Source organism: Argopecten irradians, chromosome 5, assembly GCF_041381155.1.
Source record: "Argopecten irradians isolate NY chromosome 5, Ai_NY, whole genome shotgun sequence".
Lineage (NCBI taxonomy): Eukaryota > Metazoa > Mollusca > Bivalvia > Pectinida > Pectinidae > Argopecten > Argopecten irradians.
Genome location: NC_091138.1, coordinates 36,845,880 through 36,977,726, shown reverse-complemented (window position 1 = coordinate 36,977,726; position 131,847 = coordinate 36,845,880). Strand labels below are relative to the sequence as shown.

At 35.5% G+C, this 131,847-nt stretch overlaps 7 protein-coding genes across 9 annotated transcripts; 3 read left to right on the top strand and 4 right to left on the bottom strand.

Annotated features, from left to right (window-relative positions):
* Positions 1–3,124: 3,124 nt before the first annotated feature.
* Positions 3,125–5,231, bottom strand: LOC138323710 (uncharacterized). 3 transcript variants are annotated; one of them, XM_069268509.1, is made up of 3 exons: positions 5,141–5,231; positions 4,870–5,040; positions 3,125–4,092 (listed from the first exon to the last, which is right to left on the bottom strand). In XM_069268509.1, exon 3 carries the CDS (start codon positions 4,052–4,054, stop codon positions 3,227–3,229), a length of 828 nt encoding a protein of 275 aa, XP_069124610.1. In that variant the 5' UTR covers positions 4,055–4,092; positions 4,870–5,040; positions 5,141–5,231; the 3' UTR covers positions 3,125–3,226. The 3 variants fall into 3 exon arrangements, with proteins under 3 accessions (XP_069124610.1, XP_069124609.1, XP_069124611.1); XM_069268508.1 differs by having other exon boundaries at positions 4,870–5,225; XM_069268510.1 differs by lacking the exons at positions 4,870–5,040; positions 5,141–5,231 and adding an exon at positions 4,618–4,854.
* A 4,198-nt stretch (positions 5,232–9,429) lies between these two features.
* LOC138324557 (uncharacterized) lies at positions 9,430–19,762 on the top strand. Its single transcript, XM_069269608.1, has 5 exons — positions 9,430–9,670; positions 9,879–9,992; positions 10,742–10,820; positions 12,050–12,220; positions 19,561–19,762. The coding sequence occupies exons 1-5, from the start codon at positions 9,500–9,502 to the stop codon at positions 19,650–19,652; spliced, it is 627 nt and encodes a 208-aa protein (XP_069125709.1). The 5' UTR covers positions 9,430–9,499; the 3' UTR covers positions 19,653–19,762.
* A 2,826-nt stretch (positions 19,763–22,588) lies between these two features.
* Positions 22,589–31,165, top strand: LOC138323709 (phosphomannomutase 2-like). Its single transcript, XM_069268507.1, has 7 exons — positions 22,589–22,723; positions 23,617–23,737; positions 24,207–24,289; positions 24,992–25,083; positions 27,389–27,488; positions 27,918–28,109; positions 28,569–31,165. Exons 1-7 carry the CDS (start codon positions 22,652–22,654, stop codon positions 28,674–28,676), a joined length of 768 nt encoding a protein of 255 aa, XP_069124608.1. The 5' UTR covers positions 22,589–22,651; the 3' UTR covers positions 28,677–31,165.
* Positions 31,166–46,134: 14,969 nt separating this feature from the next.
* LOC138324403 (high-affinity choline transporter 1-like) lies at positions 46,135–83,901 on the bottom strand. Its single transcript, XM_069269469.1, has 8 exons — positions 83,771–83,901; positions 75,564–75,733; positions 56,650–56,858; positions 51,017–51,124; positions 50,379–50,534; positions 49,197–49,345; positions 46,683–46,835; positions 46,135–46,275 (listed from the first exon to the last, which is right to left on the bottom strand). The coding sequence occupies exons 3-8, from the start codon at positions 56,822–56,824 to the stop codon at positions 46,135–46,137; spliced, it is 882 nt and encodes a 293-aa protein (XP_069125570.1). The 5' UTR covers positions 56,825–56,858; positions 75,564–75,733; positions 83,771–83,901.
* On the bottom strand, positions 59,721–60,727 carry LOC138324402 (cerebellar degeneration-related antigen 1-like). The gene is made up of 2 exons (XM_069269468.1): positions 60,636–60,727; positions 59,721–60,159 (listed from the first exon to the last, which is right to left on the bottom strand). The coding sequence occupies exons 1-2, from the start codon at positions 60,725–60,727 to the stop codon at positions 59,721–59,723; spliced, it is 531 nt and encodes a 176-aa protein (XP_069125569.1).
* A 4,813-nt stretch (positions 83,902–88,714) lies between the features above and the next one.
* On the top strand, positions 88,715–104,598 carry LOC138323707 (PDZ and LIM domain protein 7-like). Its single transcript, XM_069268504.1, has 4 exons — positions 88,715–88,950; positions 99,510–99,661; positions 101,194–101,357; positions 102,314–104,598. Exons 1-4 carry the CDS (start codon positions 88,843–88,845, stop codon positions 102,319–102,321), a joined length of 432 nt encoding a protein of 143 aa, XP_069124605.1. The 5' UTR covers positions 88,715–88,842; the 3' UTR covers positions 102,322–104,598.
* A 787-nt stretch (positions 104,599–105,385) lies between these two features.
* On the bottom strand, positions 105,386–130,898 carry LOC138323708 (intraflagellar transport protein 56-like). The gene is made up of 18 exons (XM_069268506.1): positions 130,759–130,898; positions 130,055–130,192; positions 129,779–129,871; positions 129,342–129,456; positions 119,272–119,313; positions 117,478–117,673; positions 116,947–117,016; positions 115,974–116,075; positions 115,588–115,662; positions 114,537–114,639; positions 114,192–114,301; positions 113,290–113,353; positions 113,070–113,158; positions 112,877–112,960; positions 112,306–112,375; positions 111,876–111,982; positions 111,445–111,578; positions 105,386–106,434 (listed from the first exon to the last, which is right to left on the bottom strand). The coding sequence occupies exons 1-18, from the start codon at positions 130,759–130,761 to the stop codon at positions 106,320–106,322; spliced, it is 1,710 nt and encodes a 569-aa protein (XP_069124607.1). The 5' UTR covers positions 130,762–130,898; the 3' UTR covers positions 105,386–106,319.
* Positions 130,899–131,847: the final 949 nt, after the last annotated feature.

Sequence of the window (131,847 nt, the reverse complement as noted above, 5' to 3'; positions counted from 1 at the left end):
CACTCTCCCCCAGTTGCTGAAGGTTCGTTCCTATTTCAATCCTAATTAGATTGCTATGGAATGTTCCATGGGAACCACTGAGATGGCAGCCACCTTCAAAAGTCGTGCACAAGCACGTCTTCCCCACTGCCTGGGACCGTATACGGCTGATAATGTATATAAGATGGGGTTTTTGGTAAGGGATCCACTCTCCCCCAGAGTGCTGAAGGTTCGTTCCTATTTCAATCCTAATTAGATTGCTATGGAATGTTCCATGGGAACCACTGAGATGGCAGCCACCTTCAAAAGTCGTGCACAAGCACGTTTCCTACTGCCTGGGACCGTATAGGCTGATAAAGAATGACACGATGGGGTTTTTGGTAAGGGATACGAGTGCTGAAGGTTCGTTTCTTTCAAACCTATATTAGATTGCTATGGTGTGGGAACCACTACGGCAAACTGTCGTGCACGACTTCAAAGACCTGCCTGGGACCGTATACGGCTGATAATGTATATATATGGGGGGTTTTTAAGGGATCCACTCCACTCTCCCCAGAGTGCTGAAGGTTCGTTCCTATTTCAATCCTAATTAGATTGCTATGGAATGTTCCATGGGAACCACTGAGATGGCAGCCACCTTCAAAAGTCGTGCACAAGCACGTCTTCCACACATGGGCCGTATACGGCTGATAATGTATATAAGATGGGGTTTTGGTAAGGGATCCACTCTATACGTTCCTATTTCAATCCTAATTAGATTGCTATAATGTTATGGGAAAAAAACTGAGATGGCAGCCACCTTCAAAAGTTTTGTGCAAGGGTCTTCCCACTGCCACTCTCCCCCAGAGTGCTGAAGGTTCGTTCCTATTTCAATCCTATTATTTGCTATGGATTGTTCCATAACCACTGATGGGGACAAGTTCCATGATTCATATTTCCTATTTCATTCAAATGTTCATCACCACGTCTACTGAGTATATGGCAGGTAAGGGATCCACTCTCCCCCAGAGTGCTGAAGGTTCGTTCCTCATTTCAATCCTAATTAGTTGCTATGGAATGTGGGAACACACTGAGATGGCACGCCACCTTCAAAAGTCGTGCACACACGTCTTCCCCTGGGACCGTATACGGCTGATAATGTATATAAGATGGGGTTTTTGGTAAGGGATCCACTCTCCCCAGAGTGCTGAAGGTTCGTTCCTATTTCAATCCTAATTAGATTGCTATGGAATGTTCCATGGGAACCACTGAGATGGCAGCCACCTTCAAAAGTCGTGCAATACAGCAAATTTCCACTGCCTGGGACCGTATACGGCTGCACGTCCACTTCCCACTGCCTGTTCCTATTTCCCGTATACGGCTGCTGATAATGTATATTAGATGGGGTTTTTTAACGTTGCTAAAGTTCCTATGGGATGAGGCAGCCACTTCAAAAGTCCACAAGGTCTGAAACTGCCTGGGACCGTATATTCGGCTGATAAATGTATATAAATGGGGTTTTTTGTAAGGGATCCACTCTCGCCCAGAGATGCTGAAGAAGGTTCGTTTCCTATTTCAATCCTAATTAGATTGCTATGGAATGTTCCATGGGAACCACTGAGATGGCAGCCAACCTTCTCAAAAGTCGTGCACAAGCACGTCTTCCCACTGCCTGGGACCGTATACGCTGCTGATAATGTATAGTAATAGATGGGGTTTTTGGTAAGGGATCCACCGGCTCCCCAGAGTGCTGAAGGTTCGTTCCTATTTCAATCCTAATTAGATTTGCAAAAGCCCTTGATCAGAACAATGAGTTCTTTCATACCTACACGTGTAATACTGGCTGGTCTAGGGTAATACACTCATGTCGCCTGATGCTATATTGCATGGCTACCCATGCCCGTGACGTCACAGTGTCAACAAAGTTTTTATGTTCTAGGTATAATTTTAACATTTTTGTTCCAGAAACTAGGCTTGATTTACTTTAAAAGATACAAACAATGGGATTTGCGTTTAAAATGTCACGCAATTTTCATCATTTCCAATCATAGAAGTAAAAATTTAGATGAAATGTCGAGGTATTAGAGAAAAGCCTCGGGTTTTATAATATTTTGTGACCTCGGGTAGAATATCCATATCCTTCATATCCACTTTCAAAAGTCTTGCACGAGCGCGACATCACATCGCCTGGGATCGTATACGGCTGGTAATGCATATAAGATGGGTTTTTCACTCTGGGTACCCATCTCCAGTCTCATTCCCCTTTAAATCCTAATAAGATTGCTTTGGAATGTTCTGTGGGAACCACTGAGATGGCAGCCACTTTCAAAAGTCGTAAACGAGCACGGCTTCCAACTGCCTATGACCATATACGACTAATAATGTATATCAGATGGGTTCTTTGGTCTTGGGACCCTCTCTCCCACCAAGAGCTCAAGGCTCATTCCCCTTTCAATCCTAACAAGATTGCTATGGCAAGTTTCGTGGGAACCACTAAGATGAAAGCCACCTTTAAAAGTTATGCACGAGCACAGTCTTCCCATGTCTGGGACAGTATACGGCTAATAATTTATATATGTATAAGACGCGTAATTTGACCCGGAGATTCAGTTTCCGACCTTAAGCGAAGGGCTCGTTCCCCTTTTAATCTGAATATTGAATGTTTTATGGGAACCACTTAGATGGCAGCAACCTTCAAATGTCGTGCACGAGCACGTCTTTCCACCGGCTTATAACGTTTATAAGATGTGTTATTTGACCCGGAGATCGGAGTTTTCGCTCAGGGCTGGTTCCCCTTGTTAGTATTATGCTCCAAATGAATTATAAAATATCAAATTCTTATATTTTACTTCTTATACATCGAAATTAAAAAGAAAGTAATTGTGAGTGCAACTGAAGATTTGATATCAGTAAAATAAATTATTACCGACATTAAAACTTTCAGATGATTTATAAACATCTGTGCTTTAAATATGTACTTGAAAAATCCAAAAACATTATAATTATTCCAAGGAATTAAACAAAAATATGACAACATATAATTTCGATGCATCCGTCAAAACAGGTGACGCTTGAATAATGAATAACTGTGTAACTTTCCTTTACCCGGCCAGAAGTAAAGTTAGACAGTTATTAGTTATTTGAATAACAAATAACGGATTACGAATAACTGTTCAAATTTAATTCGCTCAGCATATTGTCCAGCTCAGTATCTGAGTCGGACTCACTTGTATTTGGTTCCAATGTGTCTTTGTTCGCAAAACTGTCACTATCCACTCCCATCCACCGATTCCTTTTTTACCACAGTGGCCCATACTGGGTCGTGGTCTAACTCACGGTTTTGTACGTTTTTTAGTTTGATATATTTAACATTTTCAAAGAACAGTTCAGGAGAAACTATGAAATAATCTATGACTTTCCCCTTTCTTCTTTCTGAAGGTTCATACTCAGAAAGACTGAAATCCTCGGAGACGAAACCTCTGATCAAATCAATGTTGATGTTAAAATCACCACCCAATAGCACAGCGGCCTCTTCTCTTTCAGAAAGCTCCTTCAGGTAAACCTGAAGATACTGAAACTGTATTTTCTTTTCTGTATCCGACGCACGATGCACTCCATGCCAGGACACAACAAGTATTTTGAATGTCTCTAAAAATGTAGATCCATTTTGTTCTAAAAGTCTTATAGTGCTGCGTGGTAATGGTGTGAAACCTTGAGATACTTTCCCTTTCCTTTTTAACTCGTCTAAAGGCCTTTGTAATTTTGTTTGAGCCAATTCTTTCAGGTCGAACCTTTCCGAGTCGTATATTATACTGGCTTCATTGTTTCCAGTGTATACATACCGATCTGGTAATGGAGTGTCTTTCCATGTCTTCCCTTTGATTCCTTTCCATCGGAATTCTTGAACTAACAGAATGTCTGGTTTGTTTTCCCGAATTACATAAGCAATGTGTTGTCGCCTGCGGAGTGGAACATGTTCATCAACATTGCTATCGTCCCCGTTGCCTTTACCCCCGCTGACGTTCATAGTAATAACTTTTAATGGTTGCTCCAATAATTCGACGGGCTTATCATTGAAGTATGTACATGTTGCCATGATGATGTGTCAGTTGTAACTATGGCTATTCAGAACGTCTGAAAAATATGAAATGAATACAAAGTTACAACTTAAGATAATAAATCTATAACCATGCTATTACGGTTGATATCCAAGACAAAAGACCTGGACGAGATACACTATATTACAGTGTTTCCATTGATATGATACCTTGTAATCACTAAAAGTAGATAATGACGAATGACATAGACAGATTAACCTCGTCCTGTGGTATAATGTAATTGATATAAAATATGTATACGTAGTTATACGTGGTATGAATATGTATATTATCAGTCCATATATAGGTTTTAAAATGACGCATTTCTATTTACGCATTATTTTAATAGTGCACGAATCTAGTAGCTATGTATGAGGTTAGATTCTGTATTGTGAATTAACCGTCAGTAAATTATAATCTAAATCATTAAATACTCAAACCATGGTTTCTTTGCTTCAACTATTATTAGCAGTTTATATTATTTACATGAACAAAAGCTACTAATTCAAATATAAGATAACACAAAAGACCTGGATAAGAACAATGAGTTATATTAACTTACCTGCTATCCGTGATTAGGTTTATACTATAACAAACATGTCCTACACTGAGTGTCAGGTCGTTTCAGTAACAAATCGTTTCGGTTACATTGCTGAAGTCGTCACCGAAACGAATTTTTATCGAAACATCTAGAATTCCTGTTTGGTCATTTAACCTATATTTACGTATGATCAGACATATATAAATTTCAATCTGCCATACCCTACCATAGTGTATTGCTTGTACAAGATCTGAGTACATAATCAATACTTACCGCTTGTGAGTATTTTCTGTTGTTGATTGGACTGACGTTTCTGTTGATCTGTGCCACTCACAATTGCACTTATGTCTTTTTTTTTCTGGTTGTTGTGAAATGTCCTGGTCGAACAAACTAGAAATAGCTTCCTTGTGAGGATTTCCAGTTACATGTAGGTACATGTATGTGCTGTAACATAGATATATTAACTTACCGGCGTTTTTTCATTGAAAATTTTATGGAAATGATAGATATTAGTTTTTATTACTATTCGCCCCGTATAGTTTACCTTTTTAAATGTCTCAAGATGTAATTATAATGCTGCGAAGAAAAATTACAGTAAATGTTTAGCCCCGCCTTCTTATAAATATTGAATAGAAAGGTAACGAAAAAATCACGTGATCATTATTCGGAACACATCAAAATGGATACCGAGTACCTTACTGCAAAGTAAAAGAACGCTTTCGATAGAATTTGCCCCGTAGAAAAGTTTCAGTTTATTTCATAATGTGAACTTCCCCCAATTAGAATAAACATTAACTATGAGCTATAGAAACTGTGCCGTTTGTTGTAATCGTCACGACAAATTGTTTAGAAAAAATGGCGGGGCACCATAGGGGTAATTATTTAGTGTGTTATTTGCCATAATTGAATTAGTTCTGCCTAGGGGAGCATCCTTGATTGAGGAACCATTCCTTGTATCGAATCAGTAAACATACTTAATGGTGACTTGGCTACTCTATCGCGATGGGCAAACCGTTGGTTAGTGACGCTTAACGCATTAAAAAACTGAGTTTGTATATGTTTTTTTTATTTTTCTTGAAAAGATTTGTAAATAAACCAAACATTCTGCTCGATACTATATCTGTTACTAACTATAAACATCTAGGTATACTCTCAAAGGGAAATCTGAACTGGCATTCGCATATTTCAGACATCATTTCAAAAGCAAGCTAAGTTCTCAATATTTTACAGGCAATATTGTAACTTATGTTATACCTCGTTCATGTCTTGAAACACTTTATAAAACGATGGTAAAATCTGTTTTGGAATATGGAAATATTTTGTTTGATAACTGCAGCCAGCAAGAATCAGACCTAGTTGAAAGTGTTCAATGAAGGGCGGCACTAATATGCACAGGTGGATACAAAGTCACCACATATACTGAACTTCTGGGTGAATTTGGGTGGGAAAAACTTAAAGATAGACGAAAAAACTTCAGACTTAAAATGTTATACAAGATTAAGCAAGAAATATGCCCAGCATACCTAAAATTTCTCTGTCCAATTTTAACTCACCGCACTCAAAACTACAATTTTAGAAACACAAATGCTATTCTTCCTATCTTTCCTCGAAATTCATTCTATCATGAATCGTTCTTTCCAAAAACTGTCAGAGACTGGAATAAATTACATGAATCACTTAGAAGCAGTTCTACACTTACATCTTTCTATCGACCATTATCAAATATATCAACTCCACAATCTAACTCCTTATTTACATGCGGACACGGGAAAGGTAAAATAAATCATTCCAGACTTAGAATGGGACTCAGCGCTCTAAATAAACATACACACTATTATCATTTAACTATTAACAAATTTTGCGATTTCTGCCTTACTTTTTCTGCAGACGAAATTCATTTCCTCCTATTCGGTGTAAAATATAATCTAATACGTTCAAACATGCTCCATGCTGTATGCCATATAATTGCTCCAAATGTCAATCCTACCCTAATTGTAGAGTTGATGCCCCTTGTCTTGGTCAAAATGCTGTTATTTGGATCAGAAACCCTTAACGAACATCAAACAAAGCCGTATTCGATAATGTTTCGAGTACATTGTAAAATCAAGCAGATTCTGATGAATGCGCCCTTCCCCCTTTATTTCCCCTATTTCTCTCACATCCTCTATCTTATCCTTTCCTATTGTGTGTATTTCTATTTGGGAGATTGTGTGAGAGTGTGTGTGTTTGTTTGTCAATATTTGTTTGTAACTGTATATATATATATAAATATATACAATCGCCTGAAGATGGCCTGAAAGTGCCGTATTGATTTTTTTTATTCTTAATATCTACTGATGCACGTCTTTTAAAAGTTTAAGTATATATATATGTGTGTGTGTTTGTTGTTTCATGTTGAGGAGAGCATCTAGTAGCCTGTAGGCTGTACACAATACTCTTTAAGTGAATAAAGAATTAAATAAAATTATATTGTAATTCATTTGTGTAAGCAAGCACACACATATACACATGTATAGATGTGAGTATATTGGCATCATATGTACCATCAATGCATATGTACATGTATCTATTCGCTGATAACTAATGTTTTACACAATTCCACCAACATTGATGGTTTTATTGTGGTGGTTGGCAGTGGTGTACTTATGATCAGTTAGTGAAGTTGTATTACATAATTTATGTTCAGTGAAAGATGTTGTTTAGTTAATTTTGTAGCAGGTACGTATGCATGTACAGATACATGTAAACTGTGATAGAATAGGAAGGAGATGGAGCTATAGTTACCAGTAGAATATTCCATTGTGTGGGAGAGAATGAGTAAATCATTTTGTATACATTGTATATATGGTATTGAGGGGCAGTTACTCTATACATAGTACATTGTAAATGAAATGGTGTGTTTGGTCATATAATCTGTGTGATGTATAATATCACTGTAGTGTATATTTATGCCACATGATGGTGTGTGGTTTTGTATTATAATATTATAATGTTCTGGTGTATTATATTTATCCCGCCTCAGACAAGAATATTGTATTCCTATTTGTTAAAATGACGTCACGTGATATCCAAGATATAGTCGTATCAGGTTAGTAGAAATCGTATCAGGTTTGGACGATAGAGTTATCGTTCTTTGCCCCTAACGTCATTAGCAACAAGATGGCGGTCAAGTAACGCTTCGCGACGACGGCACTCAAAAGAGATGGAGACACTTAGAGTGACCCATGCTGTAGTGGCTAATTAGCCACTTCACCTAGCCGGCCGGGCTTCGATCCCCGGCACCAGTCATCTACCTGGCCCCAAGATCACGAAACAATCTTTAGTCTAAAACAGTCTTAAGCTTAGACTTAGCCAATCACAGATGGCGTTACAAAAAGTTACGTCATTTTTGGTTGGCTAAGCAAAAACTGATGTCTAACATTGTTTCATGACCCTGGGGCCAGATCTCGTGGGTTTTCTCCGGGCACTCTTGTTCGCAAGCTTTTATTCGGGCCATCGAAAATTATTTGTATAAGTTATATACATTTGTAACTTGTTTCTGATGTAAAATAAATAAAGTTTAAATTATAAAGTAAAAACAATTAATTCCTGTCAACTGGTGATTAAGTCATGTGATTTTGTTAATGGTAAATGTCACGTGTTGACCTAATTTCTACCACTTATGACGTCATTACAGTACACTTGATGAATTCTTTATCTGTAAAATAGATACTGGTAACCTTGATGACGTGTGTTATCTGTCCTATATGTACTCTTATTGTACAAACGTACCGCCTAACGGAAAACATAAAATGGTCATCATCCTTTTTTAATTATTCCTGGCCATAGCATTATAAACAGTTACTGAATTCGTATTTGTGATGTTTATGAAAACACTTTTTGTGTGAAACTTATCATTTTGGGGAAAAATCAGTGTTTTGACCTAAGACAAAATTCAATAGATTCAATTCGTTATTTTAATAAATAGTAAAATCTTAGAAATTGTACCATTGAGTCCTTCGATGTTGGTACAGTTTAGAATTAACCCTTTTACTATCTATATATGCATAGCCAGGTTGCATCAGTGACGGAAGGAGACCCATCAAAACACAGACTGTTAAAATCACTAAATAAACAAAATGAAAGCAACAGAGACCTGAGAGAAACGAACAGAAACAATTCAGAATGTTGTTACATTGTGGTTTCATGCAAATGAAAAGAGGGTGACCAAACGAAATCTGGAACAGAGACATAGGATGGGCATGAGAGCTGACCCACTCTGGAATGGCAACACTGTAAGTAGTGAATTTAGTTTGTGAGTAAAATAGTCCCCTGAATATATATTCACCTTGAAACATCGATGACACGAAATAAAAATAAAACATTGCAAATAAGTTCTGTTTTATTGCAAATTAATGTATGTAGAATTATTTTCGTTTCCATTTTTTATGTTTTAGTAGTACTAATATATTGCCATGCACAAATTATATGTGTTTTCTAGCATGTACAAATAATATACAATGTTATAAACATTAATGTGTTAGTGTTTTAGTAAACACAAAGAATGATTTGAAAAACAGCATGTAAACCGTGAAAACCCCAAGAGACAATTGTGATTATTATTTTTGGGGAAAACGTATTTGAAGAGTCTTTTAAATGCCGTAACAAGTATTTGTAATGATTAGTATTTTTGCGTGACAAAACCTTTGGACCTTTTTTTCGCCATGCGGTTCTTACTTTTTTTATAGATTGATTAGACATAGCAATTTTTTTACATAGAAATACGCCTATACTAGGAAATGAAATGTAAAATAAACAAGGCCATTCTTATCTAGCTCAACAGATCACCTGGTGCTTCAAAAGGCCTTTGGTGTATTGAGTCAGTAATAGTCATACTGCCGACTGTTACACTCTAAAATAAAGCATGCTGTTTGTTCTTTGGCTGATACTGGCCATTATGGAGCTAGTGCCTATCTCTTACTGCCGGATTAGCACTATTTCTAAACCTTGCTGTGTGCCGTCTCACTTCCGGTGTGTAATGGACGTGACAGGAGGATACACAGATCCTACTTCCGGGAGAATGTTATTTGTAGATGTAGGTAAATATACTGAAAGCTTCATTATTGCAATAAAAAATTATGTAAGTGGCAATCAAAAACAAAACACTCAGAAACTGAGAAATAAAATTTGATTTATAACAAAAGTTCAATTATCGAGCTAATAATTTTATTCTGAAACGTTATTACACTATGAATATGATTGATATTTTCATTATACTCACATTATTTTGTATTTTCTTTAAGCGTAAAGTCCGTCTGTATAACGATTATTCCTTGAACGTCACCAGAACCGACACTGACGTGACACTTCCAAGCGGGGCAACTTTCGTTCATTCAGAGCTTACGTTTTATAACCAGGTAGGTAATATCTGTAAGCTAGAAACTAAAAAGAATTAAACGAAGAAGCAAAGTAAAACTAATAGATTGCACACTTAAGATTCCATGAATTAACTGTATTCGTGTAGGGAAGCTTTACGAAATTTTTACTAGGTCATGTTCCTATCGGAAAAATACTCATGAATCAGCTATAACTTAATTTAACTGAGCAAACGTTTTGGATTGAACATATATTTTGTATCCATGGTATATCATGAACAAATGTCACTTCATGTTTTAATATTATACAATGTGCAAATGATTTAGCCTGTAAAAATAGATTTTAAGTAAAAGTGCTGCGAAATAGTTTGACAGATCGTGCCACATTTTGGCTAAAAAGGGTATATAAACTTCACGATTCAAAGTTTCACGATCCTGTAACAATGTACCGCAAAAATAAATGGCCATAACGTATATCTGGCACATTCAGTTTTAATTCACCGACAAAATAATAAACTATGCATCAAATTCTTTTTATCCATTTCATGAAAAAAAAACTTTAGGTATACAATATTGTAGTAGCAAGTATGGTATCTTAAATACGTAAATTTGGCAAAGTATGGAAATGAAATGGCTTTCTTTGATATGTATTTTGGTTGCTGTGAATGCTTTGTTTTTGTCTTTAGCCTAGAGTATGTCTTTTAATTCAAATGTGAGAAAAACTGGGCCGCGATGGCCGAGTAAAGATGTCCCGACATATTACCACAAGTTCCTTTTGAATCCTTTTTCAGCATATCTCGTATAAAATTGACGGTGATCGGTGTCAAACGGATCATATCGCCGCTCTCATGCAGGATAAGTGTATCCCAGGTAACAATACCATTATGGGTACTATAAACCAATGTTTATTCGCGAGTGATTTACTTTCGCGAATTTCGCTATCCAAGTAAAGTCGTGATAGTTTATCTCCGCGAATTGATATCTACTATGTACATCATCTGTATTGTATAGGAATTATCATTCCATTGTTAAACCGGGAATATCAATTTCCTCGAACTTATTTTAAAATGGAAATCGCGAAAGTTAATAGCCACAAAAAGAAAGTTGGTTTACAGTACACGAAACTTGTGTCTGTCATTTCACCTCCAATCTTAATCCTTTGAGTTTTTTTTCAAATGATTTTTATGTCAAAGTTCAGAACTTCGTCATTTTTTCTCTTTCATTCTTTTTATTCTCCGTATTTGTCACAAATAATATACAAATATTACAAAGAAATGCATATGAATTAAATAGAATTAGTATGCATTAAAAAACATTTAAAAGTGTAAATTTCTGTACAAAAACAGAGATTTTTTTTAAATGTATACATTAAATTCACTCACCCTTTCTCACAGATGCTGTATTTTATCAAAAGTGCAACATTAGTTAGAAATAAGTATTTTATATGTGTTCCAGAACTAAGTCATTTGTTCGCCTGGTATAACACAAATTAACATTCAGTAACATATTTAAACCGTGTTTAAATGGTGGGTATCACCGGGAATAAATTATTAAATTCCATCAACCTTTAGTCCAGTAGGAAAGGGTTCGAAGAAAAATAGAAATTATTCGATACATATTAAACTGTCCTACGTTGTACAGTGAATCAACTTTCTGTCGTGGCTATTTTTAAAAAATAGTTTAACACTTTGAGGGTTTTAAAGGGTAAACAAACTCACGAAGATATACATTAGTAGATTTACATGTAAATTCAAATCAATAAGCGATGAAGGCATTAATTTGTAGAGATAAACTTTCACAAATACTATGATCGCGAAATTCGCAAAATTAATTTGCACACGAAAGAAAGTTGGTTTACAGTACATGTATTTGGCTCTGAGGTAGATTAAAATCAGTTTTACAAATGTTCGTAATACAGATTAGCTGAACATTGGGTTTAGATCGTACGTTATTGCAATTTAATGTCTTAAAGCTGCATCATATGTTTTCCTTTTCAAATTATCTTGTTTGTTTTTCTAACAGGTCTAATCTAACTCTTTTAAGAACAAAACTTTGCTTTTCTAATAACAGGTTTAATCTAACTCTTTTTTCGAGAATAGATGATGCTGTGTTGTTAGAGACGAGTCGTATTGGGCAATCAGGTCACGACGGCATCAATGTTAGCACGTGGCGTTACGTCACTGCTGACAACATCACAATTCTGCGTGCTGTGACGGTCGACCAGTGCTGGCCTATTTACCAAACAGAACAAAGTGTGTCGTCCAATGGAGGTAGGTTAAAAGAAATACTCATGAAATTGACTTGTTATTTAATAAGATTTAATAAGATATTTTATGGACGCAGGCAAGTAACATGCCTCTATGTCCATATCTCATACAATGAAATACAATGAAATAATATCCATGATGTACAATTAGTAATTAAGTGATATCAATTATTAAATGAAGTTAGTTAATTGGCACGTCCGTGTTCCATTTTATAGCTCCCCAAGTGGTTGTATTTAAGTTCCAAATTAGCCCAGTGCTTGTCTAGACTTATCTCGAAGTCTCTTATTGTTGTTGAGTTTATGATATTTTCTGGCAAACTGTTCCATATATCGATAGTTCTAAATCCAAAGGAATATTTCCGTATATCTAACTTGCAATGTTTTTTCTTTAATTTTTGCGAATGACCTCTCGTCCGGGATGCGGTATCATGCTCAAATATTCCAATGGTAACCCTTTCGTCATGGAAATTGTTCATTATCTTGTATACATTTATGATGTCTCCCCTCAGTCTCCGGTAGGATAGTGAAGGTAAACCTAGCCGCTTTAATCTCTCGCTGTAGGGTAGATCTCTAAGCCCTGGAATTAGTTTGGTTGCCCTCCGCTGTACTTTTTCTAAAAATTCGGTGTCCTTTGTTCTGTATGGATTCCAGACGCTTGCAGCGTATTCTATATGTGGTCTTACTAATGCTTTGAAAAGTTGTTTAAATGATATTTCATCTATGTATACAAAAGATCTTCTTATAAGTCCAAGAATACTATTGGCTTTATTGACTGCTTGTTGAATGTGTAGAGAGAAATTTAGATCTTTGTCCACATGCACTCCTATGTCTTTTCTCGATGATATGTTCTCAAGATTAATTTTATTACCTCCTGCATCTGTCATGTTGTACTTCCGACTTTCATGGCTTTTTCCTTTTATGGTTAGAACCTTACATTTCAGCGGGTGGAATTTCAGTAGCCATGTGTTTGACCATTCTTGCAGTTTGTCCAAATCCGATTGTAAAGCCTTTTTATCATCTTCATTTCTAATTTCCCTGTAGAATTTTGTGTCATCGGCGAATAGGAAAGTATTTGATGTGTTATGTTTCGGTAAATCATTTATATAAATCACAAATAAGATCGGACCCAAGACACTGCCTTGGGGAATTCCGCTCAATACTGGATAGTCCTTTGATGATTTCCCATTCACTATTACGCGTTGCTTTCGTTGACTAAGAAAGTTTTCCACCCAATTAACTATTTTCGCGTTTATTCTATAACTTCGGAGTTTGACGATTAATCTCTTATGAGGCACTTTGTCAAAGGCCTTCATGAAGTCCATGTAGACAACGTCTATTTCTCCTCCATGGTCCAGAATATCGGTCCAATCTTCTAGTACCATCAGTAGTTGTAGAACTGTTGACCTTCTTGCTATGAATCCAAACTGTTTAGCACTGAATAGATTATTTAGGTCCATGTGATTGACTATTGCATCTCTGATTATCTTCTCCATTGTCTTTCCAACTACACTTGTTAGGCTCACCGGTCTGTAATTTCCTGCATCTGATTTTGAACCCTTCTTGAATATAGCCGTGATGCTGGCTTTCTTCCACGCCTTAGGTACTCTACCTCCATGTACTGATTTGTTGAAAATTATACGAAGTGGTTTACATAGAATTAATTTTAGTTCCTTTAGTAATCTTGGGTGTATCTGGTCTGGACCCTGTGATTTGTTGCTGTCCAAGTTCCCCAGCAATTTCATTATTAACTCCTCGGTACATAAAAGTTCATAAGAGTCATGTTTGATTAGCTTATTATCCAAAGTTGGCATATCTCCTCTAGGTTCCTCTGTAAAAACACTACTGAAAAATTGTTGCAAGTACTTCTGCTTTGTCCCCATCCAACACAGCAATTTTTGAATCATCTCCGTCTAGACCCTTAAGTTCTGAAATCCCTGTTTTTACCTTTCTTTTCGAGTTGATGTATTTCCAGAAACGTTTCGGGTTTCTTTTGACATTTCCTGCAATGTCTTTCTCCATATCTCGTCTCGCCTTCCTCAATGCACCCTTTACCTGATTTCTGATTTTAGTATATTCTCTGTATTTCGACTCTGTTCTCACTTCTAAATATCGCTGCCATGCCCTGTGTTTTTTGTTGATTTTCTTTCTAATGTTCTCGTTCAGTGGAAGGTATGGTTTATTATTTGCGTTGTGCTTGTTGCCTTTTATCAAAGGGATATGTTTATCAATACATCTATTCAATATTTCAATGAATTGTTCGTACATACTGTCCGCATCTCCTTTTAATATTTCCTCCCATGATATGTCTAGATCCTTGCGCATGCCAGCATAATTCCCCTTATTATAGTTTCGGCGGCTAAGAGTTACATTGGACTGTTGACGGTAGCATGTAAATTTGAACTTTAGTACCAAGTGGTCGCTGTGCCCAATGGGACTTTCATGGATGATTTCCCTGATCATTTCTTCTTCGTTTGTCATCACCAGATCAAGTATGCTTGGTTCGCTCCCAATTCTTCCTCTTGTATACTGTCTGACGTGTTGAGTTAGGTAATTATCTCTCAAACATTCTATGAACTGCTCTCCATCTGGTCATTCACGGAGGTTGAACGGTCCCAATTAATCTTTGGGAAATTGAAGTCTTCCATTATAAGTATGTGAGAATATCCGTTCGTTGCTGTGACTGAATTAAGTAAATCATATAGTTCCTCCATATTTCTTGTGTCCGTATTTGGACTTTTATATATACAACCAATTAATAATGAATCCTTTTCTGTGAGTTTAATTTTGACCCAAATACTCTCTTTAAATGAAGATCCAGTAATCACCTCCACAGCTTTAAGATTTTCTTTAACATAAATTGCTACTCCTCTGTGATGATTATTTTCATTAATAAAGATATCATACCCTTCAATACCACGCTCTGCCTTGTTCATTCATTATTGAGAGATTTAGTAAGGTGATGCCAATATAGTATTGTGCAAACCTGGACGAATTCAACATACCAAGAGCTTGGGCTATTTTTTTCAATCTATTAGGTGGACATCCTCGACACTTCAGGGGTTACTACCACTGACGTTATATCTACCCCGAACCATTTCAAAGTAATCAAAGTAAAAATGAACACATCGGAGGAGATATATAATTTGTTCCTTTGATGTGCAATGTCTCCTGAACTGCCTCCAGTTTTACAATAAGATAGCCCAGGTGTGGATATAACGTCAGTAATAGTAACATCTGTAGTATCGAGGATGTCTGGTGGAATAACATTACAGTACCTTATTATAAGGTATGATTTTACTATAAAAAAAATAACTATGGAAATTACTAACAAAATTTTCAATTTAGGCCATTCATGAATGCGATATCACAACCGCATTATTGACTAGTTTTTTGAGACAGAAATATCAAAATGGAACATAAAAATATTAACCTTCAAGTATCGTATGACCATGGTTTAGCCAATACTCGGAAATGACTTGACAATGATTTGGGGGTCTGATATATCAAAATATGACAAAATGTTTTGATTTTTTTTTTTTTTTTTTAATCACATATAAAAATATTCTATTGTTGTGTGTACATAAACGGATAGCAACAATATTATAAACAATTCGTATCAACTGAGTGGATTGACGTGTATTGTATAAACTAATTGATATTTCTTGATTGATAATTGTCATCATGACTATACATGTATTTTACCATTACATATTACCACCCTCTCGAACGCCAATTGAAATATAACTATCTCCATATTTGTTTTTACTCACCCACAACTTTAATTTTATTCCACTCGTATACATAATTACTCATCTACCTATGCCACTGCATCCCCATCACCCATTCCCCAGGGTTCCTTCTATCACAAACTCCCCCGTTTACTATCATTTACCCAATCGCTGTAGTAGAGTTTCCCCACTATCTCGTTAATCTTTTTTACCCTCATGCATAATAAAGGGCGTGAGGGTTTCCAAATGAAACACCTACTATCAATAGGGAGTCTGCTATCAAAAGGTACCTACAGAAGATGGTACTATTGTTTAGCAAACACCTACCGTAGTACAAGTATCCGAATGAAATCAAACAAACGTAGGTGTAGTTGTAGCGACAAATACAACAATCTACACGTACATACGTTTGTATCAGGGAAGGTCCTAGAGGAGGGCCAATTAGGGTTTAGGGGAGCTTTGATTACATATTGGTACATTTCGCACCCGTGTTTAAGTAATATTCAATAGTTATAGTTTATTCGATTCTGGCAATGATCCATTTTCAAAAAAATGTTTATGTACTCATATCCTAGTCAAACATTAAACTACGTTAATGTTACATCTTTAAGAAAGTTTTGAACTTTTAGATATAATTTTGTTTTTACTGTTACGTACAGTACGCATGTATGTGCATTTCTTTAATATATTTCATTTTATTTTGCTTTTCATTTGCCTTCTTTTGAGGACACTATGGTCTTATAATTCAATTTTGCTAGTTACGAGCATTTTCATTGGCTTAAAATTTACTTTATCAGCCTATAAAGGAAAAAATGGCGTCGCCGTTTGTAACGTTACTTTTGATTGGCTGAGATGACGGCGTAATGATTTCACAGACAAAAGAGTCCCAAAATGAATTTTGAATATTGAAGAGATTATCTTTAGTAAATTGAATTATAAGGATTAATTTGAATAGTTTTTTTTTATGTTATGTATATACAAAAAATGTATAACACAAAAATCTGAGTGCAGTATCATCATAAACCGCTTCGCGGTTTAGTTAGAGTACACTCAGATATTTGTGTTATATCTTCATAACATAAAAAAATCTATTCAAGTTAAACCTTAAATAGTGTTGTCGAGGGATGACATAGTACTCGAGCCGCAAAAGATGGTATTAATGTTTTTAGTACATAACAGATGGGGAAAAATAATTAAATGATGGGATAAACAATTATGAACGATCAACAATAACAATTTCTTTAAACGAGTGCGGCCACGTCTATGGTAGAAAGGTCATGGTCTGGTCGAAGGCGTCTAGGTATATTTTCCAGGCAGAAATATTTGGAAATACTCACTGCATCTTTCATTGATTGTTCAATTCTGACGTACATGACAAAAAGCGCGCCAAACGATAGTCTAAAGGGAAACCATAGTCTCGGGATTATGGGTAAATAGTGCCCGGGGACTGAACCAATGAAAACCCGAGAAAAAGTCATGTTATATAATAAGATTTTTATCTAGACCCCTATAGCTAAAATGTCTAAAAATGGTCTGTGTTGTGTCCAAATTGATACAGTAAACTGTAACTAATTCTCAGACTCCCGTGGTAGACAGTTACCGGTCGCAGTGATCATGAGTCTTACGTACTTCATCGTCAACGACGATCGGCAGTTTAAATTAATCACTGGATCCGGACCCCTTTTGTTTTGAATAATAATCATTATCTCACCATATCCACATGAAAATATGTCGATAACTGTATATTATCTTACATACTTGTATGTAATTTCCACATTTAATACAAACATGATAGTGATATTTTGATATGATAAAAAGATGGTAGAGTATTACTTATTGAATGTATTGAACTTTAAACTGAAATTAAGCTCCTACCAAATATTCTTCTTCTTCCATTGAAGTTCTGGAGCTCTAAGGGTAGAGTACAATTGACACCTAGTTGCAAACCAGTAGCATCCTTACATACAAAAGACAAACGGCCCCCTCCCCTTCCAAAACTCATAATTATAACTTGCTCCTCATCCGTATGGCCGTTTTTCATTGATACATTACACTGAGATGACACCCTCTCTAGGCATCCCTGACCGAGTCACTTGAGCCAATTACTTGCAATGTATGCCTTTTGGACCTTTTGTGTCAAATTAAGTAAATCCTTGCGTATTTTAGGTCACCTGAGACGAAGTATCATATGACCTATTCTAATTGCATTTTGTCCGTCGTCGTCCGTCGTCTGTCGTGCGACGATAAACAATTTTATAGTTTCGACTTCTTCTCCAAAATTGCTGAAGCAATTTCAATGAAATTTTGCACAAACCTTCTAAGGCATAAGGCCAACCAAAAATTTTGAATTATATGGTCCCCACCCGCAGGGGCTGTGGGAGGGGTCAAAATTGGCTAAAATTTCAAAAATCTTCTTCTCCACTCACAGATGTGGTAGAATCAATACTCTTCATAGATAGAAAGGTCTTAAAATATATGATCCTGGGGTCTCTCGTTTCCCCCTGGGGAGGGGGTTAAGTTTACTATAGTTTATATAGGAAAAACACATATTTGAGCATTATTTGGTCATTTGTAATAGGAAATTTGTCAAATGTTGTCAGAATGATCAGTTTGAGATGGCCATTGGATCGTATTAATACGATTCAATGGCCATCAAATTAACTAATTAACCAATTGTCCATGACTGACCCCCAGGGGACTTAGGGGTGGGTCAAAAGGAGTCATATAGGCTAAAACTTCAAAATTCTTCTTCTGAAATTCTGGAAATGGTATAATCAAATACTTTTCATAGATGGAAAGGTCTTAAGGTCCTTTACAAAAACTGTGAATTATATGATCTATAGTTTACTATAGCTTATATAGGAAAAACACATTGATGAGCGTTTTTTTGCTCAATTTTCATAGGAAATGAGTCAAACTTGGTTAGAATTATTAGCCTGAGAGAGCAATTTAATATCATATCCATATTGGTCCTGGCCGATCCCCTGGGGGCAGAGAGGCGGGGTCAAAAGGAGTCAAGTAGGCTAAAACTTCAAAAATCTTCATCTTAAATTCTGGAAAAGGTAGAATCAAATACTCTTTATAGATGCAAGGTCTTAAAGTGTTTTATAAAAATTGTGAATTATATGCCCCTCCGTGGGGTCTCACGTTTCACGCTGGGGAGGGGGTCAAGTTTACTAATAGTTACTTTTAGTTTATCATATGAAAAACACATTCATGAACATTATTTGCTCAATTTTCATAGGAAATGAGTCAAACTTGATTAGAATTATTATCCTGAGATATAGCATTTTAACATCCATATCGGTCCTCGCTGACCCCCTGGGGGACCAGAGGGGCGGGGCCAAACAGGGTCAAAATGACTTTAAATTTTCAAAAAAAAATCTTCTTCTGTTCACAGGTTTGATGGGAGCAAATACTCTTCATAGATTAAAAAAACTAATTTAATTTTTAGTGTTTACATGTATATGTCTTTGTTTCATTCTAAACGAACTCAAATGACTGTTAAGTGCCCATGGGCCTCTTGTAAAGTATATACTGTATCCATCAATTATTGAGCTTCGGCGTCTTATAAATAAAAGGTTTGAACAATATTTTTTTTTAACTTTTTATACAGTCCTCTCATCAATGGAGTACATGATATCCAATATCGAACTGGGGGAAGTCCCCGATTTAATTGCCACACCGAACATCTGTACGAAGACTTGAAGACTACAACATCGAGACTGGGAACATAATATAACATATCATTGCTTACAATCATTGGTTCATCTTATCAATTGTATTAGGTCTGAATTAAATCAAATTCTTCTGACAAATTGTTGTGTTAGTTGCTTTTTTAAGCAATACACAAGATTCAGATTCAAGTTTCGAATGCACGCACACTACATGAAGATGCGCCTTAATTAGCTGAAGTCTGCTAACAAATGGTGTCTATCGAGAATTAACAGGTAATTATCAACCAATAATGTAACATTTGAAATTTAATTTTACCCTGGTAAATCGTACTTTCGGTATATCGAAATCGAAATTCCCTCTTCGACAATATGGGTAGTACGAATGTTACTCTGCCGAAGCATCTGGTTCTATTATCTATATCTTTTATATTTTGGTCATAACATTTGCATCAGATAATCACAAGTATACGACATCATCTGACTGGCGCTTTTTCGTGTGTTGCTGTCCTCGTTTTAAGTCTGAAAACCTAGCGTCTATGATAAGATTTGGTTTCTCATCAGTTTCTCATCAATCCAACATCAATGGAACGGCTTATAGTGATACTAGTATGTTGTAATATTTACATTGATGGTGATATTTTTTTAATGCCGATTATTTAATTTCCTTTGATGGTAATATCTTAGGTATGTATATATACAAGTATTGTCCTAGGTTGATGGTTGAGGCTTCGTGGGATGGTTTTTTAAATGTTCAAATTGTCAACATTGACCACATCACCTGGGAGAAAATTCCAGGTCTCCACTATTCTGTTACTGAAATCATTTCTGGCTGTATTGAGGCGAAAGGGGTTTTTGACGATTTTTTTTCTTCTTCGTGTCCTCTTATTCCAGTATGTCTCATTGGAGAACACATGTTCTCACTTGTAACGATAAGGATTCTGTTGATAGTTTCTCTACCTTGTCTGTCTTTAGCCTTCTGTATTAGAGCGTTGGGATATCCAGGACATTTAATCCATCTGGATAGGAGAGGCCCTTAATTTTGGCCAGTCTTTTTATACCACTTCTTTGGATATTTTTTTTTTTCATGTCTTTTTTTTTTTTTTTTTTTTTAGATGAAGCAGTACAATTGTGTATTCCGAATAAGGCCTTACCATGGTCTTGTATTTAAGCATTGAAGTCATTATTTTTTAATTTCATCGGGGTATGAAAGAAATTTTGTTTGCGAACTGTGTGAATCCGCATAGCGGATTCTCACAAAAGTTTGCAAACAAAATTTATTTCATACTCCGATGAAATTAAGAAAAATAGTGACTTCAATGCTTATAATTAATTTTCCAGGCTACTTTATAAAATGAAATACAAATGTACGTTTATACGTACGATTCCATTGATTTTTTCCAAGGGAATATTTTTTCCGAATCGATACGCAACGTCAATGTTTCTATTGTGACGTCACGATAAGGTCGGGTTTCCGCGCCATTCTCGGATTTTTTTTTTCTTTTTTTTTTTTTTTATCGTTGAATGAAAAAAATGAATGGGCCAATCAGAAAGCCAGAAACAAAGAGAAAATTGAATATAGAGTTGTGAAGGTTTGGTTGTCAAGAGATGTGAAGGTTCTGAAGATGATATCCATGACTTGATTTCCCTTTGGTGTAGCTTTATTGAATTGATTTGTGAATTTCAATGTGTTGTCCACTGTGACACCCAGATCTTTCTCACTACAGTAGGCCTATTTGTTTTTCCTAGCTGGATTCTATTGTTACCATCTTTTAAGCTGTATTGTTACATGTGCCTGGCTCTCAATATAAATGTAAATAAAGTAATTTCGACTGTTATCATATGCAATTGATTGAGAATCGTTACAAATGTACAAATCCTCAGAAACTATTGACCGGTCAAGACGTACCATATCGTTCACATATATTAGAAATAATATGGGTCCGAGGACATATTCCATTTGGTACTCCACTTTTGACTTTTTGGTCTAAGAACTGGTTCCAGTTGGTTACTCTTTGGTTTAATCCCGATAGAAACTCACGTATCCATGGCAATAGTTTGCTTTTAATTCCATAGAACTCTAGTTTGTGAATGAGAAGTGTAGCTATATGACCAAGGATTTATAAGTGAGATACGTCATTGTATGTGACACTTTGTTAAAGGCCCTGCTAAAATCCAAATAAACATGTGTAGAGATAGTAAATGATCGGAAGCCCTGGAGTATCGAGGATGCACTGTTATTTGCTCCGATTTTGTTTGTTGTTGTTTTTTTGTTTTTGTTTTTTTTTTTTTTTTGTACCAAAATAAGGTCACAATCAAAATAAAATACGCAGATATGTTATATAAGAAGTAATTTATTCAAATTTATTAAAGTTATATGTGCCGTATTTTTCATACTCACGAATCAAGATGAGCTTTTGATATGTTATTTGTTACCAAAAGTTACCAACATTTTGAGAATTGCAGTATTTTCAATGCTTACGTTTTAATTTTACGAGTACATATATGAGCTGAAAATGATTTTTGGCAGTTCTGCCAAAAATCATTATATGTACATACTGTATATAGTGAAGTGAAATGAGTACATACGGTCGGACCATAAAGCCAAATCGTGGTCTACAATTTCATTTAGCATTTTTATAATGTTATTAGTCATTGTAAAGTGATTTCTGCGGGTATGTTTCCATATAAACATACATAAGGCATTAAAACCAACAATTTTACAGTACTTAAATTCTGTGTTGCAACTAACGTTTGTCAGACATCTGGAACCATTTGAATGATTTTCACGGCTTAATTCATCAAACCTTACGGTTTTCAATAGATTAATGAAGAAAAAATAACATGTCAAAATTTTCGTCCAGTTACGGCACATATAACTTTAAAGCATTCGAAACTTAAATAATTTATCCTAATCGCGTTATAATTATATTATTGCTGGTCCGTTTTGATGTTCGGCTAGAATACCATTTTTATCCCCTGTAATTTAAAGGGGAGTAACTCTAAGTTAGTTTACAGTTTGCAACCGGCAAGATGGCTTCGCAACGTGACACGTCCACTATTTGTGTTTTTGATGTCGACGGAACACTCACGGAACCACGTCTTGTAAGCTATGAATGAAGTTAGACAGATTAAACTTAATTCATTTCCACGTGGGAAAGATTATCAATGTCGCTAATAAATGAGTTATTTTCATCGGACCCAACCGACATGTGCTAGTGTTTGGTGTAGTCTTGTCTAACAGTTAACATGTTTGACTGTTTGCTTCTGTGTCTGTTTGTCATGCAGTGTTTAAACTTACAAATGTATATCTATACACAGTATACTGTATATCTCATGATCATTACAGTAGCTGTGTTATGTCTAACTGTTATACCATGTACAATGTAGTTCACCATGTTTCCGCAACAAATTTGTCCAAGCATATAAAACTTTATATAGATAGACATACATGTCAAGTAAAAATTCTAATGATAAATCCCCATGATTATGTTTTTAAATAGATTATACCTGTCATACTTCATTATAAATACATGTACAGTACAATATAATTCAAGACATGTACGCTGTGTGACGAAAAATAATTTCCTATTGCATCATCTAATAATGCTGTTTTAAAAGTGTGGGAAATGATTAATCACTATACTATAAGCACCACTCCTCCTTTTGAAGCCTCAATTTCAATTGCCCGGGTGTAAATAAAAACCAAAACTGTATAGGTTTGCAATAATTTTATCTTATTGAGCACCTTTTTTTTATTTATTTCTTTTTTTTTTCATTTTTTTTTCAATTTTTTTTTATATGCTCTGAGCGCTTATTGGGTCAAATACGGTAGCTGGTTTATCTTTCCATATGTACAAATGTACATACATGTATTATACCTGAGGATGGCCACATTTTGAAATTCTAATACAGAATACACAGTATATTGTACAAGTGATGGTGATATAATTAATTGTTTTTTAATTACAAGTATTATTTTTTTTATTTGCCTGCAGAAAATTCAACCAGATATGGAGGAATTTCTCCAGAAATTAAAGAGTAAAGTCGACGTGGCTCTAGTCGGGGGTTCAGATCTGGTAAAGATAGAGGAACAGATGCAGGATCCCAAATCAAATGGTAATGTGGCCAAAATCATCATTTTAATATGTGCAGATAATACTAAAACTAGGATATCGGTTGAACTTTTGAAATAAAACAACAAATGTGATACATCAATGGTAAGAAAAAACAACAGCATTACTAAATGTGGAAAATCTTCTACATTTGTACTTCATCATTTTGTGGATATATATATAGTGATACACGTGTTCTGTCTGTTCATTTGAAATATGCATAATGGAAAATAATTATTTATCCTTTGTTTTCATAATAAATCTGGATTTCTGATAGGCTGATATATTTTTTTCATTCCACTATTTTATTTAGAATATAAAACTGACAAAATTCTTGTTTGTCACCATTTTTGGGTAATATATATATAGTGTTTGTCCATTGCACACATTTTAGTTACATATACACTCTTAAATTAGCATGTAAAAACACATTACAGTTATGTGACCATAACAGCCATTTTTTTTTTTTTCAGAATCTGTCACTAAAAAGTTTAATTACGTCTTCTCTGAAAATGGTCTTGTTGCTTACCACAATGGAGAAAAAGTTGGGCAAGAGGTAAAAATATAATGTCAGGAACATGAAATTTCATTCAAATGTTGACTTGTTCAGACCAGTGAGTCAATCTGATTAAAATACAGATCCTTATAACTTCTCCGTTCAATAGAGGATCTGACAACATCCCATAAGGGGTCATGTTCGGATGACGTTTTAACCATGTGTACTTCAGATCAAATTCATTTTCTGCACATTGCTACGTCAATTGATAACGCCATTTCGTCCCAGTATACATATACATTTAGCTTTGTTGTGTTCTTTGGACAAGATTACTATGTACACGAAAATAATTTGGAAAGCTTTTTCAAACTATTTCTTCCCCAGTCAAGATTCTGAAAGTAGCAATTTGATTGGCCATTTTTCAAAGGTCACCAGATAGAATGTGACCCCTAGTGGGATGTTGTTAGATCCTCTTATGAAACGTACCTTGTTAGTGATAATAAAGTATCTGTACTTTAATCAGACTGCCAGTGATTATACTTCAATTCTTTTCAATACTTTTAGAATCATATTGCGATTGAAATTCAACATGTAAGATATTCCATATATAACAACTCTTTTGTTAGGTCGGAATATTATTGAAACCATAATTCTGATAATGAAATTGTTCATAGGATTTAAACAGATGCAAATATTTCAACAAATGATACAAATCTATTTTTCAATAGAACTTTATAGTAACTTTTCAATTACCTTTTTCAGGACCTTCTGAATTATGCTGGAGAAGAAAAGTTACAGAAAGTAATCAATTTTGCCATGAAGTACATGTCAGATATTAAATTGCCAGCAAAAAGGTAAGACCTTAACGATACGAGTACTGAAAATAAATATGACATCTCTTCCAATTCCATTGATCCTGCACAATATCTGGTGAAGCTTTTCTAATCCTCAAATACAGTTATTTAGTAAATTTCACTCATTTACTCTGGACAGTGAAGGCACAACATTCTAGGATGTTGAAATCATAGACATTCTTGATATACAGAGTCCTCACTAACAATCCATGTATAAATCGTGTGTTGTGGTTCCATCAACCCATATTTTGTGTATCAATCAAGTTAAAATTGATAGCACTGGGCCCAATTTTATGAACATTCCTTTAATTTAAAAAAATCCTTCAACTTAAAATTCTCCTTAGAAAAGCATTACAGATTTAAAGATAGACTCCTTAAGATTTTCTTCTTGTCTTCTGCTATATGCTTTTCTATGAGGAATTTAAAGTTAGAACTTCCTTAAAGTTCTGGAATGATCATGAAAATGAAACTGGGCCCAGGTTAATTTTGACTACATTAGAAAGAATGTAATTTTTAGGTCACCTGAGACAAAGTCTCAAGTGACCTATTCTAATCGCCTTTTGTCCGTCGTCGTCGTGCGTCGTTACCGTAAAACTGCTGAAGCAATTTCAATGAAATTTTGCACAAACCTTCTAAGGCATTAAGGCAAATCAAAATTGTGAATTATATGGTCCCCACCCCCCAGGGGGCTGTGGGAGGAGCCAAAGGGAGTAAAATTGAGTAAAATTTCAAAAATCTTCTTCTCTACTCACAGATGTGGTAGAATCAATACTCTTCATAGATAGAAAGGTCTTAAGGTCCTTTACAAAAATTGTGAATTATATGACCCTGGGGTCTCTAGTTTCCCCCTGGGAGGAGGGGGTTAAGTTTACTATAGATTATATTGGGAAAAACACATTTTTGCGCATTATTTGGACATTTGTAATAGGAAATGAGTCAAATGTTGTCAGAATTATCAGTATGAGATGGGGCCATTTAATCCTATTAACAAATTTTCTAATGACTGACCCCAGGGGCCTTAGGGGGCGGGGTCAAAAGGGGTCAAATAGGCTAAAACTTCAAAAATCTTCTTCTGAAGTTCTGGAAATGGTAGAATCAAATACTTTTCATAAATAGAAAGGTCTTAAGGTCCTTTACAAAAATTGTGAATTATATGACCCTGGGGTCTCACGTTTCCCCCTGGGGAGGGGGTCAAGTTTACTATAGTTTATATAGGGAAAACACATTTATGAGCATGTTTTGCTCAATTTTCATTGGAAATAAGTCAAACTTGGTTAGAATTATTAGCCTGAGATAGCATTTTAATATCATATCCATATTGGTCCAGGCCGACCCCCTGGGGGCAGTGGGGCGGGGCCAAAAAAGGTCAAATAGGCTAAAACTTCAAAAATATTCTTTTAAAGTTCTGGAAATGGTATAAACAAATACACTTTATAGATGAAAAGGTCTTAAAGTTTGTTTATAAAAATTGTAAATTATATGGACCCTGGGGTCTCCTGTTTCCCCTTGGGGAGGGGGTCAAGTTTACTATAGTTTATATAGGAAAAACACATTTATGAGCATGTTTTGCTCAATTTTTCATTGGAAACGAGTCAATCTTGGTTAGAATTATTAGCCTGAGATAGCATTTAAATATCATATCCACATTGGTCCTGGCCGACCCCCTGGGGGCAGAGGGGCGGGGCTAAAAAAGGGTCAAATAGGCTAAAACTTCAAAAATCTTCTAAAATTCTGGATACAGTAGAATCAAATAATTATAGATGGAAAGGTCTCAAGATGTTTTTAAAAGAAATTGTGAATTATATGACCTTGGGGTCTCACTTTACCCCCTGGGGAGGGGTCAAGTTTACTATAGTTTATATAGGAAAAACATATTTGTGAACATTATTTGCCCAATTTTCGTAGGAAATGAGTCATACTTGATTAGAATTATTATTATCCTGAGATAAAGCATTTTAACATCCATATCCATCCTCGATGACCCCCTGGGGGACCAGAGGGCGGGCAAAACAGGATCAAAATGATTAAAATTTCAAAAAATACCTCTAAATTCACAGGTTTGATGGAAGCAAATACTCTTCATAGTCTAAAAAGTCAAATTTATAAATCACTGACCAACTTCAAGGCCCAGCATATAGTGTTTATATGTCTTTAATTTGTTCCATTATTTGTTTAATTATATATTCTAACTCAGGTGATCGTTAAGGCCCATGGGCCTCTTGTTTTAATTAATTTTAGTATTATTATGTTTATTTTAAGAAAAAAAACAATAAGTAAAAAGGATGTTGATTCTTTGACTTTACAGAGGAACATTCTTTGAATTCCGCAGTAGTATGATCAACATTTGTCCAGTTGGTAGAAGCTGTTCACAGAAGGAGAGGCTTGAGTTTGCGGCATATGATAAGGTTAGTGCAATATTATTACTGCTAAAAGAATTACATTAACATCCATACAAAAATGTAAGACAATTGATAATTACAAAAATTAATGTATAAGTAAGAACTTCTTAATCTCCCATGCTCATGGAAATACAAATGTATAAATACACATATTTTGTTGTGTTTGTGTTAGATATTTAGGATGTTTCAGGGATTCTTGGCCATGTGATTACAATCAAAATTGATATATAGATATCCCTGTAAAGCTGCAGTAATCTTGTAAAAGCTGAATTGCAGTGCATTGTTGAAAGGTTAATTTGACCTAGACCTCAAGGTCAAAGGTCTTGTTTTTTTTTTAATTTTCAAAAATTCTAAGTGATAACTTTAAACTATTTAAGATTATGTTATAAAGCTTTTAGGATACAAGACCATTCTTATGCTTACTTTGAATTTCAGGAACACAAAATGAGAGAAAAGTTTCAGACTGCCCTGAGAGAAGCATTCCCTGACGATGGTCTGGTATTTGCCATTGGAGGCCAAATCAGCATTGACGTCTACCCTGTAGGATGGGACAAAACTTTCTGTCTTAAGTTCATAGAGAAGGGAAACTACAAGACAATACACTTCTTTGGTGATAAAACAGATCCAGTAAGTTTATTGAGTGTGAATTTATATGGAAATTAATTGTTTGTTATCATACGAATGTCATTTAAGAAAAAGTCTATGTAAAAGGTACATTTAAGTCTGAGAGAGTTTTAAAAATTCATTTAATATCGGTTAAAAACAGGTTTCAGTTGTTGGTATAATACAAAGTTGTTGTTTTTATAAAATCAAAGATGCATAGTAAATGAATGTTATTTGTTTTGTTTGTTTTAAAGTCTTATATATAACCAGAGTCATTTAAGGACATGTTAGGTTATATGGTTGATGAAAGCTGGAGTACCGGAGTAAAACCACTGACATACAGTCATGACCAGTACCTAGCAACTGCCCCTCAAAGGATTTAAACTTGAAACCCAGAGGTGGGGGGCTAGTGGTAATATATGTCTGAACACTGTACTCTGTCACCTAATGAATGTTAAACAAATTTATTGGAATCTGTTCCAGGGTGGCAATGACCATGAGATATATAGTGATCCAAGGACGATAGGACACAAAGTAGCCAATCCAAAGGATACCATCAAACAAGTCTCAGAACTGTTCTTCAAAGACTGAGAAATCAGAAATCCAGCAATCTCACACTCAACTTTCACCAATATATTGGCATGGACGCTAGCTGGGAAATACAGCTTACACTTTTGGGATTATTCTGTAGGGTTCTAATTAGATAGAATAAGTCTTTCCCCAGGCTCTGATTTCTCCAAACAAAAGTACAGACTTAAGTCAAAACTGAAGTTTTTCTCCTTATATAACTTGTGTGCAAATTTTTGACTTAAGTCATGCTATGATTTTTAATTACTTTGTTATGTAAAATTGTTTCGAGAAATTGAGACTATGTCTGTGACTTCATAACACCTTATATATTTCTTTCCGAAGTCTTTATTTATTTCAGTACTTATTTATTTTTCGTTTTTAATTGTGGGATTTTTTAAATGAGAGTTTAAATATCTGATCTTGTGAGCAGGTAATACTATAAGTTGGCATGGGGCAAAAAATTTTGTAGATTTCTTTAGAGAACTGTACAGTAAGCTCAGTATACTATCACAATTAAATGTCACAAGAACTACTCTGAAAAAGGCTTACCAAGGAATATAAAAAAAACCAGAATAGGTGATTTACAGAATAGATGTGTTATGGCTTTAAATAGATTCATCTGCAGGAAAAGAAGATGGCATGTATAGGTGACTTAGGAAATGTCAGAAAGAACCAAATATATAGTGTCTTTTGTTTTGCATAATCAAGTACATTTTGTTATATTATTCACTTCCAGGGATATTATTACAGAAGTGTGTTCGGATGATGTATGGATTGTGCAAATTGTGAAATAGATCGAGTGGCATCTTATGTATAAATTTGTGTTTTGGATATCTGCATGGCTGGTTATTATACATGTAATACAATGTGTACATGATTGATATTTTGGTATGAGAAATGTATAATTGGAATATATATATCATGTAGATTACAATGGTGACACTATACTTGCAGATTGAGGCTTAATGCATTTTTGTTTAATATTAATTTTGGGAATAACTTTTTCATAATACAACCAAGATGTACATATGTATACATGTATATGTAATTACGTTTAATGCATTTGTTGATAGTGACTTGAAAGATGAAAAGATTTATCCATTTTGAAAGATGATGTATAAATGTCAATGTTGAAAATGGTTCAGATGTGCAATGTCTTTGACAAGGTATTCCTATTTTGTAGAGATCATTTCTAATTTCTGAATTCCATGAATCTCTAAAGAAATACAGAGATGTAGATAATGCAAAATTAGCTATCATAACATAAAACTCAACCTTTTATAGTACTATATACAACTGTATGAACAGAGCAGAGACAATTTAATAATCAAAATAAAGGGCCCAGTTTTGCTCCGATATTTTATACTCAAAAACTAATGTGAAAAGCTGAAAGATGAATGTTTAGATTTAAAATTTGATGTAACCATATTTTCTCTCTTTCATACTGTTATGTTTAATACAAGCTTGCATATTCATATTCTGTTGTTATTTTCAAACTATCCATTGAGTGCTACTGTGTAACATTTAAAGCGAATAGTCGGACAAACAAAGGCTTAAGTCGGTAAAAATGGTGTTAATACATCCTGTATAATTTCTTATGAAATAGAAAAATAAAAACTCCTATCAAAATTGCTCTGTATGCGAAGAAATTAATATATATTATAGGAATCCTAATACGTCTTCCCGACCGGCTATCATTGCAGTTCACTCTTAACGCACATCCATGCAGCCTCGTTTTCAAAGAGTTAGGCGAATTTATATTTAGAACTGTGCTAAATTTACATGGGGCTTCCCTATAATTTCAATGGTCAAAACTGGACACCGTAAGCGGAACTTGACCAACATTATGGTATACAAGGACTTTTGGAAGGCCAAAGAACGTATTTAGACTGGTTTCCTTTGCCCGACTATTCGCTTTAAATTACCAATGGTAACCATATATTTATTTCATTTATTTGAGAGGAAATTTAGGTAGGTATCGATTGTGACCTCAGGATATTATGAGCACAAATTACGTCATTTTCCTCCAAAAATATGATATTGTACCCGCAAAAACATGACATAACAATCGGTATCTACCCGCAAGGGCAGATAACTCTGTAATACACTGCATGAGCGAAAGTTGATGCAATGTTACAGACATGATCTCCAGTACAAATACGTTTATGTAGAAACTTATAATTAAGCCTGTTTAGATGGTAATGGTTTATGTTTCAACAAGTACTAGATAGCTTCATAATAAACTATTAAATGTACCGATAAAATGCTTTGACACAACTTTGTACATGTCTAACTATATGAGAGAGGTAACTGATGCAATTTTTATTGAAAACCTTGAATGCTTGTATGTTAAAATAAAAAAAAAAATGAGACCAAAAACACTTGTGGGATATTAATTATATATACACTTATATTTCAATCTATGCTAATATTTCTTTTGTTTTGGAAAATTTTTATTTTTGATAATAATTTATCTGCCAAATTTTAATTAAAATCATATTAATACATTTTTACTGTGTTAATTTATATTAATGTTTTTCACCAGGACAGCTGTCTAATGTTTTGGCCCATTTACAGTACAACATTTCTTGTACACATGATATGAGCCGTCAAATTGTCACAATTCCTGGCAAGGGGAAGTAACTCTGATATATCAGAATGCATACCATATGAAATGCTGAATGTGGTTCATAAAAATCGCCTATGAAATGGACATTTCTTTCATGGATATGATTTGAGATTACTGAAATAAAGTTAAATATGGTATATGTATTTTCCCAAGCCTTGAAGGTTTTATTTCAATTCAACCTAATTGTATCACTATTGATAATATATATAGAATTATGGTAACTGAAAATATTTTTGTTAGAATCTATTCTATGGCTACATTTCCTGCACCATTCAATATTCTGATGGACGTTTAAACTTGTGTTATCAAATATTTCTAGTATATGTATTCATTTTATGTTGAACACTTTACTAGTGTACAAATGAAGAAATATCTCTTGAAAGAAAACTCACAAGACTTAAATCATCTGCTTAACACTTTAATAATATACAACATTTTTCAATGGCTACACAATCCCATCTGATACACCGGAGATGCTTTAGGTAGTTTGACATAACACAACACACCAATAGACTATCTATTATCAGAGCTGTACGATGAAGGCTACACAAGAAGTTATAGAAAACGACTAATTTACTTTCTCCAAGGGCAGCTAATAATCTCCAACAGGGTTAACACACAATCATATGCTCATGCTGATTACATTTAGTTGCAGAAAATACATAAGCACGACTTTATACCAGGTACATACCAATTTCATTTTATTCTGATGTCCGTGATGCACACTAATCTGCATTATTCTATAAAAAGCAAAAATTATGATAGTCATTAATCTACAGTCTATTTCATTTAAAATATATTTTTTTTAATACAGGATTGAGCTAATAATGGATTGAAAGAGAAATAGAATAAAATACTCTTACTTTAATTATGTATGTTATGTTATTCAATAAACTTAAATTAATTAATTTCCTTAATCATTTGTAAATGGTTACAATCAAACAATTTTTACCTTGGGTATTTTCTCTCCATATAGGATCTTGAATTCAGCTGTTTATACAAGATTTATGAAGGAAACATTGAAACTCTCTGGCTAATGAAATAGTCGCTTTAAAAATTGCCTTATTATATTTCCAGTCTGATTTAATAATGACATTTACCAATTAAGCATCATCGTCATGCCATATAGGGGTGAAACCGAATCATTTGTATATGCTGTTTGGTGGCCCAGGATATTGCCCCTTTAAAAGTCTAGCTGTTATGAAAATGTTGCCAGTATTGTTCAGAATCCTTTTTTGACAACTAAAGTTACAAACAGTTACAAATAAGTAATTAAATAAGTTGATAAATTTTTAATTTAACTTGTATACTGTATATATGTAATGTATAGATACAATATGGACAATAATATATATGAGTATGAGAAAGTGGATTGCCTAGTGAGCAGAACAGACTATAACTCTAAAGTATATGTAAGTTTTAAGATTTCCTCTCATCAGTATGATATTATAATATGACGTACAACTATCAGAAAATGAGAATTAACAACACTTAATTGATTTCCTAGCTAATATTTTTCCCAAAAATATTTGGTATAAAGCTCTGTCATCAGTTTATATAAACATTACAAGAATATTTTCTTTATATACACACTACAATGATTAAAACTGAACCAGCTAAATCATTACAATTATACAATTTACCTGTATTTCTTTTCCAAAAACCAAACAGGAAACCATAATGGATTTTACCTGAAGATGACCTGGTTTGGATTTTTTAACACATTATTGTACATGTAGTATGTCATATGACTATATTACCACTCTCTCTTTACTGAATAATCCAGTTTCTTTTATCTCCGACTAATGAATACCTTCAAGATCCAGGAACTTTTCTGTAAATAAATTTATAGTTTCATGGCAACTCCTTTTCATGGAATTTGCAAAATTAAAATGCATGATAAAGATAAGTCGGTTTACTGAACATAAGGTTACATACATATTTAATAATATTTTGTTATAATATTGAAATGAAGATGCATGAATATGTGTTGCTCTTATGATCTAAGTCTTACTGGAATTTTAGGTTATATAATATTATACTGTTAACGTGGATTTACATGCAAAACTTTCACGGTGGTGTTATTTTTGTGAAAGATACACTACAAGTCTTTTACAACAAAGTTCATACATGCACAAAATATCTATTTCGCAAAATTAGCGTAAATTCTCCCCTCACGTAAATTTCTATGCTTACAGTATGACATCTCTTTAGTGTCTTAAGACAAATTAGATAGCATACCCCCTAAAGTAAGTCTAGATATTAATGATATAATACACTATCTACCTAAAACTTCCACTAATGACACAACCTTTCATAGCAGTGTAGAATATAGGTTTTAATTATATATTCCGTATTTGCATATTACAGAGTTATCTACTCTTGCGGGTAAGTATTAATTGTGACGTAATGAGTTTGCAAGGGTAACGTCATACGTTTGCGCTCACAAAATAATGACGTAACAATCGATACCTATCCGCAGGGGGCTAACTCTGTAATATGCAAAGACGGAATATATATATACATGTAACTATTCTTTTAACTGGAGTCCAGAATTTCAAAACATAACATTGAATATATCATTACACAATGTCTACATGGCATTTGTTTCTCAAACATTAAACATATTTACATTGTATTTTGAGCACGAAACAAAATACACTGGAATTTTTCTAGATTGATATAGATTATAAACATGTTCACTAGTATAATAATATATATTGTAAAGTTGATTTTTTAATTCATTGAGCAGCAGTGAATGCTAATTTTATTCAGAATTGTAAAGAAAGTATTCCATGTTTTTAGTATTGTGAGTTTTTAGTATATTAAGGTATGTGTTACCATTTAAATCAAGGAAAAGAGGAAATAAATATAAAATCACTCTATCTGTATATGCTGTCTTTGCATGTCACAGAGTTACCTCCCTTGCAGGTGACTGAAATTCAACTGTTTTCTCTGAAAAGTATGACATTATGGCAATATGCTCCCAAACACTTAATTGATGCAATACCTACAAGCAAGGGCAGATAACATTGTTATATATTGGCCTAAAATGTTCAAGCTATAAAAAGGATATCCCTTTGCTAGCCTTCAGGACAAGAATAATGGTGGCACAGTTGCTCCCTTAAGCCCAGCACAATCAAGGCAATTATAGTTACTTCCTCTTACTTTTCTTTTTGCATTTTAAATAGATTTCCTCATCAACTACAGATGATAATTGAATAGGTAGGAATCATTTTATATATTATACAACATACTGTACATAGAATTTGTTGGTATAACTTGATCTAATATGTGTACATACTATTCAATGATATGTCTTTTGTAAAATGGGTTTCATTACAAGCCACCACTGCAACAAATTTAACATTAGTGGTACTTTCATTTTTGCAATGTTTTCAAATGAAAACTTACACATTATAAATTGATTTTAGATAACAAAAAAATCATTAAAAAAACTGCATGTCATTTCAAAACAATGAAAATAAAAACAAATTTATTACAATGTAGATTTCTATAGATAAAGGATATAAAAAAGAAACTTCCATAAAGCTTATTCTGTATTTGCATATTTAGAGTTATCTCCCTTCTCAGGTTGACTGCCAGTAAAATTTACATTGACAGTACAATAAGTACCTACGTGTAAGGGCAGACAACTCTGTAATATGCAAATAGATAATATAAAGTCTTAAGCATATTATAGATACTGTATAAATGTCAGAAAAGAAAACGAAGAAGATGCTAAATTTTCTAATAGAAATGTAAATGTTTTCATTTTCATAACATGATCACAGCTACTATTTATATCCATTTATATATACTTGTAACAATCAAGTTCAAGATGTTTGAAATAGGTTTTTATGAATTTGTAGAACTTGATAACAATAACCTCTTCACTAATGGGAGGATTGTAACAATAACATATACATTGTGACGCATGTGTATTTAATATTGACATAGTAAACAACCTTGACCTCTGCACATGTAAAACAATGTTGACATTTAAAATAACTGGAATACTACCCCTATGCAATTGTAAGTTGTTGTTTGATCCAGCCTTGACTTCTAGACAATGATTTTATTCTCATAAACATACAAATTACAGTTAGTGTAGAGAATAAAACATGGTGCATGTTATGTTTAAAACAATATTGACATGTGGTTACGACTTTCAATGGTACATGTATTTTATATTAAAAAACTTAATTTCTTTAACAGAATTGAATTTCTTATCATTGACATTTAAAACAGCCTTGACCTCTGACCATGATGTCATGTTTACATTAAAAACAACCTTGACCTCAGCATGACCATGATATCATGTTTACATTTAAAACGACCTTGACCTCTGGCCATGATGTCATGTTGACAATTAAAACAATGGATTATTACATTTATGTATACCTTCAACAACCTTGACCTTTGGACATTAACATTTTAAACATTTTGTTTAAATTCTGAATTCAAACATGAGGTTATAAATATAAAAAGCTCAAGAATTAAAAATGATGAATCAATCAACTTTTATCAGGATTATGCTGAAATATCTATCACATGAATGCGAAAACCATGATGAATAAAATGAAGGATAAATATTATTATCATTATTCTATATGAAATTGATACATGTGGATAGGGCAAGCTCAAAATCACAGTTCACTGAACTAAATTGTTTCAGTTGATTATTATTATCACTATTCTGTACACAGATATTTTGTTTCACTAAACATGTATAAAGAAAGTCAACAGAACATTGATATACAATACAAACAATATCACAAATCTTAACTTTCTATATATATATATCATATGTTAACTCACAAACAAATTAGACATTTCAGCATCTACACACATTCATAACATATATGGATATTATTGAAAACTGCATTCCACAAACCGTTTCTGCCTTCCCCATTTCACCCCCATATATTATGTTTGTTTATATACTAACTAAAATTTAACAAATATTAATAAACACATACATGTGTACATTTGTGTGAACAGTGTATATGTGAAACACACAAGCAACATTTCAAATCAAAATATTATATACATGAATAAGAAATTTTCAATAAAATATCAATTGTACAATTAAGCCATTTCTCAATTAATTGTTGAATTTATAAAATGGCTAAATTTTACACTTCAAATAATAAATTGTACAGATTAAATCATTAATTGTACAGTTCAAATAATTTAATCATGTAATATAACTTATACAAATGATATAAATTCTACCATTAATATAGAAAATGTTCTGTGATCCAACATATTCTTTATTTTGAGTTTTCATGCCTAACAAAGTTTTCACACCAATATAATTTCCGAAACCAAGGCTATTAAGTTCTATTTAACCTGTATTTGAAATATTTTCGCTAAGACTTTTTCCTGATTTATCAACCCCAAAATTTAATCCTACAGGAAAAAAGTTGGTTTGCAGTAATTTATGTTGTACAAGTGATATATTTGATACCGTATTCGCCTTAATTAGTTCCCAGGGTGCTTAACATTTGTAATAAAGGGGGCATTTATTAGTGAACCAAATTGTAGGTTGTGGACGAAAAAAGCCTGCCTTATTTAACGTCTTTCTGTACTCATGGCACATTAATCTGTTACAGTAAACATGCATATACCTTTTAATCATTTGAGACGCATTATTATGTCGTGATTCACATGTAAAAGACTTGTAAGTTCATGTAATATGGGAAACAAAGCTGATGTCAGAGGCATCATATATTGTAAAACATCGTTCAATCTATGGGATGGGATGACTTTATACAAATGCAAGTATTCCAGAAAAGGGGAGGAGCACTTACAGAGGGAGGGGCGCTAATTATGGTGATTACGGTATGTATACATTTTGTACAAGTCATATATTAGATATGTATACATGTTGTAAAAGTTGTGAATATAAAGTATACAATGTACAAATGACTGCATGCGGAGATAACTAAGACATGGAATTCCAGATTCAATCGGAGAGTGACATTGAAAGATATAAAATCTTTCATATTCGTGAATTATTTTTTTAATGCTAAGCAATTATTTTTTTGGTACATACAGGGTGTCCCAAAAAACATGTCCCGAGTTTGACGCTTTCTCAGAAAATTTTTTTTGATAGTACACGATAGGGAAATTTGAATCTAAATATTTACCCAGTAGATCATATAGTGATCTGATTTTTGTTTTTATTCTGTTGGCAAAAAGAAAAAACTGATGCCAATAACAAACCTAGGAAACATAATACCATTTATAGTTATTTAATTAACATTAAAATCGAACGAGAGAAAGTCAATTTTTCCCCGCTAAATTTTTTGCGATTTATTGTATCAAGAAAAATCATTAACTTTCAGTTAAGAAAAAAAGGAGCGACGAAGAAGATGTCCCCCCCCCCCTTCCTTTTATTCGATGAATAATGGGATGAAATATTCTGTCCACTGCAATTCCTCAACCGACCCTCACAAATTCCCTTGGTTAAATCTGCTTCCCTTTGAGATTGGATCAGCATAACCTGTGTGACCATGTTTTCCCAAAAAAGTTTTTCATTTTACTAACTTAACGTATTACATCAAACCTTGAGGGGCCAGGTAATTGTTTGTGTGTTCCGGGGAGTTCTGGGACTTTTCCTCCCTGAGATATGCAGTTTCAGAGCAGCCCTATCAGATCCTCTTGGGAAATATTTCCCCCCGATTGCATTAGGTTAGATTTAAATAACTTCCAGCTTGAATTCTTCATGGGGCTAGAAGAAGACCCCCCAAATCAATATTGTAACCATCATCCGATATGTTCCCCCCAAATTCAAATTATGGAAAACGATCAATCACAACAATAAATGAACAATGTAAATCAGTACTATTATTGAACCCTAACTAAGGTTTAAATGTTTGGTGATTTCCCCACCCTTAACTTTCCACAACCCCTTAAAGTTTTTTGAATTTTCCAAAAAAAATTTACAGTACTGTGTGCCACATACCTGTGACAAAAGTCACTATGTTATTGGGGACAGTCTTACCAAATAGAGGAATAGTCAGGGTTAAGACATAGAATGAAATACCTGTGACAGTCACTTACAGTACCAATGAGGACAGAGGGGTTAGACATCACCTGTGACAGTCACTTACAGCAACTACAGTACCAATGAGGACAGAGGGGATAGACATTACCTGTGACAGTCACTACAGCACAATGAGGACAGAGGGGTTAGACATTACCTGTGACAGTCACTACAGTGACCAATGAGGACAGAGGGGATAGACATTACCTGTGACAGTCACTACAGTACCAATGAGGACAGGGGTTAGACATTACCTGTGACAGTCACTACAGTACCAATGAGGACAGAGGGGATAGACATTACCTGTGACAGTCACTACAGTACCAATGAGGACAGAGGGATAGACATTACCTGTGACAGTCACTACAGTACCAATGAGGACAGAGGGATAGACATTACCTGTGACAGTCACTACAGTACCAATGAGGACAGAGGGATAGACATTACCTGTGACAGTCACTACAGTACCAATGAGGACAGAGGGATAGACATTACCTGTGACAGTCACTACAGTACCAATGAGGACAGAGGGATAGACATTACCTGTGACAGTCACTACAGTACCAATGAGGACAGAGGGGATAGACATTACCTGTGACAGTCACTACAGTACCAATGAGGACAGAGGGGTTAGACATTACCTGTGACAGTCACTACAGTACCAATGAGGACAGAGGGGTTAGACATTACCTGTGACAGTCACTACAGTACCAATGAGGACAGAGGGGGTTAGACATTACCTGTGACAGTCACTACAGTACAATGACAGACATACACAATGAGGACAGAGGGGTTAGACATTACCTGTGACAGTCACTACAGTACCAATGAGGACAGAGGGGTTAGACATTATCTACCTGTGACAGTCACTACAGTACCAATGAGGACAGAGGGGTTAGACATTACCTGTGACAGTCACTACAGTACCAATGAGGACAGAGGGGTTAGACATTACCTGTGACAGTCACTACAGTACCAATGAGGACAGAGGGGTTAGACATTACCTGTGACAGTCACTACAGTACCAATGAGGACAGAGGGATAGACATTACCTGTGACAGTCACTACAGTACCAATGAGGACAGAGGGGTTAGACATTACCTGTGACAGTCACTACAGTACCAATGAGGACAGAGGGGTTAGACATTACCTGTGACAGTCACTACAGTACCAATGAGGACAGAGGGTAGGGATAGACATTACCTGTGACAGTCACTACAGTACCAATGAGGACAGAGGGGATAGACATTACCTGTGACAGTCACTACAGTACCAATGAGGACAGAGGGGATAGACATTACCTGTGACAGTCACTACAGCACCAATGAGGACAGTGGGGTTAGACATTACCTGTGACAGTCACTACAGTACCAATGAGGACAGAGGGGATAGACATTACCTGTGACAGTCACTACAGCACCAATGAGGACAGAGGGGTTAGACATTACCTGTGACAGTCACTACAGTACCAATGAGGACAGAGGGTTAGACATTACCTGTGACAGTCACTACAGTACCAATGAGGACAGAGGGGTTAGACATTACCTGTGACAGTCACTACAGTACCAATGAGGACAGAGGGGTTAGACATTACCTGTGACAGTCACTACAGTACCAATGAGGACAGAGGGGTTAGACATTACCTGTGACAGTCACTACAGCACAATGAGGACAGAGGGGTTAGACATTACCTGTGACAGTCACTACAGTACCAATGAGGACAGAGGGGTTAGACATTACCTGTGACAGTCACTACAGTACCAATGAGGACAGAGGGGTTAGACATTACCTGTGACAGTCACTACAGTACCAATGAGGACAGAGGGGTTAGACATTACCTGTGACAGTCACTACAGTACCAATGAGGACAGAGGGGTTAGACATTACCTGTGACAGTCACTACAGTACCAATGAGGACAGAGGGGTTAGACATTACCTGTGACAGTCACTACAGTACCAATGAGGACAGAGGGATAGACATTACCTGTGACAGTCACTACAGTACCAATGAGGACAGAGGGATAGACATTACCTGTGACAGTCACTACAGTACCAATGAGGACAGAGGGGTAGACATTACCTGTGACAGTCACTACAGTACCAATGAGGACAGAGGGGTTAGACATTACCTGTGACAGTCACTACAGCACCAATGAGGACAGAGGGATAGACATTACCTGTGACAGTCACTACAGTACCAATGAGGACAGAGGGGTTAGACATTACCTGTGACAGTCACTACAGTACCAATGAGGACAGAGGGGTAGACATTACCTGTGACAGTCACTACAGTACCAATGAGGACAGAGGGGTTAGACATTACCTGTGACAGTCACTACAGTACCAATGAGGACAGAGGGGTTAGACATTACCTGTGACAGTCACTACAGTACCAATGAGGACAGAGGGGTTAGACATTACCTGTGACAGTCACTACAGTACCAATGAGGACAGAGGGGATAGACATTACCTGTGACAGTCACTACAGTACCAATGAGGACAGAGGGGTTAGACATTACCTGTGACAGTCACTACAGTACCAATGAGGACAGAGGGGTTAGACATTACCTGTGACAGTCACTACAGTACCAATGAGGACAGAGGGGTAGACATTACCTGTGACAGTCACTACAGTACCAATGAGGACAGAGGGGTTAGACATTACCTGTGACAGTCACTACAGTACCAATGAGGACAGAGGGTTAGACATACCTGTGACAGTCACTACAGACAATGAGGACAGAGGGATAGACATTACCTGTGACAGTCACTACAGTACCAATGAGGACAGAGGGGTAGACATTACCTGTGTGACAGTCACTACAGTACCAATGAGGACAGTGGGGTTAGACATCACCTGTGACAGTCACTACAGTACCAATGAGGACAGAGGGGTTAGACATCACCTGTGACAGTCACTACAGTACCAATGAGGACAGAGGGGTTAGACATTACCTGTGACAGTCACTACAGCACCAATGAGGACAGAGGGGTTAGACATTACCTGTGACAGTCACTACAGTACCAATGAGGACAGAGGGGTTAGACATCACCTGTGACAGTCACTACAGTACCAATGAGGACAGAGGGATAGACATTACCTGTGACAGTCACTACAGTACCAATGAGGACAGAGGGTTAGACATTACCTGTGACAGTCACTACAGTACCAATGAGGACAGTGGGGTATAGACATTACCTGTGACAGTCACTACAGTACCAATGAGGACAGAGGGGTTAGACATTACCTGTGACAGTCACTACAGTACCAATGAGGACAGAGGGGATAGACATTACCTGTGACAGTCACTACAGTACCAATGAGGACAGAGGGATAGACATTACCTGTGACAGTCACTACAGTACCAATGAGGACAGAGGGTTAGACATTACCTGTGACAGTCACTACAGTACCAATGAGGACAGAGGGGTTAGACATTACCTGTGACAGTCACTACAGTACCAATGAGGACAGAGGGGTTAGACATTACCTGTGACAGTCACTACAGTACCAATGAGGACAGAGGGATAGACATTACCTGTGACAGTCACTACAGTACCAATGAGGACAGAGGGGTAGACATTACCTGTGACAGTCACTACAGTACCAATGAGGACAGAGGGATAGACATTACCTGTGACAGTCACTACAGTACCAATGAGGACAGAGGGGTTAGACATTACCTGTGACAGTCACTACAGTACCAATGAGGACAGAGGGATTAGACATTACCTGTGACAGTCACTACAGTCCACCAATGAGGACAGAGGGGTTAGACATTACCTGTGACAGTCACTACAGTACCAATGAGGACAGAGGGGATAGACATTACCTGTGACAGTCACTACAGTACCAATGAGGACAGAGGGGTTAGACATTACCTGTGACAGTCACTACAGTACCAATGAGGACAGAGGGGTTAGACATTACCTGTGACAGTCACTACAGTACCAATGAGGACAGAGGGATAGACATTACCTGTGACAGTCACTACAGTACCAATGAGGACAGAGGGTTGACATTACCTGTGACAGTCACTACAGTACCAATGAGGACAGAGGGTTAGACATTACCTGTGACAGTCACTACAGTACCAATGAGGACAGAGGGGTTAGACATTACCTGTGACAGTCACTACAGCACCAATGAGGACAGAGGGGTTAGACATTACCTGTGACAGTCACTACAGTACCAATGAGGACAGAGGGATAGACATTACCTGTGACAGTCACTACAGTACCAATGAGGACAGTGGGGTTAGACATTACCTGTGACAGTCACTACAGTACCAATGAGGACAGAGGGGATAGACATTACCTGTGACAGTCACTACAGCACCAATGAGGACAGAGGGGATAGACATTACCTGTGACAGTCACTACAGTACCAATGAGGACAGAGGGATAGACATTACCTGTGACAGTCACTACAGTACCAATGAGGACAGTGGGGTTAGACATTACCTGTGACAGTCACTACAGTACCAATGAGGACAGAGGGATAGACATTACCTGTGACAGTCACTACAGTACCAATGAGGACAGAGGGGTTAGACATTACCTGTGACAGTCACTACAGTACCAATGAGGACAGTGGGGTTAGACATTACCTGTGACAGTCACTACAGTACCAATGAGGACAGAGGGGTTAGACATTACCTGTGACAGTCACTACAGTACCAATGAGGACAGAGGGGTTAGACATTACCTGTGACAGTCACTACAGTACCAATGAGGACAGAGGGGTTAGACATTACCTGTGACAGTCACTACAGACCAATGAGGACAGAGGGTAGACATACCTGTGACAGTCATACAGTACCAATGAGGACAGAGGGATAGACATACCTGTGACAGTCACTACAGTACCAATGAGGACAGAGGGGTTAGACATTACCTGTGACAGTCACTACAGTACCAATGAGGACAGTGGGGTTAGACATTACCTGTGACAGTCACTACAGTACCAATGAGGACAGAGGGGTTAGACATTACCTGTGACAGTCACTACAGTACCAATGAGGACAGAGGGGTTAGACATTACCTGTGACAGTCACTACAGTACCAATGAGGACAGAGGGATAGACATTACCTGTGACAGTCACTACAGTACCAATGAGGACAGAGGGGTTAGACATTACCTGTGACAGTCACTACAGCACCAATGAGGACAGAGGGGTTAGACATTACCTGTGACAGTCACTACAGTACCAATGAGGACAGAGGGATAGACATTACCTGTGACAGTCACTACAGTACCAATGAGGACAGAGGGGTAGACATTACCTGTGACAGTCACTACAGTACCAATGAGGACAGAGGGGTTAGACATTACCTGTGACAGTCACTACAGTACCAATGAGGACAGTGGGGTTAGACATTACCTGTGACAGTCACTACAGCACCAATGAGGACAGAGGGGTAGACATTACCTGTGACAGTCACTACAGTACCAATGAGGACAGAGGGATAGACATTACCTGTGACAGTCACTACAGCACCAATGAGGACAGAGGGGTTAGACATTACCTGTGACAGTCACTACAGTACCAATGAGGACAGAGGGATAGACATTACCTGTGACAGTCACTACAGTACCAATGAGGACAGAGGGTTAGACATTACCTGTGACAGTCACTACAGTACCAATGAGGACAGAGGGGATAGACATTACCTGTGACAGTCACTACAGTACCAATGAGGACAGAGGAGATAGACATTACCTGTGACAGTCACTACAGTACCAATGAGGACAGAGGGGTTAGACATTACCTGTGACAGTCACTACAGCACAATGAGGACAGAGGGGATAGACATTATCTGTGACAGTCACTACAGTACCAATGAGGACAGAGGGGTTAGACATTACCTGTGACAGTCACTACAGTACCAATGAGGACAGAGGGGTTAGACATTACCTGTGACAGTCACTACAGTACCAATGAGGACAGAGGGGTTAGACATTACCTGTGACAGTCACTACAGTACCAATGAGGACAGAGGGATAGACATTATCTGTGACAGTCACTACAGTACCAATGAGGACAGAGGGATAGACATTACCTGTGACAGTCACTACAGTACCAATGAGGACAGAGGGGTAGACATTACCTGTGACAGTCACTACAGTACCAATGAGGACAGAGGGATAGACATTACCTGTGACAGTCACTACAGTACCAATGAGGACAGAGGGGTTAGACATTACCTGTGACAGTCACTACAGTACCAATGAGGACAGAGGGGTTAGACATTACCTGTGACAGTCACTACAGTACCAATGAGGACAGAGGGGTTAGACATTACCTGTGACAGTCACTACAGTACCAATGAGGACAGAGGGGTTAGACATTACCTGTGACAGTCACTACAGTACCAATGAGGACAGAGGGGTTAGACATTACCTGTGACAGTCACTACAGTACCAATGAGGACAGAGGGGTTAGACATTACCTGTGACAGTCACTACAGTACCAATGAGGACAGTGGGGTAGACATCCTGTGACAGTCATACAGTACAATGAGGACAGAGGGTAGACATTACCTGTGACAGTCACTACAGTACCAATGAGGACAGAGGGGTTAGACATTACCTGTGACAGTCACTACAGTACCAATGAGGACAGAGGGGTTAGACATTACCTGTGACAGTCACTACAGTACCAATGAGGACAGAGGGGTTAGACATTACCTGTGACAGTCACTACAGCACAATGAGGACAGAGGGGTTAGACATTACCTGTGACAGTCACTACAGTACCAATGAGGACAGAGGGGTTAGACATTACCTGTGACAGTCACTACAGTACCAATGAGGACAGAGGGGTTAGACATTACCTGTGACAGTCACTACAGTACCAATGAGGACAGGGGGTAGACATACCTTGACAGTCATACAGACCAATGAGGACAGAGGGTTAGACATTACCTGTGACAGTCACTACAGTACCAATGAGGACAGAGGGGTTAGACATTACCTGTGACAGACACTACAGCACAATGAGGACAGTGGGATTAGTCATTACCTGTGACAGACACTACAGCACAATGAGGACAGAGGGGTTAGACATTACCTGTGACAGTCACTACAGCACCAATGAGGACAGAGGGGTTAGACATTACCTGTGACAGTCACTACAGCACCAATGAGGACAGTGGGGTTAGACATTACCTGTGACAGTCACTACAGCACCAATGAGGACAGAGGGGTTAGACATTACCTGTGACAGTCACTACAGCACCAATGAGGACAGTGGGGTTAGACATTACCTGTGACAGTCACTACAGCACCAATGAGGACAGAGGGGTTAGACATTACCTGTGACAGTCACTACAGCACCAATGAGGACAGAGGGGTTAGACATTACCTGTGACAGTCACTACAGCACCAATGAGGACAGAGGGGTTAGACATTACCTGTGACAGTCACTACAGCACCAATGAGGACAGAGGGGTTAGACATTACCTGTGACAGTCACTACAGCACCAATGAGGACAGAGGGGTTAGACATTACCTGTGACAGTCACTACAGCACAATGAGGACAGTGGGGTTAGACATTACCTGTGACAGTCACTACAGCACCAATGAGGACAGAGGGGTTAGACATTACCTGTGACAGTCACTACAGCACCAATGAGGACAGAGGGGTTAGACATTACCTGTGACAGTCACTACAGCACCAATGAGGACAGTGGGGTTAGACATTACCTGTGACAGTCACTACAGCACCAATGAGGACAGTGGGGTTAGACATTACCTGTGACAGTCACTACAGCACCAATGAGGACAGAGGGGTTAGACATTACCTGTGACAGTCGCTACAGCACCAATGAGGACAGAGGGGATAGACATTACAATACAACCAACTGCAGCCACATAAGATAACATCTGGGCGTTGGAGGCTGATTTAGCTGACAGTACTCGCTGGAAATAAACCTGCAACACAAATAATGACGTATATAGACCACTTGCTTGATAAGACCAATTTCCCAGTGTCCTAAATGGTCAATATCAACACACTATGATCTATGAATAAGGACCACTTATCTATAAAGTCCTGGTCCATTTGGTGGTTTTTATAGACAGGTTTGACTGTAGTATTTTTGTCAATTTTCTTTTTTTTTCTTTTATTTAATTTATACAGATTTACACATTTTAATTTCTTCCTAGTTTACCAATTTGCCCTATTAAAGACACACAAATATTATATATATATATTTGACAACAGCACACACAGATAATATGTGGGGAAAAAAACAGATTAGATTTTATAAATGCAAAATATCCTATTTTTAATTAATCTTTAGTTTTTGTAAAATGTTGCTTTATTGTAGAATACTTGCCTGCCAGGGTATTCCCCCAAAGATAAGTAGGAGAAAACTGTCTATATAGTATCCAGAATACTTTGGGTCAAGTTCCTGAATCCAATTGGTAGTGGCATTTAGGCTTATATCGCCTACTGCATCATGGGTCATGGCAAATGGTATACTCAACCACTGTAATCATAATTATATAATGGCAATATACAAAAACACAAAGTAAATTATCATCAATGGAATGCTTTTCTATACATTCTCTACCTCTAAATTATACAAATTAATCCTCCATTATCGTCATCCAAAGCTTTAAATGTAATGTGTTTTAACTATTATACCTCTGCATACCCAGCTGTAGAATTTCTGTAGAATTTCTGCAGAATGTTATCACTCAAGGTCAATTTTCCACTTTTTTTCCCCCCAGAATTCTGCAGAATTATGTGGAAATCTGATTTTGCGGAAAAGTTTCGAAATGTTTGGAAAACCATTTGTATTTCTTTGGAAATGATGTTCCAACACTCAGCAGTAAAATACTGTGGAAAATTTCCACAAAAATCTGTGGAAATCCATGGATTTTGCAAAAATTCTACAGCCAGGTACTTAAGTAATCCTCAATTTTCTACCTCTTTATATAAATACATACAATATATACCCCTTGTCTTAGATTTAATCTATAGCTTTAACTTCCAAAACATAATCATCAATTCTCTTGCTCCAAAACATAAAACTTCATCTTTTGTACAGGTTGCCTCCCTTTAAATACACATTTGATGTACCAGTAGTCTATAATTACATTTTTCATATTACAAGTGTACTATTATACATGTAGTTTTATAGAAGTTATATGTTCCTTCTACTCAAATAAAGTAGATGTATTCCAGGCCAAAGAACAAAGTGCAAAAATCAACAGAAACTCACACTAAAGACAATAATCATTAAGTCAATCAGCAACAGAATAAATATTGAACATTGATAAAATCTTTTCCAATTCCCTGTCAATACCAGCTGAAAGACATGGTAAACATCACAGAAGAAACAGTTATGAGACCTGTCAATATCAGAAAGCAGTGGTCAATAAGAAATGCTATATATAGAGCCAATTAAAATGATATATAAAGCACCATTGACAGATGTGTTTTTTTCTTCTCTGTTAATATTTCCCCACGAGACCGCTGTGTCACTCCATTTTAAAAGTCTTATACATCATTAAGCAAGTTTACAGATGTTTGCTCAGTAAAATCAATCTTCTTCTGACAGATCATTTCCTTTGTGATATCATTTAAGACATCTCATTACATCTTATGTAGGGCTATAAGCTCGCAAAGCTCATGTATTTCTGAAGTAAAATTTTATAACCACCAAATAATTTGCCTTACATTAAACATATATAGCCGGCTTACATGCGATGATTTGATGAGCTGTAAAAATAAAACTTAATCATGAAGGAAGCTGTAGATGCCATTATACACTAATTTACCATATCAATGATGTTATTGTTACCTACAAATATGATGGTGTGTGACCTCTGAATGGTGTTGTGTGACCTTTTAATTGGGTTATATGACCTATGAATGGTGTTTATGACCTTTGAATAGTGGTGGTGTGACCTTTGAATGGTGTTGTGTGCCCTCTGAATGGTGTGTGACCTATGAATGGTGGTGTGTGACTTTTGAATGGTGGTGTGTGACCTTTGAATGGTTTTATGTGACCTTTGAATGGTGGTGTGTGACCTTCGAATGGTGTTATGTGACCTTTGAATGGTGGTGTGTGAACTTTGAATAGTCTTGTGTGACTTTTGAACAGTCTTGTGTGACTTTTGAACAGTGTTGTGTGACCTTTGAATAGTATTGTGTGACCTTTGAATGGTGTTGTGTGCCCTCTGAATGGTGTGTGACCTATGAATGGTGGTGTGTGACTTTTGAATGGTGGTGTGTGACCTTTGAATGGTTTTATGTGACCTTTGAATGGTGGAGTGTGACCTTCGAATGGTGTTATGTGACCTTTGAATGGTGGTGTGTGAACTTTGAATAGTCTTGTGTGACTTTTGAACAGTCTTGTGTGACTTTTGAACAGTGTTGTGTGACCTTTGAATAGTATTGTGTGACCTTTGAATGGTGTTGTGTGCCCTCTGAATGGTGTGTGACCTATGAATGGTGGTGTGTGACTTTTGAATGGTGGTGTGTGACCTTTGAATGGTTTTATGTGACCTTTGAATGGTGGAGTGTGACCTTCGAATGGTATTATGTGACCTTTGAATGGTGGTGTGTGAACTTTGAATGGTTTGATGTGACCTCTGAATAGTCTTGTGTGACTTTTGAACAGTGTTGTGTGACCTTTGAATAGTATTGTGTGACCTTTGAACGGTACATGTTATTTGAAAAATTTGAATGGTGTTGTGTGACATATGAATGGTGTTGTGTGACCTTTGAATGGTGTTATGTGACCTTTGAAAAGTGTTTGTGACATTTGAATGGTGTTTGCGACCTTTGAATGGTGTTATATCACCTGAAAATGATGTATATTGTATTGGAATTTACTTACCAGACCAATAAAGATACAAAACAGCTGTACAACATCAGTATAGGCTACTGAGTATAGACCCCCAAATAAGGTGTAGAAAGTGGCTACACAGGCTGATACGATGATGGATGTCTTGATGTCAAGGTCAATTATCACGGATAGAGTAGCACCTGTAAATAAATCTCATATATGTAATAAAGCTATACTTTATCAATATCATGAAGTTTTGGCTTGAATAAATTTTGGCTTAAATATGTAATAAAGCTATACCTTATCAATTTCACGAAGTTTTGGCTTAAATAAATTAGGTGGGTTCGGCCAGCCTAGGTCATAGGTGAATGAAGATCTGGGCCATAGGTGAATGTAGTGGCCTATCTAGGGACATGTATAAGGCATGGGTGAATAATGAAATGACTAAGATATTGTTTGGTTGAATGAACCCATGGCATGGACGAATATAACTGAATTAGTCTACAAGGCAGTGAATTAATGAGGGTTGGCCTCTCTAGATGTTTTGAGAGATGACTACATGGGATATGGCTGTATTTAGAGATGGTATATATGGGGTATGTCTGTAGTGATAGATGACCTACCTGGGGTATGGCTGTATTTAGAGATGACCTACCTGGGGTATGAATGTAATGAGAGATGACCTACCTGGGGTATGTCTGTAGTGAGAGATGACCTACCTGGGATATGGATGTATTGAGAGATGGTCTACATGGGGTATGGCTGTAATTAGATATGACCTACCTGGGGTATGGCTGTATTTAGAGATGACCTATCTAGAGTATGGCTGTATTGAGAGATGACCTACCTGGGGTATGGCTGTATTGAGAGATGGCTACCTGGGCTATGGCTGTATTGAGAGATGACCTACCTGGGCTATGGCTGTATTGAGAGATGACCTACCTGGGGTATGGCTGTATTTAGAGATGACCTACCTAGAGTATGGCTGTATTGAGAGATGACCTACCTGGGGTATGGCTGTATTGAGAGATGGCTACCTGGGCTATGGCTGTATTGAGAGATGACTACCTGGGCTATGGCTGTATTGAGAGATGACCTTCCTAGAGTATGGCTGCATTGAGAGATAACCTAAGGCTGTATTGAGAGATAATCTACTTGGGGTATGGCTGTATTGAGAGATAACCTACTTAGAGTATGGCTGTATTGAGAGATGGAGAGTGATTTAGTACTTACCTAGAGCACCTAAGATAGCTGCTGACCAGAACACCTCCCCCAGGAGAGCAGGTATATACAGTAATCCTCCCATCCTCTCACCATACTTCTGCTGGAACGGGTCCAACATGGTAACATATCCCTGTGATCTCATTCTCTCGGCAAAGAAATATCCTCCTGGGAGAGAAAACATTCATTTTATCATAAGTCAAACATATCTGACTGTAACTTTTATGTACAACGGAATTTGGCACCCGTTTTCCAGTTAAAAGCCTTCTCCCTTATTTAGTATGCTTTTGGTATATATTTATACATGCATGTTTATTGAAATTACAAATTCACTCAGTTAAGAAATTAATTCTTTCATTAATTCAGATATTGTATAAGGTATGTTTTGAAATTAAAGAGGCAAGTAATATTGACAAAGGTGATTTTTTATATAAAAAAGACATATATGTAGGATTTTAATTGAAGACATATATGTAGGATTTTAATTGAGTGTTTATTTCATATGAGATTTTATGAAACAAATCGTAGAAGTTTTTATTTCCAATAATTAAACTTTGAGATGAGCTACAAAAAATGTCCTATGAAATTATTAAAAATTAAGATACTTTTTATCAAATAATAACTATTTTGATATTTATGGATATACTTACCAAACACAAGACTTAAGGCATAACCAAAGGGGGCTTGGCACCAGACAAAGCCATCCGTGTAAATAACCTCGGCTGTTCCATTTATAAAACCACCTCCTACCCATGTCGCTGTAACACAAAATACAAAGTACATGAATATGACTTGGACTTCATAATCTTAGACCAAAAAGGTCTGTATTTTAATTACACATAAATGTTCCTGTTTCCATACATCAAACAGGGCTCTCTGGGTACTCCTGGTTGGTAGTTTTTCTCTGGGTACTCCGGTTTTCTTCAACCAATTAAACACAGCACATCCTTATAATTCTTAATCACTATAGTCTTACACCAACAGATTTTTTCTGATTGTAGTAGCTTGCAGCTATAAAAATGATAATTTTGTCCATCCATATTACCTGGTATTTGATACTTTCAACAATTTGGGATTCATAGATTACTATGATTTTTATATTTTTTACCTAAGGAAATAGATCTTGACACTTGCAATATGTAACGTATGGAAAATAGTTGGTCAAAGGTAAAAACAATAAGAACTGTTACATTAGCCTTATACAAACTGTTCTTTCTCCGAAATAAATGTCAATTAAAGTGACTTCATACTGATGCAATTACCTCAACCAGTGTTGCACCACCAGCAATAATGCATATACCAATCACTATCATATATCTCTCTTGTGTCCGAATCACTGATATATCAACCAGCATATGTTATTAACTTTTTATCTACTGCCACATCGCTCCGGATTTTGTCTGATATCTCGCCTCCCAATTGCCCCGGAATCTAGCCTTGTTTATCTTCCCAAATGCCCCTGTTACCAAACCATTCTTGTATCAGCTGTATGCTTGTTCTCCACCTACTAATTTATTAGCCATGCTATTAGTAATATCTCTTACAAAGTATCCCTGTTCTCCACCTACTATTTTATTAGCCATGCTATTAGTAATATCTCTTGCAAAGTGCCCTTGTCTCTCAACTACTAATTCATTAGCCATGCGATTAGTAATCTCTTACAAAGTGCCCCTGTCTCTCAACTACTAATTTATTAGCCATTCGATTAGTAATCTCTTACAAAGTGCCCCTGTCTCTCAACTACTAATTTATTAGCCATGCTATTAGTAATATCTCTTACAAAGTGCCCCTGTCTCTCAACAACTAATTTATCAGTTATGCTATTAGTAATATCTCTTACAAAGTACCCATGTCTCTCAACAACTAATTTATCAGTCATGCTATTAGTAATATCTCTTACAAAGTACCCCTGTTCTCCAACAACTAATTTATTAGCCATGCTATTAGCAATATCTCTGACAAAGTACTCCTGTTCCTCAACTACTAACCTATTAGCTATGTTACATTTGTATTAGCAATATCTCTTGCAAATTACCCCTGTAACCAAACTATACTTTATCATCCATGATCTTCCCAAGCACCTCTGTAACTCAACCATAGTTGTATTAGCTAGGTTGCTATGAGCAATTCAGTATCTCGCCCATAGTCTGCTACCCAACTATTAATTATCATCTATGCTAATTATATTATCTTCCCAAACTACAGTCATACCACCCCTTTTTTTTGTCTATAATGTCTCTCCTCCCAAGTGTCCCTGTACCCTAACCACAAATGTTGCCAACTATGTCTTTTCTCCTTGTTTATATCATTTCATCTTTACCCCAACCTTTGTCTTTTTTTTTATTTTCCATTGATCAAGTCTGGGATTTTGTTCTTTACTCATGCCTCCTGGTTACTGCACAGATAAACAACCATAACCAAACACACCCGGCAGCTTATTACATCCCATAATTGGATTATGCCATTGTCCATTAGGAAAGATTCCACAAACTAGAGTCTTTACTAGGAAAACTCAATAATTTATCTCTGCTAGAGCCTACAAATGCAGATAATGAGTGGGTGAGGGGGTTTTTGGAAATCCAATGATGGTATTGGTTACAGCTAAACTCCTACGTGATGTGATACCGCTCAGTGGGTCTCATGCTGTCCCAACATTCTGCGCAGTAACTACCATTCTAAAATCAATACCCTGTATTCTAAATGAAAAATTGCCCCGCACTTGTATTTAGACAGTGTTTCACAATTCACTTTTCAAACATGCAGCTCCCACGTACGTACAATATCTGCTGACTTGCTTTGTCAGACAACTACAATCTGTCTTAATTCATCTTTGAACAGTTTGAATTTTTAATTAATTGTTTTTTGGGTTTTTTTTAAATATTTTTGAGCATGATATATTTACTCTGTATACATTCAATAATCACACTGCATTGAAATATTTACACAAATACAAAAACAGAAATAAATGCTTGAATGCAACATACATTAAACAATACTCATATCGGATATCAATACTTTTGTCATTCATGGAGGTATGTCTTCGTATTGTAATGCATTGGACTAAAGTTAAATTAAATGTACTATAAGGTGTTATTTAATGTTTTATTTTAACTTTCTGTAAGTATGTAGAAGAAAAAATCAAACAGTATCTTTTCACAGACCTTTAAATGTAAAATGAGGTATCTTGAATATATAGTCAAATTTTGGCTTATTTAGCATTTGGCATAATTTTTTTAATACTTTTCAATATTTAATATTATAAACATATAGGTAACCATTTCATCACATTTCGTCTCTGGCGCTCGATCTTTACAGTAAAACCCTCATTTTCCTGGTAAACATTCAGGCATTATTGTTGCTTATATGTATAGTTGTTGAAATTTGCTAAAACAAAATTTTAAGATTTTCAATTCGGAACTTAATCACGGAGATTTATTTTTGTGAATTACCTTTGTAGGGTTTGAAAGCATCATTCACATAAATATGTGTAATATATAAACCATGATTTTTCAGGAAAAAAATTGAGGTAATAAAATTTGCGAATTATAAAGAATCTATGAATTTAGCAATATTAAAACTGATGCAAATATTAGTTTCTCTCATACCTATTATACATCATATATACCTCTTTCAATTTAGTTTAAAATGTCATCTCGTTATCTCAAAACAATGCAACTGATATCTAAACTATTATAATAATTAGAATTAAATTTGAGCTTATATATGGTAATTAACAATGGGATTTTATTTTAAATTCAAATACTTATGAACGCATCTCCAAACTTTAATTATCATGTATTATAATCATACATTATGAACTGAAATGAGAAAGGAAAGAAACTTGAATGTGGAACAACAAAATATACAATACATGCAGTGAGGTAGACAATGAACTGCATAAGCATTATGCAAAGCTGCCAAAGTCATAGTTTTAATAATTAGCTATCAAACCATACCTTAATCAACTTCTGCACTACATTAGTTCTTAACTCTGATTATTCATCCCTGGAAATTTATAACAAGCTAACCAAGCCTTTGAACAGGAAAGGTTAAAATGCGTCTTCAGGGGTGAATTAGTTGGCATCAGGAGCATTTTTAGTTTAAAATATTCCTTTTAGAAAAAGTAAAAATTGTTTTAAAGCATCTATAACAAGTTATCATTGCTAATATGTCTTTAAAACTAAATTATTTTTGAAAGACAAATGAAGATGTATGTTTCTTTGGCTTTTAAATTGAAACTCACACATATATTTCACGGTTACAGTGTTTAGAAGGCCGTCAATTTGACTACATTACATGTTTGAGAAGGCAATCAGTGCCCCAGACAGTCTGTTACTGATGTATGGCAGGCCCTGGGGGACACTTACAATCCCATTACACTCATCACCCTATCAAAGCAAGGCTTTAAACGCCATATTGATTGATATCTCAGTTCAAGTGAAAATTTCCATAATTAAATTTGGAGCTAATGACTGAATCTTGACAATGTGGTATTTGCTGGATGGGGTTCGGTGCTTGCAGATTCCTAGACGAGGTATAAGGTGTTATTTCTATATGTGGATACTTTCTTGTACCATATTTTGTTCCAGCAACCCCCCCACCCCCCCGACCACCCCCCCCCCCATTCCCTGATTCACTCTATAACAATATAACAATTATGTCTGTATACTAACTGCATGTATTTGACCCAATAAGCATCCAGGGCACTTGAAACTTTTAAAAAAGGAGAGGACATTTCAATAGGACCAAATTTGGACTATACATTCACAAAATTATTGCACATTAAACAATCACTGCAATTTGCAAAAGACATCAAATAAAGAAATTAATCTACATATATATATAGTTTTCATGGTGTTAGTCTGCATGTAATTTGAGTAAATTAAAGTGAAATTGAGGCCTCAAAAGGGGTAATGGGTACTTATTAAGGGTGGGGCACTTATTAGGTCGAATACAGTATATACATGTGTATGTATTCATTACAATGCTTCAACAAGAGAGGATGATGAACATGATCCAATTGTATATATCTATGTAACAAAATCTGTATTCCACGTTCCTCTATACATTAGCAGTCCAAATTTCTTCCGCTTTTGGAATCTATATCTTCTTTCCAATTTTCTGCATTTAAATTCTACTTTTCTGAAATGATCCTTATTCATTGAAGAAAATTTGCTTAAAAATTTGTATAGGCCACAGCAGAATTTTATGAATGATCTAGATATCTACATGCTATTGAAAATTTCAAGGTTGTCTGTCTCTGACTTACAATAGAAGGCAGTGACAAGGCTCTGAACCAGAGGTCTTTAGAAATCTGACCTTCACCTTAACCTTTGCCAAAGAAGTTGTCTGTTTATAGCAAACCAGTTATAGAATCACCTTGTGCCATCAAAACACAGATTTCCCTTGCACTGAGCATACACGTTTATAATTAGTACTTATTGAGATTAATCATACCTCATTTTTCTAATTTCAGTACAGAATTAATACAGATTTTTTTTACTGCATTTAATGCAATGGGGTTTTAAGTATTTTTCAATATGTCCTTAATGCAATTTAATTAAAGAATGTAAATCTGCTTCACTCTATTCAAAAGTTGTATTGAAGTTTAAATAATATGAAATGTATGTAAAAAGAAAATCAAATACTGTTGAGGTGCTGACAGCTTTGGCATTTGAGATGTATTGAAAATATTTTATTTTACAATTTATTTTTACTTTTATCATATCTTTTGGTACGGATTAAATAAATTAAATTACCAATTACCACTGGGGCCAATCTAATATTAAATTATCACAATATATCATCATATTTATCTATATGTTCACCATCAACTTTTTATATGGATATTTTGGAAAAGAAATAAAAAGAACAAATGAATCAAAAGTACAGTACTTATATATCAAATTGATTCTAAATTCAACTCAACAACATAATTATCTGCCCTTTCATGCAAGAAGTTCACATTTGGCCTCAGGATCATCAAACAGACTTAAGTCCAAAACTGTTATAAATCTTAAACTTAACCAGTCTAAGATGACCTTACAAAAAGTTACGTTATTTTTGATTGGCTAAGTCAAAAATCAAGTCTATTTAGAATATTATTTCATGATCCTAAAGCCTGGCTACTTGTGTGTGTTGGCTGACTAACTATAATATGTAAAATTCAGCATGATGAAAACATTAAAAATGATTCTAAAGTTTCATTTCTTTTTTTTTAATATAATTACAGATAGGACTGTGCTGGACATTTTCTAATAGATATTTTTATTATTGTTTTTACCTGTCATTGTAAACACCCCAACCACTAAGCCAATGTTCCTCCCCGCTAACATCACATTTTCGCTGTCCTCTTCCTGTCCGGACCGCTTGGTCTTCCAAGCTGCCCACAGACCAACCAGCAGAATTAGGAGGTAAAACACGATGACGGAGATTAGACCAGCTACATGGACAGCCATTTTGTCAGATGTATTGTTTTCTTATCTCGAATTCCTACAACACAACAATACATTTCCAAATTTTAGTTTAAATAAATGTTGAATGTTCATTACTGTGCGATATGTTACCAAATTATATGACTCAAATATTGCAGGGGTAAAAAAACATCACAAAAATATTCATAAAGTTTCAACTTAGCTCCCATTGGAATTTTAATGAAAAACTGGGAGAATATGGTAAGCATCAATACCAGAAATACCCTTTCACAAAATTTAGTACATGAAAAAGCACTTCAATGACAGCATCAAAAACTCTAAAATAAAAGTACCACTGCTAAAATAAGTATATTCACATTACTTAAGTATCTTGATTATGTACCTGCATGTATAATGAATAATATTACAGTTGGTGCTCAATGTAAATATCATTAAAAGTACATGTAAAGGTAAATTATGATGTATTTTCTTAACAGGCAATGGCCAATATTGATAGGGTGAGTAAAGAGCATTATTAAAATTAACATACAGTACAGGCATAGTGAACAATGCACATTCCACTTGCCCACTGACTGGGTGGACATAATGTGGACGGAGGATTGTCCACAACTCTTCACACTTTACAAATTATGTTATTTGAGATTAAGGAGACAAATCTTGGAAGCTTTTGATGAATTAATTGTAAGACATATCATAGTTTTAAGAAAAGTTAAACCAACAGAAATCTAAGATATATGTACATTTTTTTACGCAACTTCTATATTTTGGCAAATTTAATTTGAAATGGAAAATGTTGTAGAAAAGAGCTCATCTTTAAAATCATGAAGTCACTAAATTATTCCTCAATAATTTAATCTTAGTAATATTTAGAATTTAAACATTAAAGAAGATTACATTAACACATTGTAATGATTATAAGATCTTCAAAAATCCAAATATAGCATTAAATGACTGATGTTAATTGATTCTGTCCATTCATGATTCAACCAAATGGAAAATATTGATCAAATCCTGAAAAATTGAAATATTCAATTAGCCGAGATGTTTACAAAGCTGTAATATTTCACATAAATAACAGCATTTTGTGATTATTTCAGATCTTGTTTACAGATCAACTTTTGATTTAAACGTTTACACCAATTTATTGTATTACATTGATAAGAGGATAACACTGAGACAATGAAGAACCCTTGTTTTCCTGCTCAGCATCTGCTGGTATAACACTCCAACATGTCAAGATACTTGTGCGACTGACAATCCTGATTTCCGCCACAACTATTAGTAAAAGTGTTTGTATGTTGGGCGGCATGAGTGCTCTCCAATCCACTTAGGGTTTTCCTAGCAATGACTTCAGTCAAAGCCCATAATGGATGACAGCAAAGCCCAATCAGCGACAGTCAGACAGTTCGCCATTACGCAATGCAAACTCTTCTGTTTCTGTTCATGCACATCTAAGACAAAACTCAAAGATGTATTAATTGGTTGGAAACTGCAGGAGTTCTGGAGATGTCATCATAATTGGTAAAATGTCAAAGACATATTCTCCACAAGGTCTTATTCCTCTGTATCTACATTGCCGTAAATGGCGAAGAAGGATTAAAAGAATGTGTCTGTGTAAAGACCAAGCACTTAGATTGTGGGAGATATGCATTCTCAAAAGTTATGGTAACCACGCGTACTGAAATGAAATCTATGCCTCAACTCAACTAATGCCACATACAGAACACTGTTCAGTAGGATTACAAGGAGAAATGAAATACATCTTTTAATGAAATGACATGCACAGTATAGATATTCCTTCCTAAAACACTGCATGGATTATCATAAATGAAAGAGATTACAAACAAAAATAACAATAAAACAATGCATACATTTGCTTGCAAATGCCATTTTTTTCTGACATTATACTGTTATCAAGTTGAATCTGTAAGAATTGCAAATGGATCTTGAATAAATTTCTTTTAGAGAAAATTTGAGTATTCCCTTATTTAGCTACACTGTGTGTATAATGTACAGTTCTGATCGCTATGAGCACGAGAATGATTGCCCTGGATACAAATGACTGGATAATGACAAAAATCTTGTTGATGAACGACTCTCCATCAGCCCTCAACCGTCCTTATATGGAAGTAGAAAGTCATAGATACAAGGCATATAGCCCCGCTAATGAAAATAAAATAACACTTGGACGGACATTTCAGATGTATTTACTGATTACAACACTACAATATAAATACACGGTACAGAGTTACGTTCCCATTCTGTCAACTTGAGGCTATTTCTACATCCAATTACTGTAACGTCTTAATTTACAATTTAATTTGTGTGATTTCTCAGGCTTAGAAACCATGAAAATACTGTATGACCAATTAAAATTACAAAGATTGCGGTGATGAGAATAACTTGTATCATTTTCGTTTATTTGCTTGGAGAACTACAAATAACCAAGTCATACTCATGAAAAATGGAATATGTTATTTTAATGAAATTCTCTATGCAGTTTAAAGTCTTTTGGAAGCATTAGAAAACCAGAAATTGTTATTTTTATTGTATCACTGTAGCTTTGGGCTATGACAATTAAGGAACATGCTCAAGCGCCCATCAGCCTGCTGAGAAAGGACATGTTACAATATGTTTTTATTACTGATATCACACACTAGTTTATTATCTAAACACCAGATGGCACACAAAGATTTCATTCTCCCCCCCCCCCCTCCATCTACCAGCTGCTCCTCCTCCCTCTTCTATAACCTCCTCATCAGCTCCTCCTTTCTCCTACCTCCTCCTTTCACATGGCTCCACCAGCTGCTATTCCTCCCTCTTTCTCTTCTATAACCTCCTCATCTTCCCCTTAACCTCCCCATCTTCTATAACCTCCCCATCTTCTATAACCCCCTCATCTTCCCCTTTTCCTCCTCCTCTACCTCTCTACCAGCTGCTCATCTCCCTCTACCTCTTCTATAACCTCCCCATCTTCTAACCTCCCCATAACCTCCCCATCTTCTATAACCTCCCCATCTTCTATAACCTCCCCATCTTCTATAACCTCCTCCTCTTCTATAACCTCCCCATCCTCTTCTATAACCTCCCCATCTTTATAACTCTCTTCTATAACCTCCCCATCTTCTATAACCTCCCCATCTTCTATAACCTCCCCATCTTTTATAACCTCCCCATCTTCTATAACCTCCCCATCTTCTATAACCTCCCCATCTTCTATAACTTCCCCATCTTCTATAACCTCCCCATCTTCTATAACCTCCCCATCTTCTATAACCTCCCCATCTTCTATAACCTCCCCATCTTCTATAACCTCCCCATCTTCTATAACCTCCTCCTCTTCTATAACCTCCCTCTTTCTATAACCTCCCCATCTTCTATAACCTCCCCTCTTCTATAACCTCCCTCTTCTATAACCTCCCCATCTTCTATAACCTCCTCCTCTTCTATAACCTCCCCTCTTCTATAACCTCCTCCTCTTCTATAACCTCCTCCTCTTCTATAACCTCCTCCTCTTCTTATAACCTCCTCCTCTTCTATAACCTCCTCCTCTTCTTCTATAACCTCCCCATCTTCTATAACCTCCCCATCTTCTATAACCTCCTCCTCTTCCTGCTATCCTCCTCTCACTCCTTTCTCCTCTTCTATGACTCCCTCATCTTCACCTCCTCCTCATCCCTCCCTTTACCAGCTGTTCTTTCTCCCTCTTCCTCTTCTTTAACCTCATCCTCCTGCTATCCTCCTCTCACTCCTTTCTCCTCTTCTATAACTCCCCCATCTTCCCCTCCTCTCTCCCTTTACCAGCGGTTCTTTCTCCCTCCTCCTCTTCTATGACCTCCTCCTGATCTCCTCCTCCTTTACCTCTCCCTCTTTGCTTCCTCCCATTTCTGCCATATCTCTCTGCTCTTCCTCATTCTCCTTCTCCATCTCCTCTTTAAATTCACCTCCTCTCTTTTTCCTCTTATCTTCCTGCCTTGTCTCTAGTTATCTTTCTGTTCTAACATTTCCTCCTATAACCCCAACTTTCTTCTTCATTGTTATTCTAAAATTCATCCTACCTTCTGTACCCATTCCATCATTGTCATCTAAGCATCAATGATTACGAACTATTCAAGGTGGTCAAGAGAGGATATCATCTAACTAACAGACCGAAGCCAGGTAGATAGATAGACATATAATTAGAAAGTTTTCATTATAATTAAGCCTTCTAGAAATACATTAAGTCAGTGATTTTACTTATTACATGAATATTGCTTTTATATATTAATTTTCCCTTTTTTTTTACCGATTTTAATAATATTTGTCTGAAATCTACCTATTATCTTTTTTCATTCAAGGCCTTTTGTTACATTGCCAATTCTTGGTTTTACTGATTTAATATATCTTAATACTTCTAAGCGTTTTAATGCCTTTCAATATCCATCAATGTTTTATTATACTATTTTTATAACAATAATATTTTACTATATAAATGTCTTCTAACTACAATTCCCTAGATTTCACTGACTATATGCCCTTTTTGAATACCAATTTCTTCTTGCAATTCCCAGTTTTCCTGATCGGCTGCCTCCCATAATAACCAATTTTCAATTATATGATATCTTCTATGATTAGCTATTGGAATGGTTTAACACCAGATAGCTGTAAACTTGTACTCAAGTTCCTTTTATAAACTGCCAAATCTACTGGTAACACTAATTTTGTAAATACTAACAGATTTTAATGCAAGGTTTAATGACTTAAAAATAAATATTATTTTACTGATTTAATATTTATAGTTATGAATTGCCTGTTTTATTTTAGGAATTAAATTCTATTAATTAAACAAAGAGTGATTTGAAGGTAATTGAAATTAAAAAGTAACAAAAAAAATTCCTATCAGACATCGCCCTGGTAGATATCAAACACAATTATACATAATATACAATAAGGTAAATAATCATCTGAAACACATATATAAATATTATAAGATTTAATATATGAAGACAAGATCTGGTTCATATATCAACTTAAATAACATACCTAACTATTTGATGTTCAATTGACCAATCGCCAGGCAGTATATAGCCATGCCTCGTGCCCGCAAACGCACATGTATTTATTCAATGTCATAGCCAATGTCACAGCATACACAATATAAAATGCAAAGTCATGTGCAGTACCTGTACAATTTGATTGACAGATAGCAATCGTTAATTAGCATAGATATTCAGTGGATATACATGAACATTCAAGTTGCTTAACGCTGTCAGAGTACAATCAAAAGTAATTATTCAGCCTATAATTGGCATTGATTCAGTACATACAGGTAAAACAGAATATATTGTTTAAGAACTTTTTTTTTTACTTTAAAAATAAAAAAAAATCTCAATTTTTTCAAAGTTAGTAAATTGAAGTGTCAAGTTTGTAATTTTTCATAACTATACAGGGAAAAAATTTTATTTATCAATTCTTGTTTTCAATTGACGAAAATTCTGTTTGTTGGCAAATTATGAAAATTTAAAATAAGGTACAAAAATCTGCTAAACTAGTGGTAATCTGAAGTTTTTGTGCTGAGAACACCAGCAGTATTTTCAATAGGTTTATAAACTATCACAGCTCATGTTATCTGATAAACATCATTATTGCATGTGACTGAAGCCTCCTATGTAACACGTCCGATATTTTCTTTAATTACTATCTCCCTCCTGAATCGTCCTATTTCTGACTTGTACGATGTATGTAAATTCCTGTTGGGTCATCTTATCATGTCTATTGTATAACGATGCAACTCTTTGGGTCTATAAAACTCTACATCAGCACATTAGACAATATCTTATCTAAGTGCCAAAACACCACAAATCAAAAATCTTTACTAAAAATCTAATTCAATCTTTAAGTTATCTTTTATTTCTGATCTTTTTTTTTTCAAACTTTTTATTTTTTAAGAATTTTTTTTGTCATATCCCCTAAATCAACATATCTTTATTCGTAAATATAATCGTTATGAAATCATTTTTTTAAAATGTCATTATTTAATTATGAATTACAAGCAGAGGATTATACATCATTCGTTGGCCACAAGGCAAACTTGAAGTAGCCATCTTCAATAAATTTGACCAGGGTACCGAACTGTTATCTCCAAACAGAAATGGTAGTTAGGTGTAAAGATGCAATCTTTATGCTGGTTTTCCGGGTGCTGTTAATGGTAAGAGATAACTACAGTGTGGCAGGCCCATGAAGGAATTGTACCAATAGAGAAGCGGAACCATGTTTGGAAAATCAATGACACCTCTGTGAACTGATGCAGCTGTTTCTACCAATCCTCTGCCAGCCTCCGTACCGTTCTATATATAGACACGAATTGTTACTTACAGGATAGTTCGGTGACATAAAGAATCACAATACATTTTAAACTTAATGCTGTATCCAATATATACATTAATTGTTACTTAGAGGTTTGGTATGTTCTGAAATGATCCCTTCTAGATTTTCTCTATAGTGGAAAAATCTGATGTTTAATCCATATAGGGAAAATCTGTAGATTTTTTTAGTCAATACAAAATAATAAAATACAGTGTTCTGCAGTAATACTTGATAAAATAGAACAAAACTAGCATACATTTAAAATATTACAAAGCTGCAGCTGTCTTAATTTTTCTTTATAATTCATAAGCAAACTGCATATATTACTGATTGTACACAGAATATTTATTCTATCATATAGAGAAATACAGTGTATGACAAAACTTGTGGGGGTACACTAGAAACAAGCAATTTAAGATAAATGTACATTTTTTATTAAATATCTCTAAGAAATATAAACGTTTTCCCATCTTATCATTGTATCAATTCAACATTTTATCCTTACAACAATATTGTGCATGATTTTCTCAAGTGTTTTAGCCAAAATTTACAATCTGGTTTTTTTCAGGTCTTACTTGACTATGTTTTAACCTAATCTTTAGATACAATCATACTTGTCTTCTGTCCTTGAAACTGCTGCATTACTTGTAGTTTGGCCCTAAATGACCTTAGTTGTCGATGGGCCGTAAAAAACAAACAAACAAACAAACAAACCCTAAGAAAAATTCAGATAGATGAAAAAACCTATTTTAAGGTTTTAGACCCTATTTAAACTTAAGTGATTTTTTGTAGGCTGTTATATGTACCAAATCCTGCTGACTTGTTTGACTGAAATGTACAACTTTTAGATGTTTTGCCGAAATGAATAAGCAACATAATCTACGAGTCAACATTAAACCTAAGATCATGATGCATACATACTTTTTATCAACTTTAGTTATTTTCAAGTAAACCAAGGAAGTGGCATACAAAATGTCACTGGTTTAAACACTGGGTCTAAAACCTTAATGTTCAGGACAGGAAATGTAAGAAATGATTAGCTTGTTCAACCATTTCATCATTTCCTGATATATGAAAACCAAACAAGATAGAACAGTATGAATGATTGAAACCATGGGCAATTAATTTCTCTCCAAAACTGACGTCATTAATTTATTTTTGTATTGTGGTCATTTAATTGGATGGACTTCATTGGACGATATTAATACAAGTGAGTTAATTTCCGTGAATTGTGATGTGGGATTGATTTATATGTTATTGGGTAAGTAACAAGACGTGCTATGTCAGATGAGTGACTTAGGTGCCGCCAAAGGTCTGAGAAATCAATCCAAGCCTCATTTGTACAGTACAAGTAATGTTAATTATACATTGATTTTCACATAGTTGTCCACCTGTACTGTCAGAGAATGGTGTGATACAAACAAGTAATAGAGACCAGGAAACTGTAGTAAAATAACCTTAATGAGACGAGAGATTCAGAATTTGTCTTTTTGACTTTTGATATAAAATAAGGGTGTAGGGTGCAGGTAACTAACAGTGGAACACAAATCAATTTTCGTAACTTTTTTTTTCCAAAGTTCTATGGAGCAGACTTTTAATTACATCAATTAATACCAAAATACAAAGGAATAAACTGACCAAATTGAAATCTATAAAGAATTTTATGACAAGCAGCAACTTCAAGGAATTGCTTCTACTTACTCCATATAGACCAACTCTCCAATCAACATGGGTAGAATAACCTTCATAAAATCTGTTTCCCCTTCCAGTATGGACCTTTCTGATCAGTTGGTTAGAATATTTTGACATTTTATATAACACCAATATCAATTTGAAAGATTTGCTGACCCCAAAGGGTCAAAGTAAATTCAAATGAATGGCCTCTATTTCCCCTATAAGGCACAGCACTCCTCGTGATCATACCAGGAGCTCATCACATGTGAAAATGTGCTCCAAAATATGTATCAAATTGTTTCAAGACCAGGGTTGTGTCAGGGTGTAAGACTAGGGTTGTATCAGGGTGTAAGACCAGGGTTGTGTCAGGGTGTAAGACTAGGATTGTATCAGGGTGTAAGACCAGGGTTGTGTCAGGGTGTAAGACTAGGGTTGTATCAGGGTGTAAGACTAGGGTTGTATCAGGGTGTAAGACTAGGGTTGTATCAGGGTGTAAGTCTAGGGTTGTATCAGGGTGTAAGACTAGGATTGTATCAGGGTGTAAGACTAGGGTTGTATCAGGGTGTAAGACTAGGGTTGTATCAGGGTGTAAGACTAGGGTTGTATCAGGGTGTAAGTCTAGGGTTGTATCAGGGTGTAAGACTAGGGTTGTATCAGGGTGTAAGACTAGGGTTGTATCAGGGTGTAAGGCTAGGGTTGTATCAGGGTGTAAGCTAGTTGTATCAGGGTGCAAGATTAGGGTTGTATCAGGGTGTAAGGCTAGGGTTGTTTCAGGGTGTAAGGCTCGGGTTATATCAGGGTGTAAGGCTCGGGTTGTATCAGGGTGTAAGGCTCTGGTTGTATCAGGATATAAGACTAGGGTTGTATCAGGGTGTAAGACTAGGATTGTATCAGGGTGTTAGACTAGGGTTGTATCAGGGTGTAAGACCAGGGTTGTGTCAGGGTGTAAAATTAGGGTTGTATCGAGATGTAAGACTAGGATTGTATCAGGGGGTAAAACTATGGCTGTATCAGGGTGTAAGGCTCAGGTTGTATCAGGGTGTAAGACTAGGGTTGTATCAGGGTGTAAGACTTGTGTTGTATCAGGGTGTAAGTCTAGGGTTGTATCAGGGTGTAAGACTAGGGTTGTATCAGAGTGTAAGTCTAGGGTTGTATCGAGATGTAAGACTAGGATTGTATCAGGGTGTAAGTTTGTGGTTTTATCAGGGTGTAAAACTAGGGTTGTATCAGAGATGTAAGACTAGGATTGTATCAGGGTGTAAGTTTGGGTTGTTCAGGTGTTAGATAGGGTTGTATCAGGGTGTAAGACTAGGGTTGTATCAGGGGTGTAAGACTAGGGTTGTATCAGGGTGTAAGACTAGGGTTGTATCAGGGTGTAAGACTAGGGTTGTATCAGGGTGTAAGACTAGGGTTGTATCAGGGTGTAAGACTAGGGTTGTATCAGGGTGTAAGACTAGGGTTGTATCAGGGTGTAAGTCTAGGGTTGTATCAGGGTGTAAGACTAGGGTTGTATCAGGGTGTAAGACTAGGGTTGTATCAGGGTGTAAGACTAGGGTTGTATCAGGGTGTAAGACTAGGGTTGTATCAGGGTGTAAGACTAGGGTTGTATCAGGGTGTAAGTCTAGGGTTGTATCAGGGTGTAAGACTAGGGTTGTATCAGGGTGTAAGACTAGGGTTGTATCAGGGTGTAAGACTAGGGTTGTATTCAGGGTGTAAGACTAGGGTTGTATCAGGGTGTAAGACTAGGGTTGTATCAGGGTGTAAGACTAGGGTTGTATCAGGGTGTAAGACTAGGGTTGTATCAGGGTGTAAGACTAGGGTTGTATCAGGGTGTAAGACTAGGGTTGTATCAGGGTGTAAGTCTAGGGTTGTATCAGGGTGTAAGACTAGGGTTGTATCAGGGTGTAAGACTAGGGTTGTATCAGGGTGTAAGACTAGGGTTGTATCAGGGTGTAAGACTAGGGTTGTATCAGGGTGTAAGTCTAGGGTTGTATCAGGGTGTAAGGCTCGGGTTGTATCAGGGTGTAAGACTAGGGTTGTATCAGGGTGTAAGACTAGGGTTGTATCAGGGTGTAAGACTAGGGTTGTATCAGGGTGTAAGACTAGGGTTGTATCAGGGTGTAAGTCTAGGGTTGTATCAGGGTGTAAGACTAGGGTTGTATCAGGGTGTAAGACTAGGGTTGTATCAGGGTGTAAGGCTAGGGTTGTATCAGGGTGTAAGACTAGGGTTGTATCAGGGTGTAAGACTAGGGTTGTATCAGGGTGTAAGACTAGGGTTGTATCAGGGTGTAAGACTAGGGTTGTATCAGGGTGTAAGACTAGGGTTGTATCAGGGTGTAAGACTAGGGTTGTATCAGGGTGTAAGACTAGGGTTGTATCAGGGTGTAAGACTAGGGTTGTATCAGGGTGTAAGTCTAGGGTTGTATCAGGGTGTAAGACTAGGGTTGTATCAGGGTGTAAGACTAGGGTTGTATCAGGGTGTAAGGCTCGGGTTGTATCAGGGTGTAAGACTTGAGTTATATCAGGGTGTAAGACTTGGGTTGTATCAGGGTGTAAGTCTAGGGTTGTATCGAGATGTAAGACTAGGATTGTATCAGGGTGTAAGTTTGTGGTTGTATCAGGGTGTAAGACTAGGGTTGTATCAGGGTGTAAGGCGTTGTTATCAGGTGTTGTAAGTCTAGGGTTGTATCAGGGTGTAAGACTAGGGTTGTATCTTTGTAAGGGGTTGTATCGAGATGTAAGGACTTAGGTTGTATAGGGTGTACTAGGGTAAGTTTAGATTAGGTTTGTATCAGGTGTGTAAGACTGAGGGTTGTATCAGGGTTTGTAAGGCTCCGGTTGTATCATGGCAAACATCATGGTATTGGTTGTAGGGTGTTAAGGCTCGTATATGTCAAGACTAGGGTTGTATCTGAGTATAATCAGGTGTTAAGGCGGAGCTGTATCAGGGTGTTAAAGGCTTGGGTTGCCTCGAGGATATATTCAGGCTGTATAGGATTGTTATCAGGGTGTAAGATTGGGTATAATAGGGTGTAAGTCTAGGGTTGTATCGAGATGTAAGGGATTGTATCAGGGTGTAAGTTTGTGGTTGTAACAGGGTGTAAGGGAGGGTGTATAATATATAACAGGGAGGGAGGGAAGTATAATATATAACAGGAAGGGATAATATATAACAGGAAGGGATATAATATATTATACAAATATTTCATGGGTTACTGTGCTCTAGTTCATAATATTTAACCCGAGGTGATGGTAATCAACAAATGTTATATTGCACGAGGCCAAAGGCCGAGTGCAATATAACATTTGTTGATTACCATCACCGAGGGGTAAATATTATGAACTAGAGCACAGTAACCATAGAATATTTGTTTTATTACATAATCACCAGTTTTTCAGTTGAATATTTTTTATAAAACGAATACGGCAATCACTTAACAAAATCATCAACACCGTACCGTACGGAAAAAACCTTAATATCCTATTGAAGATTGACGTATAGCCCACGTGCGTCACGTTGTAACTCCGGTTTGGATGTCTTATTGTCTGTTTTCACATTATAAGACCTGCTTGCAGCCTTTTGATCTAATACATTCATCGTGTCCGTCCTTTACTCGGTACAGTAAACGTCTCCATGACGTGCTTGATTCGAGATCTAAAAATCCAACGCGAAATTGAGCGTGACCCTTTGTGACGTCATAATAACGTAACACACTGTTACTCACAATTCCTCAGAAGTTTTCTACAAAACTAGACAACAACAGCGAGGTGTTCCTAAAGCCGTGCAATATAACATCTCGAACCGTGCAATATAATGTTTCCATGGAAGCGTGCAATATAACTTCGAACCGTGCAATGTAACAAGGTTTTATTGAACGGTCGGTGTAATAGTTGAACATATTATATTTCTTCATATATAGATTGGTGTGAACAAATTATGTAATAAAATAGGTTCATGTAGGGAGAGTTATGATATATAACAGAGAGGGAGAGGTTATAATATATAACAGGAAGGTAGGGATATAATATATAACAGGGAGGGAGGGGGTATAATATATAACAGAGTCGGAGGTATAATATATAACAGGGAGGGGGGTATGATATATAACAGGGAGGGGTATGATATATAACAGAGTAGGAGGTATAATATATAACAGGGAGGGGGGGTATAATACATAACAGAGTAGGAGGTATAATATATAACAGGGAGGGAGGTATTAGATATAACAGGGAGGGTGTATTATATATAACAGTGAGGGAGGTATATTATTACATAATTTGTTTACACCAATCTATATATGAAGAAATATAATATTTTCAACTATTACACCGACCGTTCAATAAAACCTTGTGATATTGCACGGATTGAAGTTATATTTGCTTCCATGGAAACGTTATATTGCACGGTTCGAGATGTTATATTGCACGGCTTTAAGAACACCTCGCTGTTGTTGTTTAGTTTTGTAGAAAACAAAGTAACAGTGACTTACGTTATTATGACGTCACAAAGGTTCATGCTCAATTTCGCGCTGGATTTATAGATCCTCGAATCAAGCACGTCATGTAGACATTTACTGTCCTGAGTAAAGGACGAACACGATTAATGTATTAGATCAAAAGGCTGCAAGCAGGTCTAATAATGTGAAAACAGACAATAAGACATCCAAACCGGAGTTACAACGTGACTTACGTGGGCTATACGTCAATCTTCAATAGGATATTTTAAGGTTTTTTCTGTACGGTACGGTGTTGATGATTTTGTTAAGTGATTGTCGTATTCGTTTTATAAAAAAAATATTCAACTGAAAAACTGGTGATTATGTAATAAAACAAATATTCTATGGTTACTGTGCTCTAGTTCATAATATTTACCCCTCGGTGATGGTAATCAACAAATGTTATATTGCACGAGGCCTTTGGCCTCGTGCAATATAACATTTGTTGATTACCATCACCTCGGGTTAAATATTATGAACTAGAGCACAGTAACCCATGAAATATTTGTAAAATATATGACAGGAATGGGGCATAATATATAACAGAGAGGAAGAGGGTATACTATATAACAGGGAGGGAGGTATAACATATAACAGGGAGGGATGAGGTATAATGTATAACAGGGAGGGAGGTATAACATATAACAGGGAGGGATGGGGTATAATATATAACAGGGAGGGAGAGGGTATAATATATAACAGGGAGGGAGGTATAATATATAACAGGGAGGGAGGTATAATATATTACAGGGAAGGATGGGGTATAATATATAACAGGGAGGGAGGTATAACATATAACAGGGAGGGATGGGGTATAATATATAACATGGGAGGAGAGGATATAATATATAACAGGGGGAGGGTATGGTATAATAATAAACCAGGGAGGGAGTGGGTATAATATAAACCAGGGAGGGAGGTATATTATATACCAGGGAGGGAGGTATATTATATACCAGGGAGGGATGTATATTATATACCAGGGAGGGAGGTATAACATATACCAGGGAGGGAGGTAATTATAATAACCAGGGAGGGAGGTATAACATATAACAGGGAGGGAGGTATATTATATACCAGGGAGGGAGGTATAATATATAACAGGGAGGGAGGAAGGTATTATATATAACAGGGATGGAGGGGGTATAATATAAACCAGGGAGGGAGGTATATTATATACCAGGGAGGGAGGTATATTATATACCAGGGAGGGATGGTATAATATATAACAGAGAGGGAGGAAGGTATTAATATATAACAGGGAGGGATGGGGTATAATATATAACAGGGAGGGAGAGGTTATAATATATAACAGGGAGAGAGGTATAATATATAACAGGGAGGGAGGTATAACATATAACAGGGAGGGATGGGGTATAAATATATAACAGGGAGGGAGGTATAACATATAACATGGTGGGATGGGGTATAATATATAAACAGGGAGGGAGAGAGTATAATATATAAACAGGGAGGGAGGAGGTATAATATATAACAGGGAGGGAGGTATAATATATTACAGGGAAGGATGGGGTATAATATATAACAGGGAGGGAGGTATAACATATAACAGGGAGGGATGGGGTATAATATATAACAGGGAGGGAGAGGATATAATATATAACAGGGGGGGAGTTATAATATATATCAGGGAGGGAGGGGTATAATATAAACCAGAGAGGGAGGTATATATATACCAGGGAGGGAGGGGGTATAATATATACCAGGGAGGGAGGTATAATATATATACAAGAGGGAGGAAGGTATATATATAACAGGGAGGGAGGGGGTATAATATATAAACCAGGGAGGGAGGTATATTTTATACCAGGGAGGAGGGGTATATTATATACCAGGGAGGGAGGTATAATATATAACAGAGAGGGAGGAAGGTATTATATATAACAGGGAGGGAGGGGGAATAATATAAACCAGGGAGGGAGATATAATATATAACAAGGTGAGAGGAAGGTAATATATATAACAGGGACGGAGGGGTATAATATATAACAGGGAGGTAGGTATAATATATAACAGGGAGAGAGGAAGGTAATATATATATAACAGAGACAGTGTATAATATATAACTAGGAGGGAGGGGGTATAATATATAACAGGGAGGTAGGTATAATATATAACAGGGAGGGAGAGGGGTATAATATCTAACAGGAAGGGAGAGGTTATGATATATAACAGGGAGGAAGGTATTAGATATAACAGGGAGGGAGAGGGTATAATATATAACAGAGAGGGAGAGGGTATAATATATAACAGGGAGGGAGAGGGTATAATATATAACAGGGAGGGGGGTATAATATATAACAGGAAGGGAGAGGGTATATTATATAACAGGTAGGAAGATATTAGATAGTAACAGGGAGGGAGGGGGTTTAATATATAACAGGGAAAGAGAGGGATATAATATATAACAGGGAGGAAAGGGTATAATATATAACAGGGAGGGAGGAAGTTATTAGATATAACAGGGACAGGGTATGATATATATAACAGGGAGGGAGGGGGTATAATATATAACAAGGGGGAGGTATAATAAATAACAGGGTAGGGGTATAATATATAACAGGGAGGTGGTTTAATATATAACAGGGAGGAGAGGGTATAATATATAACAGGGAGGGAGGAAGGTAATAGATATAACTGGGAGGGAGGGGGTATAATATAAACCAGGGAGGGAGGGTATATATATATACCAAGGAGGGAGGTATAATATATAACAGGGAGGGAGGAAGGTAATATATATAACAGGGATGGAGGGGTATAATATAAACCAGGGAGGGAGGTATATTATATAAACAGGGAGGGAGGTATATTATATATATAACAGGGAGGGAGGTATATATATATACCAGGGAGGGAGGTATAATATATAACAGGGAGGGAGGTATATTATATACCAGGGAGGGAGGTATAATATATAACAGGGAGGGAGGGGGTATTATATATAACAGGGATGGAGGTATAATATAACAGGGAGGGAGGTATATTATATACCAGGGAGGGAGGTATATTATATACCAGGGAGGGAGGTATAATATATAACAGGGAGGGGGAGGTATAATATATAACAGGGAGGGATGGGGTATAATATATAACAGGGAGGGAGAGGTTATAATATATAACAGGGAGGGAGGTATAATATATAACAGGGAGGGAGGTATAATATATAACAGGGAGGGAGGGGTATAATATATATAACAGGGAGGGAGGGGTATAAATATAACAGGGAGGGATGGGGTATAATATATAACAGGGAGGGAGAGGGTATAATATATAACAGGGAGGGAGGTATAATATATAACAGGGAGGGAGGTATAATATATATACAGGGAGGGATGGGGTATAATATATAACAGGGAGGGAGGTATAACATATAACAGGGAGGGATGGGGTATAATATATAACAGGGAGGGAGAGGGTATAATATATAACAGGGATGGGAGGGGTATAATATATAACAGGGATGGAGGGGTATAATATAAACAGGAGGGAGGTATAATTATATACCAGGGAGGGAGGGGTATAATATATAACAGGGAGGGAGAAGTATATATATATAACAGGAGGAGGGAGGTATAAATATATAACAGGGAGGGAGGGGTATAATATAAACAGGGAGGGAGGTAGGTATATATATAAACAGGGAGGGAGGTATATATATAACTAAGGGAGGGAGGGGGTATATATATATAACAGGAGGGAGGTATAATATATAACAGGGGGAGGAAGGTATTATATATAACAGGGAGGGAGGGGGAATAATATAAACCAGGGAGGGAGGGTATAATATATAACAGGGAGGGAGGGGTATTATATATACAGAGGGAGGTATAATATATAACAGGGTGAGAGGAAGGTAATATATATAAACAGGGACGGAGGGGGTAAAATATATAACAGGGAGGTAGGTATAATATATAACAGGGAGAGAGGAAGGTAATATATATAACAGAGACAGTGTATAATATATAACTAGGAGGGAGGGGGTATAATATCTAACAGGGAGGTAGGGAGAGGTATATATCTAACGGAGGGAGGTATGATATATACAGGGAGGAAGTATTAGATATAACAGGGAGGGAGAGGGTATAATATATAACAGAGAGGGAGAGGGTATAATATATAACAGGGAGGGAGAGGGTATAATATATAACAGGGAGGGGGGTATAATATATAACAGGGAAGGGAGAGGGTATATTATATAACAGGTAGGAAGATATTAGATATAACAGGGAGGGAGGGGGTTTAATATATAACAGGGAAAGAGAGGATATAATATATAACAGGGAAGGAAAGGGTATGATATGTAACAGGGAGGGAGGAAGTTATTAGATATAACAGGGACAGGGTATGATATATATAACTGGGAGGGAGGGGGTATAATATATAACAAGGGGGGAGGTATAATAAATAACAGGAAGGTAGGGGTATAATATATAACAGGGAGGTGGTTTAATATATAATAGAGAGGAGAGGGGTATAATATATAACAGGGAGGGAGGAAGGTATTAGATATAACTGGGAGGGAGGGGGTGTAATATAAACCAGGGAGGGAGGTATATTATATACCAGGGAGGGAGGTATAATATATAACAGGGAGAGAGGAAGGTAATATATATAACAGGGATGGAGGGGGTATAATATATAACAGGGAGGTAGGTATAGTATATAACAGGGAGAAAGAAAGGTAATATATATAACAGGGACAGGGTATAATATATAACTGGGAGGGAGGACAGGGTATAATATATAACAGGGAGGGAGGGGGGTATAATATATAACAGGGAGGGAGGGGGTATAATATATAACAGGAGGGAGGAATGTATTATATATAACAGGGAGGGGGTATAGTATATAACATGAAGGGAGGGGGTGTAATATATAACAGGGAGGGAGGAATGTATTATATATAACAGGGAGGGAGGAAGGTAACATATATAACAGAGAGTGAGGTAAAATAAATAACAGTCAGGGAGGGGATATAACATTTAACAGGAAGGGAGGGGGTATAATATATAACAGGGAGGAGCAAGGTATTATATCTAACAGGGAAGGAGAGAGGGGGTATAATATATAACAGGGAGGATGTATAATATATAACAGGGAGGGAAGTATAACATATAACAAGGAGAGAGGAAGGTAATATATATAACAGGGACAGGGTATAATATATAACAGAGAGGATGTATAATATATAACAGGGAGGGGGTATAACAAATAACAGGGACGGAGGGGGTATGATATATAACAGGGAGGTAGGTATAATATATAACTAGGAGAGAGGAAGGTAATATATATAACAGGGACAGGGTATAATATATAACAGGGAGGATGTATAATATATAACAGGGAGGGAGAGAGGTATAATATATAACAGGAGGGAGGGGGTAGGGAGGATGTATAATATATAACAGGGAGGGGTATAATATATAACAGGGAGGGAGAGAGGTATAACATATAACAGGAGGGAGGGGGTATAATATATAACAGGGAGGGAGGGAGGACGGGTTACTTATAAAAACTTACAGGAGGAAAGGAAGTGAAAGGAGGGTGTGGATTATCATTTCTTGAATTTCTTGAATGCAATTAATTCTAAGGATGTTTAAACACACACCATTTAGTTGAATAATTGTAAATTTAATTGTACCCTTTCGTACTGAAATCGCAAAATTGAAATCTGAAAAATGTAGATCTATAAATGTGGAATCAACCTTGGTTTGTTTTAATCTGTTTCGGTTGTGGTTGTTTTAAGTTTCTTCAGTAGAAAAAAATATTAATTGTTTCATGGGAAAAATTCACACAAAAAAAATAAAAATAAAACCTTAATAAAACAGACAAAATGTAGAAACACTATGTACTATACAAATCTTCAATCATCATGCATACCTGATAATTCCTGTGAACTTGACCTTTGACCTTTTACCTTACTGGATTGAGCTAACAAATTCTAGAAAAAGTCCAGAGATCTGTCAGAATTAAAGGTCCTGTGTTAAGCACCATAAAAGCTACATTTAAATGTGGTAATGATAGAATCTTGAATGACGATTAGGTATAAATACTGTGACAAGATAGATATGATAAAAGAAATAGTCTATTCCACAGCTACAATCAGCCTATAAGCAATGCTAGAATAATAGGCAAACAGGATTTTACCCCAACTACATCTTCAACGCATTTTGAAAAAAAAAAACTAGTGATAACAAGACAAGATGAGACAATAAGAAAGTTACCTTGTATATTGCTTTACTGCTCTGGCCTTTCCTATAGTTGCGAGTCCCTGCACCGTAAAATCCCCAGCAAGTCTTGGTGTCTTTAACGATCCATTCACTGGAAGCCCACATTGATTCCTGTTCTGTAAGCTACATCCAAAACCATTGCCCCAAGATGTTGAAACACACACCTGTGTACCCGAACAACAAATCAGTTGTCACATTTAAGAATCAGGATATCATGAAATAACCAATTTCCTTTATTATCATCGGACTGTATTTAAAACATTTTCCCTGAATGTATGAGAACCAAACGATCGGCACAGCATGGTCTCCTACGCTCTCGCTTGGGAGATCAATACCTCGAGCTTGGAGACATTGATCAATTTCTGATTGATAGCTTTAATGGTGAAAATGACGATTATTGTGTACCTTTTAAATAATTCTACAATATGGATTCAGCGCAATTTGTGTAAGTCCGGGTTCAATTTCGTCTGTCCGGAACATTTTTGGCGTAAAAGATTTAATGTGAAGTTTTCATGAGTTCACACTAACCGATACAGGGGACAGAAGGGTCAGAGTTTGGATGTCTGACGGTGAAAGTCTTGCGTTTACGTCTCCTTTATTATACAAATCTTAATCTGTTCCTAGATAAATTATTAAATGTGTGAAATCAATTCCTATTTCACACCAGACTTAAACAAGGCGATAATACAAGAATGAATATTTTATGAAGATAGCGATTTGTATAGGAAGTCTGGCATTCTCCTTAACAAGTCTTAAGATCAATACAACTCAGAGGGTATAGAGGAATTAACTACACATATACAGATACAGAAGCTGATAGGCTAGCCACAAGCTAGCTTAGTGTCAGTATATACACTCGCCTCACACTTCCATTCCATCTATACTTACCTTGTTACACAAGAAACAGTATTTTTTTTCAAAATTGGTAGCAAGAGACAAGACATTCTGAACATTTTAAACATTACATATCCTTATATAATAGCAGAAAAATTTAAGATTGTTTCAAATAATGCTGTGAAATTGAATGGTAACCATGGTGATTTATGAACCTGTGTTATGTTAATTTATCTTCATGCGTAAAACTGAAGTGTGTAGGAGTGATTTGTGTAATTCGCCAAATTTGCTATTCAATATATATAATTATCTCCCCTTACACCTTTGGCATTACCAGGGAAGTGGTGATTTGTCCTGTTTATAGATAATGTATGAAAATAAATTTTAAAACCTTTGTCATAAGAAAATACCAAATTTGATTGACGGTTTGTATAGAAATGACATTTGATATATGCCCTTACGGTTATGAAAATTGTTTGAAAGCTAGAAATGTATATAATATACAATAGGGGGAAAATTGAATGTGTGAGAACTCTGTGGTGACAAAAATCTGTTGATAATGAAAAATGCTTTAAAATATTTGTATAGGATTTTAATTGTAGTTCTATTAAAACCAAAACATATGTTCAGATAAAAGATTAAAAGAAATCATTGCTATTGCCTATCTTTATTTGTTTCAATCTAAAAAATAACTAAAGTAAAAAGTTATATACTAGTAGTAAAATAAAATTATTTATTCTATTCTATTTAAATTTAAGCATATCAATAAATATGTGTGGCATATTATTGTCAAAGGGAACAGAGTATTGCTCTTACTTTAAGAATATTTCAAAATCATTTTCTCCTCATACAAAAATAAATCTGATCATATTTGTCCGTGGAAATATAGCAGAGAAAATGTTATTTTGAAATATAATAATTTCATTGTGAAGATATCAATGATTTTCAAATAATGTCTTTGATTATTCCTCACATTTGAAGCCACATATGACATACCAATGAATTAAGCTGAAAGAAAAATCAATTTTACCGAATTTAACCTCAAATAAACTCTCCCTTGTAGTTTAAATTAAAGGTATCATTCAAGGATTTGTTTGCATGCTAATTCAAATTTGACAAACCTTCAGGTAAATTAAAGAATGTAGGAGGCATAGTTGTAGATCTATGGTCTTAATTGTGGGCAGTTGTGTAATAGTCATCGACAAATGCTTATTTGTATACCAGGCTTATTTGTTTTCAACACTTATTTGTAGAAATTGACCAATTAGTGGTGTCAAGAGGGTTTTTTTGACAAAGGCTTCATTTTAGACAGCAACTTATTTGGATGGTGACATTTGATAGGAGCTTATTTACAAATGTGCTGATAGAAGCTTACAAATTTGCTGAGGCTTATTTGTCCAGACAGTGGCTTATATTTGTGGATGTGGACTTATTTATGAGCAGAGGATTTACATTTGATATATTAAGTATTTATTACTATCAATAATAAATGTTGTTTCTATATATATAAATATATAGTTATATATAGTTATCGAACTGAAGATGACTAAATTGTAAAAATATTCCATTTGACATATAAAAAGACCTCACTACAAAATAAATGAAAGCTTTGTGACAATTAAACAATATCCTAATTTATAAAACTATTGTATATTTGGCCTGTACTATTTGTAATTGTCATTTTGGATGAGGAACAATATTAATGTATACTTGTTAACTACAAGTTACAAACAAGCATTAACTTAATATGATGAATATGATTCGGTATACACATTCCACCAGGTAAGTTATAAGTAAATAAGGTAAAAACAATTCATTATCAAAAGGTAGACGTACAGGTAACACACCTGTCACATTACTCTGTGTCACATAATCACCTGTGACAACACATACTAATTAACTCAGGTAGGGGGCACTATGGAAATATACACAGGATCCTGATGAGATACGAAAATACAATTATAGATAAGAGGGTAAAATAATTTCACAGTGAAACCTGGCTTAGTGTCACCTCTGTTTAAAGACCACCTGCTTAATTTCACTATTTTCTTGAGGTCTCAAATGACCAATTTCAACACAACTTGACCTGTGTATATATTTAGCTCACTTGGTTACAAAAACCAAATTTTCTTTGTTTCTAGGGTGGTCATTATAGACAAGTTTGATTGTATTAATATAGCTGAATATCTTTCTTACCTCTTTTTTAATTGGGGATATTAAACTATCAATAATTGACTGATCTGCATGCACTGAAGTAACTTGGAATGATCCCACAACCAAGTAAATTGAAGAACAAAAAACTTGTTATTTATGCAGTCAAGTCCCTGTGTCTTACCATGAACCTATTCCAACAGGTTAGAGGTACATTGTAAAACATGACAAGACACTTTTGAAACATTAGTTGTGTCCAACAAGGTTATGCACAGTCAGATAAGAAATTGTATGGCCTTAGTGGTGTCCCTAATGTAATGAGAGTACTGAACATCCCCACCCCACCCATCTCCCCTCCCCGCAAAAAAAAAAAAAAAAAAAAAAAAAAAAAATAAAAGAAAATAATCTTGAGTTTATATATGTACATGTTTCAAGAATTTGACTATTTGATAGTGTTGGGCAGATATTCAATTTTAATTGATAATCGATTGATTGTGTTGTTGCTGAAGATAACTGATTATTAAAGCTATTTATAATCAATTATTAAATGGGACATATACTGGTAATTGATGTTTTTCCTGTACTGCTTTAAATGGTTGTTCCTGTAAAATTTATTTCAAAACCACATTTCCAAAATGTCTTAGCTGCACAATGCATTAAATTTAACTAAATATTTACTTCTTCATTTCTTTCTAAAAATATCCTGGGGAAACTAAATCAATACAATGGTATTCGATTAATTATAAAATTGGTAATTAGTACAGCAGGGGAGGGGGAAAGGTTGGCCTTAGCAGATCACTGATTATGATTTTACAACTGATTTTCTTAACTTCTCGACTCGGATGCAAACTTCATTCATTTTTCACAAAACAATTAGAAAATCTTTTCTTTTCTTTCACGCTTCTTTCAATGGACTTTAGTGTTGTATAATTGTCTTTTCAATACACAGTATAAATAAAATTATTTTCTTTTTTTGGATCATTTTTTTTTTAAGAATCTGATTTGTGCTCATTAAAGAACAAAACAAGAGGCTCAGAGAGCCTGTATCGCTCACCTGGTTTGGAATGCCAAATAATGTTCTAAATACAAGATTATTGCTTCTTTTCTGAAGGAATTTAAAGAAGTTACCTCTATTCCCGGGGCTCAAAAGCCAAAATTCTCTGTTCCACTTCCCCCAATGACGTTTCTGGCCAGATTTGGTTAGAACCCATGAAGAACTCTATGACAAGTAGCGATTTAAAGGATTTACCTCTATATCCCTGGTTACAATCCATGCAGAACTCTGTGACTAGTAGAAATTTAAAGAATTTACCATTAATTTTCCCTGTGGGACCCCTCCCCTCCTGTCCCTAGAGGTTCCGAGCCAAAATTTAGACAAACTCTGTTCCCCTTCCCTAAAAGATGTTTCTGGCCAAATTTTGTTACAATCCATGTTGAACTCAATAACTATTTAGTAGCGATTTAAAGGATTTACCTGTATTTCCCCTATTGGGCCCCGTCCCTCTTGCCATGGGGGATCAGAGCCAAAATTTATGCAAACACTGTTCCCCTTCCTACAAGGATGTTTCTGGCCAAATTTGGTTAGAATCTATCGAGAATTCTATGACTAGTAGCGTTTTAAAGGACAGACGGACGCTGTATCATGACAAAATACCTACTGCAAGTATCACAATTTTAAATAAATACAAAACAGGCTGACTTAATAAAAACTAAACCTGTGAGAGGCATATCCAGTGCTTACTTATCCTATACAATGGACCATATTAATGTGTTGTTAGTAAAATATTCAAAGTCAGAAAATCCAATTTACAGGGAATATCACAGCATGTGACTTAGAAATGTTCATGCCCTCGAAAATATTTGACACACAGAGACAGAATCGAATTGTCTGTTACATCACATTTGCATGCATGTACTGTATACATGAATGTTTTCTCGTATGAATGTTTTCATGAAATCATCTTTCAAACTGTTCCTAGTTAAAAAATATTAGTGTTGTGTATCTATAGTCTAAATGTGCTAGCTGGTATTCCAGGAGTTATCCTCCTGGATTTTGACTGAGCATTTGGAAAAATATTAATAATGAAATTTTCAAATTTAGAAGCCATATTTGATCATACATTGGGGACAGCAGGTAAAATGCTTATAGGGACAGGAAAAAGAAAATATTTATATTGCACCCCTGGGTGTTAGGCAATGTAACCATTGTAAGATAAACAAATATATGTAGTACTATACACATGCAAGTCTTGTTCGTCATAAATTGTAGACTGTTTTATTATTTAAGATTTTCTTTTATTGAATTTTGAGAGCTTTCGGGTACTTAAAGCTGCAGTAGCCAAGAATATAAGTAACTTATACTTAACGTCGGTGGAAAAGTTCATGATATAGTTTTTTATATAATGACATTTAACCAGTACTACAAATTTACCAGACAAATGAACTTCCTTTTCAAGCTGTTCTACAACAGGACTTCCTTTTTAAAACCATCCCACCATAAATTTCCCGTGTTAGCCAATGTCCTGTCCATACATCTCACTCAGCCGGCCAGACAGGGGGAGAAACTGAAGTGTCTATACATAGCTATAATTTCGAAAGTAACCTACCAATAGAAATATCAGACAAAGGTCACTCCTGCCTGAGCTTAGAGGCTGGTGGTATGGTTGATTGTGAGAATGCCAAACTGCTTCTAAATAAAGCCAACGTCTAATACGATTGATTGTAGCTACCAGCGGCATAACAGTTTGGTCGACCATTCATAGGCCAAGCCTTCTGCTGCGGGATTGGATCTCAGGCTATATATTGTCTCCAAAACAACCAATTTACTTACTATGTTTGCCTTACAAAATTGCAAAGCTTGTGTTTCAGGGAAAATTGTCGGTACCAAAGTAATAGAGTATTGTAGTATTGGAGGCTGAGTTTTAGCCCAGGAGCTAGACATCCTGATTGATAAGCACTAGTTAAAAGGACCCATCACACGAAGTGATCTGGCAGACTACAAAGTGTGGCCAGCCTCTGGCAAAGTCAAAGCTGCCTTTTCAAAATGGTATATTGCCTTATAAGGTAATAGTGTAATGTGTTTACAACTTTTTGATCACGTGACCTTCATGTGACACTGGTTCCGACAATATCAATGACCTTCCTGTTTAACACATTGGGCTCACCATGGCTTGATGCTAACACATTTAAGGTCTGACAGAGCTTTTAAGTTCCATTTTAAAGAAGACTGATACATTTAATGTTTTTTGTATTAGTGCAAATGTCTTGTCAACTTGCACTTAGGTTTAGGGCAACAAAATATTAAAGAAACATTTTCAATTTTGCTTACATCATCAAAATAGAAAATATAAAGGAAATATTGAACAAAAAATAGGAATGATCAAGATGCTGTTAAGTCAGATTCAAAACTGGTAGCTTGCAGAATTTGAAAACTTTCCTTCAACAATCAGTCAAATAGCAAAACCTTTCTTATTACATAAGCAAACACCTTAACACAGACCAAATATCAGTAAGGCTGATCAACAGATCTTATTGTTTAAAGATTTGGTACATGTTACCTTGAACTTCAAGTAAAGTCATTTCAGCTCTGCATGGCACAAGGTCAATCGTTAGTCTTTTCTTCTTGGAAAATAGTTTTTTAACTGAATAGACCTTGCATGCCAAACAAAGCCGGCTGTTTAAACACATTTTTTAATGCAGGACATGACCTTGATCTAGTAAGCCCTGCATGAAGATCACAGTCACAATCTATTGAAAAGACAAAGTAGCCCTTAACCAGAGCATGTTATTGGCCCTGACTATCAAGCCCTTTATTTTATTGATTTTAGAAAAAGAGTTGTTAAAAATAGGAAAGATGATATCTGATATGCATCCCATCCAAGTGCCAGCCAGACAAAATCAAAGAATGGCATTTACAAAGTCAGGTTTGGTCAACACAATAGAGAGGATCCACTGTGTTAAATACCTCATCTGTTTAATAACTTGACTTAAATAGCCTGATCTGAAGCATTTACATATACACAGTTGTTCAAAAGAAACTTAAATTAGTGCCAGTATTAATGGCATTTATATACATGAAGATACAGTGAAACATGTCTATAATGAAAATACTTACAATGAATTCATGATTATAACAAATAATTTTTTTGCTCCTCATCAAAGTTTCAAATAAGATGTTTGCAATATGTGTATAATGAACTACGGTTATTACAAAGCAAATTTGTTGGTACACAGGGGTTTGTTATATATTATAACATTTTTAGTGTAAAACTACTTATGTTTTGATATCTATATATATTGCTCCATCGTGCTGTTAAACATTTGTCTTCTTTCATTGTACCGTTTTACTGTTCATGTCATATTATGTAATCGTGTTCGTTTTGTGTGTCTTGATAAAGGGGCAGATCGATCGATCGCCTTGAAAATTTGACCATTGTTTTGGTGGAATTACTTCTTTGTCCGATATCTATATATAGATACAACTACGTTTTTAACATTGTACAAAGAGCTTGATCCAAACCTAACTTAGAGAATATGACTACAATTACCCACGGCAAAGTTTCATTTCACAAGTTTTTTTCTAGTTTTTATATTTTACAGTCAGACACGGAATAGTTGCAAGAATAAAAAAGCTGTGTCTCAGTTAGCTGACTGAGACGCAGTTTTCTTACTGGTCTTGCGCTATTTTGAGAAAGTCATAAAGGTACCTAGGCCTTATGGCAAATTCTAAACGAGAAGTAAAATTTTAATCCATCAAGTGAAAAGTCAATCATCCATGGAATATTGTTAATGATATAGAAGTTTGAACCATGAGAATCACTATAAATATAGCATGTTATTGTTATATGGATTACAGCACATGGATGAAACATTCACATCAAAACATTAAGCTGAAAATTGCTTGCAATGTTAGCTTGAAAGCTCAAATTTATGTCCAATTTATCAACATACATGGCAATTTGCTAACCCCATAAGAAACTTCAATGGGACAAATTGCTAAATGGGCGTATTCGAGAAAACTATAAGTTATGTATGACAGCTAGTGTACACGTCATGTATGTGTCACTGTATGCATGTGCAAGAATCTGTAACGCAAAAACTTGCTGTATTACAAAAGGTCAAACTCATTTTAACAGCTTTACAAATGAGCTGAGATATTTCTTACCTATAGTTATAGATATATTTCTAGAATATAGAGCAAAAAAAGTCACACTTACCAGAGAGAGACGGGATAAATCTTGGTGACAAACACTCAAAATTTGTAAACATGCTAGGCTAGCGTCACACAGATTTATATAAATATGCGGAGTAAATAACAGGAGTTCACCTTTACTGATTCACTCAGGTGTAAAGGATAACCTTGCCAGTGATAGCAAGGCTAGGATGAAAAGTAAACTTTAAAAGCATGTGTTTATGGTCCATCGGTTTTTACCTTTAAAAGTGTTCAGAACTTGTTCAGCGGTTGACAAGTATAGGCTCTACACAGTAGCAAGTTACATACTAATGTGTTTACCTGTATGTCTGGGCTTTTATTGTATTTAACTGCATCTAGTACACACAAATGGTACAATATTTACAACAAGAGTGTTGAGTGCTTACACAGTTTTTAAACACCATTGTGAATTTGGCCAGAAAAAATATTGATTAAGGATGCATCTGTATTTTGTTATATATAAAGGTATGTTGAGGGTGGGGTAATACATTATATATCACATCTATGTAATAGTAAGCTCACAGGTGCTTGAAGTTCCAACTATAAATAAAAAATAATCATAATATCAAAAATATCATATATACTTTTTATATAGTATATACTATATATTTTTATATTATGATTATTATATAACAGTTACCAGGGTAGTTTGATATAGTCAGATCTTAAAGCACCTGTGGTAAGCTTAAACTATTCACACACATGTAAGTTATAACAGGAGCATCCTCGATACTCCAGGGGTTCCGATCACTTACGATCTCTACACCCCTGGACTATCTCATCGTAAAACTGGAGGCAACAGAACAGAACAGGTAATTTAGTCCTTTGATGTACATTAAAGGTACACTGTGGTTGACTATGTGGCTTTGAAGTTGGGAGTCGCTCTCTCTGTAGTCTTCAAAGGAAATCTTTGCTGGTCTGTGATTGGTCAAATATTTTCAGCTGAGCTGCCTTCAATTTCACTATGAGATAGTCCAGGGGTGTAGAGATCGTAAGTGATCGGAACCGCTGGAGTATAGAGGATGTAACAGGAGTGGTTTGTCATATTGTTTTAACCTTAAACAGCAACAATTTGCATTTTCACTGTATTGAGAAACAATCCAGTATATGCTGTTGTGGACGTTGGACATTTTACCACATTTTTGTATCATTATTTTGCGTCAAAATTGCATTTACCTTTGTTGGCAGATGATGTACAATGTATCATATTCGTTTAAGTTTGTTTTTTACCTCTAGTAAAATAAACAGCAGCATATCATACTTAAAACAAACAAAAATCAACATGATTGGAAGGTCGCAAAAAATCTAAATACCTGTCCCCATGCCTTCATCGTTCAAAAAGAGATTTCCTATTTCTGATACTTCTAATTCATACGGAAGTGTCTTACAAACTTTCAAGGGGAAATAACTCCATATTAATCGATTAAATTGACTGGATGACGTTAGTCTATATACTTATGACACAACTTACAATAATTATTTTTAGCGAGCGGTATGATTAATTGATTGCCTTCTACATTCCCTGAAACTGCTACGCCAAAATTCAGATAATACATATAACTTTACATAATCAAACATTGTAAAACATACCCGTTTCATGTTTATTTAGAATAATGTAACATTTGGCAGCATACAATAGTACATAAATTACAATGTATACTGCATATTGTATATGTACAACATTGTATGAAGGTATTCCATTTTCAGATAATTATTTATTATCTTTGAACTTGGTAAACATTGCAACAGTATAACAATACTGAACAGTATTGTAAACTTATAAGATACATGTACCGGTACATGTACCGGTTTGTGCACTGCTTTTTGTTATCGAATTTTGTAAAATAAATAAATAAATGAATAATGAGTAAAAGTTTAAATCATTTACCAAATTAACGCATGTGATGGTAATGCTATCGAATGATTGAGTTTAATTTTAAATAGAACCTTTATGTTAAAAGTATTGAACAATTATGCACCACAGGTATACACAGGTGATAATGAATTGTAATTCATCTTTAATGTCGCTTATTAGGCCTAGAAGACGATTAACTTTAGAATTAGTTTATCTAAATTATTTATATATATATGTACATACATATAATATTGTACAATTACATGTAGTCTAATAAACTTGCATACATTTGTATATATTAGACTTTTTTATTTCATTTTTTATGATATTTGTTAAAAGGCCCACTACCTTTCCGAAACGGATTTTAATTTTTAAAATGGGAATGTAAAACGAGATCGATAATTTTGTAGAGTCGCAAAAATTATTAACTTACCGTTAATACTACACTTATCATCACCTTCTGAGCAATTTAATTCAAATGAATAAAATGTTAATTTTCATATCGCGGGTCGTCTTATGTTTCCCGCCGTCGTCCTAAATACCGCGCGGTTTACGTAGTTGGCTATCATTGCACCAGACGGCAAAACAGCGATACGACTTTCCTCTGTTATCATATTGGTGTTGTAACCTCATCTTAGGCAATCGGTATATATTTTTTGTTGTTATAAATGTTTTTAAGACACCTTTGTTTTGCTCCGGAAAGGTAGTGGGCCTTTAAATATCAACAAAAAAACTTTAGCGGACTATTGTACAGTATAATGGTAAAGCAATATTCAACGTGTGCCGTTTTCATTTTGTAAACTTACACATGTACATTGATGGGTGTGAAGTCATGGGAGATAACTCTGTAGTGTATGTAGATTACTGAGTAAGTACACAAAACCTCTCGCCATCTGACCATAAACACGCTATTTACTATGTTTAGGTGATCAAGTGCAGCGGTGACTGGTAGTAGCTAGAACAAGGTAGTTATTTAGACATTCTAATAAATTTTAATTGCGGGTTTACAGTACATCATGATAAGGATGCAAATGTTGCATACAAGAAATATTGCTTTCATTTATGCATACAATATGTACCTTCATCATATACATTGTATAGTTATATCCAAACACTCTCTATGTGTTTAAACCAACTTTATATAGTACTAAAGATATCTCAGTCATGATGAGAATCAATTTCCAAACTAGAATGCTCTCAAATTTAGCTCAACCATTTCACTTTCTTGGTTTATTTTGAATGAAGAAGAAAACAATAATTAAGTCGTCAAATTATTTGTTTACGTGAAGGACAACTCACATAAGTTGTAAGTAAACAGCAAGCATCTTATTTGGCGAAAGAAATTTCACTTTGGCGAAAATTTCGGCAACAGAATTTCAAAAGCTGGTGTGAACCCTGGGCAATAATTGAGACAATATTGTAAAGGTAAAAAATACAGTTTGGATGAAATACGGACGTTTTTAGGATAAAAATAGTCAATGTCAAGTCTACTCAGTTGTCCAGGCAACACGTGAGTTGGCATATCGGAACCATGTGGACGTTTTAACCTGCTTCCATAATATTGGGTACAGAAGCCGCGCGGGGACAGTTTGACTTGTTACTTGTAGTCAGAGTTACTCAGAGAAATTGGGATAAATGAGCATTTATGTAGATATATATAACTAAATTTAGCTGTTATTGATACTTACCTGTGGTCGTGACCGGAATGATCCAATTAAGTTCATAAGTGGCTTGCATATAATATTTTTAGCTCCTGCTTTGGATAATGCTTTTCCCTTTCTTTATAATGTGCATACTCTACTAGTCTGTCTTGATTAAGTTTAATGCATTATCGTAATCTTAATAGTAGATAACTTGTTTGTTGACGTCTTAAGCTGTTCGTGACGTCATTTCATAGACATTTAATGAACTAGACATTTTATGAATGAAAACTTCTTCATTCACACGTTTCGGTTGATAAAATATTTTCTTTATGACAAGAATCGTTCGACTATAAATACCAGTACATGCATGCATTGTAGGCGAGGCATGACGCCATCGGTTAGGTCATGCATAAACGGAAATTCATTAACTATAAGGGTATGTGGCTATCTAAACGGATATGTCTCACACAGGATGAATTGGTCCAGCTTAAAGTCCACAATCATTAGGTCATAGTAGTTGACGACCCGGATTTACTAAATCGTCCTGTCATAACAGGATTAGTTCAATTAAAAGTTACGTTTATATTTTTGATAAGGAACATCCCTAAAAAACTTATATGACTATCAACTGTATAAATATTATAAAATTTTAAAGTGAAGTTAAACGGATTTGCGGGGACCGATCTTAACAAAACATAGCTAAAGAAAGCCGAATCACCTTAAATAAAAGATGCTCCACCGCCGACAGGGCATAAATGATATTCATCCTTTGAACAATAATTGGGGTTGAATCATGTATATGTATGCCTAATTAACAAAAAAATAACATGAAATAATTTATTTCGCCTTTGGTGCATGCGCAATTATTACTTCATTCCATATAAGATATAGTGCCACGGATTTTTTTCGGGATGCAATTATTTGTTTTTCATATTTTAAACTTGAAGTAAAATTAGAAGCTCAAACTTTTCAATGGTGGTAATGGTGTAAAGTAAGTAACTTTTGTAACTGAAGAAAAAAACAAAATCGTCTGCTCCTTAGAATGGTAAATCGCTCTTAAAGAATACCAAAGGCCCGTCTTTTTTCCTCATTCTACTTTAGTATGAAAACAAACTTGAAGATAATAAATAATTTAACCAAAAGTCTTGGGAATTTTGTCCGGTTTCTGGTACCATTAATATGGGATTTCTTACATCTGTACCTGCACGCATTTATGAAATTTCTTTCTAATGCTATATTTTAACTTTTCAAGTACATGATTCGAAATACCATTCATTGCGATAGAATGAACAATTAAAATCAACATATTCTCCTTATCTCTACGTGAGCTAAAGCACGATGTATTCCCGTTAATGAGGTAGAAGATTCTTGGTAGGGAAGGGATTAGTGTTAAAGTGGAGGAGGGGGAGGAGAATCGTAAACACGTGTACCAAACGTCACATCCGGGCACTGAGCAGAACTGAGAACAGAAACTAGTATATATGTATATATAAATCTCCCGTGACCCACATTTACCGTCCCGTCGGGAGACTAGTATTTATTGATACCGCTGTTAAAAAGTTTTACTAATTTCACAACATGACAGACAGTGTATTGGTGCAATTGAGGAGGAATGTTTCTGCTACAGCTTGGGGGTTCAGCATCCAGGGTGGACAGGAGCACGGCTCGTGCATCTTCATCCAAAAGGTACGTACATATTACGTACCTTACCAAAGGTGCAAAATGCACTTGTGGTGTTTGGAAGTTTGACTTTATAACTATATATATGCACCTAGGTTTTTAAAGTTTTCTCGAATGGGTGCATTTACACAATTTACGCCTTCATAAATACAATAAAAACAACTCGTACAGTGTGTAAACAAACTTTTCATTCTTCAACTTTGGCGCATATTAGTACTATTTAAAATCATTAACGTTTTGTTCTCAACTTTTCCTATTCACATTTTGTTGATAAAGGTTATATAGGATGGCACAAAGCAAAGCAAAAGTGCAAAGCTTTAACATTTAAGAAATAACCCGAAACCCTATAGTTATTTTTGCAGAGTCATTTACTTGCTATATAGTGTACGTTAAGGATTATGGATAGAGTAAGTTATACGTGTCTAGTTAAAACTGGAAAGAAAACTTATAACGTATTTGTTTACACATGACAAACAAAATGCATTGTTCCAGAACTCAAAACAAAATGATAACTTCACGCGAAAGGTTGACAGCTGTCCCCATAAGTATATGAATAAACCCTGTACAGTAGTCGTTATTGTATATAAGGTTTTTTTTTGTAATTTTGTATAGCGTAACCTCTCAGGAATAGATTAAAATCTCTTCAATTTAAACTTTTAACAAGCGCTCCACTCTGTGAAAAGGCGTACAGAGCGATTCTTGACTAAGATTTCGGCTCATTATTGTATCACAGAACATATGTGTGTTAGGTTCTTGTTGACCGAGTGCGTCTGTCTGCAGGTTTCTAAACAGCGATAGCATATGATTCTGCCCCACGTACAAAAAAACTACATGTTTCCTCTAAGACTACCCATCAACATGTGTCCTTGTCTTTCCGATCTTCTTCACAAATGAGGCCCGAAAAGGGGGATACGTGACAATGTTACTCGCGTCAAATTTTAAATTAGACTTCTTCATTCATTAAATTAATTCTCTCTGTGGTCATTGATTTCCATTCCAAGTAAAGTAAACGCGGATATTTTTATATCGCACAGTTTCCTTTTTGCATTCCGTATCCCGTGGCGGGCCCCAGAATGGGATAACACTTTACTTACAGTAGCTATATCCTATCAGATTCCCTGGTGCCAAATTTGGAGGAGGGTTATCAAGGGGAACTTTGTAATGGAAGTGAAGAATACCTCACGGGCTCGGTCTTTAAGCTGTGTGTGTTAACATTATCAGTAGTAGTTATTACTGGACTGAAGTGAATGGTCACTTGAAGATTATTAACTCTTTGAAGTGACCATGGTGATCCCGGCACTCCCCCCTTGTAGCTTTGTATATACCAATAACTACCTCTAGATCGGACATGTGGGAGGGTGTATACAATATATATGTACTAGGCCCTTGGGTGACGTTTTTAATCATTATGGAGCTTCAATTAAGGGGATAGTGTCCCTGGTAAAGTTACAAATCTTGACGTTTATGCTATCAAATGTCTCTGAAAATTCCGTCTGACAGCACAGGTATTCGGCTATAATTTCAATACTGATTACAGAGGCTTTCATACAGCTGTACACATGTATTTAATGGAGGATAAAGTCTAGAGTAAACACACGCATTTCCTTATCGCATCACTGTAAATATAATTAAAATCTCTACTATACATTTGGAAAGTGATCTGCTGATATTTATAGGTAGACGACAGGCCAAATTCCATAGATATTGATGTGTATAGGTATTATAACAGAATCTGTATCTAGTGTACACAGTGCGTACCACCGATAGGTATTAACCATCGATGTTTTTTTTTTCTACGGGTGCTCCGGCTTTCCTCCAAACGACCCTGGCTGAACAACATTACTAGGACGTTAAAATAAACAAACCACCAATATTTCACACAAATCCGATAGTGCATCAAAATAATGCGTAATTTATAACGCAATACACGTGTAATTGATATCTTATCCAATAAAATTTTATTCGCTGAAGTATCTCTTTGCCAAAGTCGCTGTTGATACCAGGTAGTTCAAAATGGAATGGGAAGTTGTAGTGCGATAGAGTTGACATGGACGAGACACCTTAATTAATTTTGATTCGCACCATGTATTTTGGTTTTAATATATCTTGTTATGAAGCTACTTAAAGATAAAATAGATATAGCTATAGGTTGAATATGTGTTTATTTCATACGGGATTTCTTGCTCACACATCATTGCAAAATAACACTTTACAAAGATGCTTAATTATTTTGTACTGGCTGATTATTTACAAAGTACTTCTTCGGGACTTGATTTGCGGTCTACATGATATGTATGTCATTCTTTAAGAACGATGACCGGATTTGTGGAGGATTACATAGATGAAAACGAACCCCACTATTGTCCTTCTTGACCTTTATGTAGACAATCTTTTGACCAAGTAGGGCCCGTCTTGACCTAAATTATCATTCTTGGGCGTTTAAATTTTGTAAAACTTTACAATGTTAAGTAGTAAGTATTTGAAACTTAACACGACACTTAGACACGCTTGTGTATACCATTTAAGTTTACTTAGTAATGTACTTGTTGGGGTCAGTCGTGAGAAACGCATTACTGGGACATCGTCTTATATGTGTTTTTGTGCTGCTTTACTATATACGTTTTGAATATATATAAAGAAACTTCTACATCACTAAATACATATATTTTTATTTAGTTTGATATACTATTTAAGTGATAAAGATCTACGTGCGGAAAAAAAGCGCTGTAAATCACGTATATTTTACATAAAAAAAAAGAGAAATAGGTATAGATATATTTCAAATATATGGTTTAATAAGAGAAACCCTGATAGCGATATAGCCTGAATATATACATAACCACTCATAGATGGTGTGATTGTGATACAACCGATGTCATTTCTCACCCACTCAAACTTTAGAAGAGAGAGACCCTTGAGCGAAATGAATATATTTTAGACGATAGAAAATGCCTAATGGGGCAATCCAGAGATAGTTACGAAGTAATGGCGAAGGAGAAACACGACAAAGGGAGAGTACGCTACTTATATATTCAGAAAGGAGAAACTAAAAACACGGACACATCAAACATGTTGTGTAAGTGCTGCAGTGGTTAATGACAACGGGGAACTGTTACGAAGTACACCAGTCAATTGTTAAACGGGCGTTGGTAGAATGAAATAGGCAATTTTCACGGGCAATGGAAATGTTCAATTGTTACGATAGCGTTTGTAATATAAGTTACAATGGACAATAGTTACATGAGTGAGCGTTGGTAAGGTACAATGGGCAATTGTTACGTGAGATTGATAAGGTACAATGGACAATTGTTACGAGAGAGTTAGTAAGGTACAATGTGCTGTTGTTACGAGAGCGTTAGTAAGGTACAATGTGCTGTTGTTACGTGAGCGTTGGTAAGGTACAATGTGCAATTGTTACGGGAGCGTTAGTAAGGTACAATGGGCAATTGTTACGTGAGATTGGTAAGGTACAATGGACAATTGTTACGAGAGCGTTAGTAAGTTACCATAAACACTTGTTACGGGAGCGTTAGTAAGGTACAACGTGCTGTTGTAACGAGAGCGTTGGTAAGGTACAATGTGCAATTGTAACGGGAGCGTTGGTAAGGTACAATGGGCAATTGTTACGTGAGCGTTGGTAAGGTACAATGTGCAATTGTTACGTGAGCGTTGGTAAGGTACAATGGACAATTGTTACGTGAGCGTTGGTAAGGTATAATGGACAATAGTTACGTGAGCGTTGGTAAGGTACAATGGACAATAGTTACGTGAGCGTTGGTTAGGTATAATGGGCAATTGCTACGTGAGCGTTGGTAAGGTACAATGGGCAATTGTTACGTGAGCGTTGGTAAGGTACAATGGACAATTGTTACGTGAGCGTTGGTAAGGTACAATGGACAATTGTTACGTGAGCGTTGGTAAGGTACAATGTGCAATTGTTACGTGAGCGTTGGTAAGGTACAATATGCAATTATTACGTGAGATTGGTAAGGTACAATGTGCAATTGTTACGTGAGCGTTGGTAAGGTACAATGGGCAATTGTTACGTGAGCGTTGGTAAGGTACAATGTGCAATTGTTACGAGAGCGTTGGTAAGGTACAATGTGCAATTGTTACGAGAACGTTGGTAAGGTACAATGTGCAATTCTTACGTGAGATTGGTAAGGTACAATGGACAATTGTTACGAGAGCGTTAGTAAGTTACAATGTGCAATTGTTACAAGAGCGTTGAGTAAAGTACAATGGACAATTGTTACGAGAGCGTTGAGTAAAGTACAATGGACAATTGTTACGAGAGCGTTAGTAAGGTACAATGTGCAATTGTTACGAGAGCGTAACTAAGGTACAATGTGCAATTGTTAAAAAGAGCGTTGAGTAAGGTACAATGGACAATTGTTATGAGAGCGTTGAGTAAGGTACAATGGACAATTGTTACGAGAACGTTGGTAAGGTACAATGTGAAAATGTTACGAGAGCGTTGCGTAAGGTACAATGTGCAATTGTTACAAGTGCCTTGAGTAAGGTACAATGGACAATTGTTATGACAGAGCGTTGCGTAAGGTACAATTTGAAACTGTTACGAGAGCGTTAGCAAGGTACAATGGACATTTGTTACGAGATCGTTGGTAAGGTGCAATGGACAATTGTTACGAGAGCGTTGGTAAGGTACAATGTGCAATTGTTACGAGAGCGTTGGTAAGGTACAATGGACAATTGTTACGAGAGCGTTGGTAACGTACAATGGACAATTGTTACGAGAGCGTAACTAAGGTACAATGTGCAATTGTTACAAGAGCGTTGGTAAGGTGCAATAAAAAATACAAGGGTCTCGGTAACTTTTGACGGGTGATGGGAGCACTGATACGAACCAATAAATCTTGCTTAGGAATAATTACCAATTCGTATAGTATATAAGTATATAAGTGGAATCAAATCATATTTTCGAATCTCCTTTGATTATAAATGAAGAACAATAAATATTTTCATAAAACAAACAAACAAATAAAAGAATACATCGTAGAAACGGAACCATTGGTAATTATACTGCCAATCGACATCAATTACATTGACATAGAAAAATCGCATTTACTTCGAGAGTAGCCACTATTAACATATAGTTAATAATTTTCTATATACAATGCCTTTTTGACGTATTCGTCGATTAAGAGGACCGAGATCAATTTGAAGTTATGAAATACGCTTCGGAAGACTATTTTGTAAGTTCAAAAGCAGTCGATAGGACAATTACCAAACATCACTGTACTATTAGAACAACGAGACATGTTATACCTGGGTGGACTAGGAATACAACAAACCCAGTGGCTATTTATGTACTACTATTGTGTAATAGGACGCGGCTGGCATGGAGTCAGGATCGTTACTGATGACGACAAATTGTCGTATAGTTAAATCGGGAGTGAACAAGAGCGAGATCACGCTATACCGATACCAGGCGGGGCTATCGGACAGGAGAAAACCAGACTATCTCTAGGAAGTGTCGCCATAAATTAAGTCGAACATCCATGTTTCTTCGCCCATCGGTCCTAATCAGTCCTGTACTCTCATTAGCACAAGATCGCATCTCCCGCGCCACCGGAAGTAGCGTGGGCTTATCTCCGATATGAACAAATGCTGTTCCGGTCTAGTTATTGACCGGTGGCTTGATCGTATTTACTTGTCAGATATTGACAATTACCGGAGTTTGTGTCGAATTACATGAAGAGGACAAATATGCATTGGACTTCATCGAGCTGTCCGAGACAAACTAGAATCTACTAAAGATGATAGTTGCAGCGCGCAGGACTGATTGGTCCGTTGACAATATAAATATGATCGGATAGCGTTCGCTAGTTGGTATCCGTTCAGTGGGATTATAGTTTATAACAGGCCGGAGTTTTCGCTATCACAAGAGGTCACACACTACCACATAAATGCGCGCTGCGTCCAGAGGAGGCGATACCCTCAACTGTCACATATATACTGTTCATATGACGTAACGGAAACTTGTATCATATCTGAAATAGACAAAAAACTTGTAACAGCTGTTAATGGTGCTAACTCTCGTTGTAGTTTGGAGAGGGAAAATGCACGACTAGACAAGGATTCAAACCTGGATCCTCCGGCGTTACACGTTTCCATTTTTGTTTTACGGAGATTCAACAAACAACCCGTACAGTTCGGGTGTTTCCCGCTAAGCGTACGACCAGTTTTTGAAACATATGATGGTCATAATTGTAATAGGAGCAGAAAATCGGGACTCGAACGCGGGAGCCCCGGACACTAGCCGGAGCAAAGGAACGTGGCACGATTTTCAACCAACTGTATATATATATATATGTGTGTGTGTGTGTGTGTGTGTGTGTGATATAGTATCAAGATAATAGGGTGTATTGACCGTTGGTTGAAAATCCGTGCCAAGTCCTTGTGAAGCCGGAGTGCTCTACCTACTGAGCTACCTGGTCGCCGACGATCGATTGTGTTGTTTTCTATTCTGTATATTGTTATAAGTAAACATTGTGCGTGAATATGGATCACGAAAACAGTATAGATACGTGTAAAACATTTAAATACTTTAGTAAACATTATCAAACAATACATCAACGCAATCCCGCCTATACAAACGCCCATTTTGATTAAAACCAGACTTTGTTTGAGGGTACATTTTCGGTTGTAATCGGCTGGATTTCCATCAAAGCTATACGTGAACGAATACAACAAGGCGTTTCGTATAACTAGATACGTATGTGCACATGATGTATGTATTTCAGAATCTAACCTTCACCTTAGTGCACTTTGCATCACTCTACAAAATATGATGATCATTATACTACACAATATGTTAATTATTACTACACAGTAAACAAAGAGCAGTACACAATATATGATGATCATCACTATTCGTGAAAAGACATATTTTGCAATTTTTGTATATATTACGGACGTCCTTGCCTCTATGGATAGTACCATTTGCCTAGAACTGGCGATTGATATTTGGTTCTTCTCCGGTAACTCTGATTTTCCAGCACCACCATCAAAACCTGATACTTCCTAAATGACAAATACTTTCACCAGGACTTAAAACGCTTAAACACAAATTATTGACCTGCACCAAAGTCTTAGAACAAGCAATCTCGCCCAGAGTAGAGTTCGGGATCATTTTAAGTGAAAGTAAGGGCCCTGAACTCTGGATAGAGCTAGTAAAACAAAGCGATTAGCTATACCGTATCATGTATACCAGGAAGTTATATATTTCCATGATTTGTTTAGACAATGTGTCGACGTCCCACGATAACTAAACTTTATATAACGAAGCCTGAAACAAGCTCCTAATTCAAAATCCCCCGATAATAATTTTACGGCGAGATAGTGTAACGGAGGCGTAAAAACCGTATCAGCTGGGTTCTATCTCAAGGTCACGCAAGGTTCATTTTACAGTAACTGTAGCGGTTCCGGTATGGCAATGTGCCGAGTAACCGGGGCAAAGGTAAACTTCTCATTTCTGAGTTTCAAATTGTCGTTAGTGCCAGAAGATTCAGTGTAAGGCCAGAGTAATTGGCGTCTGTAACGATCTTGTTTACCATAATAACAGATACATATAGTAGAAGGTTGAGTCTGTTTCTTAAATCCCAAACGAACAATGCAAACTGGTGCAATAACCTACGTGCAGAATACACGGCTACATTACAGAGAGAACGCGGCTGTTTATGTAAAGAAAATGTATGTAGAATAGGAGCCAAAACTTAATTGTTCTGAAAGAATTTTCCAGAAACACGTGAACGTTGCTCTGCAATAAGCATTAAAGTCGGTAAGTATGATGAAAGACAAAACCATTGCAAGCTTTGGAATAGTACAAGACAGAGGCTGGTAACAGGGGAAGGTCATGACGAAAAAGGTCTTCTCAAGGTTAATTTCAAATCCAGCAGATACACCTGTCTATTGTGTGTAAGCTGTATACAGTAATAACCAATAATGCAAATGAACGGTCCTTTGGACAGATTTTCGTACAATTGTACTTAAATCAAGCAGATAATACCTGTCGCCTATATACAGTTAAAGTATATGTTTAGGTTTCAACTTTGAAGCTAAATGGCATTATATAAAATTGAGATGAACTGTCAAAATTATCGATATAAATACTGTGCTTTACGGAGGTGCAGTGGTTTCCAGTAAATGCCAGTTTTGACACTCGTGGCGTCATCAGGGAAAATTAATGATTAAATGAGTTGGTGGGCGGTGTTCTGAACTAGCGTCCGATGTACGGGGACACTGGGGTCAAACTATCAACTACGTACTTGAGTGAGGAGATAATTGGTTATTGCTCATTCCATTGTTGTTGGCTTCATCCTGTGTCAAACAGTAACACATTGTTATTTTGTGGTTGGTAAACCGCAGAACAGGTGGAGTGTACATCTAGCTGCTGTCATTTTAAATTGTGAAGAATCATTGAAAGTGTATTCAATAAAATACTAACCACAAGTGTACATATCTTTCGCGTGCGATTCATCTTACGTGTTGTGTATTTCAGTTTATCTCCGCGAATTAATATCTCTCACACTTCTTGCACAATTAAATTCAAGGATATCTCAATTCAATTTTTAATTAAATCCACGAAACTTTATCTCGGCGAAAATGTTTTAAAACGAAAATTACGAATTTTAGTATCCACGGAAGAAAGTTGGTTTTATTAATACAAACGTTTTACGTTGATATAAAGTTTTTCTATCGCAAATTGAATCTCAACGAAATTTTATTGTATGGTATTTTGTTTTGAAAAAAAATCTCATAAAAGTGAATGGAATGTAGCAGCTCTCGATTCGTAACCCCGAGTTCAGTTTTCGTATGTAGACAAAATAAGGACTTGTACTACTCGATTGATGTATGTGGTCACGTGTCAAAGTATATTTATAGCTTACGAGACTTGATAACAAGACGCATGTGACATATACACGTACATTGCACGTTCTTTACCGTAATTTCACCAACACGGGAGCTTTGTATAATCAGAGCCAAATCGTGAAAGCTAAACACAGCCCAAATGCTACCGGCACAATATATAAGTACCAGATATGTATTGTGTCAAAAGATATTATATCACTATCGATATCTGATATCTGGAACGCTATCTCTGCCATGCAAAAGTTCCTTCGCAAACCATCAACTTTTGCATAATACATGTATATGCGAATGAACTTTTGCATGATAATTGCAAGGTCAATGTTATGCGCAGTTTTCCAATCGCAACAGTTTTCGGCAATTTCCGGCAATCTTCGGACAATAAACACCAAAGATTGCAGGAAACTTCGATATATTGCGATATAGGAAAAACATTTTTAATTTTAATTACTTTTCGGACTCTAAAAAATATTACCAAACTAATTCTAAAATATGAATGTTTCGAAATGAAAAGCTGTTTCTATGAATTATATAATGCAGACCTGTAGTAAATACAAAACTGTTGATAGACCTACATGTAGGTAGTGTATTTACACTGTAATATTTCTCTCCTGACGATCATGATCATAACAAGTTTAGTCTGGGCTCTGTATTGCTTCAATTCAACACAATATTTGTCTGTTTAATATATGTGCTATATTTGTAAACAGGTCGTGACTAAAATGTTTTGGTAGTGGAAACTTACATTATACAGGTCGGAGTGGGTAAACAGCTATATTATAATTAATGTCCCGACCTTACATTTGATCCCTCTAACAGCAGCTACCACGATGATTATCTAAACTACAATCACGTACGTAAAGGAATTTTGACTGCTTTAATATATATCTTATAGATATTGGTTGGCAGGTTAAAATTAGACTGCCTAGCTACACCACTAGTAGAGTTTTACTACTTCGGATAAAAATACCTCACCAAAATGTTCATCAGATTATATTACCATAGAACAGGAGCGGAAACAGGGGCGTCACTTTGGTACATTACAACATGCATGGCTTCATAAACCGTTATACGTGTGCACAGGTGCCCGCGGAATTCTAATTAGATTAATTTATAAATAATCATGGTTATACACTTTAGTCATATAAAATATATAATGAACTTGTTCTTTTTTACTGACCAAATACACCAATATAATTTGTATGACATACATAGGTGTAGTCTATCCTTCAGATAGATGCTTTACGGAACATTTTATCTGAATTGTGGGAGTCATCATTAATGTACAGTATAATTCACAAAGTTGAAGCATTAAGACCGATTCCTGAATGATTCTACATTGTAATTAGTGTCAGATTTGTGTTTTGCCACCATTACAAGATCGGAAATGCGACTAAATATTATCTTATATTCTTTTCAATTTGTTTTCTCTTCTTTCTAAATATAATTTGCACCTCATTGTCTCTTCAGTGATGCATCACTATAAAGTGGGTAGGAGTTTCCGCTATCACAAGAGGACACAACACGACTATACCACAGCCTTTGAATATTGTGGATGGCATAGAAAGGGATGACCATGACCCCTTACACTCAAAGAATGATTACAAATGTACGTTAGACAAAATAAGACGTTTTAACGATGATAAGTTAAAACGCTTTTTTCTTGTTTACAGGTAAAACCAAAGAGCATTGCTGACCGGAGTGGCCTGAGAGCTGGGGATGGAGTGGAACAAATTGGACACACGCCTACACAATACTTACGTCATGAACAAGCCAAAATGGAAATCATCCGAGCAGGCAACGAACTAGATTTATATGTGAGAAGGTGAGAGGATTCCCATATGAGAATGTGTTGAGGTTGCTACACAGGGAAAATCAGAAACTAAACAGAAACTAGCTAACAGAATAGTTAACTCCAGGTTAAGAAGCTGATCTGAAATTGATTTTATTTTACATTAATTTGCGGAAGTCAAATTTTTTTTGGTATTTCATTTTTGTTCGTGTTAAATACTGATTAATTTCATGGAGCAAGATTTCTTGAGGTTGATTTGAGGTCAGATGATGAGAAGTCAAGATACATTCATTACTATTTAGCCGAAAGTGATTTGGTTTAATAGGTCCTGATAGCAGCCAGTGTCTCTCCTATAATGTGTTGCGTGTCTGCATGTCTGTCTTTTTGGGAGGCTGTGGTTTGTTCATGTTGTGTCTCGTTGTGATAGTGGAATGTATGATGAAAAAGCGAAACGTATGTGCGAGAGCATGAGAAGGTGATCAAGTGAGGCTGATGAGGACAGGTAAAATGAGAGGCCTGAACATGGTACGAACTTTTATGTGAAGAAGTGAGAGACTTGTATTAACATGTGATAAAAAGAGAAGGCTATACTATTATTCAAGGACTTCGTAGGCAGGTTAACGGTGGAGATTCGCAAGCCCTGGCTTTAAATAATCATATACGTATGCCGGAAAGTAGAAATCATAATTATCCTATATGTCATTGTGGACCATATCTATGTTGGACATTCGAGTGGACAAAGAGAAATATGTTCACTCCTCGAAGAAATTGTATATACCATACGACAACATACATGAGTATCATGGTTCGTCGGATGAAAAGGCGGAATTCCCATATCATAAATACGATTATCAACCTAATTCCATGCCAATGTACAGACATTGCGGTAGTCCAGACAGTAAATAGCGAAGGGTTATTTATATAAGTAATACAATGATTAGTCCCAACACAATGATACACGATACACGGTGCTACATAGTGTAGATAATCAACACCAGCTTGGTAATCTACGTTACAGGTACCATGTCTACAGGTGCTGGTCCAGCCGCTTATCACAGATGTATATTGTATTAATCAAATCTATAATCAGTTTTTGGGATCTCGGTCAAAAATTACAAAGAGTATGCGATCTCTTGATGTCGTTGATAGAAGATCCGAGAAAGAGTCAATTTTGACCCAGTTTTATTAGACGTTCTGGACTAAACTTATTTTAAGGAAATCCCTAATTTCTGAAGATAAGAAATGCTCCTTTTAGAACATTTTTTCTTTAACTGCCTCCAGTCATTATTAACGATTTCAGTTCATAGAATAAGCAAGAAAAATACCATATCGTCACGGGTACTTTGGTAGTCACAATGGAGGGAACAAAAGCGGGTTTACCTAATTAATTAATACTTCTATGACAGTCTCAGACTTCACAAGAGTCGAACGAAGAGTCATAGTGTAAGGTGGTTTGGTGCAGTTTAATGGTGACTGTTTTACTTTCAAAAGTCGTCTATCAGAAGTTCAGTTCAGTTCTTTATTACATAAAACATACTGTATCAATTAATTGTTATATTTTTCAGGAATGCCGTGAATGTGTCTGGTTCCAGCAGCACCCAAGAATCCAACTCGAGATCGTACGTAGTTGAGGATTCCACAGATTACCGGGGGTATACGAACCCCAATGTCCAATCCAGGTCCTTCAAAATACTACAAGACTCGCTCCAGTATGCGGAGATGCAGGAAGGTAGGTCCTTATTTGGGTAACAGAGACCAACCAGGTGGATGTGTTACTGTTTTTTAAGTCATTTTCGCGCACGATTTAATTTTGTGTAATTATCAGGCAATTAGAATTCGCAAACATTAATGAATACGAAATCATTTCACTGTGAATGTTAAATTTTTATTAGCATCATTCGAGAAATTAATCCACCATTTAAGTTTGTTAGGAATGAAAATGTCGCAAAAACAACTTAGTTATATTTAATTATCTCCATGTGTACGTTTTGCCATTCTAAGACTTAAAGAAAAATATATTGTAATTCCAGCAATTTCATATCGTGGGGTTTAGTTTTGACATTAGTTTATTTGCAATTTGGAGAAACGTGTTATGACATAAACACGCCAAATGTATTTTAATGTTACTCGTTAGTCACTAATTTTGGACTTTCGTTTTCCCGATGTTATCAATGAAATGACCGACCATTTATTTCGGCATTCTCTGCCACTGTGACTGAGGTCATGGGATGCAAGGCTAAGGCGCTTTCGTTTTGGGATACGAATGAAACATATGCTGAATAGATACCGCAGCGTTTGTACATTGATGAACTCTTTTGTTGTCCATTTGTGATAAATTAGTGATATTAGTTATTGTGATAAATGTCAATTTCATATCTCCATGTTTTGCTACATTAACGACATAACCCGTCTTACCCCTATAGTAACGACTCAAATTCACCAGAATGTCGTCACTTCAATTCACTATTGTTCCTAGTGCAGGAATCTGTCGCCATTCTTTTATTGTCTACGGGCGGTCCTCCAATGCCTCGTTAGATCGTTATTATTTATCTGCAGTGACATTTTAGTTATATCGCAACATATTCGTCCAATTAAGTAACCGTCTTATCACGACAGATTGGAATAGATACGTCTGGCAGCAGTCGGTAAATATGACATAAGTAATATTTTCACCATCTGTTTCAGGTAAATGAGCTGGGGAACAGAAAGGAAATAGCGGCCACAGAGAGTGGAATAGTGACGAAACAGACTTCCGTCAACTTCTCAAAGACTTTCAGGATCAAGGGAAATTATTGTCGCTGTATCATAAGGACCAGACCAGAGAAAGTTGATAGGGTTTAAGCTTAGGACCAGTAGAATTTAATTAATCAACTAATTAATGGTTTACGACCATTAAACAAAGAAGTCCACGAAAAAAAAAATTATTTCATGATGTCTGGGACTACATGTATTATATATGTGATGATACACAGTATTTTCTTTACATTGTATCAATTATAAAAGTATGACTTTTGAAGCTCAAAGCTGATCATTCGGTAACGGGTATTCTGTCATATCTAGTATATAATATTATTTTCCTTTATCAATAAAAGGTAGTATTTGTAATGAGTAATGTCTGGTGGTATGATGCTCCAGAGTTAAATGGTCCTTGTACAGACATAATTTGCCTTGTTCCTGATTTGTTTTTACCTTACAAGGCATTGTGATATACGTATACTGGTACAGGTGTTTTTGCCAATAATGATGTATTGTTTGTTTCTCGTGAAAATCAAAATAGATTTGCCTGAAGTGATATAGCTTTAGTGAATTTCTGATGCGAGAATAATTAATACTCCTTTCATAAGTTGTTTATTGTGTAATGTTTTGTTTCGTAAACATGTTGATTTTTTTCATTCGTTGTTTATTTATGTTCCCAGTCACATCAAAGACGTTCATGATGAGTGCGACTATGCGGGATTTAGCCGCAGTGAAGGGCAGTGTTAGAACTGCGGCTACCAATAAATCAAAACCATATGTATATATTTGATATATTTAAATGAAAGAGAAATGGAAGCAATATTGTAGCTCTCTAGACTTCACACGATGTACTCGTACACGTGTATGAGGCCTTATTCCACCCGGATTACATTGGATGGGTAGCGACAATGGCCATGCTTGTTAGAGGTCAACTCGTGTGTTAATTACCTCTAACATTGTAGGAGTACAGATAATGGTGCCGAAGTAGGCCGGATAGTATATTTATTGGTATAGACAGTGTAAGATATATATTCAAATGGTTGTTAAATGGCATTGATTGTGTAATAATCATAACTTATAATGAAATCCAAACGCTGTGGTCCCTTTCGAATTATTTCGGAGATCGTGCTTATGCACGTAAATGCAAACACAGCAATTCCAAGAACGATTACTCTTGGATGAAAATAAATATTTTTAAGTATTTATGTGCTGACACTATCATTATGATATATAAAATACGGCCAGTAACCAAAAATCCTTTTTTTAGGTGAAGCTATAGTGATTCTTACTTTGTATGCTTCCTAATTACTTATGTAGACACTTAATGTAAGTGTAACATCCATAATTGATTCAGTTTAATTTATTTCATATTTTAATGTTGTCATGTCGGCTTTATATGTTCACTGTATAAATTCCTGTATTTATATATTTCTGTATTCCATTTGTATATTTGATATTAATGTAAATATTATTCAATATGGTGTGATTTTCTTTCCAGTATGATGTAATGTTAATTGACAGTTACCTTGACGGATTCTAATTAATGATATCAAAACTTTTCCATTCAGAATATTTAAAGATGTTCCACCGCCTACAGAACATAAATAATATTGATCATTTAAACACTAATTTATCATTATAGTTTAATCGTGTATATGCATACATGTATACATGTACAAGAACTTGTTTTGCTTTTGTTGTCTATGACATCAAAACCTAATTCCATATATGGGATAGTGTCAAGGGGATGCAATAAATTATTTGAAATACTTTTATACATTGAAGTAAAATAAGAAGCTCAAACTTTTCAATGATGGTAAAAGTGTAAAATAATTTTAGTTATTGAGGAAAAATACTATGATTTTATTTGCTCCTGTTTCAATACATAAAAATGCCATTCATCGGCGGTGTAGCATCTTTAAAATAAAATAAAATAACATTTATATTGATCTTAATGTAATATTGAATACCTGCATGGCCAAATACTAAAATCCCGTTTTAGTTGATGGAAGATTGCAGTGCAGCCTGTAGAAGTTAGGGGTAGTAGAGTTATGAGACAAGTTGGTTACAATGCACATTCTATCAGTATGTACCTATTACACAGACCAGGTCACGATCTGGTCACACCGATCCCTGTAGTCTCTTCAGCAGCATATTCTCTTCTGATGATGTGCCTTCCAAGGAGAGTTTTGTCAAAATTTTGTTGAGTGAATAAACATTTTCCTGTGCATATTTATCTGACTTTTGATTTGTTCTGTTGCTGGATAAAAACTATGAACTAAACAAAAGAGTTATCACTGTGATGGGTTTCATTTCCAATTAAATTTTGTTATTTTTCCTATTTCTTGATAGCAGCATCTCTCTTTATAAGTTCAATTTCATTAAGGATTCACATGGCAAGATATCCATATGGCAGATGTTAGCATATTCACCATACATTGTACACCATACTATTTCCAGAGATTGGTCAGGTTGATGACGACCAAGGGAAAACTATTTGGTCAACGTCATGTTCTGATTGGAATATTCTTTTCTTGGTCTTTAATCAAAATCTATAGTTGTTCTTGCAACCTTGTATTTGGCTTTAATTTTAACAAAGGTCTCTTTCCATTGATGACAAAATAACATTCTCATCCTTAATGAAAATAATGTTCTGTGTCATATAGGCAAAGTCTGAGTACATTACATATCGTGTACATGGTAGAATTCGTGATCAGTTTGCAAAATTGTTTGTTTTTATATATGTCCCGGTAACAGCCAGACCTACCAGCAGCCAGGCATACCAGGTTTAGATAATAGAGCAACCCCAGAGAACCCACAGAAAAACCATAGATCTACACTCAGTACCTGGTAACTGTCGCATGTAGGATTCAAATTCAAATCCAAGAAGTGGAGGACTTGTGTATATGAGCACCTTGATGGCCACCACAGCAGAGAAACACACTTTTCATAACTCCTGCTCATTGTTCCAATTGGTAACTGATTTTTGGTCATACTTATAAAATCAATCAAAAAACTACATTTGAATTATCGGATATTTTATTTCCAAAATATTCCGATGTCTAAAGGACATACAAGTAATAAATATCTCATCTGTACATGGAATGTTATTTTTAACTTCACATAGAAATGGTTGATATTGAATGGACGGATCAGTCAAAACATTCACTTACAGATAAAAATACATAAAACAATTACAAAATCATTTGATAAACTCGCAGGTACGAGAAGCTCCAACACCCCCCCCCCCCCCCCTAAATCAGATCTTAACATATTTGCATCGCCATAAATACAACTTACTAGAATGCTGAACTGAAAATATATTGTCAAATATTAACCTTTTCAGTGCACACAAAGCTTTTGTGATTTTAAGCTTTGTTTTATTAAAACATATCAATAACATTATTTCTATTGTTAAAACTTTCTTTACAATGGGTAACTTTTTATGAAGTGTCAAAATGGCTATGACACATTTCAGATTATATAAATATGCAGCTCAATAAATATTCACTTACTTTTAAGAGTTTCAAAAGATATCGCAAACCCTTCTAAGACTAAGTGACAATATGCATTAAAAAACGATAATTATCTGCTGACATGTAAATCTTGCTAATGTTAACCTTTTGAAATGTTTATCTTCCAATGCAGCAAATGTAGATGATTTCAGCTGATAACTTTTCTCCAGAATTTTCAAGAAACATGCAAAACAAGCATAACATACATTGTAACATCATCCAACATGCACATGCTAAAGCTGGAGAAGAGTTCTACAGCAACAACGTAGAAGTTGGTTCTCTACATTACCACCTATTTGTAAACGTTTTAGAAACCAAAGTAGTCATAGCAACGCCTCAGTTGTCACTTGAAATAGTCTTTTGTCTGCCAAGTCGCACATTTAACAAATTATCACAGATGTAAAACAAATTTAATGCCAGTAACCAAGTCCAATGTGATCCTATGGGATGGCCACTAGATTTTCCTTTGCCCACTTCTTCATTGTCCTCACCATGTACTCGACCTGGGGGTTGCTAGAGTTCCTCAGCATATTGATCACATCTCTTAGTGTATCTCTGGAAAAGTTATAGACAAGGCTAGATACTAGACATGCACACATAACAAAACAAACCTAACAAAATGCCCTATTAGGATTACCCTTTTTTTTAATTGGAAATTTATAATTTGAATAAAAAACATATAGTGCACCCAATGAAAGATATTTTGTCTTTGCATATAACAGAGTTAGTTCAAACTCCCTGATGGGTAGCTAGGTGTTGATTGTGAAGTCATTATTTTCTGAGTGAAACTATCGTGTTGTGTTCTCTGAAAAGCATAAGTTACACTCACAAATATATGACCTCACAATCAATACCTTCCTGCAAGGGAGGTAATTCTGTAATATGAAAATACAAAATATGAATTTTAGTGAAAAAACAAGCATAACAAGACACAATAACATTTATATGGAGATATTATACACATGACAAACATCAACAGAACAAAACTGAAAGCTTATTGATAAAGAAATAGCCACTGACAAGACATTTTTCATTTAAGCTGAATATATAGCCTAAATATTTGTACAGTACAAATATATATAAATAGATGATAAACAAGATAACATTACAGTGTCTGTAATGATAATGATATGTTGTAGCTAACAATATATTTGAGTGGTGTCATAGAATGATTAATCTGAATGATCCATAACCTAACTACAGATATTTACAATCATACAAACTTTACACAAACTAAACCTTTATATGCTCTAAAACTTTATAAAACACTAGTCCCCTAATATTGCACCTTCTAGAGAAAGGTTTACATATTCAGACAAAAAACGCCATATAAATTGCAATTTAATTTAATACATGAAACCATAGCCTGATAATTCAAACAAGACTCTGATAGCATATAATTAGTAATTTTCACAACATTATATTTTTCTTCAAAAGACAAAGTTTTACCCAATTACAGAATTTGAATATCAAAAACACAAACAAATTACACTCAAAACTAAATTAACAATTGAACTATAACTATGGAAGATTAAATATCATTTAAACTCAACAAAACATATCTAAAATCTGAACAAAGATAAACACTAAACTTATCCAAAACTGTATGTCAAATATCACCAATATCAACAAAACATTAAATTCTGACAAAAACAAAATTTCCTTTAATACCCTCTCCCCCGGCATCCTGAATATACAAAACCTACATATCATAATATTCTTATTTCTTTCATACCTACATGTGTAATACTGGCTGGTCCAGGGCAATACACTCATGTCACCTGAGGCTGTATTGCATGGCTACCCATGCAATAAAGCCTCGTGACGTCACGGCGTCTACAAAATCTCTATTTCCTCGGTAAAATTTTAACATTTTTTTCACAAATATGACTGGTTTTACTATAAAAGATGCAAACAATGGAATTTGTGTTGAAAGTATCACATTTTTTCTTGTATGGAAAATTGACTTCCAGTCGTGGTTTTCTTCGAATTCATTTCAAAATGGTGGGATATTATAGTTGTAAAATTGCAATAAAAACGTTGAGGTATGAAAGAAAAATACTCTTTCATAAGTGGGTATGAAGGATAGGGATATTCTACCCTCGGGATCACAAAATGTTGCGAAACCCTCGGCATTTTGTGACCCTCGGGTAGAATATCCCTATCCTTCATATCCACATATGAAAGAGTCTTATAATATCCCCCCCCCCCCCGAAAAAAAAAAAAAAAAAAAAAAAAATCAGTGCAAAATCCTTCTACAATAGCCCTTAAGTACCTACAGTACCTCCAAAAATATTTCACAAAAAATCAAACTATGCAAACTAAAGCTTGAAATATGATTCCCATATACAAGTCAAAACATAAAATAAAATAGATATTTATTCATTATCTCCAATATCTCTTACCACTTAACCGAAATTAAAATTGTGATAAAGTTATGCTAGATGAAACTTTTGCCCAAACTAAAACGACGATAAATATATGCTAGGTGAAAAAGTGAATAACAAATTATAGTGAACATGTATGTTATATACCCTAAACACTACATGCTGCACGGTGAGACTAAACCCCAGTCTAGAAACACTGACAAATATTCATACAATATAGAAAGGCATACGTGAGAATGCTGCACATATTCATATTATTTTATAATGCATGAATTTTGGTAAAAATTGTAATCTATTTCTCTATTTTGAATTTCCATTTTTTTCTAATTTTTATATGGTTTGCATAAAGGAGCAGACATAAAATTATTCTGTTGATATTAAATCAATCCGTTTTATCAGATTTATTCCAATATATCAAAAAATAAGTCATGCAAATATAAACCTTTTTTTTCTGATGACATAATAAAAACATTCAAAGATTTAATCGGTATTGATCTGGTAAAAGGCACAATTAATTACTAAGCTGATGTTAAATATGATATTGTTCTGTTTTTAGACCCTGAGGGGGGACAGTAAGCTCGGTACATTACATCGGATGATGGCTACGATAAAAATGTCCTGAGAAGATTACTGGGTATAGATAGAAAAGAATGGAACTGTATTGCTCAATGGACTTTCCTAGTCATGGATAATCAATATCATTAGGGAGGTCTAGATCTAGTGGCATCACAGACAAACACAGAGATTGGCTGGTACATCCTTAACAGGGTTTTAATACTCTACAACTCCTACAGTTACCATTAATATGGACAGTGGAGATAGTATCAGATAAAACCATCAACTGGGATTTTGGTATCTATTAACTATAGAATTACTACAAATGCTGACTACAAGGCCAGCTAGTACGTCAAATAGTTTGATGTTTTATCCATAAATTAGAGTTACTGTCACTGTGACCAGTGGCTAGTATAAGTTTCAATCAAAAACAGAGATTTGTTTTTACAATCAATGTTAATACATCTTTACTATCATACTTCATACAGTTACCATCATTTACATATAAGCAGCATCAACTTCAAGATATTCAAGATTAAGATTAAGAATAAGCATACACTAGTAAGCCTTAGGTAGAGAATAGTTTTCGACTCAAGAGAAAATACAAGGTATTATTGTCTTAGATATGAATGTGCATTCTAAACTTTGATATATTTATCAGATATTAAAGCAGCATTATACAAACAGTAGGCACAAATTTATGCATAAAAAAGGCATCATGCCAGCAAGTTTGAAGAAATTGGTTTCTCTCAAAATCTAACCCTGATCCTAAGGATTTACCAGTTTATACCTTAAATATATCACTTATCAGATATACCATTGCTTGTTGGTGATTTGATTTATTAGTCTTTAATTCAAATCAGTTTTATCTAATCTTCTATATGTGACCTTTTCAGTTTATTAACGATATAAAAAACGTCTCAGCTAAAGTAATCTGCAGATGTCTCCTGATCAACAGTTAAATATTAACTAATTCTTAAATGTTCTCACTCTCCCAGTGAACTACATGTAGGTAATTTGATCTGTCTACTGATGTGCAGGGTCACGACAAACTGATCTAGCATGCATGGGGTATTTCAAGCATAGGATTAAACACATGACATTTATTCATTTATCATTTTTGTAACAAAATCCTTTGTCTAACTAACACTAATTCTATCCTAACTTAAGGTTCTATCTACACAAACATGCAGTTTGGGTGGAGGAAGGTAAAAAGGATTTACATAAAACAGGAAAACAAATAGTCCCACTACCAAGACACTTTGTTTTCTTTGCCCCATTTTTTCATGGTGCGAGTGATGTACTCCACTTGAGGGTTACTAGTGTTACGAAGTAGTTGAACCACTTCCCGAAGTAGCTCTCTGCACAAAACAAAATAGCAAGAAATACAAATTTTAAAACCGAATCTCAAAAATAAGCAATGGTAATGCCTAGCAAATTAAAATCATATCTGGTTTTAATAGCAACAATTAAAAAGGGTTTTAAGTATTATTTCTATAAAGCATCTAATGAGCAATCTAATATATTGATTTTGTTTGATCTACATTTCAAAACTGGAACAATTAAAGCTATTAACATATAAATTGTATCTACTGGTACAATATCAACAAGAAGTTGGTCTATCAATGGACATCATTGGATGTTAAACATTAGCACATAAAATGCTGCACAATTTACAAGTAGGTAAGTAGACTTATAACCACTCCATGTGTATCAGAGCAGGTAGCAGGAATGTCATCGTGTTAAAGGCCCACTACCTCTCCGAAACGGCTTTTAATTTTTAAAATGGGAATGTAAAACGAGATCGATAATTTTGTAGAGTCACAAAAGTTATTAACTTACCGTTAACTTACAAATATCATCACTTTCTGAACAATTCGATTAAAATAAATAAAATGTTAATTTTCATAACGCGGGTCGTCTTATGTTTCCCGCCGTCGTCCTAAATACCGCACGGTAGTTGAGTATCATTGCGTCAGACGGCAAAACAGCGTAATGACTCGCTACTGTTATCATGTATTACGCAGGAAATCTTGTGCATGTTTGGTGTAGTAACCTCATCTTAGGCCATCGTTATATATTTTCTGATGTTATTAAGGTTTTTAAGAAACTTTTATGTCTTGCTCCGGAAAGGTAGTGGGCCTTTAAATCTCTAGATATCACACCCAAAACAAATCCTTCTACTTAAGCACAATCCTGGACTCTACACAACTACCTGCTTACATTTTAGCTGAATATGTTGTGAAAATTCAAAGTTCTCTTCCATTCAGCTTTATTTACAGATTTTATATGGAGGACAAAATTTGGGCAATTCAATTTTAGTGACATAAACAATGTCAAAGGGATTAGACATCAAACATTGCCTAAACAGGTCTTCTCCCAAAATTTTGGACTTTACATCTTCATTCCAATTTTATTTGGTATTGACACAAAATGTACCAAATCAGTCATAGTTTTATATCTGATGATTAAGACAACTTAGAGCTAACTACTGACTGAAATATACAACATCTACATCAAGTCACTCCATTACAGGGATATCACACTATCACTACTACTTCCACAGATATACCTACACAGGACTGTATCATTGAGACTGATGTCACCAGTAAAATGGACTTACCTTGGTTCATGTCCAGCGATAATGAGCTGGAACACGCCCACACATGCTCCTCTCTTGCCCTCCCAGTATTCTGGGTTAGGGTCGAGTCGCTCCAGTACATCAAAGGATTTAGCAGCATAGTAAAACTGGCCCATCTGTAATATTTATAGCAATTTTTAAATAACTACTTCTATGATAATATTTGCATCTGGAATTGACGACCAAATTAATAATTGAGCTTTGAAGTGTGCGTTTTAGGTCAATATGCAGGTAATCTGGAGATTTTCATCACCATTTACAAGAAAATGTTTTCATTTTAGCATAAGTACGTTTGACCACATGTGGTCTTTATACAGAGGTGGTCACTATAGACAGGTTTTATTTTAACATGTTTTAATCACATTGGAGAGACGATTTATCAAGAAGCTGGTGTTCTGGGTATCTTTACTGACCTTGTAACAGTCGTTGGCAATGAGCTGAAGCAGACTAAAGGATTCTCCTGATGTCTCCATCTTCAGATACAGTTCCCAGGCCAGTCGGGCTTTCCTGTTCATAATATCTGTAATCAAATATCATGACATTTATTTTCTGTAAGTAATGATTGATGTTTGGTTATTGATATTATTTAAGTTTACAGTATTTCTGAGGTGGTCTAGTGCTTATAGTGTCCCAACATATTACAAGCTCTCCTCCTCTGGGTTGTGAGTTTGGATCCCAACTGGGGCAGTTGCCAGGTTCTAATCGGCTGTACATAGTTTTTTTCAGAGTACTCTGGCTTTCCCCCAACAATAAAACCTGGCACATTCCTAAATGACCCTTAATGTGACACTAAAACAGACAAAGAGTATTTAGAATGCCGTCTATATGTTAGTCTATACTTACAACATCTAGCCAGCCAACTGAGATAGGTGTAGTCATTTTTGATCTTCTCTGTCTGTATCAGGAGGAACACCTGAAATGGTGAGACAATGATACAGGGTAATGTAAATCAACCCAATTTTCTGTCTGATTCAATTTTGCTTATTTCGCAGGTAATTGGAAATTACGAACATTAATCACTGCAAAAACGTTTCAAGCAAAGGTATAGTATAATCATACTTTTTCAAAATTGTGATATCAATTCGCTGTGAAGAAGTTAGGCTTTAAATCACGAAAGTGGGTTATTGAGAAAATACCTGGGTAAGTTGTATTGGTTACATTAAAAAATAGTCACAGGTTACAACATTTTTAAGTGATCTGGTATCATAAATGCAGGATTAACATATAGCTAGCATTCTGATAGCAGTTCCAATTGACTTCATCATCAGAGGTTCTAAATCTTAAAGAAGTTTTTAGGTGAATATCAGTATGAGCATATTATTTCAAATTTGTATGAAGTCCATCCAAATTACAGAAAAAAAATGAAAGCAAATCTTTATAATAGATGACACTATTGCTCCTGTGTATATCTTACCTCTTCAGCCTCTTTGTAGTTCCCTACTGCGGCTTTGGCCTGGGCGTAGTTAAAGTTGAATAGGTCGTCATTATAGAAGTAGCTCTGTGACAGAAAATTTTTTTTTAATACACAATGATATATTTTTTAATTCTATAAAGGTCACACATTTTCTGTTAGAGTATGAACAATTATTTGAATATTGTTTACTCACCTTGACTGAGTTAAGGTAGATTAATACATCCTCAAATTGTCTGAGTAAAAAGAAACAGGAGGCCATACACTGTCTCCCAGGAATTGTGTCTGTAGGATATAAAATATGCAAGTCAATATATGTTCCATAACAGCAACTAACCACATTTCTACCATGTAACAAATAAATAGTTCTACCGTATTAACGTTTTTACTTAATTCAAATAACATTCTGTACATACCACATTCACTAGCTGACCCTCCCACCAACTGGAAGTACTGCTGGGCGATCTTTAGGTGCTCCTTCTGGTCCGAAACAAAACACAACAGTTATACTACATGCTTCTTATAGATGGCTATTTTGTAAGATTTGTCGATATGACACTTCCATATGGATAATATCTGATCAATGACTGATTTTTTATTGTATCAAACATTATCATTGTAAGCATTAAATGCTACTTGATAGGTAATGAAAATTCATGTTTATGAACTTTTTGTGCATCCCTAGTAAGAATATTTATATTCTTAAATTTACAGCTGAAAATTTAAACAACTAATCTTGAACATACAACACTTTCTGGGTTTTAGTTTTAAAGTTCATGCTAAAGACGGCTACTTGATCCTGAATGTTTTCAAATGGAGTCAGATCGGAATTAGACTGTAATTGAATTATGCAACTACAACACAAAATTACTAAACATAACATAAACGGTGTAATGTTTTAAAATGTTACCATAGTATTAGATATTCCTTCGTCATATGCTAATGGCTGCAGAAGAAACATTGCAGAAAGACGGGTCAAGTTAATTTTTTTATATTTCTTAACTTCTTTTGTTTTTAGATCATGACAAACATTAACCTTATTATCATTTGGGACAAGTTTGATTTTAAGCGATTAACATGTAACATGAACATTCTGTATAACATGAAATATTTGTGTGTGCTTTAATCTTTCGTCATTCAGAACCTTCCAATTATTTTGTGAGTAGAAACATACGTGGTTCTCCAAGGTACAATTAAAATATGATGGAAAATTCTTTGTTTTTATATTCATGGCTCAAGTGAAATCACAAGAATAACAAACATATCGACACAGTGAAAATTTCATGTTGTACAGTATATGTGGGTGTCTATTACTGACCGAGCCCTGCTCCTGCCCCAGGGCGGCATTGACCACACCCTTCAGGATGTACTCCTGGGGTGTCGTTGGTTCAAGCTCCTTTATCAGATTGTAAGCCTCTGCAATATCATCTGAAACAAGAATATATAGATTGCATATGAAAGCAAATTAGTCTATGACGGTTGAGAAATATACAAATCTACCACTGTGTCAGGTTCTGAAGTAAGGCCGAAAACTGGTTGATGCAAATAATAAAGTTAACAATGTACTCAGCTTGTTGCAAATTAATTTTCATTTCTAGTTATCACTGTTTAAGGATATACACAACAAGTTCATAGCTTAGTTAGAAGTTCGATCATGAGTTACCTTGTTTGAGGTGATAAATGACCAGATTTAGACGAGCTTCTGGGATGACATCTATCAGAGGTGGCAGCACTTGTAGAGATCCCTCTCCGCCCCGGAATACCACCTAAGGATAGAACAAATAAAATCAGTGAAATTTTAGATTTATACGGATTAGATGAGATTGAAAAAATTCTAGACAACATCTTTCTTCGTATTAAAGTATCTCAGACTCCAATGAAAAATAAATCCATGTATCACATCCCTATATCCTTACTGTCTGAAAACTCTGGAAAACAGACTGGAAATAAAGGTTCATGTAATAAGTCTTGAAGTAATTGATTAGAATAAAGACAAATGGATCATAAACAATAAACCAATCGCCATAGATATCCAATCATCCTAATAACTGACAAATCAGATTATAAATTACTACCTACTACAATTACTTTCCAGTATATGGTATCCAGATTACAACAAACCAATCTATATATACATATTACGATAGATCCTACTGTTTGAAGTATTAGCTGTGCATCATTGTTTTATATCATAAGCAAACCTTTAGTAGAATGATTTCATCTCTATGAGATTTAGGGATCCAATACATCAATATTGCACATGGAAGCTTGTGTCTGTTCTAGTACCAAACATGGACAGCGACAATTTGTCTCCTACACTGGCCCCAAGCCTAATCTCATATCTTAAATATTGATTCTATGCACATGACTGGTTCTCGCTCCTAAATCAGAATGACGGTTTGGTTTGTTATTTCAGCTAACTAAATGCAAATTAATATCATTACTATTATTATTAAAGACCTATTTCAATCTGATAAAGATTCACAATGCTCGAATAACGTTGACCTTGACCTTTGTTAAATAAGGCAGGCAATTTTTTTAAAGACTAATCTTCTGAATAGGTTATTGGCTCTAATGAAATGAAAAATTGCAAATAAAAGTTCAATTGTAAAGGAAATGACTTAAAAATTTGTGATTTTATCATCAGACATTATCTTGTAGGAATGAGAATCTAAGCTGCTCTAATCACTGTGAGATACACAAGCATCACTTACCATGTTATGTTTAATGAGGTCTCTAGCGAACACAAAAGATGGCGTTGACATTTCCTGTAAACTTTTTAACTCGGCCTTGAAAAAACGAGAAAAAGAAGAAGATTTTTTTCAGAACATAGTTTCCACATTAAGACTAATTTCAAATAAATAATATGATGTAGGTAAGTAATGAATGCCTGACAGTACACATTCCATCACCAATATAACTCAAACTGTCCATCAGATTTTTAATTTCTCAAAAATGTTTCAAGAGTGAAAACCTGAATACAAATCTATGAAAATATCACAACTATTCCATTTGGTTATGAGGTAATCCAATAAATCATAATATACTGGCTAAATAAGTAAATTTTAAATATCTATAATGTCATTGTTTGAAGTTTTACCTCTGCAGCCTTTCCATTGTAGAGCCTGAAGTGGTTACATGCCTTGAGGTTGAGGGCAATAGCACTGTCTGGGTACTGTTGTAGGTATACTGCTAAAACTTCCTGTAAATGTAACGAGGACATTATACAGCCATAACAGAAAACCCATCAAATAACTGGGAAACTGACACTACTAGAAAGGACTAACTGTAGCAGAAATACCAGTTTTATTAGTTTAAAAATTCATCAGGTTTAGACCATAGATTAAAGATGGAGGCCCAGAGAAAAACCACTGACTAGCAGTCAGTACCTGGTAATTGTTCCACATGGCAGTTAAACACAAGTCCCTTGTGGTAATAATACAAATATTTTTGTTGATAGTTTTTTGTTAATCTGCTATGTCATCAGTGTTTTTCCTGCCTACCCGGAATATATTTGGGGCCGAAATAAGGCCCCATTCCCAACTGTATTTCTTGTTATTTTTTCCCAAATCTATGTCTAAATTTCCCAAATCAGTGATATCATGAGTTGACGCCTATTTTGTGTGACGAAACAAACAAAAATCCGGAAATCCCAAGTCTGAACGTCATATTTTAGTATACATTCTTACACTTGATTCTTAGAGAAGGATAATTGTTTATTTCTACCTTTTCCAAAATTTCCATAAACACCGTTAAAATTTTCCCAATTTTCACCAGGTGGCAATTTCCCAAAATGCCCAGGAAAAACACTGGTCATTTAAGGTCATAAGGCAAGTGGTTATCTTAAAACAATTTATTTTTAATGTTACATTGATCAGTGTGAATTTCTGATTAATCTGGAATAGACCGCCTAAGGATCAAACACCAGCAAATTATATTCTCACAAAATAGTCAAGCTATTGCAGCTTCCAGAGATACATCTTAAAAGCTTCAGTCATACAAATAAAACTCTGTAGGAAACAAAATAATGAGAGAAACAGGAAAGAAAATAATCAAACAATACTGTGACTTGCCTGAGAGACATCATAGTAGTCAAGTTTGTAGTAACATAGAGCCACATACACATTCAGGGCCAGGTAATCTCTACAATAGAAAGAGGACGATTCAACATTAAAAAGCATTTGTAGAACTGTATGGGTTATGTGTATCACATATAAATGTTTGTGTATTCAAACAGCATTTGCATGATGTGATAATATATATATGGCTTACTGTTTTTAACAATATATCATGTTAAAAGTATATGTTGTAAAGACTGTGATAAGAATTAATAGATCCTGGTCATAACTTTTTTTTAATTTTTTTTCCAATTTATACATTTATTCATATGCTGTAAAACATTGTATGTTCAACTACTTTTCAGACCCCAGCTCCCACCTATTTAGACACATTTCCAGGCTTAGGCGGGATGTCTGAAAATAAGACCCCCTCCCCCAGCTATTTTTCTGTTGTTGTACATTGTATGTAAAATCTGTACATCATTTATCCCTGATCATTTTTGACCTATAGAATCAAAAGAAGGTCACATTGTATATATGTCTGACCTGTTATCTAGGAGAATCCTCTTGTAGATGTCGATGGCCTCCTGGTAGTGACTACGGAGATAGTGTATTGAGGCCAGAGACAGTTGGTCCTCCACGATGTCCTGTAGGTTCTGGTGGTACGACATTAACCGCTTCTCCTCATTGAACTTATGGGACAGATGAAAGCCAAGGCGGTTCTGTAATCTACTCTTTGGGCCTGAAACATAGACATACAAAGTATGTATTGGACCATACATCTATGTTCACAGGTTTATAAGCACCTTCATTAAAATTGAAATTACTCCTCACATTATAATTGACGTCATGAAAAATACACTTTATAAAACTGATTATCAGAGGGAGTCCAAGAGTCAAAATGTCAATCAAAATAAGTGTTTTTTTAAGAAATGGTCAAACTTGTGCCAACAATTGTACAGAAAGTAACATTTTCTGATGTACTCTAGATTGCAAATAAAGCATTACATTTAATAATACCCCACCTCATTTTTATAAGAGTGAGGGACAGGGCAGGACTTGATGGGACAGGATAGCACAGACTTGGGTACACATTTCAAACTCAAAGAATATGACATTTTATAGAGTTACAAGCAAGTCTGAATCAAAACAAGTAATAATACGGTCAAATATGATTATAATAAATTTCTGGGAACCCGCTTACAATTGTTATAAGAATAGTTTGCTATACACATTACAAACATGTTATAAGACCCTTGACAAGGAATGACAAAAATTATAACCTTATAACCATTAATTTGTTGTGTGTTCTTAAAAACTTGTTTTACTGCGCATGCATGTACAGTATATACTGTAGCAATGTTGTCAATTTAATGGAAGTCTTCATGAGTTTACATATCACAGCTAATGTACCCTAGATTTGGTATAAATCAATCATTATAATGGTGACACTGTTATCAATATGGTGAAATTATTTAAGATGCAGTTTATCATAATTATTTACCTATGAACTTCTCAAATCTAACAAGTACTAGTGTTGTATACAGTGTGTGTGACTAACGAACCTCTAATTATAAATGTGTGTAAAGAGATAGAAAACTAATCATCACAATCCTGTTATAACTCTATTATATCACATTTGTATTTATTAAGAAGTAATAAATGGATTAATTATTGACATAACTTTTGTACAGTCACAAATACAAAAGATGTTCAAAAAGAGTTAAAAGATTTGAACATTTGATGAATGTAACGAACAAATAAAGTATACTTTCTAGTAGTTATCAACTACTGACAACATGTGAACAGTATCAGGTTGTCTGACTCAATAATATTATCAAATATTATAATGTGTATAAACAGAGTTATCTACCCTTGGAAATATATGACATTGGCTATTTTCTGAATGAAGAGTTATCTGCCCTTTGAAAGATATGAGACATTACCACTATATCTGAATGACAAGTTATCTACCCTTAGAAATATATATGACATTGACTATGTTCTGAATGCAGAGTTATCTACTCTTCAAAACATATAGGTGATATTGGCCATACCTTCTAAACACAGAGTTAAAAGTATATCAGTTCTCCACCCTTAGAAACAGCTATATATTGATCGAGTCTCCCATCAATACCAATTTATATATTCATGTGTGGGAAACTGTTGCTGTTTTTTTACAATCAAATGTAAATGTTTCTTAATCAAAAGGTATAGAACAGAAATGTAAATGTCAATTAACAAATTTTAACATCAAATAAGTAATCTGTAAAACAAAATTGGAAGAAACTGAAACAACAAATTAAAGAAATTGTGGACAGAATGCATCAATATACTCACAATGCCGTAGTTTAGTCTCTAAGGGTACATTTGGGTCTAGAACTAACTCAAACAAATATACTTATAAATGTTGGTTCCTTTTAATCAACAATTTTATTTTATTTTAACACAAGTGTGTAGATTTTAAACACTGTTTATAGTTTATACCCATAAACACTGGGAAACATTTCTAACAGTTTTTTTTTTTAATTTTTCCATCATATTAATTTCACATGAATTGCAGTTGATTTGCCAGTTTGTAAACCTTTTATCATCTCACCAAATCTTTGTAAATCACTTTCCAAAAAATAATGATACAGCAAAAAGAATTTGATAAGTTTCAGGTCAAGGGTTTGGAAAGTGCATACTGTGTAAATAAGGCTACCCAGTCACAAACATATTCTGGCAGTCTAGGTCTATATCATCACTCTATTAGCTATAGGAATTCTTAAAAGCATCTGTGCTTCACAAAACAGATCAATGACAAACCAAATGGTGCAACCAATATTATGACAGCCATGAAATATAAAAGATGACCAGATACAGAACATGCAGTATCTGGATAGTAAGAGCTGTCAGGACTTTACATTTTGTAAAGGAATAAAGAAACGGTATAGCATAACTTCCATCCATCCCTTCAATACATTCATATTGCTGTATAAAAATACAACATTGATTTATAACACTATGTTGTACAGCCAAATATTTATGTGAAACAAATTTTTCGCAATTTTATAAAAAACGAGAAACTATCAATTTTCATGATTTGGCTTTCAGGATTTATATCATTAAATAGACTTTTTTAAAAATATTTTCTAGATCAATTTTTGTGATCAGTGCAATGTCCCTTAAAACTGCGAAAATGTCATCTTGCAAAAATGGCCATATATATTATTTATTCCATTACAGTAAAAGGATTGCCATGTCATGACTTTACCAATATTGGACTCTTTACCAATGGAAATTTAAAATAAATTCAAATTTTAGCTGAATTCCAAAAACATATATTCCTCCCCTCCTCCTTCAAAAATGAAATACAAATCAAAGGCCCTTTCTAAATTCACACACAGAAAAAGCCCTGTTTTTGTACACACTGATAAATATTAGAAAACAACTTTAAAACTTCCCATTTTGTTTTTGTCATTTCACCTCTGTAATATAAACTACTGTGATTTTGGGAATCATGAAACTATTTTATCTATCATTAATATGATGCCAATGGCATATGAAGTTAATTGATTGCATAAATAATACATAATAAATAATAATTGATGTGAACAGAATTTTGCCCATGACATGGAAATGCATATTTTCTGCAATATAGAACTTCTAAATTACATTCTTATCATGGCTTAATTTATAAATGATAAAAACAAAATTCGAATCTAATTAAGGTCATCTACTTGTTAGATTTCTATAACATAGAATTACAACATATATTAATCATTTTAACAAGATAGAAACCTAGTTAATACTAACTACTATATTAATAACATATTATATTTTCAATACTGCATATCTCTTGCATCATAACAGAACCAATATATATATATATACATGCTGCTTCAAATTTTCAACAAGAGCTTAAATTGGAATTTTGTAGAAGTCAAATTGAAAAAAGCAGGAGAAAATAAAGTCCTTTTTGAGTCTAAATCAATTTTCATTCGATAAAGAAAATAATTGGAAAGATATCACACATGTATATATCTGTCATTACAAAAGAGAAGCATAAAACTCCAAAGCACTGTGCAATTCACATACTAGGAACCTAACAGTTGCCACATTGTGAATGATAAAGACAAAGTGGCATCGTTTGGTACGACCGACGTATAATTGGTCCAAATCCACAGAAAAAAGTACAACCAGTGCAAGATTAAACAAAAGCTTTACATTACCTAGCTCACTGGCTGCTCATATAATTAAAGCAAGACATGGTATATACTTCATATCAATCATACATATATTATATAGCTTCATACAACAATACAAGTACACACTGGTTAGATTATTTTTGAATTTAATAAATCAAAACATCTTATATTTCATACAATTGCTGTGGAAACTAGATATATATGTCTGTATAATGTAAGATGTAAATGCTACTGCCTCCATCTATATGCAATAAGGATGGAAATTTACAGGGAAAAGTTGGGTATATATGATGCCTCTATTACATATTAAAACATAGAGAAGAATAAAGTAAATGCTCGATTATATTAATTTGAATCAGCATATAATTCGAACATGACACTGACCTGTCTTTTTAAAATACATTTAATATGAATTATATATAGGAATTAAGATTTGATGATCACATGATGTTGTGTCAAATCTTAACTACACAAAGATTACAAACCAACCGAACCTTGATCAATACAAAATCACGGCGTTGACTCTAACCTGATCTTCTATCTGTTAAATTCACTATACATGGAGGAAACAAACCTATAGTTAATAGGTTATATAGACTCCCAGTGCCAGAACAATGACTTGATAGCCTTATGATGTATGTTGACACTATGTTCCATACATGTTTCAAAGGCTTAAGTACAAGTAGGATTATGGAACGGGGATATAACAACATGGACATGGGTAACTAACATCATATTGGACATGGGTAACAACATCATATTGGACATGGGTAACTAACATCATATTGGACATGGGTAACTAACATCATATTGGACATGGGTAACTAACATCATATTGGACATGGGTAACTAACATCATATTGGACATGGGTAACTAACATCATATTGGACATGGGTAACTAACATCATATTGGACATGGGTAACTAACATCATATTGGACATGGGTAACTAACATCATATTGGACATGGGTAACTAACATCATATTGGACATGGGTAACTAACATCATATTGGACATGGGTAACTAACATCATATTGGACATGGGTAACTAACATCATATTGGACATGGGTAACTAACATCATATTGGACATGGGTAACTAACATCATATTGGACATGGGTAACTAACATCATATTGGACATGGGTAACTAACATCATATTGGACATGGGTAACTAACATCATATTGGACATGGGTAACTAACATCATATTGGACATGGGTAACTAACATCATATTGGACATGGGTAACTAACATCATATTGGACATGGGTAACTAACATCATATTGGACATGGGTAACTAACATCATATTGGACATGGGTAACTAACATCATATTGGACATGGGTAACTAACATCATATTGGACATGGGTAACTAACATCATATTGGACATGGGTAACTAACATCATATTGGACATGGGTAACTAACATCATATTGGACATGGGTAACTAACATCATATTGGACATGGGTAACTAACATCATATTGGACATGGGTAACTAACATCATATTGGACATGGGTAACTAACATCATATTGGACATGGGTAACTAACATCATATTGGACATGGGTAACTAACATCATATTGGACATGGGTAACTAACATCATATTGGACATGGGTAACTAACATCATATTGGACATGGGTAACTAACATCATATTGGACATGGGTAACTAACATCATATTGGACATGGTAACTAACATCATATTGGACATGGGTAACTAACATCATATTGGACATGGGTAACTAACATCATATTGGACATGGGTAACTAACATCATATTGGACATGGGTAACTAACATCATATTGGACATGGGTAACTAACATCATATTGGACATGGGTAACTAACATCATATTGGACATGGGTAACTAACATCATATTGGACATGGGTAACTAACATCATATTGGACATGGGTAACTAACATCATATTGGACATGGGTAACTAACATCATATTGGACATGGGTAACTAACATCATATTGGACATGGGTAACTAACATCATATTGGACATGGGTAACTAACATCATATTGGACATGGGTAACTAACATGGTACATAACATATTTGGACATGGGTAACTAACATCATATTGGACATGGGTAACACTAACATCATATTGGACATGGGTAACTAACATCATATTGGACATGGGTAACTAACATCATATTGGACATGGGTAACTAACATCATATTGGACATGGGTAACTAACATCATATTGGACATGGGTAACTAACATCATATTGGACATGGGTAACTAACATCATATTGGACATGGGTAACTAACATCATATTGGACATGGGTAACTAACATCATATTGGACATGGGTAACTAACATCATATTGGACATGGGTAACTAACATCATATTGGACATGGGTAACTAACATCATATTGGACATGGGTAACTAACATCATATTGGACATGGGTAACTAACATCATATTGGACATGGGTAACTAACATCATATTGGACATGGGTAACTAACATCATATTGGACATGGGTAACTAACATCATATTGGACATGGGTAACTAACATCATATTGGACATGGGTAACTAACATCATATTGGACATGGGTAACTAACATCATATTGGACATGGGTAACTAACATCATATTGGACATGGGTAACTAACGTGATATTGGACATGGGTAACTAACATCATATTGGACATGGGTAACTAACATCATATTGGACATGGGTAACTAACATCATATTGGACATGGGTAACTAACATCATATTGGACATGGGTAACTAACATCATATTGGACATGGGTAACTAACATCATATTGGACATGGGTAACTAACATCATATTGGACATGGGTAACTAACATCATATTGGACATGGGTAACTAACATCATATTGGACATGGGTAACTAACATCATATTGGACATGGGTAACTAACATCATATTGGACATGGGTAACTAACATCATATTGGACATGGGTAACTAACATCATATTGGACATGGGTAACTAACATCATATTGGACATGGGTAACTAACATCATATTGGACATGGGTAACTAACATCATATTGGACATGGGTAACTAACATCATATTGGACATGGGTAACTAACATCATATTGGACATGGGTAAACATAACACATATTGGACATGGGTAACTAACATCATATTGGACATGGGTAACTAACATCATATTGGACATGGGTAACTAACATCATATTGGACATGGGTAACTAACATCATATTGGACATGGGTAACTAACATCATATTGGACATGGGTAACTAACATCATATTGGACATGGGTAACTAACATCATATTGGACATGGGTAACTAACATCATATTGGACATGGGTAACTAACATCATATTGGACATGGGTAACTAACATGGGAACTAACATCATATTGGACATGGGTAACTAACATCATATTGGACATGGGTAACTAACATCATATTGGACATGGGTAACTAACATCATATTGGACATGGGTAACTAACATCATATTGGACATGGGTAACTAACATCATATTGGACATGGGTAACTAACATCATATTGGACATGGGTAACTAACATCATATTGGACATGGGTAACTAACATCATATTGGACATGGGTAACTAACATCATATTGGACATGGGTAACTAACATCATATTGGACATGGGTAACTAACATCATATTGGACATGGGTAACTAACATCATATTGGACATGGGTAACTAACATCATATTGGACATGGGTAACTAACATCATATTGGACATGGGTAACTAACATCATATTGGACATGGGTAACTAACATCATATTGGACATGGGTAACTAACATCATATTGGACATGGGTAACTAACATCATATTGGACATGGGTAACTAACATCATATTGGACATGGGTAACTAACATCATATTGGACATGGGTAACTAACATCATATTGGACATGGGTAACTAACATCATATTGGACATGGGTAACTAACATCATATTGGACATGGGTAACTAACATCATATTGGACATGGGTAACTAACATCATATTGGACATGGGTAACTAACATCATATTGGACATGGGTAACTAACATCATATTGGACATGGGTAACTAACATCATATTGGACATGGGTAACACTATTGGACATGGGTAACTAACATCATATTGGACATGGGTAACTAACATCATATTGGACATGGGTAACTAACATCATATTGGACATGGGTAACTAACATCATATTGGACATGGGTAACTAACATCATATTGGACATGGGTAACTAACATCATATTGGACATGGGTAACTAACATCATATTGGACATGGGTAACTAACATCATATTGGACATGGGTAACTAACATCATATTGGACATGGGTAACTAACATCATATTGGACATGGGTAACTAACATCATATTGGACATGGGTAACTAACATCATATTGGACATGGGTAACTAACATCATATTGGACATGGGTAACTAACATCATATTGGACATGGGTAACTAACATCATATTTGGACATGGGTAACTAACATCATATTGGACATGGGTAACTAACATCATATTGGACATGGGTAACTAACATCATATTGGACATGGGTAACTAACATCATATTGGACATGGGTAACTAACATCATATTGGACATGGGTAACTAACATCATATTGGACATGGGTAACTAACATCATATTGGACATGGGTAACTAACATCATATTGGACATGGGTAACTAACATCATATTGGACATGGGTAACTAACATCATATTGGACATGGGTAACTAACATCATATTGGACATGGGTAACTAACATCATATTGGACATGGGTAACTAACATCATATTGGACATGGGTAACTAACATCATATTGGACATGGGTAACTAACATCATATTGGACATGGGTAACTAACATCATATTGGACATGGGTAACTAACATCATATTGGACATGGGTAACTAACATCATATTGGACATGGGTAACTAACATCATATTGGACATGGGTAACTAACATCATATTGGACATGGGTAACTAACATCATATTGGACATGGGTAACTAACATCATATTGGACATGGGTAACTAACATCATATTGGACATGGGTAACTAACATCATATTGGACATGGGTAACTAACATCATATTGGACATGGGTAACTAACATCATATTGGACATGGGTAACTAACATCATATTGGACATGGGTAACTAACATCATATTGGACATGGGTAACACTATTGGACATGGGTAACTAACATCATATTGGACATGGGTAACTAACATCATATTGGACATGGGTAACTAACATCATATTGGACATGGGTAACTAACATCATATTGGACATGGGTAACTAACATCATATTGGACATGGGTAACTAACATCATATTGGACATGGGTAACTAACATCATATTGGACATGGGTAACTAACATCATATTGGACATGGGTAACTAACATCATATTGGACATGGGTAACTAACATCATATTGGACATGGGTAACTAACATCATATTGGACATGGGTAACTAACATCATATTGGACATGGGTAACTAACATCATATTGGACATGGGTAACTAACATCATATTGGACATGGGTAACTAACATCATATTGGACATGGGTAACTAACATCATATTGGACATGGGTAACTAACATCATATTGGACATGGGTAACTAACATCATATTGGACATGGGTAACAAACATCATATTGGACATGGGTAACTAACATCATATTGGACATGGGTAACTAACATCATATTGGACATGGGTAACTAACATCATATTGGACATGGGTAACTAACATCATATTGGACATGGGTAACTAACATCATATTGGACATGGGTAACTAACATCATATTGGACATGGGTAACTAACATCATCATATTGGACATGGGTAACTAACATCATATTGGACATGGGTAACTAACATCATATTGGACATGGGTAACTAACATCATATTGGACATGGGTAACTAACATCATATTGGACATGGGTAACTAACATCATATTGGACATGGGTAACTAACATCATATTGGACATGGGTAACTAACGTCATATTGGACATGGGTAACTAACATCATATTGGACATGGGTAACTAACATCATATTGGACATGGGTAACTAACATCATATTGGACATGGGTAACTAACATCATATTGGACATGGGTAACACTATTGGACATGGGTAACTAACATCATATTGGACATGGGTAACTAACATCATATTGGACATGGGTAACTAACATCATATTGGACATGGGTAACTAACATCATATTGGACATGGGTAACACTATTGGACATGGGTAACTAACATCATATTGGACATGGGTAACTAACATCATATTGGACATGGGTAACACATATTGGACATGGGTAACTAACATCATATTGGACATGGGTAACTAACATCATATTGGACATGGGTAACACTATTGGACATGGGTAACTAACATCATATTGGACATGGGTAACTAACATCATATTGGACATGGGTAAACTAACATCATATTGGACATGGGTAACTAACATGATATTGGACATGGGTAACTAACATCATATTGGACATGGGTAACTAACATCATATTGGACATGGGTAACTAACATCATATTGGGTAACTAACTGGGTAACTAACATGATATTGGACATGGGTAACTAACGTGATATTGGACATGGGTAACTAACATCATATTGGACATGGGTAACTAACATCATATTGGACATGGGTAACTAACGTGATATTGGACATGGGTAACTAACATCATATTGGACATGGGTAACTAACATCATATTGGACATGGGTAACTAACGTGATATTGGACATGGGTAACTAACATCATATTGGACATGGGTAACTAACATCATATTGGACATGGGTAACTAACGTGATATTGGACATGGGTAACTAACATCATATTGGACATGGGTAACTAACATCATATTGGACATGGGTAACTAACATCATATTGGACATGGGTAACTAACATCATATTGGACATGGGTAACTAACATCATATTGGACATGGGTAACTAACATCATATTGGACATGGGTAACTAACATCATATTGGACATGGGTAACTAACATCATATTGGACATGGGTAACTAACATCATATTGGACATGGGTAACTAACATCATATTGGACATGGGTAACTAACGTGATATTGGACATGGGTAACACTATTGGACATGGGTAACTAACGTGATATTGGACATGGGTAACTAACATCATATTGGACATGGGTAACTAACATCATATTGGACATGGGTAACTAACATCATATTGGACATGGGTAACTAACATCATATTGGACATGGGTAACTAACATCATATTGGACATGGGTAACACTATTGGACATGGGTAACTAACGTGATATTGGACATGGGTAACTAACATCATATTGGACATGGGTAACTAACATCATATTGGACATGGGTAACTAACATCATATTGGACATGGGTAACTAACATCATATTGGACATGGGTAACTAACATCATATTGGACATGGGTAACTAACATCATATTGGACATGGGTAACACTGTATTGGACATGGGTAACTAACGTCATATTGGACATGGGTAAATAACGTCATGTTGGACATGGGTAACACTGTACTGATTTTTTATTCTTCAAGAACATACAAATTTGAATCATGCTTGCAACTTTCAAAGAAAATTTCAGAGCAGCCAGATGTAAAAAAAAATGCATATCATGATAGATAATTGCATACAAAACAACTGTTTGTTCAAAATGTTTCAAAAGTAAGTTGAAAAAATTCATGCAAATTAAGAATTTGAATCAAGTAATTATTATGCAAATAGTGAAGAGCAATGTCATATGCATGATACATGTAGTCATGTACCCTCCTGGATCTCAACAAAATGGAAAATCATCACAGCTAGTACATGTAAGGATATTAACTAACATATATAACAATTATCATACTAGTTAATCAACTTTTATCACTTGTGTTAATTTTGAAGAATTAAAGGAACAATGGAGGGGGAGCAATAATCAGCCATACTACTGTTCATGCTATACAGCTGGAGATTGATTCAACAATATCAAAATTGTCACATGGTATCGAAAAAATGCAACAATTTTACAAGTTTGAAAACAAAGAACAAAGGTGAGGTGACAGACATAAAACTGCAGGACACTGATAGTGAGAACCTATAGAATGATGTCATTAATTCTGTGTTTCTAACGATGAAGTGACAATAATAACGACCACACCGTCTTACCTCTTTGGGCAGCCTTGTCAGCTTCTGTATACATTCCAAGGAAGAAATAACAACAAGCCAGATTGATCCATACATCAGGATGACAGCCATCTCGCTTTGTCATTCTCTCGTATTCCTACAAAGCAAGTTTGAAACATTTCAAATTGATTGCATTGATCGTTGAATAAAAAAAAACCCATTTAACCAGTATTATCAAAAGGGAATTCTTATCAAATTATGTATATTCTGTGCATACCCAAACCTTTTAAATACTATAAATTTTTAACCAGATGACCCATAAAATCAGGAATACTGAAGTTATTTCAGCATATCTTTTTATTTTAGGATTAAATCTGTCTTATATAACTAGCAATATATACATGCAGTCAAGCTGCATGTCAAGTACACAAATTAATTTAATTAAAATTCCCAAAAATATCTGATGTTAACAGTCTTACCTCCATGGCACGTTTGTAATCTCCTAAATGAAATGCACAATAGGCAATCCAAAGATCTGTTTCTTCATTTCCTTTTCCACTAATTCTGTTGAACTGTACAAAAAGACAAAAAGATGTTAAACTGAAAAAATTCCAATAAAAATAAACTACACTTACTGTCAATTTTTCATATATGTGAGAAGATTACAATCGAATATGATATCAAATTGACAATGTGGATTTTCTTTGTTTGGTTTGAATTTACTTTAGAAATTTGAACACACGTGAAACATTTACCTCTGATAGAGTAATTGCACCAGTGTAATCTCTGGAACTCAAGAAATCTTCTAACTTTGGTAACTTCTTCTTCTTTTTGTTTTCTTTTGCAGGTGTAGTTGAGCCAGGCCCTATGGCCGGCTTTTGCCTTGATAGCATCTGAAAATATTGATGTACATAAAATCTAGATGAACATGAGGACATTTTATTCATGTATGCCTGCTATATTTTCTGCATTTTTAACAACAGCCTACACCAGAATCATCAAGCCTTACATCCTTACATCTCGATGATCTAACAAGCTAATTTTGATTATGAAATGTGAATACTTGCAAAATTTAAATTCCTACTCATTAGAACCCAAATATACATGTAAACATCAAGCATCAGGATGGAATCAATTAAAGACAAATAACTAGTCTTATTGATGGAGAAACTACTTCAACATAGCAAAATAAACACACAGCAGTAAAATATTCATCCATTATTGATGTTAATTACACTACATGAGTTTGACGTTCTGTATATGCATCATGGTTGTAACTTTTCTGAATTGTTTTATTAAAATTTCAACCCCCCCCCCCCCCCTCGATATCCAACTAGAATTTCAAGTCACACTTCGAAAACGTAAAGTTACCACCCAGCATATGATATAACAGTCATTTTAAAAGCATTATCCTTATCAGAAAATAGTTCGATTATCAACATTCAGCAAATAACATTACCATTTTGATGCCGTAGATGTGATTTCTCGTTTACAGCGTCAAACTAGTTCTAGCATCTGTTGGTATGCACAACACTGCGCAGGTGCGGTAGAAATCTTGATCTGTTGAATTCTTAAATCAGGCAATGACACAAAATCAAGCGTCTCAGCGATCAAATAGAAAGAGTGCTTGAAAGGGAGATAACTTGATTGTGAATGCAGCGGGAAATACAACTTGACACGTGTTAGGTAAGATAACCACAGATTCACAATGTTTATGTTTAATTTGTGTTTATAACTTGTTGTACATTACTGGAAGAAGGAAAGGGTTGATATAGACACTGCCTATTACCCAATCCCATTGTGTATAATTTATATATACAATGAAATATTTTGAATTGAATTGATTCACGATGTCATATCTACAATATACACATGTTTTGAGACTTTCAGGTACACTATTCGTCAGATGAGCTTTGCATTCGACAATAAGATAGGTCTTCCGAATTAAAGTCATGAAATAAATGTTATGTGTGACACACCCATCCTTTCACTGTCGTTTATATCCCTGGAGTATCGAGGATGGACAAGGTCTTTACTTGCATGTACTGACTGTATCCGTACAATGAATTATATTTCACAGAACACCTTTTTTTTTAAATATGCATGCTATATATATATATATGCATATCCAGCCAGACATTTCTAGCTACGTGTAGCCTTTACAATGAAAAGTATATTCTTAAATTAATCATTTTATTTAGGACTATGGTTGTGCGCTTTTTGGCTCAGAATCCATCGATATTTTAAAACTTTAAAGGTGTTTAAAATTAGATGTTGAATACTTATATCATTGATTTAATTGTATTCGAAAGTTTTTCCTCCAAGAAATAATGCAGCGCAATATTGAACAAATTCGATACTCAGACACTTCTTTAGGATAACATATAATACTATTAACAAGGATGCGCGCTAGCGCTGTAGTTTTTAGATAAAAAAAAAGACAGACCAAAATTTGACATTTTTATATTTCAATAATGTATGCACGTTTGTGATGGTTAGCTGAGTATAACAACTACAGTATTTGAAATTACACATTTTTTTTTTAAAA

Bases quoted from the DNA above. Each gene is read 5' to 3' on its own strand.
- LOC138323708 (XM_069268506.1), bottom strand. The intron at 117,017-117,477 runs GTCAGACATATA...TTTCTATTGTAG, and splicing joins AGGATTCTCCTAGATAACAG to AGATTACCTGGCCCTGAATG. The intron at 116,076-116,946 runs GCAAGTCACAGT...TTACATTTACAG, and splicing joins ACTACTATGATGTCTCTCAG to GAAGTTTTAGCAGTATACCT.
- LOC138323710 (XM_069268509.1), bottom strand. From the start codon at position 4,054: ATGGCAACATGTACATACTTCAATGATAAGCCCGTCGAATTATTGGAG.
- LOC138323707 (XM_069268504.1), top strand. From the start codon at position 88,843: ATGACAGACAGTGTATTGGTGCAATTGAGGAGGAATGTTTCTGCTACA. The intron at 88,951-99,509 runs GTACGTACATAT...TCTTGTTTACAG, and splicing joins CGTGCATCTTCATCCAAAAG to GTAAAACCAAAGAGCATTGC. The intron at 99,662-101,193 runs GTGAGAGGATTC...TATATTTTTCAG, and splicing joins CTAGATTTATATGTGAGAAG to GAATGCCGTGAATGTGTCTG.
- LOC138324557 (XM_069269608.1), top strand. From the start codon at position 9,500: ATGCTGTTTGTTCTTTGGCTGATACTGGCCATTATGGAGCTAGTGCCT. The intron at 9,993-10,741 runs GTAGGTAATATC...ATCCTTTTTCAG, and splicing joins AGCTTACGTTTTATAACCAG to CATATCTCGTATAAAATTGA. The intron at 10,821-12,049 runs GTAACAATACCA...TTTCGAGAATAG, and splicing joins GCAGGATAAGTGTATCCCAG to ATGATGCTGTGTTGTTAGAG.
- LOC138323709 (XM_069268507.1), top strand. From the start codon at position 22,652: ATGGCTTCGCAACGTGACACGTCCACTATTTGTGTTTTTGATGTCGAC. The intron at 24,290-24,991 runs GTAAAAATATAA...TACCTTTTTCAG, and splicing joins GAGAAAAAGTTGGGCAAGAG to GACCTTCTGAATTATGCTGG. The intron at 28,110-28,568 runs GTAAGTTTATTG...AATCTGTTCCAG, and splicing joins TTGGTGATAAAACAGATCCA to GGTGGCAATGACCATGAGAT.
- LOC138324403 (XM_069269469.1), bottom strand. From the start codon at position 56,824: ATGGCTGTCCATGTAGCTGGTCTAATCTCCGTCATCGTGTTTTACCTC. The intron at 50,535-51,016 runs GTAAGTATATCC...TTTCTCTCCCAG, and splicing joins TGCCTTAAGTCTTGTGTTTG to GAGGATATTTCTTTGCCGAG. The intron at 46,836-49,196 runs GTAAGTAAATTC...TTATGATTACAG, and splicing joins TTTGTATCTTTATTGGTCTG to TGGTTGAGTATACCATTTGC.
- LOC138324402 (XM_069269468.1), bottom strand. From the start codon at position 60,727: ATGGAGAAGGAGAATGAGGAAGAGCAGAGAGATATGGCAGAAATGGGA. The intron at 60,160-60,635 runs GTCATAGAAGAG...GGGAGGTTATAG, and splicing joins GAGGAGGAGATCAGGAGGAG to AAAGAGGGAGGTTATAGAAG.